Source organism: Rhinopithecus roxellana, chromosome 6 (genome assembly GCF_007565055.1).
Source record: "Rhinopithecus roxellana isolate Shanxi Qingling chromosome 6, ASM756505v1, whole genome shotgun sequence".
NCBI lineage: Eukaryota > Metazoa > Chordata > Mammalia > Primates > Cercopithecidae > Rhinopithecus > Rhinopithecus roxellana.
In genome coordinates, this window is record NC_044554.1 from 107,092,780 (window position 1) to 107,236,657 (window position 143,878).

Here is a 143,878-nt window from a genome sequence, read left to right on the forward strand (position 1 = left end):
ACAGCCCTGCATAGCCTTTAAGTGCCCCAAACAGAATTCTGGCAGGGATGTGGGGTTTGACTCGCCTAAGACCTGTTCAACTCGATCCAGGCCAGAGTGCCCAGTGGGCACCCAGGAGCTCAGCCAGGCCGGAGGTTGAGCTGTGTTGTCCCTGAAGGTGGTTGTCCTCGCTGCCACCAGGCACCCCGAGCAGTGCCACTGTGAGGACGTTGTGGCTGCCCAGTTCCATAAAGCGCTGCTGCGTCCTCTGACGTGAGATGGCTGCGTGCCACCGACTGTCCACATGCCCGGCCAATGCCATTGTGAAGCGTCCATGTGAAGGAAAAAGTCCACCTTACCGTGTGCTGTGACTTCGATCAGGCGTGTGGACAGTCGGCAGGCACGCAGCGGTCTCGCAGCGGCAGGGTGCACCATGATCAGGCACTGGGCAACTCCCGCACCCTGGGACCTCTTTATCGTCCAGAAATCATCTCTTCAGGAACTGTCTCTGCTCTGTGACCCTCTGCAGACCACACCCATAGGCGTCTCCTCTTCCCAGCTGCTAAGATGTCGCCAAGTTAATCCTGAAACACTGCCTGGACCATGTCATTCCCCAGCTTTAAAGCCTTCAGAGCTCTCATTTTTCTTCCAGCAGGGCCCTGGGTGCCCTTCCAGGGTGACCTCGTGGGTGCCCACTGCAGTTCCTGCTTCTCCCCACAGGAACTGAGTGTGCCGCTGGGAACACAGCACTCACTGTGCACAGCTCTGCGCGTGGACTTACGTGGACACCACCCGCTTGCATTCATTTCCTCCTGCTCATCTCTCCCTTGCTGAGAGGTAGCGTCTGCCGAATGCTTTGGCTGTTTCTGCAACGCTCACGTGCGGTCACACAGTTAAGACGGCTGGCTGGATGATGGATGGATGAGGAGACGCAGTGCAGACTGGGCGTGGCTGACCACCACACGTGCCCCTGGAGCCACGGGCTGCCTGCTTCATTTCCAGGGCAGTGTTACCATCAAACGAATGAACACATCAAGAGTGATTTCAAGTCCAACCCCTTCCCTGTGTTTTCTGCACAGCTTGGAGGCCGTGCCCAGGTCCTGGACACTCCTGGTGACCTTTCCCCTTTGCCCTCTGCTCTCTTGCTTGGAGCTTCGCGCTGGTCCCTCCAGTTGTACTGAACCCGGCCCTTGTCGCTCCTGACAAGGGAAGTCCCTGTCCTCTCACGGCTTCCTTCTTTCCCTCAGACTCTTCCGAATAATTATACAAATACTAATTCTAAACGGAAGCTGGAGGCACAGAGCCTGTGGCGCTGTCTCCGGCTTCTCCAGAGGTCGGAATGGACACTCAGGTCTCCACTGCATGCCGGTAGGTTGGAGAGAGCGTAATCCATCCAAGCCATGCGAAAATCTGCACAACTGAGTCATGGGGCAGTGGAGCTTCGTGATACCACGTGCTTTTAAATCTGAAAGGACAGTCATGATTTCATGATTTGAAAGTCACACATTTAACATCTGGATTCACAGCCCCAGGACTTACACCATGATAGCTTGTGCTTCTGAGGTGCGCCGAATTCCCGTGTGGCTTTCCTCGACTTTATTCATGGAACCTTCATGCACGAGGCTATGTAGAGCCCTGAGTCTCAAAGGGAGAGCTTGGTCCCACCAGGTCTTATTATTTTGTATTATATTTTAATAGTTTATTTTTCCTATTGCTTCTTCAGTTCCAGGTACTGAATAGAAGATTTACAAAAGATCTCGGTAATAGCCCTGGGGCGCCCGCCTCATGGGGCCTGCAGGGTGTCCTGGGAAGGGACTGTTTCCACAAGTGGAACACATGGGTCCCCCGCTGTCCTCGCAGCCTGCACCTTTCTCCTCATTAAACCTTCAGAGAACACAAAGGAGCTGACAGCCCCTTTTCTCTCCATCTTCCAAAGAAGACTTTTCAGTATAAAAGGCGCCCTACATCCTTTGTGATGCCCGCCCACAAGCAGTGTGCGCTGACACAAAGCAACGCCGCTGGCTGCTGCCACCTGCAGACAAGAGGCCAACTCCTGTCCTCGTCCTGGGTCCCGAGAACGGGAGTGACTTTGTGGACTGGCATGAGGACATGCGTGCGGGGCCCCTGGAGACACAGCAGCTGCGACGTGAGTGTGTCAGGCAGAGGTTCAGCTTTCCATCAGAATTAAAGAAAAAACCTGTGAAGAAACTATTCAAGACATGCAAATGGAGGAGTTTCCCACACACCCAGGGCAGGACGCTTGGTGAGGGGTGGCGGAGCCGTACAGCAAACACCCTTTGAGAGCCAAACGTGCGCGCCCTTTAACCTTTCCCCTTCAGGAGCGTACCGTGAGGGAATACTCAGGTAAACACAGAAACATCTGCAAAAATAACTCACACATTCGCCAGCAAGGAATCGATCAAACCAACCAGGCCCAGGCTGTGAAATGTTACCCAGCGGTAAAAATCACGAGGTGTGCACCTTCCGATGGGAAAGATGGACACGACCTGTCTCAGCAGGAGAAAGACAGCCGCAGAAGCTTCACACAATTTAGCCCGATTCCCACGAATAGACAGAAGAAAGAGCAGGAGGCAGACAGGTTTGTACCAACGGAGGAAGGAGCAGGAGGCAGACAGACAGGTTTGTACTGATGGAGGAAGGAGCAGGAGGCAGACAGGTTTGCACCAACGGAGGAAGGAGCAGGAGGCAGACAGGTTTGCACCAACGGAGGAAGGAGCAGGAAGCAGACAGGTTTGCACCAATGGAGGAAGGAGCAGGAGGCAGACAGGTTTGCACCAACGGAGGAAGGAACAGGAGGCAGACAGGTTTGCACCAATGGAGGAAGGAGCAGGAGGCAGACAGGTTTGTACCAACGGAGGAAGGAACAGGAGGCAGATAGGTTTGTACTGATGGAGCAAGGAGCAGGAGGCAGACAGGTTTGTACTGATGGAGCAAGGAGCAGGAGGCAGACAGGTTTGTACCAACGGAGGAAGGAACAGGAGGCAGACAGGTTTACACCAATGGAGGAAGGAGCAGGAGGCAGACAGGTTTGTACCAATGGAGGAAGGTGCAGGAGGCAGACAGGTTTGCACCAACGGAGGAAGGAACAGGAGGCAGATAGGTTTGTACTGATGGAGCAAGGAGCAGGAGGCAGACAGGTTTGTACCAACGGAGGAAGGCACTGAGACCCTGCTTCAGTCGGGCACGAGTCTCTGCCAGAGAGGGGAGAAGGCAGGCAGAGGACTTCACTTTCTATGTAGTCTTTGTCCACAGAGTTTGGTGTTTTATAATTTTCCTGTATAATTTCTGTCATCTGAAAGCCTGAAAAAAACAGCCAATTAAAAAGCTGCCTTTGGTGATGAGAAAGAACGAACCTACTGCCATGGATGGAGGAGGGGCATCTTCAGAGTGGCCCCTGGCCCTGCACCTTCTGCTTCCGGTCAGGGCTGAGTCTCCTCAGCAGCTGAATATTTCCTAACTCAGACACACAGACACTAAGCTCCTGAGTCAGATAAAACAGGGACTCCCTGGAGGGCTGTGTGCCCAGCCCCTTTCCCCCTTCCCACCTGCTTTGCTCTTAGGAAAGTCACCAGAGCCTGGCTGGTCTGGCTCTAAGTTTGACTATTTGGGAATGTGGCTTTTATCAGCGTGCTCTATCTCGCCTGACAACACAGCCATTTGGTGGAGCGTGGAGTTCATTAGAAATATATTTTATTTGCTTGCAACATAAGTGGCTAAGGCTCAGGACACAGAGATTTGCATATGTGTGCACATGCAGGCACACACACGTGTGCACACCCACCCCCCACGCACACACCCACACACGCGTGTGCAGCATGTGAACACACACACATACTCCTGCATGCAGTCCTGCTCTGTTAACAGGTTCTTGGGCTCTGCAGAGCTGACAGAGGCCGTGTTGGGTGCGGCAGGACAAGGCTAGGTGTGCAGGTGCCTCCTCCCCAGGGCACTGCTCACACGTCACAGCTGCCAGACTGAGGCTCCCCAGCGGCGACCCTCTGACAGGGGACTGTCTTCAGGGAGGAGTGGCTGTTTCCAACGTCCTCCCTGGTGCCCTGTGGCTGGCGGGACCCTCTCCTTCCCCATCCAAGCTCTGTTTTCATCTGAACGCAGCAGCCACGGCTAACACGCCAAGCGTGTCCTCCATGCTCCAGGGCCTCAGATCTCGTCAGAGCAAATTCTTACTCAGCGTGCAGATGTGAAGTCAGGTTTTATTGAAGTATTTACACAGCTCATTCCTGCCACATGGAGGACATTCCACACACAATGACAGTTAAGGACAACTGCTGACCGTGGGGTCCTACGTCCCCTGCTCACCAGGCATCTGTTAGAAACAGCTGATAGCTTGCCCCTCTACCAGGAGGAACCAGTCCTCGGCTCCGCTGAACAGTGGCACACACATGGCTGAGGGGAGAGCATCCCCTGGGCACACCTGATCCAGGCAGGAGGAACCAGTCCTTGGCGCTGCTGGACACTGGCACATGTGCAGCTGAGGGGAGAATGTCCCCTGGGCACACCTGATGACTGATGACCTCCCACACCCAACCACCGACCGTCAACCACACAACCAGTGCCTGGTAACCGGCTGACACGACCACTCACGCCCACTTCCTCAACGTCCCCTCTGGGTCACAGCTCAGTGTCCACACCTGGCCACTGGCCCAACACCTTCAGTTACCACAAATCTTTGTTTCCTCCAAACCCTGAGTGGGTGGGGGATGCTCCCTTTTGTCCTTTTAAAGCCAGGCAAGGCTGGGGGTGGGTCTGTCCAAACTCCACAGGGGAGGAGCAGCCGAGGGGCTGCACTGAACCTGGGGTCTGCTGCGTCCACCCGCCTCCCTCTCGCTGCACTCCACACACTGAGCTGTCCTTTCCTGGACACCTGGCCTGGGTCACTTGCTTCCCAGCATCAGTCTCTGATGGAGCCTTTGCGGCCCCCAGAAATGGTGGGTGAGCTGTTCTCTAGATCCTCTGACCGCCTCACCTTCGTCTCCAAACCAACCTGGAGTTCATTCTCCCAGAAGTCCAGGGATGAGCTTGCTGCAGCACAGAAGTGTGGCCAGCGTGGCCCAGGGGGTGCAGGATGGGGCGTGGCTGGCAGGGTGTGCAGGAGAGGGTGCAGACCGTTGGGGATTGAGGGGTCTCTGGACACTGCTGCTTTGCCATCCTAACAGCCCCTCTATCTGGCCTCATTTTACTGGGGACGTGGGTTTTGCAAACCAAGGTGATGCTGACAGGATGTGTGAGCTTCCCTGTGGCTGCCTCCCAGCATGGCTGTCCTGGCCTTTGGCACCGTGCTCCAGCTGGGGTCTGTGATGCCACCAATGCATGGGAACAAGACGTTCATTTTTAAGGGAAAAGCGGAGTCAAATGCACTCAGAACAACTGAGTCCTGCAGTCGAGGCACCTGGGCCAGGGCTGGGCAGCCTGCTGAGGTCCGTTGAGCGCTGTGGGGACCAGGGTTTGGCACAGGCATGGAGACTGCGCCCTGATGTCCCCACCCTTCTGCAGCGGGCTCAGCAATGTCCCCAGACACCCTCCCCACGTCTGCAAATAACCCTTCGCCTGAAGGAGCAGCCGCTAGGGCTGCTGAGCGCCAGCTCCGGGGAGGAGGGCTTGAAACAGTTTTATATGTTGTTAAAATAATTCTCTATTTGGACAGAAATGATTCTAAGATTATTTTTGTTAAAAAGAGAATACGTTTCCAGTTCCCACCCAGCTGTATCCTGCGCCCCACATAACGCCATCACCAGGGACCTGCAGGCCTGGCTGCAGCTAGCCTGGGGCTGAGCGTCCGGCTCTGCGGCTCCCACAGGGCGGCAGGTGACCTCCTGAGGCAGAGCCAGGGCTGCTGAGGGTCCCACGGAACACCTGTGTGGAGACGCTCCCTCCTGCATGACCTTGCTCTCCTGATCTGGTGTTCTCCTCAGCCCGCCTTTCTTGGGGAGGCAGAACAGCCCTGTGGAAAAAGTTGGGTGGGGCAGGGCTTGGGCGGGTGGGCCGGGTGGGGGCCCCTGGAGGGAGAAGGGCTGCCCTCCTGTTGATTTCTCCTAGTCCTAACGTCAGGTGGGCCCTGAGTGGCATCCCTCTGCCCTGCAGATGAGGGGGCTGCCCTTATGGGACCTGGGAGGCCGCCCTGATGTGGGACAGACGGCACCCAGTGGGCGCCCAGGCCCCTGCTGGACCACACAACTGCATTTCCACATTTGCTCCTTAGCTCCCCTATTCTCCTGGGCCGGGCCCGGTGGGTCACGCCTGTAATCCCAGCACTTTGGGAGGCCTAGGCAGGCGGATCACGAGGTCAGGAGATGAGACCATCCTGGCTAACAGGGTGAAACCCCGTCTCTACTAAAACTACAAATTAGCCGGGCGAGGTGGCGGCGCCTGCAGTCCCAGCTCCTCGCGAGGCTGAGGCGGGAAAATGGCGGGAACCCGGCAGGCGGAGGTTGCAGTGAGCTGAGATCCGGCCACTGCCCTCCAGCCCGGGCGACAGAGTGAGACTGTCTCAAAAAAAAAAAAAAAAAAGAAAGAAAGAAGGAAAATGGATCCACTATTCGGCTGAAACACATTTTGAACAAGATTATCTAAACGCTGGAGTTCAAATCGAGTCAGTGACAACACGACCCCGGTTCCAGGTACGCGGCTTAGCGGACAAGCTTGATGCGCCAGGACCGCGCTGGCCCGCCCGACAGGCTGCTCGGGCTCCTGGAAGGAGGCGGCCGGCGTCTCAGCCCCGCAGGAGCGCGCGCCGTGGCCTCCCGCCGCGTCCCACGGCCAGGGCGGGGCTAGAGGACCGAGGTCTCCGTCTGCAGGAAGGACGGGGCGCGGGAGCCGCGGTGGAACTGCAGGGCGCCCTCCGAGCCGTTGCGGGAGATGGAGGAGCCGCAGGCCCTGTAATCCCGGCTCGTGGACGGGGTCGGGCACCGGCTTCGCCATTTTCGCTTCAGCTCGCACTGCACCTGGGGAGGTGAGGGCACCGGAGCGCCCGTGAGCCTGGGCGGGGCGTGCGGGTGCTCTGGGAACCACGGAGCCTCCAGCTCTCCCTCCCGCCTGCTGCCGTGTGGAGGGTGGGGCGACATCTGTGTTCCCATCAGACGGACAGAACCAGAAAGGGCTTGGGGGAAGAGGCTGGAGGGAGCGGGAACTGGAGGCCACATGAGGGCGGGGACGCAGCCACGCTAAGGCTGTGCGTGGGTGGTTCAGGCGTCGCCACTGCTACGGCGAGCGCTGTCCCACAGTCTGAGGTAGTTAATTTGTTTTTTTCTGAAAAGATTTTCCTTAGCAGCCGGGGATATGACAGTGCTGGGCCTCCGTCTCCTTCCCTGTTCCCAGCGGGTAGGGAATGTTAGCCCTGGGAGGGGGTGGGGATGAGTGACGGGTGCCCGGAAAGCAGAGGAGGGAGAAGGACAAGTGGCACCATACAGGCTCAGCTTTGCAGAAGCCGTGCTGGTGAAAGTTGCATGTCAAGCAAAGCAAGCGCCAGCCACCGCAGCGTGGGGCGGGAGGGTCAGGGGTCAGGGGAGGGGGTGAGGCCGCTGGAGCAGCCCAGAGACAGCACCCCTGGCTGGGGATGAACGCAGGGCAGAGCTCGGTTCCTGGCTTCGTCCCCAGGGACTCACAAAATGCTGTGCAGCCCCACCCCCCAGCCCAGGCCGGGCTTTCTGGGACTCACAAGCTATGGTCAGGAGCAAGACCCTGTCCGTGGGGAAAAACGGATTCTGTCTAGACCCGGCCGGGAGCTTTCCCAAGAGGGCTCTGAGAGGGATGGCAGTCGATGCTACTTGGGGTGTGCAGACGGACGGCAGGGTTTGGAAGCTGGGCCCAGAAGAGTGGGTTTGCCTGTGTCATTGTGGGTTCTCTGATGGGGACACAGAGAACTGTGGGGGCCTGGGCAGTGAGTCCAGCCCACGGAAGACAGGCGCGTGTGGGGGCCAGGGCACCAGGCTGGGCAGCAATTCAGGAACCAACTGAGTACCTGCACGTGGTTCCAAGGCGGCCATGAACTTACCTCACTGTTCAGGAAACAGTAGAGGACAGCCACCACCAGGCCCTGCAATGAGAAGAGAAGGTCAGGCAGGACCCACGCTCAGGGGAGGGTGGCCGCCTCTGCATACCTACCTGGAATGACCCGAGGCACAGTTCAAACAGTATCTGGTATTTGGAGGAGATGCTGATGGGAAACACGGCAAACACCATGTAGTGGACGCCAAACAGCGGGATGAGCAGGAGTGTGGACTTGGCCAGCCTCCTGCACAGAAGGAGAAAAGCCAGCTCAGCTGCGGGACCGTGGACCCGCTGCACGCCTGGCAGGGTCTTTCTCAGGACCGGGCAGCTGGGTGTGGGAGGGGCTCCACACTCCCTCTCCACCACTGGAATCGTCACCTAACAAGAAAAACCACTGCTTCTTTATGTTTATGTCTGGGCCCCTGTGCAGATCCAGCACTCAGGGCCCGGGAACGTGCATTCCAGAAAGTGTCTGTTTCTCCTAAATTCCCTCACAAGGACACACGCTGTGTTCTGGAGTTCATGGCTGGCAGGGGCAAGATTCCCTGTGAGTGACCCAAAACCTGCACAGGCCCTGCCTGGGAGCCCGGTCCCTCCTGAGTCAGGCACGGGACAAGAAGGCTGGCCTCCACCGTGGCCACGTGCACGTTTAAATGATGAGGCCCGATCCGGCTCCCGGACCTGCAGCTCATAACAGCTGGGCTCTGCGGGCGCCAGGCCCCTCAGTCAGCGGCAGAAGACCCACCTAATTCCCTCTATTAATGCATCTGAAGTTCGCTGGAAAAGAGGCCTCCCTGTGGCTGAGCTCCTGGCCCCTGTCCAGGGAGGTTTTGCTACTTCTGTGACCAGAGAGTTACACAGAAAGGACCTCGTGTGGCCTCAAGGGTGTCTCGGCCTTTTCTGTTGTCCCGGAAAGCGAACCGATGTTATTGTCCCCACTTAATTTTGTTTCCAAAATAAAAGCATCCATCTCCAAGTCCTATTTAACAAACACTCCCCAAGAACCAATGCAAAGGTCAGCATAGAAACCAAACAAGATTCACAGGAAATCCAAGTCCAACCTGAAGGGCAACCAAGAATGACTTATTCTGGGGTCTCTGCCACGCAGGCACCACCAGCCTCCCCTGAGCAGGCACAGGGTCGTGCTGCCACGCGGGGTCTGACGTGGGATCCCATCCCTCACGTGGGCGGGCAGAGGCGGATACTCCCTGGATTCAGATACCACACGGCAGAATTAGATTCTCTGGTTTACCAGACTCTTTTGCAATACTCTGGTGCCAGGCAGCAAATATCCTGCAAATATAGACTGCACTGATCCTCCTAACCTTAGTGACATTATTACTTCCATCTTACAGATGAGGAAGCTGAGGCATGGAGTGGCAAAGTGACTTCCCTCAGGGCACCGGCTGGTATCTGCACCCAGCTTTGGGGCTCTTGGCCATGCTCCTGTCTAACCACCCCTCCCCAAATCCACCCCTGTTTTCTAAGGTGGGAGAAAAGGGAAATGCAGGCCAGGCACCCTCCTAGGCCGGGTGGTGGGGTTCCTGCACCCTTCCACCCCGGCCAGTCTGAGCCCGAGGTGCCTTCTGGGCTAGGCCAACCATTTCCACACCAAGTCAGTGTTTAGTTTATAATTGAATTTTAGTTTTTACCTTTTTTTAAAATAAATTCTTGATATAAATTTATGGAGTCTTTGCATTACTCTATAGATTCCCTGGATCATCATGAATTAGCTGGATGATTGGGGGTAACTGGCTGAACGTCTGCCGTCTTCACCTACTGAAGGGAGGTCACGATGCCATCTCCATGTAATCACACGGGCAGGGAACGCTTTCTGAATTGTTATGAAGCACAAGGCCTGCTATTAGGGCTGGCAGTAGACACACGGCCATGGACCATGTGGTCTGAGGGGGACAGAATTAAATGTAAAATAAAAATAATGTGTGGCCAAGGAGAAGAAGACAGGCTGTATAACATGCAAGTGGGCAGATGCTTAAACAAGCAAGCGCACTAAAGAGGACTTTCTTCTGGCCTTCAAATAAAAGAAATGGTGCCTGACTTTCACAGGCACCAAGGCCAGAAGTGCCACTGCTGAGTCCTCCCAGGTCGTCAGGTGCAGAATCACAACCTATCTAGACGGTGGGTGTTTTAAACCACCAAATTTTGGAGTGATTTGTTACTGAGCCAGGGAAATGCTGTCCAGTGCCTCTCTGAGCTTTGGGCAGGAACAGAGCCCTGGGGTCCAGCCTCGAGGCCTGACCCCAGAGTCGCTGCACCTCCAGGGCCTTCCTGGCAGCGCGGGGTTTCCTGTCTCCATACAGCATCCCCACCAGGGACGGCCAGGCCGGGACACACACTCACTTGTACTGAGACTGGTCGTTGCCGCCGACATCCGGGGATGTTAACTTCTGCAGCAAAATTCGTATAATACTAATGAAAAGGACAAAATTGACCTGCACAAAAGAGACAGTAAGTTTGTGAAACGGATACGTGGATCCCTAATTTGCCCTGAAGTCCACCTGATTTCGACCCTCCGCTCCACTCCCTCAGTCCCTCCCTCCTTCCCTGGGAACTGCCTGTGGAAGTCCACACGCCTGAAGGGGCCCTTTTCCGGGAAGGCTGAGTGGAGGGGTGGAATGGGGCCGTTTCTGTTTAATAAAGGATGGCAGGCCTGCTGTCTGCCCAAGTGTGTGACTCCACAGGTAATTCACGCTTCAACAGGGGCAACTTACAATGATGGAAATTAAAATCGGTATTCGTATGACCCACCAGGGCACACTGTGGTCGTTCGTATCCCAGCAACTGTCAGAGAGAGATGGGAAATCAGGTTACCACCAACCACTTTCGCAAGACGGGCACAGGAGAATGAGCGCCTGCCTCGCGCCTGTGCCTGCCAGTGGGGCCGTCTGCCCCTCCCAACCTGCCCGCTCCCCCGACTGTGGGAGCACAATTTCTCTGCACTGACAGATCGTAAAGGAATCTGTCCCAGCGAGTGCCTGTGTTTTGTTTTATGCTTCTCAAAACAATAGTCGGCTTGTGGGGAGGAGGAATGGAGGCGCGGCCCCAGAAGCTGGGACAAGGGCAGGACGGCCGCTGACGCTCTCCACTCTGAGCATGAAAGCGTGTGTCAGCCCCATTCAGCCGACATCAGGAGAAAAAAAACTTCCTCCTGAAAATTAGCTTCCCCTCACCTCCCAAATGGTTTGCATGTGCATGGCAAAGGGTTTAAAACGTCCTTAGAGTGTCTGAGGTGGGTGAGCCGCATTTCATTTTGATTTTCAGTGCATGAGGTGTTTCCAGCAGGAAGCTGTGACCCCTGGCTTGTAAAACGCCTCAGTGATTCTCCCCAGGGTCTACACCCTGCGCTGGGAGTCTGCAGCCCTCCCACAAAGCAGAAACTCCATCGCAGGCCTGGGTCCATGCTTTCCCTCGGAGGCCGAGGGCAGGAGCCTTCCGGCTGGTGCAGTCTCAGACTGGCCGAAGGGGACCAAGGGAGACCAGTCCTTAAGGCCAGAAGTGCCCCTGCTGAGTCCTCCCAGGTCATCAGGTGCAGAATCACACCGTAATGAGACGGTGGGTGTTTTAAATCACCAAATTTTGGAGTGATTTGTTACTTAGCAGTGGATAACCCATGCACACTGAGGCCCTTTAAAAGGCAGGATATTTGTGCCGGAACCATGTGTGCTCATGTCTGGGCTGCGGTATCGCTCAGGGTGAGCACAGGGGAGAAGCGCTCCGGGCCGCACAAGCCAAGACCAGTGCTTAGGGAGTGCTGGGGGGCCCTGCAGCCACCATCACCTGACCTTCCACTTTGCTACAGGTAAACAACGTGCAGGGCACTTGGTTTTCTTCTGTGGCCATCGCTGTGCCCACCAAAGGGGCTGCCCCAGTCTCTGCCTGGTTTATCCCAATCTCAACTATGCTGCAACACCTGGCTCACTTCCTGTCTCCTGCATGGGGCTTCCTCCAATACTCCAACCTCATAGGATTTCTCCCCATGAATCGCCCAGAAGCTTCCTGCGTGGCTGTCGGTTGGCCGCAAACGCTCCCTGTCCTTCCAACCAGGTAACCTCCTGGCTTCCAAAGGACTTCGTGTTGCCAGACGTTGCCGGGCCCGTTTTCGAGGTTGCGGTCTGGGCATGGACTCACCCGGTGTCTTCTAAGTAGAGCCTGGCTGCAGTCCACGCACCGATGCATACGGTGGGGAGGCCTACAGAGAGATGCCTGGTTACGCAGGTGATCAGAGCGGTGCGCATGCACACAGGTGGGTGCCTTCACCAGCAGAACCCTCAAGGACACTCTTTCTCACAGGAATATTAAGTGCGATCTCTTGTTTCAAGTCTTGGTAAATATTTACAAGTTTATGCTCATGCCTTAGTGAGCAGTGAAGATAATTAAACACGTGCTGGAGAGCCAACAATCTGAGACTTGTCATTCCTCATGGGAAGTGTTATTACTGAAGGCCACGGAGTGGAACGTGCGAGGAGGAGATGTGTTCACTGATTTTGCAGCCACCCATGGAGCTATCGGCTGCATTTGCCTCATCCTGTCCATAAGGATGTCCCGCATTTGCACCCCTTTCCAACCCTGGGCAAGGCAAGGCTTCCGCTACCTGGTATGGCCTCAACCTCTCTCCTCTCTGATCCCCACCCTCAGTGGAAGGTGAACTGGGTAGAGGCGGGGAGGAGGACACTGTTTTGTTAACAGCCCAGTTTGAATTGGGGTAAAAGGTGCCAGGAATGGGAGTATTTTAAACTAGGTCCTGGTTACCAGAAATATTAACATGTTGTTCGTAGGAGCCTCCAGTCATCCTAGAAGAGTTCTTCATGATATGACCCTGACATGCATTCTACAGGGGTGGCAAAGTGTTTTTCTGAGCTGAAAGTGATTGCGTTGTTTGGTCAGATGGGATGGGATGCAGGTTTTGTGGGTGGGAAGGGGCACGCTTACCCCATCCGATCAGGAGGTAGGCCAGGAAGCACCTTCCGGGGGGGAGCACCGCCACCAGGAGGGTGTGGAGGTACAGCCCCTCCACCAGCAGCCAGAAGAAGTTGGCCATGATGCAGTACTGCAGGAAGACCAGGCTCAGCTTGCAGCCCACCTGGAAACCGCAAACAGAGGAGAGCATGACCTCATCCGGTAACAACAGCTCCAGCAGGCAGCGTAGCTCCAGGACACAGGGCACTTGGTATCTGTGCAAGGAAGGAGGAGACACCGGTGCCATCAGGACGGAAAGTGATGAACACAGTGGCCAGGGTGCTGGCCAGGAATGCCTGCTGGTAGCACCAGGCCCTTTGTATCCACGGCTTCAGGGGAAGATCACTGCAGAGGCAACTGTAAACAGCCCTCCCTGAGACGAGCTTACTCACTGTTGCGGGCCAGGAGCTCACTTACTGCTGGAAGGTCTTAGACAGGCCGCACAGCTCCCTGGCCCTCCTGTTCTCGGCCCCTCCCCTCGGCTCCTCCACTTCCCCTTCTCTGACCTGCTTCACCACAGGAACCCCCGCAGTGGTCCTGCCAGCCAGCAAAGAAGAACCAGAAGAGCCAGCAGGAGGTCCCAGGGGCGAGGTGTGGGTGGCAGGGGCCCTGCAGCTGCCCAGGACTCTGGCCTCTGTCCCTTTGTGTGAACAGAGCACGAGTACAGGTAGAGGGTGGGGCACCCGCCAGTTGCCCTCACTAGCAGCTCAGGTGCGCAGTGCCTGGGAAGAGAAAACAATGGACCCACACCAGGCCCCCAGACTTTTCTTTTAAATTTTTGACAACTATGTAAGTTCTTCAATTGTAAAAAACTGGTTTTAATATTGGGTAACTTAATAAAACATGAAAAAATAAAGCGGAAAACGATAAATCTAGCAAATAAAATATTTTCTGAGGAGATTTTAAAAGGATTTTCACTGGGAAAGAATTACATATTATATAAAATAAATCTATTTTAATCTCTCAGACCTTCATCTAACTAAATGTACCAGGCATTTCAGCTTCATGGGCAACCACGAAACTGCTACTTTTAATCACTAAGCTTATATAAAGTGTGCTGAAAAATAGTATTTTCATTTCCATTCTTATTTCTATATTTATGTTCATATATCTCTATAGACATATGTAGGTAGATATACACATGTACATGCAGATATAGGTATATCTGATACATACATCAGATGGATACACCTATACATATTTGTGGGTGGATATACTTATATGTATGGGTGGATATACTATATACATATAGCAGATGGCTATCCCTATACATATACATGGGTGAATATATTTTTACATATGGGTAGATATAGATGGGTGGATATACTTATACGTGTATATGGGCGGATATACTTATACTTTCATATGGTGGCTTTTCAATTTGGCCTCCAGGGTCCTGAGAGCCACTGAGCCCTGCAGGCTGCCCCTGACCTTCCCAGCGCTCTGGATCTGCCTTGCCTTCCTCTGCTTTTTCTCTTTCCTAAGAACAGCAGGATAGGTGCTTCCTTTTCTGAGGCACTGCACAGGTGAGAGTTACCCTTATTGTCCATCGTTGCCACCACAGCGAGCCGAGTGCCTGCAGGCGGATCTTGTGTGTCAACACCTGCTGAATGGACACTCAGATCCCAGCAAGTTCTACCCTGGGCATCAGGACAGAGCCTCTTACATGGAAAGACACACATGATACCACAGCCATGAACACAGGAGAGTCGCAGTAAGTCCATTTGTGACTTATTGCCACTCATTTGAATAGTAAAGTGAAATAAATCAAGTTTTAAAATCTCTGGGAGGTGGGATTCTGGGAGTTGGTGACCCATCTGGATGCAACGTGCCTTCCTTTGTCTCCCGGTAAAAGACTGCATCTTAAACACAAGGAGTAAATTGCAGTTGAACCAAGACACAAATGAACAATCTCAGAATAGAAACCTCTTAACTAAGACGGGAAATCTGAAACGAAAACAAGAAGTGCTAAAAAGATAGAAGGTAATTTTGGTTATATAAACTTTAAAAGCTTTTTGGATGGCAAAAATGCCATAAAAATACAATTGACAAATGATGAATTTGGAAACATATTTACAATGGAAATGACAAATGTTTAATTTTTATGACACCAATATTACAGACGAATGTGGTGTTTTAGAGGGCCGGAACAGCTTGTGGAAAGATGCCGGTTCTCAGCAGGTGCCCTGCCCTGGAGTGTGCATGAGAGTCACAGAGGCAGTGCCAATGCCACCAGACAGGCAAAACGGTAAAACTAGTCAGGTCTTTGGGCTCTGGTGTGATCGTACGTGCAGCTGTCAGCTGTCTCAGCCTTTTGGAAGGCAACCTAGCAAGATAGATTTACTACAACTTAAAAATACACAGGCAGCTGGGTGCGGTGGCTCACACCTATAATCCCAGCACTTTGGGAGGCCAAGGTGGGTGGATCACTTGAGGTCAGGAGTTCAAGACCAGCCTGGCCAACACAGTGAAACCCCGTCTCTACTAAAAATACAAATAAAATAAAATGAAATAAAATTAGCTGGGTGTGGTGACGCCTGCCTGTGATCCCAGCTACTCAGGAGGCTGAGACATGAGAATCGCCTGAACCTGGGAGGTGGAGGTTGCAGTGAGCTGAGATCATGCCACTGCACTCAGCCTGGACAACAGAGTGAGAGTCTGTGCCAAAAACAAAACAAACAAAACAAAACAAAAATAAAAATATGCATGCCCTTTGCAGTGGGTGGGAGGCTTCTTTATGCCGTCAGAATTCAGGTGTTGAAGCCCATCCGCTGTGGGAGTGTTAGTGGGTGGGGCCTTGTCACAGGGGTGGAGTCTTGCGATGGGATTAGTGCCCCTGTAAAGGGACCCCAGCAACATCCCTCGCCCCTTCCACCACATGAGGACACAGAGAAGTCAGACCCGAATCTGGTGGTGCCTTGGTCTCAGGCCTCCAGAACTGAGAAGTAAATGTCTGCAACAGCAGCACACGAGGACGGAGACACCCTCGGACCTGGCAGCCTCACGGGTGAGTTCCATCCGACAGAAATAAGAACACCTGTCCATAAGACACATGTCCGCTGATGCCTGCAGTGGCAAAAGAGAAAAATAAAGGGCAGAGCGGACCCCATACCAGGGGATGGGCTACGTGGAGAACACCACGCTACATGAGGGGCTGTGTGCCGCCGGAAAGCAGGCGCTGACCTGGTGGGGCCCTGGGACATCCTGCTGAAGGAGCAAAGAGGACGCAGAAGGAGTGTGCTGAAGATGATTCCATTTTCTTTTAAATGGTAACAAAAACATCTCTGCATTTTTTCCCACGTGCCCATTCAACCAAATAAGCACACTGTGAGGAAGGAAGGTTGTGGGGAATGACAAGGCCTCTGCTGACTTCATTTTCTACAGTGTGGCCTTCACACCTCATTCCACAGGCTCCAGAGCGCTGCAGGAGGGGCCTCCAGGGCCAGCTGCCACCCACAGGGTTGATGTGAGGACCCCCAGCCAGGAGACCCACCAAGGCCCAGTGCCCAATCAGCAGCTGGTCCCTCCTCAGCCTTGTGGCCTTGTCGGGGAGCCTCTGTGTGAGCATGTGAGTACGTGCACACGTGCATGTGAGGCAGGCAGGATTCAGCTTAGGAAGCCTAGGGGTGTGTTTCTGGGAGTCCCACAGACCCCGGGGGAACCTGCTGTGGCCGACAGTGAGAATAAAGGGCAGGTCTGCTCCATGTCCCGGGACAGCCCAGGGCCCCAGAGAAAACTGTGTGTCTCTGTCTAGGCCGTGTGGAAGGGGCCAAGAAGAGAACTTTTCATGTTCTTGGCTGATCCTAATGTCGTGAGAAAAAGACCCTGCACCTATTTTGCGGGGGGCTGCCCCAGGTGTTCTGCTTGGGAGGATAATCTTCGTTTGGTGAAGTCAGTTGGGAACAAAAAATATACAAAAAAATGCAACTGGAAGGAAAGATATTTTTCCTGTTCCTTATGCTGAGGTCTGACTATATTTCTGGCTGACTTGTTTATTTAAAGCCTGAGCATTCTTTAGAGGACAGCAAGAGGGAAGACCCAGCTTGGCTCCTCTCTGGCTCAGGCATCTCCCCTCCCTCCTGTCCTCTGTCCCCTCTCTCCTCCGTCGGTCACACGCTTTTCCCTTTGCCTCTGCTTTCCCCTTTCGGGTACTAGAGTCACGGGGCATCTGGCATAAGGGGCAAAGCCGACTCCCTCTGTCCTCACAGAGCTCGACGCTGGGAACAGGCTCCGTGCTGCTGGGTGTCGTGGGCCCCACCTGCACCTGGGCTTTGGATCCCGAGACTCCAGGCCACTTGTTGGGTTTCCCTCAGCCCAGTTTCCTCGTCTGTGAAATGGGGCAACAGCTCTTTTAAAGGCGAATGAGTGTTCACCCACAGTGTCCTCAGAAACAGCCTGGCATTTAGAGGAGGCTCTGTGTGGTGTGCGGGAGGCCAGGCCCTCCCAGTGGGGCAGCCACACTGGCTCAAATCCACTCTGCCTCGGAGGTTCTGGGCACTCCTCTCAGGTTGAAGTGGTAGGGGAGAGTAGAGAGCGGCTGCTCCAGGCCAGCACCCAGTCCCGAGGGCCACCACTTTCTATGTCGCAGGTCCTCCAGGGTCGGCCAGGGTCTACTGAGGGTCTGTTGTGTGTCCTGAGGGTCTGTCGAGGGTCCTAAAGGTCTATCGAGGATCACTGCTTTCTATGTCTCGGGTCCTGAGGGTCTGTCATGGGTCATTGGTTTCTACATCGCAGGTCCGTTGAGGGTCCGTCGTGGGTCTTGAGAGTCAGTCATGGGTCCTAAGGGTCTGTCATGGGTCACTGCTTTCAATGTTATGGGTCCGTTGAGGGTCTGTCATGGGTCCCAGTGGTCCTCTGAGTGTCTGTCAAGTGTCTGTCGAGGGTGACTGCTTTCTTCATGAAGAGCTAAGGGCAGGAGGATCTGCAGAGTGAAGCCTGAAACCATCTTGGTGAGAGAGAATCTGACACTGTCCTCACACTTCTTATGGCCGTTGACCACCGTTATACATGTGGGGAGACCCTCTTCCCGGGCCAGGAACTCCAGGGGCCCAACTCCACCTGGGGACAGGGACTTGCCAGGTGAAGAATCTTGTTTTTAATTTTGTTATCATAGCAAACCTGATTCACAGGCATCACGCACCAGCTTATCCCCAGAGGCACATTTCCTGCATGAAGACGACGAGGGGCTATGAAACAGCTGACGTCTGTGCGGTTATAAACGGCATTACTACCTTAAAACTAAGTTAATTCAAATCTGTGCCAGCAGACAGACCTATCCAAGTCTAGTGCTCCTGGTTCCTTCAGAAGAACCTTGGTAGCGAGGGTCTTGGGTCGAGAGTGAGGTACCAGGGGCATGAATCCTTCATAAAGATACTGAGCATGTGGAGTGCTCTGGGCCAGCAGGGATGTGCTTGGTAGAACGGCCTGCATGTAGGAGGCGCTCAACAACACTTGCTACGTTAAACTGACTTGATTAGGTGCTAGATAACCACCAATAACCACCATAAATACAGCTGAGGGGAAGGGCGTAGGTGGAGTGAAACATCCTGTACTGCATTTGTAGGAACTAATAATTAAGATTATCCTCAGATCAAAGAGTTGGACCCAAGATATCCATAGACACGCAACTGGGTTCACAATCAGGTTTTGCATGGAATTTGCCCATGACACAGATCAAGTTCTTCCAGCAATCTGGAAGGAAGTTTTTACTACTCAGAATCAAGGTGATTCAGATAGAAAGGAACAGAGTTGTGTGTGTTCATCTGTACCAAGATTTCTCAACCCAGATGTGTATGAGGAAGGCTGTGCCTTTCCTCAGTCTAGCTCCATGGGGGTCAGAGCTCAGGGCCCTTTCACTTCCCAGCCCTGATGGTGCCTGGGACCCCCACCCTCCCTGCCTCAGTGCCACCCCCATGTCTCAGCACCAACTGGGCCTGCTCTGGCCCCAGCCTCTCTGCCAGACTCTCTGTTTCTCAGCCAGGGACCCTGCACCAGCACTGAGACGTCCTCATCGTGAGAAGGGGGAACAGAGACAAAGGGACAAGAGAGTGGGACCCTGTGGTGGGGACAGCCTTACCCAGGAGGACGGCTGGTTGGGACAGTGCAACGTGCCTGAACTGGAGTAGAGAACGTCGTCCTTGACCAGCACTGAGATGGCTCTCAGGATGAAGGACAGGAATAGGTTCAGATGGATGTAATTCCTGGTGCAGTGCAGCTTCCTGAGGTGGGGCAGTGGGGGAGAGAGGAATTGGTGGGGGAAGGGGAGGGAGGGAGAGAGAACCAGACAGAGATGAGAAACTCATACTATGATCAGAGAAGCACAGAAAAATAAAAGAGTTGAGGGCATGAAGCAGATTTCACCATGAATGGCAACTGCAATTTGCTGTGGCAGAGAAAAATGAAAAAGCTCTGTTAAGAATTTTTTTGAGATAATAAAAGTGGATGAGATGAAGAAATGTTTTTAGCAAATACATATTGAATTTGATAACAAGTTTCCTATCAACAATTAAAAAACTGTTAAAATCCCAACAAAGGAGGTCAGTGTAAATGGTGGTGTGGGACCATTCAAGAAACAACAACGACAACAACAAAGATACTCAAAGGCTTATGGCAACCAAGGCTTATGGCAACCAAGTGAACCCTTAGCCGGGGGGAAAGGCCCTGAAAAGGCAGAGAGCATGCTGTATTTAGTTCACCTTTTGTCCACCCCACCCCAACATGGTGGTCATTTTGAAGACAGAAGCCCATGTTACTATTGTGGGTACTTGGTCCTGGAGGAGTTTCATAAACCCAAGGAATTGTGTTTGTTTTGACCTTTCTGTGGGTTCTGGACAAAAGACTCAGAATCCTCAGGCTGAGAAGTGGTTTTGCAGACATGCCGGAAGCTGAACGAATAAGCTCCTGCCACCTCAGGAAATACTTGGCAGTGGAAGCAAAAAACAGGCCCTCTGATAGCCTGAGAGGAAAAGCTGGGGAGTGAGAATCTTGGACAATAAGGGCTTCAAGAAGCTCTCACACGAAGTGGGGAACCTAGAAATCCAGGTGCACGTTCAGGGCAGAAAGGACCAGAGAATCCCACAAGCTGTTATCTCAGGCTGCTCTTTAGGCTCAGCACAAGCAGGCGGTGAGGGCTAAGGCAGAGCTGCAAACAGGCTGGCTAAGCACTGAAGGAGTGCTCCCAACACAGAGCCAGCCTACAAAGGCCTAGAGAGGGCAATTTTGCTTTTCTTTCAGTTTTTATCTCTTCGACTCCAGGTGTGTGTGGAAATCTCTGTCAAATAACTAGCTGATGACTGAGCTAAAAGTACATAAAGTCTTCAGAGACCACTAAAGACCAAGAGTCTTTATAAAAATAGCTTAGAAAATCCCTAAATAAACAACTACAACCCGCAGCAAGAAACAACAACTCCTAGACGGGGGAGAATGTGATTCCAGAGTCATCACATCAGAATATTCAAAATGCCCAGTTTCAACAAAAAATATAAAGCAAAAAAAAAAAAAAAAAAAAGAGAGAGAGAGAAAATATGGCCCATTTATAGGAGAAAAAAAATGAATCAACAAAAATTATCCCTGAGGCATCACATGAAATAGATTTATCTTAAGTTTCTGACTTAAGGTCGTAGGCAACAACTTTAAATAAAGTGTCTTAAATATGCTTAAAAAGCAAAAACAAACAAACAAACAAACAAAAAAACTCACAAAAAACCACCAAACCCCCCCCCAAAAAAAAACAATAACCAAAAAAACAAAACAAAACCTAAAACAAAAAATCATGGACAAATAAAGGAAACTATGAGAACAATGTCTTAACACATAGACAATATTGATAAAAGAGACAGAAATTACAAAAAGTAACCATGTAGAAATTTTGGAGCTGAAATGCACAATTGAACTAAAAGATTCACTGGGGGAGGCCAAAGCAGTTTTTTTTTTTCTTTTTTTTCTTTTTTTTGAGACAAAATCTCATTCTGTCACCCAAGCTGGAGTGCAATGGTGCAATCTCGGCTCACTGTAACCTCTGCCTCCCTGATTCAAGTGATTCTCCTGCCTCAGCCTTCTGAGTAGCAGAGATTACAGGCACCTGCCACCACGCCCAGCTGATTTTGTATTTTTAGTAGAGATAGGGTTTCACAATATTGGCTAGGCTCAAACCTCTGACCATATGTGATCCACCTGCCTTGACCTCCCAAAGTGCTGGGATTTCAGGCGTGAGCCACCGCACCTGGTCTGGATTTGAGCAGGCAAAATAAGTCATCTGTGAACCTGCAGTGAGGTCAAATGAAATTATCCAGTCTGAGGAGCAGAAAGAAAACAAAGAATGAAGGAAAACGAGGAGAGTCCAAGAGCCTAAGAGATTTGTGGAATTCCATCAAGTGCACCAGCACACGCATCGGGGAGTGCCAAAATGACCATCCTGAAGTCATGCGGAATTACGAGGGATCCTGAACAGCCAAAACAATCTTAAAAAGAACAAAGCTGAAGAACTCACCGTCTCAATTTCAAACTTACTACAGACTACCAAATAGTGTGGCACCGCATATAGATCAACGGTATAGAACTGAGAGTCCAGAATAAACCTATACAACTATGGCCATTTGATTTTTGACAAGGGTGCCAAGGACATTCAATAGGGAAAGAATAGTCTTTTTAACGATTGGTGCTGTGATGACTAGATGTCCATATGTAAAAATCATACAGCTGGACCCCTACCTCACAGCATATTAAAAATTACTCAGAATGAATCAATGACCTAAACATAAGAGCTAAAACCATAAAACTCTTCTGAAAAAACATAGGAGCTTAAATATTCATGACCTTTGGATTTCCTGTGTACTTGTGGTGTCAGCCACAAGTCTATTAGGCTCTATTGGATTTCTTATGTTCTTATGCATGATACCAAAAGCACAGCAAGAAAACAACAGAAAAAGTGGACTTCATCAACATTGAAAACTTTCACGTATTAAAGGACATTACTAAGAGAGTTCAAAGAAAACCTACAGAATGGGAGAAAATGTCTAGAAATTATATATCTGATAAGGATTAGTATCCAAAATACACAAAGAACTCTTACAACTCAACAACCAAAACCCAATTAGAAAATAGGCAAAAACTCGACTATTGATTTTTCCAAAGAAGATATACAAATGGTCAATAAGCACATAAAACCATAATGTGACATCACTGCATACCACTAGGATGGCAATAGTAATAATAATAATAAATTAAGAAAACAAAATAAAAAGTATTGGATGGGTGTGAAGAAACTGGCACCCTCATATATTGCTAGTGGAAATGTAAAATGGTACAGTCGTTGTGGAAAGCAGTTGGGTGGTTTCTCAACACAGAATTACAATATGTCCCAGAATTTCACTTGTAGGTATACACCCCAAAGAGTTGGAAACACGTATTCAAACAAAACATGTACATGAATGTACACGGCAGCTCTATTCACAACAGGCAAATGGTGGAACAGTTCAAATGTCCGCGAGCAGATGAATGGATACACAAAATGTGGCATATCCACACAACTAAATACTATTCAACCATAAAGAGGCATGGAGTACTGACGTGGATGGAACTTGGAAACATTATGCTAAGTAAAGACACCAGTCACAAAAGGCCACATACTGTATGATGCATGCAGAGGAGACAATTCCATAGAGAAGGCAGATTCTGGTTTCCAGGAGCTGGGGGGGATGGGGAGTGACTGCCTATTGTATAGGAGGCTTCCTTTCGGGACAACAGGAAGTTCAGGAACTAGATAATGGTGATAGTTACACAACACTGTGAAGGTGCTTAAAGCCAAGGAATTGTGTACCTTAAGATGGCACAAATGGTAAATTTTGTGTTATGGGTATTTTACCACAAATTTTGAAAATCCACCCTAACCCTCAAATTTTTAAACAATTATGGCCAGCTGTAAAACAATTTGGATTCTTGCATAAAAAAGAAAAATAATTTTTATCCAAAAGGATGTTAAATTTTTATTTCCTTTATGGAAATTTTGTTAGAGAAATATAAAGAACAGACTAAGAAAGATATTTTACAAAAAGTGAAAATTTTCAATTAAGCCAAACTATTGCCCACAGAGTACAAGCCCTTTCTAACATTATTAAAGATCCTGGGCCAGGCGCGGTGACTCATGCCTGTAATCCCAGCACTTTGGGGGGCCGAGGCACGTGGATCACCTGAGGTCAGGAGTTCAAGACCAGCCTGATCAACATGGTGAAACCTTGTCTCTACTAAAAATACAAAAATTAGCCTGGCTTGGTGGTGGGTGCCTGTAATTCCAGCTACTTGGGAGGCTGAGGCAGAAGAATTGCTTGAACCCGGGAGGCAGAGGTTGAGACTGAACCCAGGTGCTTGAACTCAGCAGCCAAGATTGCGCCATTGCGCTCCAGCCTGGGCAACACGAGCGAAACTTTGTCTCAAAAAAAAAAAAAAAAAAAAAAAAATTATAAAGTATCCTTTAATTTAAAACTTGAAAACTTGCAAGTACTTCTCTTTGGTTTTTGATGAGTTGTGTGGTTAAGAGACACTCACTGGACAATTAATATTTTGAATTCTTTAATTTCAGAGGAATTCCAAATTTATAAACAAATGTCAATTGATGGCCTAAAAATTAGAAACTATGGTGTAAATATTTTGTCATAGTTTCCATTTGTCAAAGAATTCAGTTATATATGAAAAAACTAGTTTCTATTATGACAGACACTGCTCCAGCGATGGCAGGTCAAAAATCTGAATTTACTGCAATTCATTTGGAATTTAAAACAAGGGACAGATATTTCCATTATTGCTTCATTCCACTGTATAATACTGTTGAAAGTATTTGTGTTCCATTTTATGAAGCAGACTCTAGAAAAACCATCAAGAATGTAGTTGTTAAAATCTTTCAATATTTATGTGCAAAAGGTTTGAATCGCTGAGCATTTACACAACAGCTGAAAGAAACAAGACAATGAACTTAATGATCTAGTGTTCTTTGCCAATGCTTGGGTAAGTCATGGAAGAATTTTACAATATTCACTCTATTGGTAACTCCAAGTCAAGATTTTTCTCAAACAATAAGTGCTTCCCAAATATCCAATTATCAAAGGCAAAATGACAATATAATTTATGTTTTCTCACTGCTATCCTGTTGATTTTGAAACCTTGAAGAAAGGAGAGCTCATTTGTGACATAGCTAGGTATGAAAAAGTATGTGGAAATAAAAACTTTCCATAATATAAATCAGAACTAGTGATTTAATATTTTTCTAACATGAATAAATATGCAGAATATTTTAATTACAACCAAGAGAACCATTTAAACTGGCAGAAAAATACCATATAAATTTGAGAAACACTTTTTCTAATCAATGAATTTAGAGTTGTATGCCAATATATGCATTGCACCTTGGAATTTGACATTAGTTATAATGAGCTGATACAAGGGTAAGCTTATTTAGCTTGAGAAGACATAATTTGCAAACAAAGGTGCTTTTGCTTCAAAGTTAAATCAACTCTTTCTAAAAATGGTGACCTAGTTTTGTTAATGTGGATATGAATAGTAAAGGGAAATGACTCCTGGTACCCTAGTGACTTGCTGGAGAGCTTTTATGTATGTTTGGACAGCTAGGTATGTTTGAACAACTTTTTCAACTGTAAATTTTAAAACTGTAAAGGCAGGTCAAGTATTTCCAATACAAACCAGTGACCAAATTGAACTACGCTGTGTGAACTACAAACTGGATTTTGAAGACTTACTCTGAACACAAGAATGTAAATAGCTCATTAATATTCTTTTATATTGATTACATATTGAAGTAATATTTTGGATCTAACAACTTTAATAAAATGTATTATTAAAGTTAATTTCACTGGTTTCTTTTTATTTTTAAAAGAAAATGTTAAAATGAGGCTACTAGAACACTTACAATTATGCTAGTGGCTTGCGTTACGTTTCTGTTGGACACTGCTGATCCCGACAGCTACTACGGGATCGTGCTTTTTCAGCTCTGTCTTTGGGCTGGCACCCGCCAAACTCCTCCACAGCCAGCATGCACTCAGCTTAGCCCTTCCCGATGTCCTGCACAGCTCCAGGGGCTTTCTCTAGTTCTTCCACAAACCTCTGCTGGGTCCACTTGTTCAAGGCATGGAGGACCCTTCTCTCCCACTCAAAGGATTCCTCATTCTTAGCCTTCAGTTTCTTGAGCCTTATTTTTATTTTTTCTATCAACATGCCGCCCCCGTTCCTGCACCCTTGGTGGACGCTGGGCGTCTCTGTTCCTCTGCCAAGCACACACTCCCATAAAACTGTCTCTCTTGGAATTCTCTTCTTCCAGCAAGACCCTCATCAAATGTCAACATGAACCTTTCTTGAGGCTTAACTTTATGTGACATCTTGCTTTTCTAAAAAGTATTCAGAACATTTTGTTTATAACTCTCTTAGAACACTTAAATTCTGCTTCAGAGAAGACTTAATTGGAACACACCCCAAAGAGGACCTCCACTTGTGGCCGTGAAGGAGAATCCCTCAGGAAAGGATCAGGGTGACCCTAAAAAGCTGCCCAAAGGCTTTGGGGAGCAGCCGCAGCCACGGGGACCAACGGGCCGGCTTCTGGGGAGAAGGCAGTGGCACTGGGGAGGCGCTCCAGGGCCTCTGCGGGTGTCTGCTAGTTTAGCTCTCTGGTACGGAGGGTGTTCAGAAAGGACAAGCCCAGAGCCAGGGCCAGAACGAGGGCAGCCTCACCCGCCGGAGTAGAAATGGGAGATAAGGGTTGTTGGGTCACCCTCGGGGAGCAACGACTCTGCAGGAAAGGAAATAGAGGCTGCATCCAAATCCTTTTGGTCTCTGAGATGGTTGTGTGTTGGGTGAGAGGCTGAGAAATAAAGCAGAAAGCAGTGGCCAAGGCTGAGTACTTGGGGGAAATGCCTGCAGCCTCACGGGTACTGGGCGGCAAGCGGCAGGATTCAGGGTCGGAGGGAGGTGGGGTTCCCAGGCCTTCGTGGGGGAGTCCCAAATAGCTGTGGCCCAGAGTGACGACAAACCAGAGAGCACCCGGCTGCTTGAAGCCTGAAATGCAGCCCTAAACCCAGCCCCAAACCCACGTGGCCCCGATAGCCCAGGCTGGTCTGCCCTTCCTACCATGAAAAATTCAAATCCGCTGCAGTAAGATAATCACCTGAAGCCTCTGCAGTTTAAGTATTTGCAATTTCAATAACAATTACTAGCTATGCCAGAAACAGGACTAAGTAATCAAAAGCCAAGTTAAAAAGAAAAAACACTGGCTGGGCACGGTGGCTCATGCGTGCAATCCTAGCACTTTGGGAGGTTGAGGTGGGTTGATCACTTGAGATCAGGAGCTCGAGACCAACCTGGCCAACAAAGTGAAACCCTGTCTCCACTAAAAGTATAAAAATCAGCTGGGCATGGTGGTGCACGCCTGTGATCCCAGCTACTTGGGAGACTGAGGCAGGAGGATCGCTTGAACCCGGGAGGTAGAGGTTGCAGTGAGCAGAGATCACACCACTGCACTCCAGCCTGGGTGACAGACACACACACACACACACACACACACACACACACACACACACACCCCAACAAAAACAAAAACAAAAACAGACAACAGAGATTCAGAGGCTAGTGTTTTAAGACATGGGACTATAAAATTAACATATTTAAGAAAACAGATAAAGAGATGGAGAATTTTATTAGATAATAAAATTAAGACAATCAAATAGAAAATTTAAAACTTAACCTTGAAATTAAGAGTTAAATAGAGAGGACTAACATTAATGTAACACAGCAGATGGGAGTACTATGAATTGGATCAGTAGTATGTCTAGATTAAAGTAGAAACCAAAAATATGAAAAAAATAGTAAGATAATACATGGGAAATGGAGTTTTAGGAAGAGAGGAGAATGAGGAAGGAGCACTATTTGAAGAGATGCTAGCCACAAAGTTTTTTGAAACTGATAAAAGACAATAACAGATTAAAGGAACTCTACAAACCCCCAAGAAGGAGAAATACAAAGAAAACCACCTTAAATCCTATGAAAGTGTAACTGCTAAAAATCGAAAAAAGTCTTCAAAGCTTCAGAGAAAAAAAAGACACACTGCCTCAAAGGAACAATGCTGCACTGGCAGCTGACTTTTCAGAAGAGGTCACGATGTACATCTTTAATGTGGTGAAAGAAAATAACTGCCAACAGAATTCAATCCTCCCTAAAATAGCCTCAAAAATGAAGGCAAAATTAAAATGATTTCAAGCAACCAAAACTCATAAGAATTCACTGCTGGTGGGACTGTGCTGAGAGAAACACTACAGGGAAATCTTCCTGCGGTAGGAAAATGATCCCAGATGGAAATACGAAATGCAGAAGAATGAAGAGCACCAGAAAGAAACGTTGGGGGAATGCTAAGTAAATGCGACTTTTAACACAACAGCAATAGTATTTATATATGGAATTAAAATACATGGCAAAAACATAAAACATCTGAGAGGTAAATGGAGTTAAAAGGTTGTAAAATTCTTGAATTGACAGGAAAGTGGTAAAAGTAGTTACTGGAGGTTAACTCATGAGAAAAGGATGCCTATTGTGAATGTGGGGTGACAACTAGAAGAATAACAACAATCCAAAAGGGGAGAATAAAACTGGAATAATAAAAATACTTGATCAATTCAAAAGAAACAAGAATATGTGCAAAACCAACAAAGAACAGCTGGGACAATTAGAAAGCAAAAAAAATGAAAGGTAGATTAGAACTCAGAGTTGTCATGAGTAGACTGTGTGTATGAAAATGCTGCATTTAAAAATAAAGATTGGAGACAAAAAGCAAATTCCAATTAAGTGGAACTTACAAAATATATACCTTTAATATAAAACACAGGGAAGTAGAAAATAAAAGCACATAAAACCATATACTTGAAAACACAAAATAAAGCTAATATAATGATCTTAAATATCAGACAAAGCAGATTTTTTAAGGTAGGGGACATTACTACACATTGGCAATTTAAACTGATATACTCCTAATGACACAGCCTTAGAATATAGATGGTAAACAGTGAAAGAATTAAAAGGACAAATATACAAGCCCACAATTATAGTTGGAGATTTTAATACATGTCTTTCAGTACTGGTAGAAAAATATATGTCTTTCAGTTTTGGTAGAAAAAGCAGTTAAAACAATCAGTAAAGGTTTGGAATAATTAAATAACATTTAAAAAGGGTATGAATGATATATGTAGCATATATCCAAGAACTGCATAATTTACATTATTTTCAAATGAAAATGAAACTTTTACCAAAACAGATGGCATGCCAGATCAAAAAGCAAGCCTCAACGAACTTCCGAGGACTGAAAGTTGGTTCTTGGAAACCATTGATAAAGTTGATAACACTTTATTTAGTAAGACTCATCAAGATAAAAAGAAAGAAAACGCAAATTGACAATACCAGGACTGAAGGAGCAGAGATCTGTATAGATCTTACATACATTAAAAACGTAACAGAACATTGAAAACATTGATGAAATGGGCAGATTCCTTCAAAAGCACAACTTAGCAGAACTAACATACAAAGAAACAGAGAGTCTGAATAGTCCTATATCTGGTTTAGAAATTTTGAACAACCAAATAAAACCTTCTCACAAAAAAACTCTCTGCCCTGTTGGCTCTTCTGTTGACTTCTTCCAAACATTTAAAGAAGATATAACATCTTATCTAACCTAAACTACTCCAAAAAATAGAAAAGAGAAAACACTTTCCTCTTCACTTTATGGGCCAACACCTAACCTTACCAGATTGACTCATGGGAAAGGAAAACAATAGATCAATTTCATGAATGTAGATGCGAAAATTCTCAACAAAATATTAGCAAACTGAGTTCAGCTATATATTAAAAACATAATATATCAAAACCACATAGGGTTGATTTAGGAATGAGAAGTGGATTTAACATTAGAAAATCTATTCATGCAATATTTCAAATTAAATGAACAAATGATAAAAACCATATGTATATACATAAAAATCATGATCAAATTCAAAAGCCATTCATGACCAAACACTCTCAGAAAACTGGGAATTAAGAGGAACTTTCTTAATTTGGTAAAAGGTATCTTCAAAATATCTACAGCGAACATTACGCTTATAGGGAAGTATGGAAAGCTTTCACTCTGAGTTCAGAAATAAGAAAATGTTTGCTATCACCACTTCTATTCAACATTGTACTTCACAAACAGCACGAATTACACATAGAAAAATCCAAGTGAATTTATGGAATAATTAAAGAATTCATAAAGGAATTTAGCAAGGTTGCTGAAGCAAGAGTTTTTTTTTTTTTTTTTCCTTCTGAGACAGGGTCTTACTCTGTCATCCAGACTGGTCTCAAATTCCTAGGCTCAAGCGATCCTCCTGCCTTGACCCAAAGTGCTGGGACTATAGGCATGAGCCACTGTACCTAGCCTTTGAAGCAAGATTAATATACTAAAATCAATTCTTTTTCAAGAAACAATTAGAAATGGAATTTAACAAAATATTTATAATAGCATAAACAAATACCTAGGAATGACTATTAAATTATGTATAAGACTTCCACTCAGAAAATCATAAAGCACTGAGAGAAATTAAAGAAAACCAAAACAAATGGAAGGATCTACTATGATCACAGGTTAGATGATTCAAAATTAGAATGATGTCCTGTCTATCCAAGCTGACCTACAAATACAATGCAATACCAGGTGAAATTGCAATAGAATTTTTGTTTGTTTGTTTGTTTTTTTGAAAGTGTCTTGCTCTGTTGCCCAGGCTGGAGTGCAGTGGTGTGATCATGGCTCACTGCAGCCTCAACCTGGGCTCAAGTGCCCACCATGGCCAGCTAATTTTAAATATTGTTGTAGAGACTGTAGAGACGGGGTTTCTCTATGTTGTCCTGGCTTGTCTTGAACTCCTGAACACAAGCAATCATCCTGCCTTGGCCTCCCAAAGTGCTGGGATTGCAGGCGTGAGCCACTGCATCCAGCCTGATTTTGCAAAATGGCAATTGACATTAAAAGTTCATTTTTAAGAGTTGATTTTTAAAATACACATGTAAGTACAAATGTCCAAGCTCTTCCTAATTAAAAAAAAGAAAAGTTGATGGACTCGGACTTGTAGGAATAAAGACTTATTAAAGGCACAGAAATTATAATAGAAACAGTGCAATGGTAGAAGGTCGAAGGAGCAGAACTGGGACTCGAGGCCCCTACACATGCCACTGCCTGCTCTGTGAAGAGAAGCATTGCAGGCCACAGAAGCTCCTTCCCGTATTCACTCCTGGACAATGGGATACACATGCTGAAAGCCCTAAAGAAACTTCACCCTGCTTCACACCATAGCAGAAATAAATCCCAAGTGAATTATGGACAGAAACATGAAAAGTTAAAATAATAACATCTCTAGATGATAAAAAAAAAAAAAGAACATGGCAAAGATTTCTTAAGAGGACTCAAGAAACAATGACATAAAGAAACAAATGTTAAATGAGCTCCATTAACATTAAGAGCTTCTGTTTATCCAAAGACCATGAAGAGAGCTTAAACCCAATCACAGAGCCGGAGACAAAATCCATAATACACAAGGCTCTAAGACTCCTAAACATCGATTTAAATAGAGGGAGAGACCAAATAGAAAAATAAGCAAACTCATTTTGAAATGGCACTTCAAAAAAAGCAAGATTTTGAAATGTATGAACTCATTTTCCACCAGGGAAATCAGAGAAATGTAAATTAAAACACCGTTCTGTGTTATTATAGACCCACAAGAATGGCTAAAGGCTTAAAAATGGACAATACCAATCCACCAGGGAAATCAGGGAAATGTAAATTAAAACACCATTCTATGTTATTAAAGACCCACAAGGATGGCTGAAGGCTTAAAAATGGACAATACCAAATGGAGGCAAGGGTGTGGTGCAAATGGAAGCCTCCTGCACTGTTGGTGGGTGTGTACACTGGTAACCACTTTGGAAATTACTTGGCAGCATTCATTTCTTTTTTATAAATTTATTTATTTTTAGTGGACACATGGTAACTGTACATATTTATGGGGTATACTTTGATGCTTTGATACATATCTATGTGGTATAATGATCCCATCAGGCTATTAGCATATCTACTGGCAGTGTTTAGGAAGACTGACTCTATGTATAGCCTATGACCAGTAAATATAAAATAAACACAAATGTAAATATAAATGTGTGTACATATACACACACATACCTAAAGTAACATGTGCATCTGTGCATGAGATGATGACTAAGAATATAACAGCAGCATTATTTGTTATGCCTCAAACTGAGTAACCCATATGTCCATGAACAGTTGATTGGATAAATACATTTTTTTTGAGTGGAATACTGTACAGCAAGAAAATAAAACATGGTAACTACACGCAACAACATGGATGAACTTCCTTGCAAAATGCTGAGTGAAAGAATACAGAGACCAGGAGTTCCTTTCGCATGATTCCGAGGTAACGTTTTCAAAAAGAGAGAAAAGTTGTCTCTGGTGCCAGAACTGTGAATAACGACTGCTTTTCAGAAGGGAGGTGGGGTGGACACAGGGTGGCTGCTGGGTCCCTGGTGAGAGTCGTGTCCCACATCTTAATCTGGTGCTGTGTTCGCTTGGTTAACATGTGTTCTGAATGTGTACTGCATTAGCAAATGTTTATTTTAGCATATGTAACACTGCCACAGAGCCTTAGTAAGCAAAGAATTGTAAACATGCTCTGAATTTTCTCTGTCTCTTGGGAGCAATTCCAAAGCTGCATGGCCACTGCACCAGGCTCATGTACCTGTGCTGCTCCCTCTGGCTTCTTTCCTCAACGCCCTTTCCTCAGAAGGCAAATGTCCCCCACCAGTGCCATTTTGCTTCCCACTGATTATCTCATTGGCTGCGTTTATCTCTCCAAATCACCTTTTCCCCTCTCTTATTTTCTTTTTCTCCTTCCCTTTCTCTCCCACCTTATGTGTTTCTGTGGAGTGGGGTTTCACTCACAGCCATCACTCAGAGATGAGCACGCTTTTGGTCCAGTTAGCAAGCCATCCAAACACACGTTTACTGGGTTTCTCAGTGATATTCTTCATTACTCACTGTTCATTTTAAATTTTCACTTCCATGTATGGATCTGCCAATGGGCAATGGAGGTAGCGGAAAGTGTGGCTTCCGGGAAGGGGGAGGACAGGAGTCTGCTTATTAGCAATGGTGGGAAAGGATTTTGGAGGCCACGTCCATCTGACAGAGACAGAGGTGCAGGCTGCAGTGATGAGAGCCTGGGTTGAAATCAGGGCTCTTCATGCACCAGCTCAGCAACCTGCAATGTCCAGTGACCTTCCTGGGGCTGCACTCTCCACCTGGAGAAACTGGGTCAGTGTCAGTACTTACCTGATGATGTTAACATCTGTAAAGTACTTGGCACAGTGCATGTTAGCAGTTAACAGCTGTACCTCGGTGTCCACAGGGGATTGGGTCCAATCCCCCTCCTCCACCCTTGCCCCCCTTACCCCATGCCAAAATCCATGAATGTGCAAATCCCACATTTGACCCTTCAGGACCCACGGATACATGAAGCTGGCCCTCCGTATCTGTAGGCTTCTCATCCTGAGAATAGGCTATATTTCTGATCTGTGGTTGAATCCGTCGATACAGAGGGCTGACCGTATTGAAAAACATTCTCAGAGAAGTGGACCATGCAGTTCAAACCCATGTTGTTTGAGAAGCAACTGTGCTGTGGTCCCTGCTGGACTGACATGACTGGAGCCATCTCTGTCAGTCCCTGGGTCATAGGGGCAGCTGTCACCATAGGATGACTCCTCCACAAAGCTGGTCATGTATTTGTTGTGAGAGTCAACGCTGCACTTTGGGACGTGTTCTAAGAAATAAGTAGCTCCATTTCCCGTGTAAAAAATAAGAACATGGCTACTGAAGGCTTTCTTGGCTTATGGGGCTATTTTGGAGAAGAAAAGTTCAATGCCTGCAAAGCATTCTGCTTCCTGGGTATAATTACTGAGACAATGGAGCACGTTATTTTTATAATTCGGACTTTAGAATCGACAGACTCTCACAGCTCTCAAGAAGTGGCACTGGACCCTGCTTCTGACAGAAGGACGTGGGATGAGCCCCAAGTCGAGAGATGCACACCAGCTCTGGATGCTTTTTCTGGCAAATATCACACACGTGGCCACCAGCAGAATGACATCCAACATAGACATGCACTTTTTTCAGCTCAGAGGTTCCATAGGCAGGTGACTAACGATGCCCACAGATGGAGGAATGTGTTCTGTGCCCTAAAGAATCAGTGTTCATAGGCGGGATAATTCCCAACGCTCTTGGGTTGCCTAATTAAATATGTCACACTGTACATATGTGAAGGAAATGGATGTGTGTAAAAAATAAGGATTGTTCAATATAGGGAAAAAAGATAAAATTTTCAGATTTAATTACCCTGGGTCAGCTTACCTCCTTAAAGTTTTCCTCTCTTTCTTCTCTTTAGCAACTTGAAAATTTAAACATATATAGTAAAATATTATACTCTGTAAAATATAGAGTATAATAGAACAAATATTAATATTGTACCAGCTTTTAAAAATAATTAGAATATGATAGGCCTTCCTCACACTTTTCAAAGTGCAGCCCTGTATTAAAGGTAGACTTATTCTTTCTGAGAATTGCCAACCATAGTTGAGATGCCTGAACAATAAAAAACATAACTCAATTACATTTGCTGGGTTTCTTAGCTGGATTCTCAACCACTCCTAACTTGTTTATTTTACTTCCAAGTATGGATCTCCTAATGGACTGTTGTTAGGGTCTAGAAATATTCCATTTGTTATATCTTTGATTTTATCTGACATTCTGGCAAACATCTGGATTACATTTTAGCAAAGAGAAATAAAATATGTAGTGATTGACACACAAAGTAAGCTGAACAGCCTTCATTTTATTTAGTGCTAATGATATGTAAGGCAGATTTAATCCTAATTCACCAATGAGCTCTTCCTATAGAGAAACTACTGTTCTGGGACCAAACCCTCTACCCCCAACCCAAATCAAACAATGATTTGAGTGGTCAAATCATCTGTACAATGTCATCATTAGTTACCAAGAGACCCCTAAAGATGCAAGTGGGCAGGGACCACCTCACCACCATCTCACCTCACTGCCAGGGAAGAGTGGGCAGCATTTAATAAGCCCTCATCACAGCCTCACGTGCCATGCTAAGCCCTTCACATCCACCGACACATCAAGTTCTCACAACAGCCCTCTGAAGGGGGCTTCTTAGTCTCCACATGTTACAGAAGCACAGACAGGTTAAGTACTTTGTTCGAGGTCACACAGCTGCTAAGAGACTGACCCAAGATTTGAACCCAGACAGTCTGACTCCACCTTCATGCTCTTAAACACATCGCAACATCTCTAATAGAGCACCTACAGCCAAAACACAGGAGCTTCTGGATGGCAAGGGCGAGATCATATTTCTTCTGTGTTTTCCATGCATTTGCACAATGGCTAAGTATTTAATAAATGATAGCTGAGCTGAATTCCTATCCAAGGTCAGCATTATCTCTTTACATAATAAATGCAGAGTATTTAAATAAAAATGTAAATGTTAACATCATATATCATGCCAGCATTCTCCAAGGGAGTCTTATTGGCTTAGCACACAGAGGGCTCCAGGCTGGGTGGCGCCTAGAAGCCCTAAATGGAAACTGCTTGTCTTGTATTCTTTGCAGAATTACTAATTTCTGCTCCTTACCTGAAGAGGCACAGAATTATGCTTCCTGTTGCAAGAGACATCAGAGAGACACTGTAGCCCAGGGTATAAATGGCCTTCACCAGAATATAAAACGTGATCTACAAAGAAAGAAAATGGATCTGTAAGCTGAGGGTGACCAGCAGCACCAGACAATAGGAACGGTTCCAACATCCAGCCCTGTGCTCTGGCCATGAAGGACTCTTGCCTGCCTGGAAGGCATGAGACGGTCTCACTTTATAATTCCACCTCCATTTTGAACCAAAAAATGACCCCCACCACTCAGAACCTCTACTTTTTTCTTATAATTCATCATGAATGACTTTGGATGGTTCCCGTAGAGCACCTCTGTCTGAAGGGAACATGACCCGCCACCATCAGGGAAAGCAAAGGAAGCGCTGAGCTAAGTTCAGAAAGAGAGCTCAGTCTGTCCCTGAGGCAGCACATCCAGCTTTCTGACACTTCTGGATGAGCTCAAGTGGACACACAGGTCTGAGTATATTAAACACTATGACCTACAGGCACAGGGCGTGGTGCTCCAGACAGAGGTACTTGTCTAAGCCAGAGCCAGTTGCTGAGTTGCAGTATCTTGGGAATTTTATTTCCTTAACATTTCTTGGTTTAGCAAGGTTCATGGCTTGATACTTTTAATCTCCATGAAATCATCAGGCACAGGAGGGATTCATGATCATCACTGTGGCAGAATCACTGGGAGTTCTATGACAACAGGGAATCCTACACAAAAAGAACTGGGTCCTCTAGAAGGAAAACCAGTGCTGGTCATGATAAAACCAGCAACACCTGCAGGGCATCGTCATAGCTCGCCACTCCCAAAGGCTGCTTCCTGGTCTGCATTTTCTTGATAAAGCTAATTCCTATAAAATAAAGAGGGAAACAATCCACGTGTGCTTACATGATGAATTTTATTTTTGCCAAGAGGTCCTAAGTCCGTATAAGTACAACCGAACCTCACTACTATTTTACAATACAAAATTCAAGGCAAAACTCAAAAAGTTATGCTCTTGTTTATTAGTTTGGCTCTTAATTATAACTGCTGTTTAATCATTATTTAGAATGTATTAACCCATTTACTTTGCATTACAGGAATCTCTTCTTGGGAACCTCGGCCCTGCTTACTTAGGACAGCTCAGAAAAGAACACAGAGTAGTCCTGGCCAGATCCCTCTTCCTTGCTATTCCTCATCCTTCCTGACTCCACTCATGAGAAGATGTCATTAACCACCACCCTTACCTCACCTAACCACCACTCTCAACTTGCCTAACCCATACTCACTTCACCTAACCACCACCTAACCACCCTCTCACCTCACCTAACCATCACATCACTTTACCCAACTACTACCCTCACCTCACCTAACCACAAGTCTCATCTAACCCACACTCCACCTAACCATGACCCTCACCTCATCTAACCACCATTCTCAACTCATCTAACCATCTCCTTCACCTAACCATCATCTCACTTCACCTAACAATCACCTTCACTTCACCTAACCACTCTTCTCACCTCACCTAACCACCACTCTCAACTCATCTAATCCACACTCACTTCACTTACCCACCATATTCACCTCACTTAGCCATAATTCTTATCTCACCTAACTGCCACCCTCACATCACCTAACAACCACTTTCATCACCTAACCACTCTCCTCACCTTATCTAGCCACCACTCTCAGCTCATCCAACCCATACTCACTTCACTTACCCACCATCCTCACCTCATGGAACCCATCTTCACCTCACCTAACCACTAACCTCACCTCACCTAATCACCACCTTCACCTCACCTTACCACCACCCTCACCTCACCTAACCACCACTCTCAACTTACCTAATCCATACTCACTTCACCTAACCACCACCTTCACCTCACCTAACCACCCCTTCACCTCATCTAACCACCACCCTCACCTCACCTAATCACAAGTCTTATCTAATCCATACTCTACCTAATCATGACCCTCACCTCATCTAACCACCACTCTCAACTCATCTAACTATCTCCTTCATCTAACCACCATCTCACTTCACCTAACAAACAACTTCACCTAACCACTCTTCTCACCTCACCTAACCACCACTCTCAACTCGTCTAACCCACACTCACTTCATTTACCCACCATATTCACCTCACTTAGCCATAACTCTTTCCTCACCTGTCACCCTCACATCACCTAACAACCACTTTCATCGCACCTAACCACTCTCCTTGCCTTATCTAGCCACCACTCTCAATTCATCCAACCCATACTCACTTCACTTACCCACCACCCTCACCTCACGGAACCCATCTTCACCTCACCTAACCACTAACCTCACTTCACCTAACCACCACTCTGAACTCAGCTAACACATAGTCACTTCACCTAACCACAGCCTGCACCTTACCTAACCCACCCTCACCTCACCTATCAGCCACCTTCACATCACGTAACCACCACCTTCACTTTGTTGTGGAAAGCAGTTTGCTGATTTCTCAAAGAACTTAGAACTACCATTCAACCTGGCAATACCATTACTGGGTATAAACCCAAAGGAACAGAAATCATTCTACCAAAAAGACATGTCCAGCACAGCCCTATTCACAAAGCAAAGACACGGAATCAATACGTCCCCATCAACAGTGGATTGGATAAAAAACACGTGGTACATATAGAGCATGGAACACCAGGCAGCCACAAAGACTGAAATCACATCCTTTGAAGCACCATGGAGGCAGCTGGAGGCCATCATCCTAAGCCAAATAGCACAGAAACAGAAAACCAAATACCACATGTTCTCATAAGTGGGAACAAAACATTGGGTACTCAGGGAGGAGAAATGGAGGCAGGGGGCAAGGGTTGAAAAACTAACTGTTGGGTACTATGCTCTGTACTTGGGTGGCGGGACCAGTGAGATCGCAAACCTTAGCATCATGAAATATATCCAGGTAACAAGCCTGCACATGTGCCCCTGAATCTAAAATAAAAGTTGGAAAAAAAAAAAAAAAAAAAAAAGGCTGGGCTTGGTGGTTCACACCTGCAATCCCAGCACTTTGGGAAACCGAGGTGGGAGGACTGCTTGCTCCCAGGAATTTGAGACCAGCCTGGGCAACAGAATGAGACCCCCGTCTCTAAAAAAATAGAAAAAATAATTAGCTGGGTGTGGTGGCGTGTGCCTGTGGTCCTCAGCTCCTGGGGAGGCTGAGGTGGGAGGATCGCCGGAGCCGGGAAGGTGGAGGCTGCCTGAGCTGTGATCGCGCCACTGCCTCCAGCCTGGGTGACACAGCGAGGACCTGCCTCAAAAAAAAAAAAAAAAAAAGGAAAAAAGTGAAAAATAATCCATACTTCCACCCTTTCTCTCATTCAACTGGCGCCCACCAGGGTTGAGAACGTGGGAGAAGCCGACAACAGGAATGGCGGGAGGGCAAGCAGGGCGGAGTCCCGGGTCAAGTGCGGAGCGCGGCTGTGCAGAGAAGTCAGGCTGGGTCTGACGCGCCGCAGCGGGAGGCGCCGCGGCTCTGGGGCCCCTGTGGGAGGGAGCGGCGGCCGCGTCAGGAGCGGATGATGGCGGGAGGGCGGGAAGCCTGGAGCCTCTAGAGGAGCCCCGTCCTGAGGAGCCTGGTCTTGGGGAGCCGGGTCCTGAGGGCCCTGCAGGGGGCGAGGTGTGGGGTCTTCCGGCGGCAGTGCGGCCATGGGGCGCCGGCGGGTGTGAAGCAGGCGAGAACGGGTCAGATCCCAACAGTGACTTGGTGGCGGGGCCCGCGGGCCTTCCCGACGGAGATGGGAGGAACACAGGGCAAGGACGCCCCGAAGGCTTCAGCCCAAACCCGGGCAAGCGGCAGCCTCAGAGGCCGGGAGGTGGGAGAGCAGCGCCAGCCTCGGGCTCGGGTCTGGGGGTCCTGGTGGGATCTGGGGTCCTGGCGGTATCTGGGGTTCCTGGCGGGTCTGAGGGCCTGGTGGGATCTGGGGGGCCTGGCGGGGCCCGGGGGGCACGGAGCACCAGGTGCCCACACCCGGCTGGGGTTCAAGAGGAAGGTCTGGGCCAGAGGCGTCCCCTGAGGCTTCCTCAGGCCCCGGCAGCACTGCGGCCCCGGCAGCACTGAGGCCCCGGCAGCACTGAGGCCCCGGGCACTCACAAGAAATTCAGTGACAAAAACGGCTCAAGTGATTCTGGACCGAGAAGCCGCGCCCGGCGTGGGTGGGCGCGGAGGGAGCAGAAAGGAGGCGATGCGGTGCCTGCGGTGGGGGAAGGGCGGCCCCACGCAGGGCCAGGAGGGCGCCTTCTTCCCGCGTTTCACAGCAGCCCGGAGGGCGCCTTCTTCCCGCGTTTCACAGGAGCCAAGAGGGCGCCTTCTTCCCGCGTTTCACAGCAGCCCGGAGGGCGCCTTCTTCCCGCGTTTCACAGGAGTCCGGGTCCCCTGCCCCGAAGCCGCTGGGGCCTGGCTGAGGCAACCCTGCAGCTGGGCCCCGTGGGCTCCAGCGGGTCCACGGAGGACCCCCGGCTGCCCCTCTGTGCAGAGCCCTCCGGGACGGGACCGTGGCAGGGAGGGATGCATGAAGGGACGGAGACCGAGTGGAATCGGCGGCTTCTGAGTCAGCAGCGTCCGGGTTCGTTATGAGTGAGGATTCTGGCGGGGTGAAAATGGAGGAGACCAGAATTGTGGTCTCAAGTGGGGGCGGCGAGCTGGGTGTTGGGCTGAAGGTGGCAGCAGCCACCCGCTGTCGGGCGGGGCTTCGAGGTCGGCAGCAGCGGGAGCGCAGAGGCCTGAGTTTGGGTCCTGGGTGCAGTGGCACAGAGGCCGGCCAGGCTGTTCTCTCACAGCCGAGCAGTTGGTGCTGAGTGAGTCCTGTTGGTCGGCGTCCAGTCCCGAGGCAGATCCAGGGCCCTCTGCTGGCCCGGCCTTCACCCCAGTCTGGCACCACGTGGCCCCGCGGCTGCCTGTGCACAGCTGTGTGCTGGGGCACCGACCCTCCCTCCTTCAGTCCCTGCAGAGGCCTCACCTGGAGGTCCGGGGTTCCATGCCTGGCAAGACAGGCTTTGATACGGTGTGGAGGAAGCTCCTGTCCCAGCTCTGCAGGGGCCTAATGTTCCCCGCGTAGACTCTGCATCTCCACCTATACTGAGAACCTGCGGACCTTCCAGATGCAGGCGATGGGAACTCCGTGAGCCTTGGAGCCATGGCGGGCCCACTGCACGGCGCCCTGAAAGCTGGGAAGGCGGAAATCACAAAACGGTGTCGGAACTCTACACGATTCCTCCTGAACTAAGGCTTTCTTGGCTCTCCTAAAGGCCTAATCCCTGGGGGAGTGGAAGATCTGAGAGCTGAAAGAAGTGTCTGGATGTGTCTGTGTTTCTGAGTTGTTCTAGGACCTCAACCCCTGGATTTAGAAAGCCTTGGACAGCGTCATGCTGCTGTTCCCTCTGCCTGCCCATCTCCCTCCTTCCCCTCCCCTGCAGTGGCTGCTGCAGGAGGCACCTGCAGGAGACGGGGGCAGGAGGGCGGTCACCCCAGGTTCTGCCCCCCACCCAGGCTCTGGCCCTCCTTGGCTGCTCAAAATACCGCTCTTGCCAAGCCCTGGTGTCTGGGGTCCCTTCCCTGCCCCTCTGGCCAGGGTTCTGGCTTCCTGTGGCTGGAGAGTGGAGGCTGCACAGTTCTCACAGGGCTCCTTGATTGCCCAGACCTCTGTAAGGATTCTCTGCATTTAAGCTCTTTTCAGTTTTATCCTTGGCATGTGCCAGCAATGTCCTGTTTGAACCCGGAATCGACACACTGTTCCTTGCATGTACAATAACATTTTTTATGAACTACAATCCCCATAAAAAGATCATCAGATTGACCAGGAATATTTTTCAACACTAAAGTTTTAGAACTTGAGATCGCACAAGAAACGAGAAGACATCAGGGACACAGTTATTGAAAGCGCTTTGCTCGTCCTGTTTCAGAAACCCTCCACCCAGAAAGTACCCTGGTTTCTCTGTGGTGCCCCTGGCCCACCTGTGGTTGCATTCTCGACCACAGTGTCCATTACAAAGTGCTCAGGGCTGACCCACACATTGCATTTAGGGAATGAAAGAAGCCACACACAGCACAGAGCTGTGAGGTTTGACCTCCCCTGAGACAGAAAACGTGGGTGAAGCAAATTCATTTAACCCAACATGTGTTAGAGATTAAAAGAGGGCTGCTGGGGCAGATTTTCCTTTAGGGGCCTGCTCCCACACTGTCTGTGGGATTCCACGATGCCTGCTCCAGCAGCGTCCGTGGGATTCCAGGATGCCTGCTCCAGCAGCGTCCGTGGGATTCCAGGATGCCTGCTCCAGCAGCGTCCGTGGGATTCCAGGATGCCTGCTCCAGCAGCGTCCGTGGGATTCCAGGATGCCTGCTCCAGCAGCCTCCGTGGGATTCCAGGATGCCTGCTCCAGCAGCGTCCGTGGGATTCCAGGATGCCTGCTCCAGCAGCGTCCGTGGGATTCCAGGATGCCTGCTCCAGCAGTGTCTGTGGGATTCCAGGATGCTTGCTCCCACACCGTCCGTGGGATTGCAGGATGCCTGATCCTGCACTGTCAATGGAATTGCAGGATGCCTGCTCCAGCAGCATCCATGGGATTCCAGGATGCCTGCTCCCACACCGTCCATGGGATTGCAGGATGCCTGATCCCACACTGTCCATGGAATTGCAGGATGCCTGCTCCAGCAGCATCCGTGGGATTCCAGGATGCCTGCTCCTGCAGTGTCCTTGGGATTCCAGGATGCCTGCTCCTGCACCATCTGTGGGATTGCAGGATGCCTGCTCCTGCACATTCTGTGGGATCCAGGGCACCATCCCGTGGATTCCAATTGCTCCTGAACCCTTCCATGGCATTCTGGGAGGCCACTCGGCCTAGTTGGACAGCCTCTGCTCTGGGATGGCTTGGTGGGCCAAGCAGGTTTGTCTGAATTGCTTCCACTCCCTGCATCTTTGTAGTGCGAGAACTAGAGCCCAGTGATGATGTTTTAAGGAAAGTTTCCCTATGCTCATTACTACTTACAAAGCCTCAATGGTGGGCTAACACGTTTTAGAAAGACAATACTGATAAATACTTAGCAAGAAGACTAAATTCGTTAGTATAACTCCTCAAATTATTCAGGTAATCAAGGTTGACATCAATTTTGATCTGGGAAACGAATGTACTAATACAGTTTTAGAAGGGGAATTTTTTTTTTCCTTGTTAAACCTCAGTAGGAAAACTGAGATCCACACTGAGTGGAACTCTCCTGTGAGTGGGTACTGGCACTCTCCAACACATGCCTGCCATGTGCGGATACTGAAAGCTAAGTTAATTACACTTACATAAAATTGACACGCCAGTGACTCAGTTGCACCAGCCGTAGGCTGCTCAAGGCCACATGTGGCCAGTGGCTGCCACACTGGACAAAGCAGATAAAGAACGTTTCCATCAGTGTAGACAGTTCTGTTGGCACAGAGACCATACAACCACCATTCAACCACATAAGCACCTTCACTCCATTAATCAACATTTGCACGTGTGTATTCTCCAGTCTCACATAAAGGGCAGCCAAGCAGATGATCTGACCCATTTGAAAGTCATCGCCTGTGTTGTGCAGCTGTAGGATTTATTCCCAACACAGAGCTCTGGATTCCAGGTGTGTGTGGGGCAGGTCCATGGGTAATGCCCAGAACTTATAAAGCACGATCTGTTTGAACAGCACTAACCTTTCCACCAGTGGCCCAGAACCTGGGTGCATGAGGAGCTGATGCCAGCCTGACACCTGGAAGCTACATGCATCCCATGAGCTCAATGCTTTCAAATTTTCTTGCAACAAGAAAATGCTCCACTCGATGTGGGTATTTTAAATCTCAAGAATGTACAATCGCTCTGATCATTACACGATTCTAAAAACACCATGATTTCCTAATAGAAAGAATAATCCAGCAGGAAGTGTTCATGAGCAGAAAGGGCCTAAACTAACAGCTGCAACTCCAGGGAGCGGCTGGGTCACAGCAGAAGTTAATTCCAACACTGATGTTGGAAAGAAGGATTTGCAAGACTTTCAAGTTATTTCCCTTGACCCAAGATCCAGTCAAGGCCAAGGAGAAGGGCAAAAGATAATCTCATAAGTTCAAGGCTATCACTTGGGCTTGACAAAAGGAAGCAGGTACTTTGCTGCTGTCACTTGCAATGGTTTGTGGCTGGGCAGAGCCATCATCAAGGCAGGAAAGGCAGGTGCTGCGGGGGCAGCTAGTCCCTCTCTGTAGAGGTCCTTCTTGAGCAAGCCAGGCTGCGGCTCCTGCATGCTAACCTCAGGGAGCTGCCCACAACCAACTTCAGAAGTGAACAGCAACTGGCTCAGAAATTTAAAAACACTGAGGCCAATGGTGTGTTTACTGAAAATATCAAGCACATTCTAGAAGCTGGCCTTAGATGTGAGTATTACTAACCCCACCCCCCAGTGTGTAGACAGTGCGCTAAGACCCAAAGCAGCAGGTCCTCACTTCCGAGAGGGGAGAGTCAGCCTAGCCCCAGGGTTCTTGCCCCTGGAACTCAAGGCCCTTTAAAAAAGCAGCCCCTCTCTTTTCACATGTTTTTCCTTTAAGGGGAAAGAACTAATTAAAATCTGTCAGAGAAATCATGCACGCTCAGCGTTAACAGCAAAGCCATCTGAACTCAAACCCAGCGCTCTTTCCCCTAGAACACCGTCAGCAGCCGTGACCCATTTCTAATTAGCCACCAGCGAGGGCTCAATGCAGGAAGAGGGTTCCCACACGCCCAGCCTTCTGTGTTCCACAGCGTGTGTGTTTAGAAGTGGGTTCTCTATTCTCTTGTTCAATTCTGAAGTCAGCGCAGACAGCCCTGGCACCCACGACAAAGCCTGCCGGAGCCAGGGCAGGCTTGAGTGTGAGGGAGAAGGCAGATCCCGCCGTCGGCGGCTGTGATGTTCATTGCAAGAGTGGCGCTTCTGGACGGCGGGTGCAACAGCATGGCTTCAGAAAGAAGGCAGGGGCTGAGGAGGGTTCTGAAGGCATCTCCACAGCTATGACTGAGGCCACTGTCCCCTTTCCAGTTTCCTTTCTGAGACATTCCCACGGGGACCAGAGTGGAATGGCCGCTCTTCACCAATTATCTTGTGATCAGAGTTCAGACTAAACAGTCAGAAAATGGTACGTTTCAAACCTACCAAAAGCATAGAAAACAATATAAGGAAGACAGGCAGCACTAACAAACAGCAGAAAGAGAACTGCAAAGGAATAAAATCTCAGCAGGTGCCGGCAGGACCCTGTCTCTGGGCTGTACAGCACCATGGCCTTAGGGTTCGCTGAGCTGCATGAACCGTTCTGGTTCCTGTACCTCACTGGGCAGCCTTAATCTGCAGGTACTCCTCGTGGGGTTTCCATCTTCCTGCCGGCTCCTGGCTGTGTGGTGTCCGCTCCACCTATCTCCAGTTTCACTACCGCCTCAGCGACTGTGCTCAGGGCTCATGGGGGCCTTTTTCCCTGCTCACTTTTTCTTCCTGAGTCTCAGTTCTTCCTCCTGTGTCCAGTTTCCCCTGAACTACCTTCTCCAGGCGCTCTGAGTGAGGGCTGCTTGCTGGGGACCCTGCTAGTCCCTGCTTTCTGGAATCCGCGTGCAGTCTGGCCGGGTATGTACTCCTGGGAACGAGTGGCTGTAGGCCCCGGACAACAATGCACCTGCTGCACTCCTCCTTACGTGTGCGGAATCCATCTCTTGTCTCCAGAACTTCCCAGACCCACCACAATTGTCTGGCTGGATATTTCCTTTTATTCACTGTATTTAGGGTCTTCAGGCTTTCCGAATCTGAGGATTGGAGCCTCACAAAAACTCTGGAAAACCTCTACTAAGCCTGCGACTAGCCTTGGACAGTCCTGGTCTCCGATCCTGTTGTTTTCTGTCCCTCTCTCTGCCTGCACCTGGGGTAGTTTCTTTGTATGGATCCTTCCTGGTCCAGAACCCTCTTTGCATTGTGTCTAATGTGCTGTTTAATGCACCTGCTCCATTTTTCCCCCCAAATAAGGGAAACTCATCTAACCCATACTTTTTAGAGTATCTTGTTTCTGGTTCACACTTTCACCCCCAGATCCCCTTTTAAAAAACATTTTAAATGCATTTATTTCCTTTTGGTGCCTGATGATTTCCTGAGCTGAAGATTGGGTGTAATTTTACTGTCTGTCATTGGCTGATTCTTGTTCATGGTGCTTTTTCCTTCTGTAGTTTGTCAATCTGGAATGTGAGCTCACGTTTGGAGTTTACCCATGGGAATTTTGTGAGGTCTGGTGGACTTTTCCTTCCAGACAGAACCTGTTTACTCTGCCCAGTACCCCCCAGTGCTGCCCACTCAGCAACAGCCTATGCCAAAGCCTCAGCTCAGGGCTTTTGTGCCGAGGGTAAAACGGAAGTTGCCCTTTAGGAGAGCATATCCATGGTGAGATTTCTGGGAAGGACTTTAAAAATCTTCGTGGAAAGCAAACGCATATAAGGCAACTTTCCCTGCTGTCCCGGCGTCAAGATTCCAAGCAGCCGCCTCTGCATCCAGGACTGCACAGAGGACTCCGCACATGCCGCAGGGCCCAGCCACCGCCGTCACTCTGGTTCTCTGCTCTTTTTTTTTTTAGGTTTTTTTACTTTCTTGAAATCCCAGCTACACATTTTAAAGTATCATTGTTTTCTTTTATTTAGCATTTTGGGATGATTTGTGGTGGGAGTTGTTTATCCCCAGTTTCTCATATAAGATTTGTGTTTCTTGCTGAACGTGTTTGGTATCCTTGGTTAACTTAATTCATTCTATCCAGGACATTCATGGACACTTAATACGATGCAGACACCATGTAAGGCATTGTGGGAAACACGGCAGTGACAGAAGGTCCCCACAAGTCACTCGGCTCGTATTTAACCACAGGAACTTTTTTTGGGAACTGTCCCAGAAGACAATAAATGAGCTAGAAAATGAGATGAATATGAATTAAAATTTGTGTTTGTCTTCACTAGAAGAATAGAAAGGTCTACATTTCAAATTATGTTAGTTTGCTTAAAGTTGGTTTTGATTTTACACATCCCGTGCTTTCAATCATTTAAGAAGGCTTATTTGGTTTCTTGCAAAACTGCCTCCATTAAGGCCTTGGGGAAGCAAAGCAGACTGTGTGGTGAGTGCTGAAGCACACACAGGTGGGAAGGTCCTGTCAGAACCTCGACAGCGTGGCCCAGCAGCACGCAAAACGGCGTGCCCAGAGACTGGCTGACTGTGACTTTACCACACAGGTCATTACTAGCAAGAAGTCCTTCCCGTAGTCAGTTTTTAAAAACATTAGGCAACTCACAAGAAAACCACCAGGTTACTGTGTTGCAGGAGGTGGGTCGAGCAACTTCTAAGGTTTTTCTGGGTTGCACAGACATTCATTCAACCTCCTGTAGTAAGCACCAATTTTAGAACATGGTCATGAGTAACTGTGCACACTTCTCCATTTTCAATGTGAGGTTAAGTTTATCTTCATTAGAGGTGGCCAAGCCAGCTCAGCAGTTTCAAGAACTGCACAGAGGGTCTCTTGCTAGGAGGCCTCTGCCTCTGGACTATGGCACCTTCCTGGGCTCAGCCTCCCATCTTGGCTTCCTTCCTTCTGGGTGCCCAGGCAGACCCTTGGCCTTGGACCCCTCAGAGAGTGCCATCCTCATTTGGGGCCTTCAGAGAGAATCTTGACTCTGAGCATCTTCCTGGCACTGGCTTTTCCATGGGCACTGCATTCTGCTCTTCATCATTCCTCAGTTGTGCCTGGAGCTCGGACCCACAGCCCCACCAGCCTCATCCCAAGGCCCAGGCCTCCTCCTTGTCCAGAACAGGAGTTCAGTTCAACAGTAATGAGTGAACCCCATCCATATTAGAAAGACTGTTCACAGGAGAACAGGTGCAAAGAGTTTTCCCTTTAACTTTAGATCCAGAGGAGACTTCTGGTAAACTGGAATTCATAATATACAAAGTAGCCACAAAAAGTGCAGTCACACTGCACAGAGCACAGCCAGGAACCCTGCAGCACCTGCTGGATGAAGGCACGATGGCACTGGCAGGTAAGAAAACACACATTGCTAGACTAGCAACAAAATCCAGAGTCCCATGTCTCTAAAGCTTGCAGAATGACACCTATGGTTATAAAATTTTAAAGAGCAAGAAAATTAACAGTCAACTTATTTTCCAAATAAACTCAAAAATAAAATTAAAACTAGAAAAACAGTAAACATCTGAAAAAGAGAAAATGGTAACGTTTCAAAACATTGTCAAAACTGATCAGTGGCATAATTAGAGCCTTAAATACCTTTGTTAATTAAAAAATAAAGCATTCAACTAAAGAAGCCAGAAAAATGATAAAGCAAGTCAAGGAAAGCAAGAAGGAGAAAATTATAATAATAAGAGCACAAAAACAAAAGACACAGAAAGTAACCCCCTTCTTGGAAGAGAGGCTCGTGAGGCCCCGGGCCTTGGTTTTGTGAAATTATTGATGTATATTCAAAATGCCCAGAACAGTGCTTGGCACGCAGGAATACTCAGGAAATATTTATTAAGGAGAGTAAATTTTAAAAAATGGTCAGATTTACAATAACCCACTTTTTTGGTATAGCCCAATAAAGTAGATATATTTATGAAATATTAAAACAAGAAAAATAATGAGAAATGTTATTTTACATAATTAAAGTGTGATGCACAACTCTGTGCTAACAAAGTCAAAGCTTCAACGAAATGGTAACATTCTGGGACTGTAAACATTTCCAGAACAGATTTAAGGAAAACCTAAAAACACCAATAACCAGAAGAGCTATTTTTAAAAAGTCTGTGAAATATAAGTTGTAAACATGTTAGTGAACCCAGGAGTTTTCATAAGTGAGTTCTTTTCATTTTCTAAGGTACACATTATTCCTAGCATATAAGAATTGTTCCAGAGCATAGTAACAAATAAAGAAAAAGTTTAACATCTTATTTTTAAAGCTAGCATAAGTCTGATGTCAAAAGCAGACAATATACTGAAATAAATAGTAATAACTACAGACTAATTTCACTTATAAATACAAAAGGAAAAATCTCAAAATATCAAGGATAAAAGAAGATCAATTTAGGAGTATATTAAACACATACACCTTAATCAAGTAGATTTCCCCCAGGATGCAAAGATGACACATGCTTGCAATTAGTACAATATATCGCATCCATATGTCAATGAAAAAAATGCTTATCCCAATTGACATTCACTTGTCCTAGTTTATTTATTTATTTATTGGAGACAAGAGTCTTGCTCTGTCACCCAGGCTGGAGTGAAGTGGCACCATCTCGGCTCACTGCAGCCTCTGTCTGCCGGGTTCAAGTGATTCTCATGCCTCAGCCTCCCGAGTAGCTGGGATTACAGGTGTGTGCCACCCTGCCCGGCTACTTTTTGTAGAGACGGGGTTTCATCATGTTACTCAGGCTGGTCTTGAACTTCTGAGCTCAGGCAATCTGCCCACCTTGGCCTCCCAAGATGCTAGGATTACAGGCATGAGCTACCGTGCTCAGCCTATCCTTTTTTTTTTTTTTTTAAATGAATAGAATTATAATTTCTTAGGTCTCATTAGAACAATTGCTTTCAGGCACAGGCAGTGCCACAGGGAGTGGTGGAGCCCCAGGGCAGAACTCTATGCCTCTTCTGGGTTGTGGAGCTGTCTGTCCATCTAAGGGAGACATGGAACCTTTTTTCTACAGGAAGAAAATGCACACAGGCATGAGTGCACAGACAGACAACTGTGCACAATTCCAGGGGCTGATGGAATCAGAGCCCTGACTAGAAATTTCTCATTAACATTAGCAAAGTCTACTCCTGCTTCTACCACAAAATGTTTTTCACATTTTAATCAATAAAATAAAACATGCAAAATGAAATTTTTTACACATTAGAAAAGAAGAAAACAAAGCTGTTGCTTGTGGATCGGGTAAGTCTATACTCAGAAAAATCAAGAGAAGTCAACAGAAATAATCAGTAAAACTATCAAGTAAATTTAATCAGGCCTCATTCAAAAGAGCTGCACAAAGGGTAAAATAGGAATAAACTGAGCAGAAAATGTTCTGGGCCTAAAGTGAGGAAACTGAAGCACTTCCCTAAGCAACAGAAGAGAAATCCAAATAAAAGGGAGACAGACCCATTTCTGCATGAAAGATTCAGCTTGCTCAGGACGTCATTTCCTATGTTGAAACTTAACTTTTTTGGTGACGGTATCAAGAGGTGGGGCCTCTGGACGGTGATCAGGTTGTGAGGGTGGAGCCCTCATGAACAGGGTTAGAGCCCCTTGTCCCTCCACCATGTGGGAGCATCGTGAGAGGAAATATGGCCTCACCAGACAACGAATTGGCTGCACCTCGATCTGGGACTTCGTAGCCTCCAAAGCTTGAAAAATAAATTTCCATTTTTCATAAGCTATCCAGCCTATGGTGTTTGGTTATTGTAACTTGAATAGACTAAAATAATATACTTTTAAAAATTGTTCTTATGACTAGAAATCTATAAGAACTTATTTTTCTGGCTGGGAGCAGTGGCTCATGCCTGTAATCCCAACACTTTGGGAGGCTGAGGCGGGAAGATTGTTTGAGGCTAGGAGTTTGAGACCAGCCTGGTCAACACAGTAAGACTCTGTCACAACGAACAAACAAATAAAAACACAGATAAAAAAAAAAACTCGTTTTTCTTAAGCCAATAGAAAGAGACCAAAGAACATGTAGGAAAAACTGGGTACCCATTATGCTTGAGGTACCATGAGACAGGTAACTTGGGATAGAAGCGTCTCTATGTCTATGAAAAGTGAACTCAATGAATACATTATTTAGTTGATATTTAAATAGCTTGGCTTTTGCAGTAAAGACCAGCTAAGAAGCCTCTTGTTCTATGTTAGCCTTAGACTACATGACTACATGTGGCCTTTGCAGATCCTTTTGAAAAGTTTAGGATCCTCCCATTACCACTGTTAAATAAGAATAAAAATGGAGGCTAGAACTGACCTTTGCCTGTGAGCCAATGGCCTACCCTCAGCTCAGCTCAAAATCTACAGATGTCCATTTACCCACTTGAACTGTAAACCAATTTTGAGCTTTATTTCTTTGTTGAAACACCTCAGCACATTGTAGCCAATTAATGACCCAAGTAATTCACTCAACCTAACCAATAAGAATTAAGCTTATGAACTTCCTCTTTCATAGCATATAAACCTTGCTGTAACCATGAGAAAAACTTCTTACCACTTTTGGCTTTGAAGTTTCCCTATTTGCAAACAGTTCGCTTCTCACTCAATAAAATCCTCATATCAAGTAGAAGTTCTCTAAACTTTCTTTTGATAGCTTTTTGGTGTCAGGAGTGGGAACCAAAGAAGATCCCTGATGAGCCCTGAGGCCAGTGAGTAGCCCAGGGCCGGCACCCACAGACCTACTGCATTTACTGCTTCCTCACGGGCTATGGAGGTCCAGGGTAAGTCTCTAGGATCCAATCTCCACACCCTTTGTGTTGAGCTTGCCCATTTTGTTGAGTAATATTTATTGAACCTTCTTGGTAGGTCACCCTGTTCTATACAGAAGTGGAAGAAACAGCCGAACTGTTTTGGAACAGCTGTTCATGTCTGGGTGATTTAAAGCAAAGATGGGTTCCACCTGGTCCAAAATCCTCCATGGGCCAGGATCTTGTGCCTTTTTGGAAAAATGGGTAAACTTAAAAAAGGATAATGTGGAACTGCCATGCCACTTTGGGGAACCTTTAACATTTACACATCAGAAAAGAAAAAAATAAGACTGTTGCTTGTGGACCATGTAAGTCCATAAGTAAGACAGATTAGCTTAGGGGTACCCTTGAAAACAGAGGATCTTCATCGTTTCAGAGACAGTGAAATGCATTCTTTGTTATGCAGAAGCTTCTAAAAGACAAAATGATTCTCCAAAAGAATCCTTATAGTGCACAAATGAAAAATCTTTAGTAAAAGTCTTTAGCCATTTTAGCAAATAACTTTATCTGCCAGAAACACAATTTGGATCCAGCTATTCTTTTATAAACTAGCAAGTTTTGTTTTATTGCACCAGACACACGACTAAAAATTTTAAATGGAAGCTATAAGATCTCTGTGTCTCTCTGTATGTTTATGACATGTGTATTTTTTTTTTACCTCCAAATGGCATTTCCAAAATTAATTTATAAAAGAGCTCTATTTAATTGGCTTAAAGAAAAATAAGTACTTGTAAAAGTAATCCTAAAACTTTCAGAAAAGTAGGAATTTACTCAAATGCTTTTTAAGTTCACATGCTGTGGATAATCTTTGGTAAGAAAGAATATTGTTGCTTTAGTTTTTTTTTTAAAAAAAGGATATACCTTCAGAGTTGTCAATATTAGTTATAACGCAGACATACAACTTTTATTACTAGTTAAATTATCTCCGTTTCACAAAATTTCCAGGCAAGAAAGATGAAAAACAAATTAATTAAACTGATGAAAATCTAAATAAGATAAAAATTAAAACATTAATTGCTCAACATAAGTTTATCTACTTTTAGATAGAGAAACTGAAGATATTTGGGTCTCTTAGTAAATATATCCTGTGCCATATAGAAAAATTGTATTCATGGATTTTCCAATCTTCAAAATGCTGGTGTGACAGATGGTTAATCAATACATATAGAAAGTTGGCGAGAGCGAGAGAGAGAGAGAGAGAGAGAGAGAATCTTGTGTGGTCTAGCTGGCTGAAATTGAATGACAAAAGTTTTGAAAAATGGGCCTTAATGTTAAAAATACACAAATGCAAAGCTAGGATTTAGTCTTCTCTCTGTTAAAAGAACAAAGTTATCCTAAGAGTACTGATCTACTCTTGATAAGAGATTGTGAAAGGCTTTTCTTTGTGTTTTGAGTAATCTGCCTAGGAAACAAAGATTATGTGTTTCATCAAAATAATTTGACTACTTAAGCTTCTCTATAAAAAAATCTAACGCTTTTTAAAAGTACAATGATGTAATTCTGTATTTGCCTTTGAAATCTTTGTCACCTTTATTAAATGGATAATGTCTTAGTTCATTTTCTGTTGCTATACCTGAATATCTGGGACTGAGGGATTTATAAAGAAAAAATACATTTTTTATAATTCTGGAGGCTGGAAAAGTCCAAGGTCAAAGAGCTGCATCTGGTGTGGGCCTTCTCACTATGTCATAATATGGCAGAGGTCATCACATGGTGAGAGGGCATGCCAGCTCGTCTTTCTTCCTCTTATGAAGACACCAGTCCCATCATGGACATCCCATCCTAATGACCTTATCTAATCCTAATTACCTCCCAAAAGTCCCATCTCCAAATGCCATCAACCATGCATATGGGGGTTACATTTCCAACACATGAGATTTGAGGGACACATTTAAGCCATAGCAGATAACTATCTGTGATCCTAATCAAGTGTTTTAAATCTTTTGATATTTTTTATAGACTTTTCAAAATCAAATTCTAAATGAGGCCTTTTTGGTCTCAAGCAAACTTTTGGATTTTCTAGAGGTCCTCTGGTAAAATAAAAAATAAAAAAAAAAGAAAAAGAAACAAAAACTCTCTCCTTGTAAAAAGAGAGACATTAAACTAATCAGGCTTATTTGCATGGGAAGAATTGTCAAAGGTACAACTATTCAGGTTTATTTTACATGTTAAATTGCATGAGAAGCATTGTCAAATAAAGGTGATGATTAACCTTTATGTTATATTTGTATGGATATATGTGATTGATATAAGTGTTCCAAAAATTATATAAAATTAATGGAAATCTGATATGTCCTAGCATAATATTGTTAGTCATAATTTTAGTTACTATCTTAAAATGTTAACAATAAACTCTCATCAAATTTTTTATCTTTTAAGATTATTTTATTGATTGATTGATTGACTGATTGAGATGAAGTCTCACTCTTGTTGCCCAGGCTGGAGTGCAGTGGCATGAACTCGGCTCACTGCAACCTCTGCCTCCTGGGGTCAAGCGATTCTCCTGCCTCAGCCTCCTGAGTAGCTCAGATTATAGGCGTGTGCCACCACACTCAGCTAATTTTTGTATTTTTAGTAGAGATGGGGTTTTACCATTTGGTCAGGCTGGTCTCGAACTCCTGACGTTGTGATCCACCCGCCTTGGCCTCCCAAAGTGCTGGGATTACAGGTGTGAGCCACTGCGCCTGGCCTATTTATTTGTTTATTTGTTTTTTTTTTTTTAATGGGGTCTCATTATGTTGCCCAGGTTGAACTCGAACTCCTGGGCTCAAGCGATCTGCCCACTTCAGCCTCCCAAAGTGCTAGGATTACAGGCTTGAGCACTGTGCCCAGCCCCTCATCAAATTTTTAACCATGGGCATTTTAAGTCTTTTGTCATCCATAGATCTTATTTTTATTCTGTTTTCCTGAAAACTTTTGCAAGCAGCTATAATACAAAATGGAAAGAATTCATGGAAAAGACTAACAGACAGAGCTCTCTGGTAACTTTAAGATCACACCATTGAACTGGGTAAGAATTTCCAAAACTCTAATGTCAAATTGAAGGATTCATAAAACTGCTAACCCAAGATCAAGCAGAACAAGAATTAATTACATAAGACTGAATGAACTGACGAGGATGATTATAATTTTTAGAACTTTTTTGAAACTTTGCTGGTTCTTTAATGTTTTGTTTCCCGGATTTAAAGAACCTCTTTTGGCTTTTTTCTCATGCTATCTATAACAAAGTAATTTGGTTAAGTATACTTTTGTAAACAAAAATGAAGCATTCATCCTTTTTCTGTCTACCTGAACCCTCCAGAATTCAGAAACTCTTACTGCATATTCTTTTCATGGCAATGCAGGTGTTTATAAATTCAGTAAGAATCTGTTCTCCTTATTACAGGAAACAATTGTGCAAGTCCATGGCTTGGTTGCTTAGCCTGTAGCAGCTTTTAAGTCTAATCTGAGATTCCTTATTACCAGACAGTTTTAACGAGCAGAGATTGACTTTATGGAGCTAATAACCCCCTTGGTTATCACCAAAACTTTGACTGGAATGTCATATTTGAGAATGTGCATGGAACCACTATCCTTGATGCAGTTACAGAAATGATCAGTCCAAGTTTAAGGAGACTAGACTGATTTTGCATACAGATTAGTCTTAGAATGATTATCTTTGGTAGGAATGGGGGTGACTGAAGAGACAAAAGTTGTGTTCTAGTAGAAAACTGCAGTGTACCTGTTATCAGATTCTAGCCCTGTTCAATGTCTTTGAGGTTTGCTGTGTACCTCTAACCTGGACTGGAACTTGAGTTTTTCCTTTTTCCCCCAGTGTCTGGCTATGACTTTCCAAATGAACATTTTCAATTTTCCCCACTCTTCTGACCTGGAATCACCAGAAATAAAACTGCCCTTTCCCTCACACCCTGCAAGTTGAAACTGGAAAATTTGATATAAACTTCAGAGAAATCGCTGCCACAGTTCATATATGGACGACGTTCATGCCTGTTGCTCTGTGGGCCACTTAGGGAGCTCATTGGAACACCTGGTGATATCGCATGGGACGTTCAAACTGCAAATCAGGAAAATCGTTCACATTGAAACTTCCCCCCCTCATTTTACCATCTAAAGATAATTTCAGCTCAAATCTACAAATCTCAGCTGGCTTCCCTCTGAACTGAGAGACTGAGTTTATAATTCGTTCCAACTAGTAACCTATTTTTTGTTTCCATAGAAATCTCTCTTAACAAATACCTGATTGCTCACACCATGTAGAAGCCTAATTTAGGAGGAAGCTCACTTGTAGCACTGCCTCCTGAAATGTGACATCCTTATGTTTATCTTGCTCTAGGTAATCATGACATGGTTCAACACTGTAAGGCACTAATGCAATATTCAAAAGCTTATGTCCACCAGATCTAAGAAGTTTTCTGTGATCTGCTTCCAAAAGAAGACAATGTGCCCCATGCATTAGAACTTGGAGACTTAGTTCATTGGACAAGATACCAATGAAAGACTGCATTTGAGTCTTGTTGGAAGGGGTCTTTTCTACTGCAGAATATTTACAGTTATAGCAAAGATCTCTCCACTGTTGAGCCAGATTTGCATTAGGCAACCACCCAGCCTCGGGCTATTCACGGCTGAGGAGGAGCACGTTTTTTGCATTGCGTTGTGCCTACGTAAGTAACTCAGGAAAAATGGAAACCCGATTACATATTATCCAGGAAAATGCAGGTGAGTTTGGAAACATACAATCTGAATCAGACTGTGACCCATTTTATCTTTTGAACTGGTTAAATCTGGGCAAGTGACCTTTTTGGACGCTAGGTGTTGTCCTCCTGAGAGTAACATCCACCACCTCTCTCAGGCGTTGTATCCACTCCAGCGCCCACTGACTCAGCAAATGGTCTCCGTGAGAACCAAGCAACAACCTGGAGGGCCTGCTGAGCTCCCACTTTGAAGCCTTCAGTGTCCATGGAGGAAGGATGGTGGTGACAGGAACACTGAATGGCTGCACTCTCAGTTCCACTCAGAAAAAGACCACAAAGGAAGAACTGTCAAATAAACACAGAAATGCATGTGGGGACTGACCTTTGCCCCAACCGTGGCCCCACCCACTCAGTGAGATTCACAGAGCCCCACCCTCAGCTATGAAGTCAGCAGGCTCAGAACAGGGCAGAGTGGCACCAGAACCCGCCTGCCCAGCCAGCGAGCAGGATGCTCTGTGCACTTCCTCCCTTACAGAATCTAAACCTTTCTGTAGCTTTCATGAGACGAGCTTCTTACCTCTTTTGGGTTTAAAGTCTTCCTGTTCAAGAACAGTTTGTTTCCTGCTTGAGAAACTACTTGTATCAAGCAAATCTCTCTGACTTTTCTTCAGACACCCCTACCCTACTTACTGCATACATTCGGAGCGTGGTGTAACGTTATGGGGTTAAAAAATGGAGGGAGTCAACAGGGCATGTTGGCTCACACCTGTGATCCCAGCACTTTGGAAGGCCAAGGCGGGTGGATCACAAGGTCAGGAGATCAAGACCATCCTGGCTAACACGGTGAAACCCCATCTCTACTAAAAATACAGAAAATTAGCCAGGCATGGTAGCGGGTGCCTGTAGTCCCAGCTACTCGGGAGGCTGAGGCAGGAGAATGGTGTGAACCCGGGAGGTGGAGATTGCAGTGAACCAAGATCATGCCACTGCACTCCAGCCTGGGCGACAGAGGGAGACTCCATCTCAAAAAAAAAAAAAAAAAAAAAAAAAAAAAAAAAGGAGTCTGTTATTGGATGCACATTTTGCTTTTTCCCTGCAGTCCAAGTAAGTTTTTCACCATCATCTAACAGAAAACCTTTAACTGTTCGCCAGATTATAGTGTGCACAGGGTGATAGGAACGGGCTTCAGATTCAGTGAGTTCCACTCAGCCCTGGTGGAATTTCCTCTGGAACCATCATATCCATTTTGGATATAAATTTTTAAAAATAATAAAACAACATAGGTTTAAATAATGTAAATGAAAACAAAATTTCCACCAGATCTAAGAAGTTTTCTGTGATCTGCTTCCAAAAGAAGACAATGTACCCCATACATTAGAACTTGGAGACTTAGTTTTTGCTTGCTGCGTTTTTGATGCCACTTTTAAGAATGTTTCTATGAGACAGCAAACATTCTGAATTCATCCTAATTACCTGGTCACCCATTTCCTTTGGGTTTCTAAGGCAGTAGAATAGGCTGTGCTGAAAACAGACAGTCAGACAGACAGACAGGTAGACCTGTAGACAGATAGGCAGATAGGCAGAAAGCCAGACAGACTTGCAGACAGATAAGACAGACAGGCAGGTAGACCTGCTCCCAGATGGACAGAGAGGCAGCTATCATGAAGTGTGGCTCAAGGCCATTCCCAGTGTATCAATGGATCACCGAATGCGTGAACGATTAAATCCTCCCTAATTACATGCACATGAGGCTAAGTAATTACACATGGTGTTATATTTGTTTCAGTTGTGACTGGCTTTAAGAATAGAACAGAAGGGCAAGGGCTTCAGTGTTCTAATTCTGGATCTTGGTGGCCACACCCCCACGTCTTCCTGAAGCACCTATCCCTGCCTGTCCCTGGTCCCACCTGTCCTACCTGACCCTGCCCTGCCTCCACCTGCCTGTCACACACACTAATTCCATTGCCGGCCTCGGAGTCTTGACACTCACTCGGCAAGGATATCAAGCTCTCCCCACTGCTCTGCAGAGCCCCTTCCCCTCATCTTTGTCTGGGTGAGGGAGTCTCCCCCAACTTCATCCAGAGCCTTGTGGCCATGATGGAGAAAGTGCTTCTGTTCCAGTCCCATTTGCAGGGAACCTCAATTGGTGTCCAGCCCCCTTTCTTCACTAAAACAGTGACCTCAGGTAGTTCCCCTTCTGGGAGCAGTTTCCTCATCCCTAACTGAGTGGGTTGGTCAAGGAGGTGTCTAAGTCCCTTCCAGCTCCATCCTTCCACAAATATCTGACCTGGAGTGACGATAGCAGAGTCCTTCACACAGCACGTGGGCTCAACAGCTTTCCAGCGAGCCACAGGAGCCACAACCTGGGCGGCTGCACCTGCTAGCTGGGCCAGGCCTCCTTCTCACCTGCTGTCCCGGGCAATCATGCACAGCCCCGTTCTCGAGAGAGAGGCCAGGTCTTGTGGACAATTTACTGTCACTCCATTCATAACCCAGCCGGGAGGTATGCAGTTTGGTGGGTGACTACCAACATTTGGAAGAGGACAGCACAGAACCTGTGGTTTTGTGAGGTGTCTGCACTCCATCACAATGTGAACTGTGTCCCTAACTGCAGGTCTCAGGCAAACTCGAAGCAAGCCTTTGGGCTAGGCCAAGGGGCTCCTGACTCCATGGCTGGCCGTGCTGGAGCCTGCGTCTGCTGCCGGCAGTGGCTGGGCTGGTGCATGTGAACATTCTCAGGAAACACTCTGATAGAAGCCTTCTTTACCCCTTAGCCCTTGTGGGATGGGCTCTGACAAAGTCTCAGCTTCCCAGCCCACGTCAGTCCCCATCACGCACATCTCCATCTGGGAAACTGCTTCTTCCAGACCCTTTGTGTAATGATGAACGTCTTAACCAGTGCCACCTTGCATAGGGTGCTGTGGGGTGCAGAAGGCAAGGCCGCATCAGCACTCAGACAGCTTCTGTCCTGTCCTTGGTAAACAAGACCAATGCACACCAGGCCAGAGGGGCAAGGGCCGTGCCTCTGAGTTCTGCAGGCAGTCAGGAGACTCTTGGCAGGACTGCACGAGGCATGGGCGGGAGAAGGAGAGTGCTCAGGGTAGGAACTCTGGGAGCACTTAGTGGGTGAAGGGAAATAGCAAGTGATGGGGCAGGCAGCTGGGCACCCTGGAGAGCAGTGCTGCCAGGTGGGGCAGGAACAGCATGGGGCACGAGACAGGACGTAGAGGCCACTAGGGCAGCATTTCATGCCAAGTGACAGCACCCACCCTTGGCCTCTCCCTCCCAGAGTGGCACAATGTGTCCCCTGTTCCTTCTGCCAGGCTTCAGGCTCCTGCAGAGAGGGAGCTGGGGACGGGATTCAGGGCACTCTGCCTGTGCAATGGCAGACAAGGTCAGCGCCTGGTGAGTGTCTGCAGGGCCCCTGGCAGCGCAGCCTCACACTGCAGAATGTGCAGGGTTTGCGCCTCGCATGGGTCCCTGGGGCACGTGGGTTTGTTGCGGGAGTCTCTGTCTTGTGCTGGCATGGAGTGGGACGCAGGGAGGATTTAGGGGCATGGACTCCACCCCTCACTGGAGGCCGCCAGTTGCCAGTCTCAGAGGTAGGAGGTGCCTGTTCTTGCCTTAAAAGTCAAAGGCTGGAGCTTCCTTTTGCTTCTTAAATGTTTTAGACACCATCATAAACCACAGCCCATTTTTGTGGGAAATATTCTCCAAGATGCCACTGCAATATTTTCCAAGGGCATTATGGCCCATGAAAGCTTCTTCCCAAAACTGAGGTGCCATCTCAAGATTCAGGATGAGAACACTGCACCGCGTGAAAGCATTCGCAAGTCGAATTTTTCTTCTTTCAAGTTACTGGCAAATTATCCTTTGAGGACATTTACTCTGAGGATATATCCTTTGGCAAATATCCTGGTGTGAAGCACCAGATTCTACAAGTCACTCTGCTTAGGAGACTGTCACGACCGTCATCATAATGGTGCAGTGTTCTGCAGTTTACAAAATGAGTTCATGCCGTTCTGGCAACAACCCTGTGAAAGCACCAGATTGAGTCTCACTGCTCCGTTCCCACTACACGAATGAGGCAGGTGGAAAGTTTTGTTTGTTTGTTTGTTTTGAGACGGAGCCTCGCTCTGTCGCCCGGGCTGGAGTGCAGTGGTGAGATCTTGGTTCACTTCAACCTCTGCCTCCCAGGTTTAAGCGATTCTTCTGCTTCAGCCTCCTGAGTAGCTGGAACTACAGGCACGTGCCACCGTGCCCGGCTAACTTTTATATTTTTAGTAGAGACCCGGCTGGTCTCGAACTCCTGACCTTGTGATCCGCCTACCTTGACCTCCCAAAGTGCTGGGATTACAGGCGTGAGCCACCGTGCCTGGCCACATGGTGAGTTTAAGGACACGGCTGTCACGCTGAAGCTGACACCAGGATCGAATCCCATGACACCGTCTCACCAGAGGAAGCCTCCCACCGCGAGAATCCAGAGTTACTCTTTTGTTTCAGGTTTTTTTTTCTTTAGGAGTAACCGGTGATTCCATCTGAAAAGGCCACATGCTGCGGGATTCCAGCCCATGACATTGTGGAAAGGCAGAACCATGGAGCCAGGGCAAAGGTTGGCGGTTGCCAGGGGCTGGGGAAGGAGGGACGAAGAGGCGGAGCACGGGGGCGTTTCAGGGCAGCCAGGACGACCCGTGCGATGCTGTGGTGGCAGGTCCTTGTCATTAGGCCTTTGTCCAAACCCACAGAATGCAAAGAACCAGGAGTGAACCCTAAGTAAACCAGGGACTCCAGTTAACAGTAAGGGGTCAATATTATACCAAAGCCGTCAGTTGTGACAAATGTACAACATTAACCAACATGTTAATAAGAGGCACTGGGCAGTGTGGACTGCACGAGAACCCCTGTACTTTCTGCTTAACTTTTACGTCACCATAAAACTGCTCTAAAAAGTCAATTAACTTGAAAAAGCAGGAGCTGCTAAGTCCAGTGGAGAACTGAGGGATGCCTAGGGTGGTTCCATCTTAAGAATGTGTGTTCCAGTGTGCACCAGGGAGGAGGGCTGAGAACTGCTTTTCCAACAGCAAGGTAAAGCACAGACATGATCTTGACTTGTTTCGCCCGTGGAGTCCTGTGAAAATCAGACCGTGCTGAGCTGGGTTGTGGGGAGGTGCCCTGTTCTGACCCACGCTGGGGACTGTGACATCCCGGAGTCCGGAATCCGAAGTGCGCTGAAGAGGCCTTCCCGAAGCAAAAGCTGTGACAGCCTGGATCCTGCGCCATGGCTGCCTGGCTGAGACTGCCACATGGGTTCTGCCCCCAGAAAGGGCTAAGGCTGGGGCCTGCATGGTTCCCCTGAGTCTTCAGGAAAGCGAGAGAGAAGCTCTCAACCTGGGGAATGTCAGTGTGAAGTTTCTTTCCAGGGATGCCCCTCCTCTTTGCATGGGCCACCTGGGTGTGGCAGCTGCGCTGATTCTCCATGGCCAGGCATCGTGCCCAGGAGCTAGTCCTGCTGGGTCTCAGCTCTGCCCGCCTCCAAGTGCCTGGGCCAGGACCCTCGGCTCACGGTGCTTGCTTTGCACCCCGTGGGCTGGCACAAAGCCACCACTCCTCAGTGAGTAGCTGACACCCATGTAATAAACACAGAAGTGACACAATTCTCTGAAGCAGCAAAAGTGCACCTTGGAGGCTGGTTGTGACGCCAGCAGTTTGTCTTCAGGTTCTGTGAATAAAACATCAGCTCTCACCCCAAATGGTCGAGAGAAGACTCACACATCCTCACATGAAGAAAACCACACTCTGCCAGGATCCCAATAGTGAGATTCGCTTCCCCAACAAACAATACCCAGGCGGGGGTGCTCCCTATCCTCTCCCTGCTGCCCCCATAATCCAGGCTGCAGCAAGTCCTGGGCAGTGACTGTGGCTGGCTGGGGGCCCCACTCGGTGCTCGTCCAACCCCTGAAGGCACTGAGCCTGAGGGTCTTTTACAGGGGAAGCCGGCAATGAGCTTGAGGTCTTCTGACCTCAAGAACGGTTCTTCCTCTACCTACTAGAGCACAGCATCCATCAGCCTTGACTGTTGCCCAATCCTGACAGAACCTACAGAGGAACCGGCATCTGCAGCAGCACACCGGTACATCCGCACACATGTTGCAGTGCACCTGTACACCTGCGGCAGTACACCTGAACACGTGCACACCCACTGCAGCACACCTGTTCATCTGCACACATGCTGCAGCACACCTGTACACCTGCGGCAGTACACCTGGACACCTGCACACCTGCTGCAGCACACCGGTACATCCGCACACATGCTGCAGCACACCTGTACACCTGCAGCAGTACACCTGAACACCCGCATATGTGCTGCAGCACACCAGTACATCTGCACACATGCTGCAGCACACTTGTACACCTGCACACCCACTACAGCACACCTGTATACCACACACCTGCTGCAGCGCACCTGTACACCTGCAAGGAGTCAGGACAGTCCCACCATGTTTTTCACATCACAGTGATTTTTGCTTGTGTTCACATCGCGGTTTGTTGGGGAAGCTGTAGCTCACTATCAGGATCCTTGGTACTGTTGAGTGGACAGGATAGTGTCTCCCAAGTTGGACTAAGTCCTGACCCGAGTAGGATTTCTTGGAGAAGCCCTGTCTGAGCTGGAGAGGGAATCACACAGTGGTAGCAGCACGGCCTGTACCACACAGTGAAAGCAGTGAGCTCTGGAGTCCATTCAGCAACTCTGGTCACAACCTGGAAACGCTGCTGGGAGAACAATCCCGGTGCCTCCAGGCCTCAGTTCCTCATCTGTGGAAGGGGAATAGTTCCTATCTGGCAGTGTTGTGCATTAAATTTAGAATTTCATGTGAAGTGCTTAGAACACAGTAAGCCCTTAATAACAACTATTATTATAACTAATGTTATTGGCACATTCTAGATGTTCAATACATATTAGTGATTTTTGTCAGCAAGGAAACCTGAGACAAGTCTTTATGTGCTTTATAACTCAGGTTTCTCCACCTGTAAAACAACAACAACAACAACAACAAAAACCTGTTCCACTGTCTCAAAAACTACATGGGACCCTAACAATTCTACTTCACTGGCTGTACACTGCATACAGGAGGACAGTACGAGGCTGCATTTCTGTGAGAGCAAGGCATTGCACATCTAGAAGATGCTGTGATTAGCAAGCATGGCTGTGGGGAAGGGAGAAGTTACTCATGGAGGGAAAGGAACAGCAAATTAGGACTTAAAAAATTACTGTGGATGAAAGGGGACGGCAAACCAAAAACAAGGCAGGCATCAAAGGAGACTCTCAGCACAGACACGCTGGGACCACGCACAGGGGCCAACCTCCCGCGACCATCGCTATCCCCAGTGACCCCGGCACAGACACGCTGGGACCACGCACAGGGGCCAACCTCCCGCGACCATCGCTAGCCCCAGTGACCCCGGCACAGACACGCTGGGACCACGCACAGAGGCCACTTCCTGTGACCATTTTACCAAACCGGCAAAGCCTGGATTCCTTGGGAATCTACTTCGCCCCAGGAGCTCTGTAGAAGCATCGAATTGTGGTTTACGGAACTGGAGCAACACAAGTGAGGTGAATAGAGGGCTTTGCGCACAAAGTGGAAGATAAGGACTGATGTCTCGACTGCTCCTGCGAATCCCCTGCCTGTGGATGAGTCTGTGGCTGCCCCTTCTGAGCCGTGTCCCCTTATGGTAAAGTGTGGTCATGCAGCATCTTACCCCATGGGATGGCTGGGGGTTGAATGAGCTGGTCCATGCAGAGTTCAGCATGGTGCCAGGTGCTCTGTGAACACTCAATAATTTATGTTATTTGGCGTGATATGATGATGAAAAGAATTTTTATAACGGAAGGGATGTGAAAGGATGTGTAATCCCACAACTGCAGCCCTCCTTGCTTCCTTTGCACACGCCTACCTCGCAGGGGGACCAGGGCAAGCCTCGCCCTGCACATCACTCCTCACACACTCCCGTTCCCCCATCAGCATCAGCAGTGGGGGGACGAGGGGCCACGAGACCTGCCTGGCCTCCTCCCATGGTTCCTGGGATGCAAGCACTGGTCAGTGCCACAGGAGGAGGCTGGAACACTCAGAGCTGCAGCTGGGAGCCTGCCTGGCCCCAGAGGCTGCCTGCCAGTCAGCTGTCCTCCTTCCACGGGCCTGAGCAGTTAGAAAAGCCACCTGGGCCAGGGGCGGGGATCATGCCTGTAATCCCAACACTTTGGGAGGCTGAGGCACGCGGATCATCTGAGGCCAGGAATCTGTACTAAAAATACAAAAATTGGCCAGGCTAGTGGCGCACATCTGTGGTCCCAGCTACTCGGGAGGCTGAGGCACAAGAATCGCTTGAACCTGGGAGGCGGAGGTTGCAGTGAGCTGAGATTATGCCACTGAACTCCTGGGCAGCGGTTAGTCCCTCAGAAACAGAGGAGAGAACCTCCCGGGGCTTTCCTGTGAAGACAGTCAGATGCTGACGTGAGAGTTTCCCACCTGCACAGCCTGCCTTCCTCCGCCTGAGCCATGGACTCTGCAGGCTGAGCCTGCTTTAAGCAAAAGGACACGGCAATGGACGGCTGGGGCCCAGGGTGAAATCGGTGAATCTGACACTCATGAAGCTAAGAGCGCCGGGTGCGACGGGAGCGGGTCTTACCCTGTCCCCTCCAGACAGGCCCAGCCACCATGCTCTAATCTGAGGTGAGAAGGAGGAGACAGTGACCTGAGTACCCCATTTACCCTCTCTGGGATTTTCTTCTCAGGATGACAGGGTGAGGAGGGTTTCTGGGTTCTGGTCTGCCACTGCCTTTGAGCTATTTATCTTCAAATATTCATTTCCTTTCCCATTTTAAACTGAAGAGTCTTGACTCATTCCCGATTGCACAGCCTCCGGCATCAAAATAACTTGAACCAAATCACCAAAATAACCTCGTTCCATGAGCAACTTCGGGATGTTTTTTGGGAGGAGTCTGTTTTCTTTTCTTTTCTTTTTTTTGAGTCGGAGTCTCACTCTGTCGCCCAGGCTGGAGTGCAGTGGTGCGATCTCAGCTCACTGCAAGCTCCGCCTCCCGGGTTCGGCTGTTTTCACTGAGGTTTGTGTGTCTACCAGAGGGAGATGGTCAATGTTTGCAACCTGGCTTTCTGCTTGGAAGGGCTGTGGGTTGGTGTCTTGGAGTCCTGGGCCCTGGACGTCTCATGGGCCTGGTGCGGGGCGGTGGCACGGGCTGCCAGCAAGAGCTGCCTCCCTTCTGCTCTCAAGACTCAGGCGTTGGGAGCACAGGCGGTGACTGTTGTTGCCCGCACACGCATGTGAGTGTGCAGCCTCTCCGGGGAGAGTGGGTGACCCGGGGGAGTCAAGGCAGGTGGAACAAGCCAGACCCATTCAAGCAGCAGAGATGCTGAGAGATGTGGTCCTGCGGGGGCTGGTGGGGCAGAAAACATTTCTTCAAGACACTGGCAGTTACTGGAGGAAGGTGAGAGGTAAACATCATTTTATTTCAAAAAACACTGTGGACTTTGAGAGCTTTGTGTGCTCATTTGCTTTTCCTTAGGTCGAGACTGAAAACGTCAACACAGGCGGCTGGTCTCGTCTGCCTTCTTAGAGGTCATCCTTGAGGGAATGGGAAACTCAGACCAACTGTGTTTTAAGAAGCGCCCTTTAGTAGAAGTCAGGGCAGGCACCGCAGCTCCACGCTCACTTTCGAGGGTGCTGGCGGGTGTGGCTGGGGCTTACTCTCACGGCCGGAAGAGAGGAGCCTCTGCACCTCACTCAGGAGACTTTTAAAAAACGTCTTATTTCTCACAAAAACAACCACTTCCCTGGGCTGAAAACTCCCCTAGAGTCTGTCATTGCAGCGCCAGGCTCAGGATCCAAGATGGGAATGAGGAGCTGTTCCACCCACAACAAGCAGGTGGCCAGAGCGTCCCTGGGTCTGGAGGTGGGAGACCCCACAGCGTCCCTGGGTCCAGACATGAGAGACCCCACAGTGCTCCTGGGTCTGGACACGGGAGACGGCTCGCAGAGTCCCTGGGTCCGGAGAGGGGAGAGGCCCTGCAGAGTCCCTGGGTCCGGAGAGGGGAGAGGCCCTGCAGAGTCCCTGGGTCCGGAGAGGGGAGAGGCCCTGCAGCGTCCCTGGGTCTCCTGGACAGCGGCCACCCTGTGCCCAGTACTGACGGGCGCCCCTCGTGACCCCCCTTTCAGGGCTGGTGGTCAGGTCTGGGTGATGGAAAGGGAGCAGGAAGCTGAAGGGTAGGATGGGGAGCAGGCTCGCATCTGTGAGGGGAAAGTCTGCTTTGACCTCTCAAGGAAAGCCTCAATTTTTAGTGGAATGATTTCCAAATCATTTAAGAGGCCCCAAGGGGAGAGATGCAGAGGAGGGGATGGTCTCTCACGGCAGCCCTGATCTCATTCTCCACAGAGGAGGCTCCTCCCCTCTGCTCCACCCCAGGGGGGCCAGGGCCTCCTCGCCTCTGTCATCTGGGACGAGAAACCTGTGGCTTCACTTCCAGACTCAGCAGAGGAAGAGGCCACGGGGTTCCCGATGAGCACATGGAAACTCGCTCCTCCAATCTTGCTGTCTGAGGAATGGGGACATTGTTTAGACACAGGACAGAGAGTGCCCAAGGCCCATGGAAAGTTGTACCCATGGCTGCTGCTGACATCAGCCACTAGCTAAGCTCAGGACTCAGGAGCCCTTGGAGCCCCTGACCCGTCAGCCAGGGCTGACACTCAGGAGCCAGAGCTGCTGGGAGGCCCAGGCATGGCCACGTGCACAGGCACCGCTCTCCCTGGGCAAGCAGCAGAGATATCCTTGGGTGGCGTCCTGTTCTTCCTCTGAATACGGGCTGGTTTCCCAGGGAAGAGTGTGCACTGCTGTTACCCCAAGTGAGCCTGCAGTGATAATTGCAGTGTGATTTCGCAGCTTCTTTGCAGGGTGGCATCCAGCTCTGGTGGTGAGATTTTAAAGAAGAAGATCCTGTGTGTACAGGGCTGTGAGGCAGACAGCCGGTAATCAGTGCGACTTCATGCCATGCCACGCACCTTATTTTAAGCCACGTGTTTCCTTTGTGGTGTGTCTGAGTTAGATGGAGAACTGATTTTCCTTTAAAACCCAAACATGACATTTCTAAAGTACAGAAACAGTCAGACATTTGGAGATTTTTATCCCATTGAGACCTAGTTCATGCATAGAGTTTAGGATTTAAAAAGGCAACTGACCTAGGAAGTGAGGGCCTTTGCTTTGCTACCAAATATTCATACTACTTTGCTTTAAAACATGTGCCTGGCAGATCTCCTGAACCTAGTCCCAAGGAGACATCAGACAGCCCCCGGCAAAGCCGCTTTGTGGAATGAGAGGGCTGAGGTCTCTGAGGGCGTCACGGCCACGAAGACGGAGAGGGACTGGGGAGCCACCACAACCACACACGGCGCACTATCCCGGCCTGGAGTCTGAAATCAGAGCCGAGGCAGCAAATCAGACAGCGTTAGTGAAAATGGACATTTCCTAAATCTGATGACACTACTGAAGTGACTTAAGAGACCAGCCCTGCTTTTAGGGGACTCCCTAACATTTAAGGGGCGAAAGGCGTGTGTGTGTAGCCCACCCTCGAATGACTGTGTGCTACACACACCCAGTGTGAGGGCCGGGCAAACGCTCACAGCCGGGGACGGGGCTCACAGTCGGGGAACCTGGCCCTGTTCTTGCAACTAACTTCAAAACAGCTTTTAAGAAAGATATGGCAGAAAGAAAGTGACATCTGAGTTTCCTCATTGTGCTGACAAAGTCTGGGCTTCAAAGGCAAAGCTTGTATAAATTTAAGTGATATTTTTAGTACTTAAAATTTGATTTTTGTAAATATAAAACCAATATATTCTTATATTTGAAAAAGCAGAAAATAGAGCAAAAGGACTATTAAGAGGGAGAACAAGAGTGTTACCGGGAGCCCCAGACTCAAGGCCCTGCTGTTCTGCCTCATCGGCCGCTATCCCGCCCACGGTGGTCTCCATAAGCCCCCTGCTCCCATACAGGTTCCAAATCACACTGACGTGACAGGTGGTGCCTGACAGGCAGTAGGTGAATCCCTTCAAAACTCTTCCTTCTCTCTTTGTTTTTCTTTTAAGTCTTTCACAGACCTCCCTAGAACCCTGAATGGTGCGTTTCCACACTTTCTTCAATTCAGTTGTTTCTTAGGACCATAAATGCTGAGTCCCGGAGCATGTGCTGTGTGTCCTGGAGGGGCCAGTGTGGTGTGCGGTGGACAATCTGGAGGCTTCCGGGGGCTCCGGGCAACAAGCTGCAGGGCACGCACCTTCTCGGAACCAGCGCCCCCGCCCCACCCACCTGTGGGGCCCAGGAGCCAGCTGCTGGGTGCCCAAGCCGAACATCTGCCAGCCACATACAGACCTCCCCTTAGGGGAGCAGCAGGGAGGCTGGACCCTTCCCCAGAGCAGAATGCCAGGGGTCCTGTCCAAGGCTGCCCAAGCCCAGAGACAGCCCTCCTATCCATCGAGTCCGGGAGAGTTTCAACCCCTGCCCGGGCCACACACTCCTTCACGCAGAGCCTGGTGTGCAGACCCTGCTGCCTTGGATGGCCCGTGCTGTGCCAGGCACGTACCTCCCTCCTCCGGCATCGGCCAGAAGTGCCTGGCGCACCCTGGTGGCCGCGGTGCTGGTGTTTCCTGCGGGTCCCCGTCCTGCACTGCACATCATCCCGGTGTGTTCCTCCGTCCTTCCACCTTCCTGACCACGTGGGCCTCTAATTCCTTCGCCTTCATCTCCCTCCCGTTAGGAGAATCTTCCCTAGCGGATTCCTTTAGAACTTAAAGAACTTGGAGACCCAATCGCCGTCCCTGGGCACCTGCGTATCTGTGCATTTCCTTCTTAACCTCCTTCCCTGGTCCCGTATCTCCTTTGGCCCTGAAAAGACTCATCCATTTATTTGGAAAGTATGACGCATCACATGCACAGATTAAAACTAAACAGCAGAAAAGTGCTCATAATCCTGTCTGGTTGTGCCAGGTGACTGCTGAATGATTTCTGCCTGTGGCCAGATTTCTGCCCCTGCCTGAGGTCAATCTCGTGGCCCCTGCAACAGCCACAGGTCCAGCTTTCGTCCTGATCCACCTTGGGATGCTTCTGCAGTACTGTGTCCGTGGCCGAGCCCACCCTGTCTGTGGCTGCCTTGCCGTCCCCTTTCCCATCACTCGATGAGCCAGTGCCCTCGTGGCTGGCACCTGTTGGGCACCTGCTGGGCCTGAGGACCATGAGGGGAGGCTTCCTTTGGAAACGCTGCTGCTCTCAGAGGTGATTTGGGGCAGGCTGCTCTGGGGGTCTCTGCCAGGCTCCTCCTGGCACCGTGGGAGGCTGGTATGTCCTTGCAGGGCTGCAGGAGGGTTGGCGGGATGACCAGATGGGGCCTCCCACAAAGGCGCCCGCAGTGCCAGCTGCTGTGATCTTTGTCGCCAGGGATGGGAGCCCTGGGGAGTGAAGTGTGCCATCAGTGGAACGAGTCACCACAGGGGCCTGAGTGCTGGAGCAGGGCACAGGCTTATTTTTAGGGATGTGGCGTAACACGGAAGAAATGCATGCACTTGAAGCACGGGAAGGCCGAAATGCCAAACAGTTCTCGTGACTAAATTTAGCAGACGTGCTCTTTATGTAAGAATGGAGTTAACAAGTATGTGACACAGAAGACTTACGGGAGCTGGCCACTCCGCGTGCCCACCATGGTGTGCTGCTGGGGCCGTTCCCGGGTACACCACGCTCCGCCCCGACCGCCTCCACCACAGAAGCAACGGCAGGGGCTGTGAGTGCACAGGGTCTTAGAGGTTCGACTGCGCTACCCCTGCCTGACCCTGACTCTAGGAGGGAGGCCCCCACTCCGTGCTGTTTCACGGTGCTTGGGATGAAATTCAAATCACCAAGAATCCCCGCTCCCTTTGGGCTTTTGACACAAAGTGTGCTTTTCAGTGCCTTGTTTCAAGAAGCACAGGCTTGAAGAGGCACCTTTCAGAAGCTGAAGAAGCAATTCTAGCCCGTTGGGATGCACAGACCGAGATTTGTGGGTCTGATCCCAGGAGTGGGACAGGGCGGGCACAGGGCTTTGTGCAACATCACTCAGCCATCAGTGAGTGACAACTGGGCGGATTCTCAGGCCTGGAATGATGAGGCCAAGGCTTCTGGCCTCTCGTGCAAGGATTCCAGGCTCTGACTCCGACTGGCATCAGCTGGGAATGTGCTAGAAAGGCAGGGTCTCAGGCCCCACACAGACCCACTGGGCCAGAGCCCGTACCACGATGAGTCCCAGGAGCTCCTCAGTGGCCTCTTGGAAGCCTGAGCCCCGCCGGGGTGACTGGAATCCCCAGCCTCACACCAGCCCTGCTGGCCGCTGCTGCTCCCATCCTCTGCCTGAGCCGTTCTGTTTTCCACACAACGGGAACCCCAGCCCCCAACCCATCAGCGCAGAAGGGATGTGATGGGATGAAGGGCAGGGCAGGGCAGGGCAGGGCGGTTGGGCCCCAGCACACAGCTCGGGGAGCCTCCCACGTTTGGTGATCCCGAGCCCTCAGTCTGCTGGGAGAACTGTGGCTTACAGGGAAGTGTGGGTGGGAAAGGGGAGAGGAGCAGCGGTGGAGGGCAAGGGCTGAAGCCATTGCTCCTTGATACACCGTGGGATGAAATCCTTTACTCAGTGAAGACCTAAGACTCCCTCAGGCCTGAAAGCTGGTCTCGGCAGGAGGAGGACACAGACGGGAAGACCTCGGATATGGAGACTGATCCCTGGCTGGCGTACCTGCTTCAGGATCTGACTGCAGCAGGTGAGACCCCAAATAAAGGCCCAGACCACAGCCACGGCCCATACAGCCCGCAGGCTCTGGGTCCGGAGGAGATGCAGCTGCTCAGCAGCACCCAGGGCTGCCCCAGAGCCCTCTGGTCCCCAGAGCCCTTCTCCTCCCAGGGGCTCCCACACCCACATCTCTGCTGATTCCCTCACACATGTAGACAAGTCTGTGGCTTCTGTGGAGGCTAATTTTTTTTTCTCAAATTTAATTAATTTTGAAAACAATGAACAATAATGATTACACACACAACACCCAGGGCAGACTTTGGCCCTGTGCAAGCAGGAAACACAACTAAAAACGTGAATCTGGGAAGCAAGTGGGCACTGATGGGACGAAGCATGAGCTCCGGGCAGGAGGAACGCTGTTCAGTTCAGCTCCCAGGCAGTCCCGCGCTCGCTGGAGGGCAGAGCCGGCCCAGGGCCGTGCATGTCCGCCCCACGCCTGCCTGGGGCCTGTTCTGGTGCTTGCAGCCTCCAGAACGCCCTGCGCTGTGCCGTCGCCTCATCTTGGAAACGAGTCCCTAAACCAACCAAGTATTCAAAGTATTCAAAGACCAGAAACTGCAACAGGAAGAAAAATTATTCATTTTGGTTTCGTGCCATCCTTTTCCTTGCTTTCTCACTTTAAAATATTTTGACTTTCTAATCCCTTAGCAGTGAATATGTACTTATAATATTTGCAGAATCTCTGAAATGTTTAATTAAGAAGAAAAATAGTCCTTCAGACTAAACAGCAAAGCATCAGGGGATCACAGAGCAACGGTGCTCACGCAGCCAGGGTTTAATTACAGGCCTTGATGAGGGACCAGTGGACCCAGAAGAGCCTGCCACGTGTCCCTGGGATGCCTCCCAGGGTGTGGCCGGGGGAAACGGGAGATAAGAAGCTTGGGCATGACTCTGTGAGCTGACATTGCCACAGCAGGCGGTGGCTGTCACTGCCTCCCAGATCCACGTCACTCTCCATGACCCAGGCCGGGGCTCAGAACAGAGGTTCCCAGGGAATGCTTATTCATGGAGTGAATAAAGGAAGGAGAGAAGGAACAAAGGAGCATCAGGCCCAGGCCTCCTGACGGAGCCTGCACATATGGGGCTCTGGGTGACGCTGCTGGGGGTCTTGGTCTCTGCTCTTCACCAGCACCTCTGTCCTAATGTCTCCCAGGCACGGCTGCCAGCCAGGTGCAGACAAAGACAAAGACTCAGAGGTGGTGCCTCCAACACACCGGGGATCCCACCTGGACCTTGAAATCCCCCCCCCAGGCTACAGAAGCCCCCGAGACCCCTGGCTGCTCCCTTTCCTATGGAAGCCTGGGGCAGACGGTGTTGTCACTGCTGTGATTTCACACGCCGGAGCCAGCTGTCAGCCACGGTGTGCGACGACAGAGGCCCCAATGTCCCCCCTCTCCCTGGCTGAGCTGGGTGTAGCCATGCGCCCCAGGACCCTCCTGAGGACCTTCCTCAAGGGCTCACAGCCATGTGCACCAGAGCTGGGTCCGCAACACTCAACTCAGTCTTCTCTCAACTCCACTGGAAGCCATGGGGGACAGCGCATCTTAGACGGGCCCACAGGTCAATGCAGTCCCCAGCCGGGTGGCTCCTCCAGGTGCCTTCAACCCACTCAGGGAGGGCGGTGGGGCCAGGCGCTGTCCTGACCAGATGGCAACAAGCAGACTGCATGGGAATCAGACTGACCAGGGCCTGGCTGTGGCTGCTCACCAGTGGGGAGCACACCTCACCACTCCCCTAAGCCTCAGCTTCTCTACTCATGCAGTGAGTTGTTTTCAAGCCTAACTGAAGTTAACACAGACAGTAACACCCGCCAACATCAGCCGCCACCACCTTATCCACTGGTCATGTGATGTGGTTTGCCTGTGTCCCCACCCAAATCTCATCTTGAACTGTAGCTCCCATGATTCCGACGTGTTGTGGGAGGGACTCAGTGGGAGGGAACTGAGTCATGGGGGCGGCTCCCCCGGACTATTCCTGTGGATGCGAATGGGTCTCATGAGGGACTGATGGTTTGATAAGGGGTTTCCCCTTTCGCTTGACTCTCATTCTCTCTTCTGCCTGCTGCCATGGAAGACCTGCCTTTTACCTTCTGCCATGATTGTGAGGCCCCCTCAGCCACACGGAGCTGTGAGTCCATCAAAGCTCTGTTTCTTATAAATTACCCAGTCTCAGGTACATCTTTACCAGCAGTGTGGAAACGAACTAATATACCAGGGTCAGGAGTTTTATCTTCCAGTTGTTGGGATATTGGTCACTGCATAAGATACTTCCTTTCCTAGGGTTTAATAATTTGGTGGGGAGAGAACTGGCTTAGAGTTGCCAATCTTAGAGAAGTGAGCAAAGGAAGCCTCTGGGAGAAAGTTGGGCTCATTCTCCCAAGAGGCAGCCAGGCAGCATTGCCACCATCCCCTGGGGACCCCCAGGGCAGAAGCCACACCTTCAGGAGGGGCAGGTGGAGCAGGGTCAGGGCAGGAGGTGATTGGCCCACGAGCTGATGGTTTCGCCGGGAATTCTGTGGGCTTGCGGGAGAAAGTTTGCATGTAGAGAGCACGACCCTTCCTGGGGCTCCTTAGAGCAGCCTCCAGTGCATTCCCTGCCCCCTGCCTCGCTCGTGCAGGGAGCACCCTCCTCACACACCTCTGGCTGCGGGTTGGCAGGGTGCTGGGCACCCACACGGTGCTGCCAGGGCTGCAGGGAAGGACGGAGGTCTGTCTGCTGATAAACCACAGGCCAGTGTTGCGGAGAGTGAGCCCTTGGGAAGAGCAGCCGCCTGAGGCAGGGCTGGGGAAGTTGGCACAGATGGACCGGAGCAGAGCTTAAGGCCACACATCCCACACTCAGGAGAAACATCCTCATTACTGAAACATCACAGCCTTGCAGAAGGGTTCGCAGTGGACATAACGCCTGAGAGCCCCAGGTCACTGCAGCAAATTTGTGCAGCCCGGATGGGGGGTCCCCAACTCACCCTGGGACCCCTGCTCCCAGACGCCTCCCGGCCGAGGACAAGCCGGGTCTCTTAGCTTGAAAAGACACCCTAATTGTGGTCACATCGCCTGCTGCAGGCTCAGGGCTCAGGAAACCATGGCACTGGCTTCTCAATGCCCCAGAATGTGGCAAAATCTTAAATGGGACAAGAAATCCAAATGCAGAAAGGGTGTGCTCTCCAGGACCCGTCTGAAAAGTTACTTTCGGGCAGGCGGGGCCGCTCTTAGATTCTCCTCACCATCTCCCAGTCGTGCACACAGCAGGTCAAGAAAACCTGCCTGTCCCTGCCTGCAAAATGACGGAACAATCAAACAATCCCAAGTGCAGCAGCAGAATGGAAACAGGGACTCTGCTTAACCTGGAAAGCGGGAAGTAGCGTCGGTACTCAGAGGATTATTTAGGGGGAAAATCTATATACTTCTTGCAGGGCAGGAGGGAGCTGCTGGTGCAGTGTCAGGAAGCGGAACCCACCACCGGGGCAGCACGCGGGAGCCTACCTTGCTCTCGTCCTCCGGGTCGCTGTAGCCACAGGCATCGACGAAATCTGGGAACGTCTCCGACCATCCGTCACTCGTGCAGTTTTTGCTTATGTTTCCTGGAAAGTGAAGTTCAGATATTTTATCTGCAAGTCCATGAAAACTGGCCTTAGAAGGGACCTTAGTCTGTGCTGAGTCCGTGCGCTCTGAAAATGCTTCCCATGCCCAGGGCTCAGCTCGGAGACAGGGCTGCCACTCAGAAACCTTCCTTGGCCTCCCAGTCCACGTGACCTGGCCCGCAGGTCACCTCTCGGGGCTGGTGGGGCCTGAGATAAGAGTGAACGCACTGTGTCGTAAGTCACAATTACCACAACTGTAAATGTAGTTCTTCTGGGGCAGAACGAAAATTCTTCACAGACTCTTAGGTTCTGCCACCATAAGTGATATTTACAGCCAAGCCTTGGCTGTCCTGGAGCCGGGTGCCCGGCCTACTCCGTTCCTGACAGCACCCTCCCTCCTCCCGGCCAGGCCCTCACCACCGACGGTGACTGGGTGCCTGGCCTGCCCCAGTTCCTGACAGCACTTTCCCTCCTCCAGCCAGGCCCTCACCACCAACCGTCACCCAGTAGGGCAGGCTCCATTTCACCACTGGTGTTGGAAGAAAGGATGGCGGAATTACAGTTTAATTGTAGGAAATCAAGGCAGTTGTGCCCTTACAACCTCATCGTTTGCTCCTAAGGAACTAAAATCATACGTAAGCTCAGAAATTCAATGTTCCTTGTATTTGTGTGTCCTTAGCAGACGGCCACACAGAACAGTAGGTGATAAAGCTCTCAGAGGTGTCTGAGCTGTAAGAATAAAACCAGGCACTGAACGCCGTGCCAGCCTTGCCCCGAGCATGGCTGCATGGCGTCAGGATCACCGCCACAGCAGAGCCCAGGAAGCCAGACCCCTCCATGCACTCCTACACCTGGGATGGCCAGAGTGGGGCCCCTGTCTCCCTGCCTGGGTGACTGGAAGGGTCTGGGCCTTTGGATTTAGCAAATATTTTCACTCCCATGACTTTTTAATTTCAAGACAACCTTGCAAGACAGACTTGGTGGGCACTGCTGTTCCCATTTTACAGAAGGGGAAAACAAGGCTTTGAAGACTCGGTTTCTGAATGGGGTGCATGCATGATTCTTGTCATGCAGTGGTGAGAGGCAGAAAGAGGGCTGGGCCAGGCCCTTGGCTCTACTGGGGAGGAGTGGGGTAGGAGACTGGTCTCAGCAAGGCCACAGGGCTGGCTCTGCCCACTGGCACCCTGATACCATCACCAATCAGGGGCTCTGACTACAAGGCCCACACCTCACACAGGGAGCCCCCGTAAGGTCTGGGGGCCGCTTAGCTGCAGAGACCCCATACACAGTACAGGCAAAACAGAGTCCTAAAAGGGGCGAGACTCCTAGAGACCTGGTCCCACCGCCCCATTGTGCAGACAAGGAGACAGGTCCACAAAGATAAATGATGTGCCCACCACAGACTCAGGAACAGCACTCTTAATAGTTATTATAATAATAGTAGTCATGTGGTAGTGGCCGCTCCGACTCACTGAGCCCTCAGGAACGCCAGGCTCTGTGCCTGCATCAACCCAGTTAATCTTGACAGCCACAGGAGGCGGCTCTCCAATTAATCTCAGAGATGAGATGGCCAAGGCTGAGGAAGAAGTGTCACTTGCCCAAAGTCACACTGGTAAGTGATGGGCCAAGCACCACACCTGACAGCCTGGCTCTCACCTGAGCAGGGCACCTACAGGCCCCTATCCTGAGTCTGGAAGCCAGGACGTCGGTGGGAGCTGAGCCTGTCACTCATTCTCTGCGAGGTGCAGCCTTTTTTCCCTCCTACAGGAGATCAGTGTTTACCAATCCAAAGAAGATACTTATATAAAACTCCAAAAACTAAGTCAGTCAGTCATTCTGTGAAGTGCAGATTCCCTCACAGGTTTTTTATCCTTTCTGACTTCTCACTCCTGAGACACACGGGGCAAGTGTGGAAGGAGAGGAAATGCCTGAGGTGGCAACCTGCAGAGAGATCAGGGAGGTACAGAGAGAGGCCAGGGAGGGGCATAGAGGCCAGGGAGGTGTAGAGAGGCCAGGGAGGTGCTGAGAGAGGCCAGGGAGAGGCAGAGAGAGGCCAGGGAGATGCAGAGAGAGGCCAGGGAGGTGCTGAGAGAGGCCAGGGAGATGCAGAGAGAGGCCAGGGAGATGCAGAGAGAGGCCAGGGAGATGCAGAGAGAGGCCAGGGAAGGGCAGAGAGGCCAGGGAGGTGCAGAGAGGCCAGGGAGATGCAGAGAGAGGCCAGGGAGGGGCAGAGAGGCCAGGGAGGTACAGAGAGAGGCCAGGGAGATGCAGAGAGAGGCCAGGGAGGGGCAGAGAGGCCAGGGAAGGGCAGAGAGGCCAGGGAGGTGCAGAGAGGCCAGGGAGGTACAGAGAGGCCAGGGAGGTGCAGAGAGGCCAGGGAGGTGCAGAGAGAGGCCAGAGAGGTGCTGAGAGAGGCCAGGGAGATGCAGAGAGAGGCCAGGGAGGGCCAGAGAGGCCAGGGAGGTACAGAGAGAGGCCAGGGAAGGGCAGAGAGGGCAGGGAGGCGCAGAGAGGCCAGGGAGATGCAGAGAGAGGACAGGGAGATGCAGAGAGAGGCGAGGGGGATGCAGAGAGAGGCCAGGGAGGTACAGAGAGAGGCCAGGGAGATGCAGAGAGAGGCCAGGGAGGTGCAGACAGAGACCATCCAGGGGTAGAGAGGCCAGGGAGGTACAGAGAGAGGCCAGGGAAGTGCAGAGAGACCAGGGAGATGCAAAGAAAGGCTGTGGGGTGCGGGGGCACACTCTCGCCCACTTGCAAGATGACGAATACTGGAAGGCTTCCTTTAGGACTTCAGTGCTCTCAGCGACAATTCCAAGGCCCATGAGGCTACATCATCCTCCACTGGGGGATGTGCTGATGCCCCTTTAAAGGCTCAGAACCACACCTGGCCCTACACCTGTGCTGGATGGGCAGCTGAGCTGCTGCTCTGGGTCTGGCTACAACAGTGCCATGCAGAATTGGCAAGTGGGCACCAGGAGCAACTGGAAACACAGAAAGCAAGTCAAGGGAGAGAGGCCAGCACACAGCTGTTGGAGCTGCCTCCTGGGCCCTGAGCATGGGGCTTGAACAGGAGCTGTTCACAGAAGGCTGTCCTCCCGGTAATGAGTCCTTGTGCCTCTCATCCCGGCTCCTGCTTCCTTTTTCCCCTCTATGCAGACAGCTGGCTCATTGCCTCCTGGAGGGGATGGGGCAGGAAATGCCCGAAGCACCTGATCCTCACAGCTTTCCCCAAGCAGCAGCAGTAAAGTCCAGCCCTGGTGGGGAGAGCACTTGCATCCCGGGTCCCACTGCTGCAGGGCAGGGTTAGGACCTGCGGAAGGAGCTGCCCACTGCTTCTGGACACGGCCCAGGGTCCCGCCTGGCACAGAGATGGAGGGTGCCAGTGTGCTGGTCACTGCGATGATGAGCCGGGCACGCGTGATGATGCCCAGAGGCCACCTGCCTAGCGTAGGACAGACAACCCCCAAACCTCCCACCTGCTGGAAGGATTAGAAATCAAGAGAGAAAACAACACTTCATTAGAATGGTGACTTATTTCTGGAACACCTGGGTTTGTGGGTAGAAATGATTCTGCGTGTGTTCTGTGACCCAGCTTTCCTTACAGGTCATGGGAGGAGCAGCCATCACATGTGGAGTGTTCTGTAGACCACAGAGCACCACGCAGATGCGAACCTGACTTTCATTTCATTTCAAGACTCTCCAGTTATCCCTGCTGAATTTAGTCTCTGAAGCCTCAGCCCCTGTGGTACGATGCCAGGTGGTTTCGCCCCAGTCCTGCTTGGCCCCCAGTCACATCCACATCTCTCTAAGTATTTGCAAAGGATGCCCATTTAATGCCCCAGGGATGAATTCCATGCGGACATTCCATGGGGACGATCTGTCCACAGTTTGTGCATGTCATCGCATAGCTCACGTTTTTCTGATGGGTTGAAAAAGTAGCAGCATATTTCCCCTGCATTTCAGATCATCTAGCTGAGACTAGTCAGACTTGGGTAAACACTACAGGTTTCCTCACAATAGCAAGGTGGTGTCATGCTCCCTGCTTGGGAAAAAGGTGGAATAAGCATTTAACCCAAAACCGACTGGGAGTTTTCACACTTCCAGGGGGCGCAGGATGCTTCCAGGCAGGGCCAGAGCCTCACTGACCTGGGCGCCTGGTGCCCAGATGGCTTCTGTCTGGCAGACGCCGGACTGTATTTTGGTGTTTGCCAGTGTGCAAACTACCAGGCTGCTGGGTGCTTTCTGGAAGCCTCAGAACCATGCCATCGACTAGGAAAAGCCGGAGTCCGTGCCAATTCTCTCCAGAGCTCCAGAAGAAAGGATGCAGCCCAAGCTGCTCAGTAGAAATGCTACTGATTGGAGGGAACAGTTCTTAAAGTTCAGGTTCTCTAAAGTGACTTCAGTTCTAAGTCGGGGTGGGTAATGATGCTAACGCAAGTACGGTCCCCACCTTCAGGCTGCTCTGCTGGCAACTCGGGGTGAGAAAGTCAAAATCTTCCTTTCGGAATCTCCTTCTCCTCTGTCCCAATCTCTTCTCCAATACTCTGCTTTCAAACACTACACTTCCCAAAGTCCTTACCCTTGAACCTCTTTCTAAGATAAAAGCAAATTCTCCATGGTGTTTCAAAGTATTATACTTTCTGTTTCCAGATGTTTCTTATGTTTTCTATTTTTCTGAATAGATTTCTTCACACTGTGAAAATCTGAATCACTCACAAAAACAAACAAAACCCTTCTCTCAGGATTCAGCCAAGAGATATTTGCCGCACTGCATATAGAGCATGCCCCGGGTGCCGAGGGGGAGCCTGGAAGCCCAGAGAAATTGCAAATTCCAGGCAGCATCAAACCAGTGAGTGGCAGGGAGGTCGGGGGAATGGGTTCGGTAAACTAGGTGTGTCCTGGGGCCTCTGCCCTGAGCATGGAGGCTCTGGGTGCCACACTTCTCACTTCCCAGAAACTTCCAGAGCGTGCTCTCGGGGTCCACAGGCCGACTCAGCAGGAGGAGGGGAGCCTCCTTTATGCCCCCCTCACCTCCCCTCCCCCCTCAGGCATGTTTCCCATGCTTTGGTTCCCATGTGGCTCCTGTCTAACCTGGTTCTTTCCCTGTAGTTGCCCTGCTCTCTGGGGTTTGGCTGAAGGCAGGTGATGCCCTTCTGCTCCCTAAGACGGGCACTCACCCCAATATGCCACAGCCGTTCCCTGACCCCCAGGGTGGCAGGAGATGCCTGAAGGAAAGTGATGTTCCTGTTTCTTGGATGGAAAAAATGGACGCTCAGATGAAAACACCCTGGAGGAGCTCAGGAATGCAACCCACGGACAGTACCTGCTTTGCTGTAAAAATTGCTGAAGACTTTTGGGCAGGGCACCGTGACCGTCTCTCCTACGTTGGCAGGCCGCCAGCATGTGATGTTGTCCCAGACGCCACTGCAGGCTAGAAGGAGAGAAGCAGAGTGAGGCGGGTGCAAGGTGAAAGAAGCATCACAAACAGAAATGCCATTCATGAGATAACTGCCTTGCAAACTCCTTTTCTGTGAAACATACTTGCACCAACGCAATTATTGAGACTATAGTTAGCTTGTGGGTTCATCTCAGTTAGCTTTGGAGGAATAACCATATGGTGGTAGAAAGCATTTGAGTAATTCAGTGTGTACCATGTACCTTCTGAATTTTAAGAGAATCATTACTTACTTCTTGTGATCAGCATTTCCCAGTGTGACAAAGTGGGCACCACTGGGTATTAGGGCAAGGGCCTGTCAGGGAGGGCGACGCCCGGGGAAAGTGCGCTTGTGCTTCTGTGGAATCTGACTTCAATGATTATTTGCAAATTGAAGTATTTGATAATATTTGGTTGATTTTTCACTGTCAAGATGCCTTATTGGCAACAAAATCTTAGGTTACCTGCATGGAGCTATCAAATAATTTGCACAATGCATAGCTTAAACATTTTTAGACCTCTTAGTTGGTCTTAATAACCACCTGGTGAAGGTAAGATATAAAAATATTGCATTAATTATCTTCCAGATGAACATTTAATGACTTCTCAATATCACACAACAGTGATGGAATCCATGTTTAAATCCAGTACTTTTTCCTACTTGTCCATGGTATTTACACTACATTTGAGACCTCTAAAATTTTATCTTATACTTAAACCTCAATATCAGAAAAGCAATGTGCTGGCCTCAAACTAACAGACAAACAAACAAGCAAACAAACGTCAGTTTTCCTTTCAGCATATGCCACCCAGACCTGTGCAATAACTGCAGGAATACATCCATGGAGAACACACAGCTTTGGTGTGAACACAGGAGTGTTTTACTTTCAAGAATACAGAAATGTCTCTGAAAAGTTGGCCATGAGCTAAGTTTTGCAGATGAAAATAGTTTCTAAATACTTTCAATAAAAGTGAAAATATATTTATTATAAAATAAAATTACATACCAATACTTGAGTAAGTACATAAATTCATATTACATTAATGTTAACATATTTAAAGAAAATGTTGGTTTTCTTTTAAAATGTTCAAAACAAGTGATCAAATATAAATGCATCACTAGAAACTCCAGATGTGCCTCAGGCCCACCAGGCGTGAGCGCCCGTGTTAAGGCTGCTTAGAGTCTTAAGTAGTAGGGTTATTTAAGTGCTAAGTTCATAAACCAAGCCCCTCTAACTCTGGTGTGTAGGGCAGGTGGTGGAGAGGTGTCAGGATGGGGTTCCTAGCCAAGAGTGAACAAGGTGGGGAGGAAAGTGAAGACGTCTAGGCCTCTAAGTGAAGACTCTGCACGTGATCAGCCACGTTCTGTCCATCTCCTATAAAACAGCAGGCTCTGGCAGTTTTGTGGCTGGGTATTTTGAAGGTTCAGCTTTTTGCCACAAAATGACAAATTTCTGCCTTGATAATAGTAATGGCTGGGTGCAGTGGCTCACGCCTGTAATCCCAGCGCGTTGGGAGGCCGAGGTTGGTGGATCATTTGAGGTCAGGAGTGCGAGACCAGCCTGGCCAACATGGTGAAACCCCGTCTCTATTGAAAATACAAAAATTAGCTGGTTGTGATGGTACACGCCTGTAATCCCAGCTACTTGGGAGGCTAAGGGAGGAGAATTGCTTGAACCCAGGAGGCGGAGGTTGCAGTGAGCTGAGATCGCACCATTGCACTCCAGCTTGGGTGACAAAGCAAAACTCAGTCACAAAAAAAAAAGAGTAATAATTATATGATATTGCTATTTTAAAACAATGGGCTGGGTGCGGTGACTTTATAATCTCAACACTTTGGCAGGCTGAGGCAGGATGATCCCTTGAGCCCAAGACTTCAAGACCAGTGTGGGCAACATAGCGAGACCCCATCTCTACAGAAAATATTAAAAAATTTGCTGGAGGTAACAGAGCATGCCTATAGTCCCAGCTACTTGGGAGGCTGAGGTGGGAGGATCACTTGAGCCTGGGAGGTCGAGGTTGCAGTGAGTAAAGATCATGCCACTGCACTCCAGCCTGGGCGACAGAGTGAGATCTTGTCTCAATAAATACACAGTAAATAAGATAATATATAATAAGATAACTAATACATAATATAAATTATAATGCAATAATTATATACTGTATAATACTAATTGCTGCTTTAAATTGCAACAGAGATACTAAATTCATACCACATCAAACCGTCTTTGCATTAGAGTAGGATTTGATTCAAATGTCTAGAGCTTGTCATCTGATCCCTTTAATGTCTAGGTAAAGTCTTCTGTTTATTTGTTCCTTTACTGAACCGCAGGTGAGGTAACAGAGCTAGAAGCTGTCAGGATGTGAGGACGCGGACTGGAGGGCGTCAGGACCCCCACGCTGAGCTAGCAGCCGGAAGTGCAGCCGGAAGTGCCGCCGGAAGTGCAGGGGGAAGCGCAGCCACAGTGCGGGGCGCACGCGTGGCACAGGCTGCAACCTCCCGGCAACAGCCGCCAGGAGGGAATGTAGGAGTTTCTCCCTCAGCTTCTCAACCTCACGGAAAGGACAGCCAAAAATTTGAAAGGGCAGCACCAAGAGATGTCCCTATGGCCTTGCAGACAGAAACAACTGTGTTAAGCAGCCAGGCAGAGGACGGGGGAGATGCAAGAGACAGGCCATCGGTGCCCCCCGCACTGGCACGGGCGGAGGACACTGCAGGGAACCGCGTCCAGGTGGAGTCCCGGGCTCTGAGACTGCAGCCTCCTGGAGGCCGGGCCACGCACCTACCTGGGACCGGCCCCGCGGAGAGCCCCGACTGTGAGGAGGAGTCTTACGGCGCTTACCTGGAACTGACTCTTGTCTGTGAGGAGGAGGCTCATGGGGCCTACCTGGGACCGGATCTCGACCGTGAGGAGGAGGCTGAAGGGACCTACCTGGGACCGGATCTCGACTGTGAGGAGGCGGCTCATGGCGCCTTCCTGGAGCCAGACCCCCGCCCGAGGACCCCGACTGTGTGAGCAGGCGGCCCACAGTGCGTGCCTGGGGCCAGACCCCAGCCCGAGGATCCCATCTGGACAAGGAGGGGGACTCCAGAGGGAGTGGCTCTAGGAGACAAAAATGGAACCCTGAGACCACCTCATGCGTGTCCTGAGAGTGTTTTGCTGTTGCTGTTCTGGCCGGAGGTTTGATGCCTAATTATTTACAAGTAGGTGAAAAACCCAGCAACAGAAAAACGAGGAAAAGCATAAAGTTCTGAAGAAAGGAAATGCTGAATATTATGTGGCTCAACTGTGACGGCAATAATGTACACCAGCAATGTGAGGTGAGTCCATCAGGAGGCTGGCGGGATGATAAATTATGCTTGGGTGGTGAGACCGGCACAGGAGAGAGAGAGATCTTTATTCTTGTTAGAAATCTAATGGACGCTGACGTAAATTGGGAGGAAGAAAGAAAAGAAACAGGAGCATAAGTATGCTGTTTAGAAATAAAATAAATACCAGAGAAGAGATGAAAGAGATGCTGCCATAGGGCTGAGAACTGGGGATGAGGAGGGGCTGAGGAGGGGCCAGAGACTATTATCTTCATTCAGCCTTGTAGTATCATTTGCCTTTTACAACTTTACAAATGCACTGTTTGTTGAAAACTAGCATTTAAAGTGTATCATAATATTAAGATACCCATTTTTAAATGTTTACATTTTTAAGACACATTGTGCAGGCCAAAGCAAAATAGTGCGTGAACAGGCCATCATCAGTTCAGTGTCAGACGTAAGTGATTCAAATTCAGCGCAGTGAATTTGGGAGAGGCAGCGAAAATTCGGGAGAGGCAACAAGTCCTTCTGTAGGAGTGTGCACCGAGTCACAGGATGGCATGGGAGGAGAAGGGGAGGCAGGCAGGGGCCACCCCCGAGAGAAGCACAGCCACGTGGAGACGCCTGTTCGTTTGGAAAGCAGTGGGCAGCCGAGATTTCATGAAACAAAGGATTTGCGATGAAGGTAGTGAGAAACAAACAAAAGTGCTCAGATAAGGCAGTCAGGGAAATGGGACTTGTTAAGCTCTGGTGGCAACCTAGGTTTTCGAGATGGGCATCATAAAATCAAAGGTCACTCTGAAAAGTGGAAAATGTTTGTATCAATAGACTCTGAAAAGTTACTTGGTGAACTTCAGTGACCGTTTCTAATTTATTTAAAGCCCTAAATAAAAGAGTAAAATAATGAGACTCCCTTAACATCACAGAGAATATTTGTTAAAAATAGCAAGCTCTAAGCCCGGCACCGTGGTAAGTGCCTGCAGTCCCAGCCACCCAGGAGGCTGAGGCAGGAGGATCACTTGAGCCCAGGAGCTTGAGTTCAGCCTGGGTGACTGAGTGAGGCCCTGTCTCAAAGAAAAGAAAAGAGGAAAGAAAGAAAAAAAAGAAAGAGAGGGTGAGAGAAAGAGACAGGAAGAAGAAGGGAGGGGGGAGGGACGAAGAAAGAGAAAGACAGAAAGAGCAAATGTTAGACATGTTTAAACACAATTATACAACTGAGGAGCCAGGTTGGGTACTTGCAATCCATTATTCAACAGTGTGTTATAAGTTTCAGCTAAAACAGCAGATAAAAGAAAATGAACTAAGAGGTATAAACTGGTAAAAAAATAGAGAAAAAACCCTAGAACTGTACTTTCTGTATGGCAACCACTAGTCTCACATGGCCATTTAAATGAAAGCTAATTAAAATGAGATGCAGTTAAAGGTTTGGTTCCTCAGTTGCACCCTCCACATTCGAATGTTCCACAGTGGAACATGGCTGGTAGCCATCACACTGGCATTTCCACCACCATGGGAAATTCTACTCGACAGCACTGTCTAGGGTCAGAGTTAGACAAACGCAACACAAACCCAGCAAGCCTGTCTCACAAATCAGGAAGCAAAGAGAGAGAGAAAAGAGCAATGAAGCCCTTTGGCTCGCACACCAAGGCAGAAGCTCAGAGGAGCCGCTTCTCTGGGTCATGGGTCTTCAGCTAAAATGTCCCACATAAATAATCCAAAACACTTATGAATCAACATAAATGATAAAGTTGTTTCACTTATCACCCCAATCTTCGTCTTTCAAAACTTGGCAGAGGGGTAGAGAAGGAGCCTCCTCTGATCTCAGCAGCCTTTCACCCGAAGTGACGGCCAGGGCCTCGCGGGCAAGCCTGGCTGAAACAGGACTGCAGTCTGTCTGCTTTGGACATCTCACCTTAATTGGAACACAGCAAAGTGTGTCACCACTAGTGCTTAGAATGTGTCACCAAAGTCCCCGAGCTCAGGCTTGCTGGCTGGGTCGCCCCTTGGCCTTTTCAGATCGTGCCCCTGACGTGCTGCCTGCAACCTCCAAGGTCAGGGTGCTGGGAGTGGAGGAACTCAGGCTGGCAAAGCTGGTGTCCGAACTGCCCCACACCCTACAGCTGCCCTTCTCACCTCCGATTCTGCTGCTGCTTCCAGTCTTTCCTGAGCACACAAGTCAGCTTCCGGGGGCCATGTGCTTCCTTTCATATACCAGCTTAGGCTGCGTTTAGCTAAGTAGTCAGGCAGCAGGTGTGAGGCATCAATTTGTTTGTAAACAGCAAGGTCTCCCAGGGCTGCTGTGAGCTCCTCCCATCCCATGCACACCAGCTCCACCCACTGGACGTGGGGTCTTGTCCCTACCCTGCTGTGTGGCCCCATGACCTGTGCTGACCACTCGGACTGACAGGCTCTGCTCCCTTCTGGAAGGTGGTCATCATGGAAGGGTCGGAGCAGTTGGTGGGAGCCCCGGTTGGAGAGGCTGCAGGGAGAAGCAAGGCTTAGGCACCTGCTGAATGTAGGGAAGGAACAGCTTGGGTGACGTGGGCAGAACCTTCTGGGCCAACCTCAGAGCCTTGGGAGGAGCCAACTACTAATTCTGAAGCCAAGTTTCAGGAGATTTGTGCCATAGCCACACGTAACCGGGAGCAAATCTTCCTGGGAAGCACATAGCTGGTGGAGCAGAATCACATGGGCCTTCCAGAGGGCCCCACAGTAGGTTGGCACCAGCATGGTCAGTGCCTGCATGGTCAATGCGTTCAGGGAAGCAAGTGGGCAGAGTGGGCAGTGACCGATGGTCAGTCACAGGGGCCGGTCAGGGGGCTGGAAGCTTCCAGGCAACGAATGACTTCTCGATGTCGACTGGCAGTGGTGGCTTCCTAACTTTTTGCTTGAAAATCAGCTTAGTCTCCTAAAAAAGACATTGTAGACTAAGTGGTTCCAAAAAACTGACCCTGCGATGGTGCAGCCTTCCGACATTTCTGAGGCTTCACAGCATCTTCAACGAAATACACCGGGTTTGGGGAAGGCTGCTGTGAGCACAGGTTCTTACCAGTACGCTGGGAATTCCTCCAGGTGGAGTTCTGAGGAACACAGCAGTAACTCAGTTCTGTGACACCTTCCAGCCAAAGGGGAGAGTGCACCCAGTGGGGAGGAACCTACAGGAACCTGCAGTCCTGTCGTATCAAAGACGCTGCCTTCTCTCCAGAGACTCCCTAGGAAGTCCTGGCTCTTACAGATGACGTTACAGGTGTTACTTTGAGTTCTGGATTTGGATTTATCTTCTCATTATTTCAAGTTCAATGACAGACACATCAATTAAATTTCAAGAGACTCTCACGACATGCTCCCCCTCATCTAGGAAATGACTTTAACGTATATTCCATTTTTTCCTCCCAGCAACTCCCTGAAGAAGGCGAGAGCCCCAGTGATTGTCCTCACACTGGGGAGGAGACCAGGTTCGCAGAGGGGAGGAAACACGCTGTGAACCACAGGATGGAATGCGGGAGCCGGCCGAGCCGGTCGGGCTCCTGGGTCATTGCCCTTTCCCTAGCAGGTCACTTGCCGTCTCAGATCTCTTGGGTCTTGCTTTATCACCAGTGTATACCACACACGAGGCTTCCTGTGACCTAATTTCTCCAGGATTTTGTAACTATAAAAGCACTGGTCATGGAGCCAAAGGGTAGGTATGTGGGTCCAGGATCCCTCTTTAAACCTCCGGCATGAATGAGGATGAACCCCTTTGTATGGCCTGTGAACAGACAGGATAACAGCGAGCACACCACACATGGTGCTGCACCACGCAAAGGCAACGCAGGGCATCACACTGGAGGTGGGGCCGCACCTGCTGACCTGAGTCACGGACACAGACGGGTGCAACTCCAGTTGTCACCTGCACCATGCTTGCCATGCAGCTCATGCTCTCCTTGGACAATGGGCAGCTCTGGGAGGTGGTGCCCCAGATCTTCTCATGGTTCCCCCACACCCTCCTTCCTTCTTCAGTCACCTGCCCCTGCGTGTTTCCTCCCCTCCATGGAGGAAAAGGAAAGCTGAGAAGCGAAGCCTCCTGAGACTGGCCATCGGCTCAGATCACAGCTTGCCTCCAACACATTTAGGAGCAAATAATTCGAATCACATCCTCCATTCAAGAAAGCTTGATTTATGTCTCAAGTGACAACAACAAATCTTCCTCCAGAATCTGGGCAGAGCAGGAAGTCCCAGCTGGTTCTCACGGGGAGCTCAGAGAGGCCGGGGGCATCACAGTCATCAAATACTCTCCTTGCACGGTAAATAACGGGCTGAAGGATGAGTCGCTCTCTTCCTGCAGGAGGGCTGCTGAAGTCCTTGTGACCACTCCTTCCGAAAGTGGGTGTTTAAATACCCTCCCAGCCTCATTTCTGAGTGGCTGAGTTCTCAGCAATCCCCACCACTTCTGCCCCAAATGGTAACAGTCAGAATTCTTCCTGGAGATAGCCGTGAGGGAAAGGCCCGCAGGAGGAATTCTGATTGCCTGGTTGTGACGGAGTGTGCTGCTGGATACCATTTTCTGTGTCTCAAGGAGCTGCATGTGAAAGCAGTCAGCCTGATCCATCTCAGGGAATGAGCTTAAAACACGGGTCCCGATGAGCAAGACCAAGGTGGGAGAACAGTGTGCTCAGCATCCCACCTCCCCTGCCTCCTGATCCAGCCTCTTCTTGTGCAGTGCTTCCAGCTTCAGTGGGTGTTTATAGTGAATGAGACGGAGGGGAAGGAAGAGAGAAATGGAAACGTAGCTGTCATTCAATGGCAGGCGTGAGCCGGGCTCCACTGGCCCCTCTCTTCCAGCCCAGACAGAGATGCATGATCAGGTCCAAGTTCTTTCATTATAGAAAGTGACTTTTCATCTTACCTTAAGAGAAACCAGAAAAACAGTCCTTCTTGTACCATGGTAACTCTTTGTATAAAATCTGCTGTGACCAGAACGACGTGGTTACCACGGTCACTTGGTGCCAGTGCCAGAGCTGCTCCTGGATGCTGTCACTGGCATGGGCTCTGCAGTCCCGAGTGCACAGAACCGAGGCCTGGGTGTGCTGCACAGTGCTTTGCGCACTCCTACAGACCACACCTTCAGAGGAAAATTAGCAGCAAGATCCCACATTTTGGATCTGGACATTCAAGGCTGTGGGAGTGGGGCCAGGTGGAGGCAAGGCAGAGGGTGACCAGATGCCCCTCCTGAAATGCAGCCCTGGGTCCCTCCAGGCTCCTGGCAGGACCTCCCTGCCTGATGTTCATCCTGCACACCCACCCCCTGCCACCACCCCTACCCCTCCCGACCTGCTGTAAACACCCATGCCCCAGGGGCTCTGGTTTAATTTGCCTGGAGGATGTTTTTATTGTTTTAGGATTCTTCGGGTTCCAAGTGTACCCAGGGCTGAGGCCCAGCCTTGGAATGCGGAGGCTGGAATGGGTCACCATGCAGGGTGGTCCCTAGCCGTCCATTTAAACAGGCCCCCGGCAACTCTGACGATGGGCCGCAGCTCCCTGGGTGGACATAGGAGACAGGAAGGATGGGGCCCAGGCACGGAGGGGTCCTGCCCTACAGCTCCTGCCTGCCCCTGAGCATGTTGCTAACCCTAGGCTTTGGTTTGTTCCTCTGCAGAATGGAGATGACACCAGGTAGGAGGTGATCACACGCACCGCAAGGCAGAGCTGGGTGCAAGGGGCCTCGACTGCAGGGCGGCAGCACTCAGAGCTCCTGCAGGACGATACGTGGCCTATGTCTCCAGACACAGACTCACGCTTGCTGTTCCCCCTGCACCCATAGGAGCCCAGATGCAGATGCCCAGACCAGCCTGCTGCATGGGGGGCTGTGGAGGCAGCAGCATGAAGCAGAGGCCGAGGCAAATCCCTCCTAGGGCACAACCCCAACATTCTGACATGGGAATTCATTCATCACCAGAAGCCCAAGGGCAGGGGGCACCACCAGTCCCATCTCCCACGTGTGTAGTGCCCAAGGTGAAGCAGCCAGTGGGCGCCCAGCCATGCCCTAACCTCTGCTCCCCAGCCTCCACACAACATCCTCCAAGGTGGGGTCGGGTTGGCTGAAGGCCAGGAGGGCCCGGCCTGGGAAGCGCAGCCTTGCAAAGCATGCCTACCTAGAGCCGTCCAGGGATGCACGAAGCCTAGTAGATGGGGTCGGAAGAAACGCTTGTCCCCCTTGCGGAGGGGACAGCGTGCTGGGGCCACCCCCAGCTCTGAGCTTGTCCCTCGTGGCATCTCCCACCGTGGGCCCCTGACCTCTGCAGGGGCACCTCCTGAGCTTCCTGCACTTGCTGAGGGTCCTCACGGCCCACCTAGGCGGGACGCAGGCAGGACAGGGAGGGGCTCCCACTACCGCTGTGCCTGTGTTCTGTATTTTGGTCTGGGGTGGTTCAGTCCAGACTCATACTAAACATATCTGAATGGGAAAACAATTTCATGTTTTTCTCACTGTATTTGTCATTCTCCTCACCTGTCTCTTAAGGAGCAGCCTTCTACCAGGGAGAAGAGCAGGCAAGGATGCCTGGTGCAGAGGGTCGTCCAAGAGGCAGCAAAGCAGGGCTGGACGGTCCCCCTTGGAGTGCTCACCAAGGAGGGACTGCCCACCGCACCGGGATCCCTCCCAGGTCACGAAGGCGGGGATAGAGGGGGCCACCGCCAGGTCTCATCACACCAGGCTGCCCTGGGTCACCAGGATTCTTTTACAGGAAACAGCCTAGAACTTTTCATATCTAAGGTGACAATACACATGCCTCACTTAAATATGTCTTTAAGATTCCAAGCATTTTTCCAGATGTAAATTTTCAAATTAAGAAAGTAATCTCTGCCCGCTGGGAACATGTTCCAACACAACACAGCACAGGCAGAAGAGTGAAGGCCTCACGTCGGCACCACTGAGTAGTAACAGGCTAGTGTGCAGCCTGGGCGGCAGGTGCAGCTGTGCAGGCTCCGTCTCTGCGTCCCACTGCAGCCATTTAGGACGGGTAAGAGGCTGGGCCTTGTCACTTGTCACCTCCATGAGCAGGTGCCTCTGTCCCTAGTATTTCTGGCTACTCTGAAAATTCATTTTCTAACCATCCTAGTTTAAGGTATGATTTGGTTTCCTTATTTAATACACTTAGCTTCAAACTTAAAACATTTAAGCTTAGATTTAAACAGGGGCCATCCAGCCCTACTTTGCTGCCTCCTGGCCGACCCTCTGCACCAGGCACCCTTGCCTGCTTTTTAAGTTTGGACTTAAACATTAAAGTTTGGAGCTAAACATATTAAATAAGCTTTGGGGCAGAAACCTGCATGGAAAGAGGGAAGGCCTCTCCTTCCTACGCCCAGGGTGTGAGGGGCTGGAGGGGAGGGTGGGAGACTGCCCCTGATCTGCTCGAGAGGCCTGGGTGGTCACCTCCCTCCCTCCCTCCCTCCAGGCTGCTGTTCTGATTCCTCCTTCCTTGTCCTGCTGGGCAGACTCTGACACAGCCCCAGGCCGGCTCCTTCTGAACGAGGCGTCTCCAAGGGCTCCATTTACCTAGGAGAGGTTTTCCTTCCAGTCCTCTCTCTCCACAGGGGACGGGGGAGAGGCACGGCATTCTGAGGGCAGAGGTAACTATCAGGACACCACTTCTGAGTCCAGCAACGTCAGGGACTTGCTTGGGAAGAGGACCTCCCTGCTTAGGGTCATAATGAATCTGAGACCCCAGGAGTTCATTTTGACACACTGTTACACATGCTTAGGTACACGTGCATGGGATACACAGAAGTCATGTATGATTTCTTTTTACAAAAATATGATATTATACATGTGGAAATCTTCCTTGCTTTCCCACTTAATATATCATGCATGTTTTTCATGTTATTCATGTAGAATGCCATCATTTTTAATGGCTGTATAATATTCCACAGCACAACCATAACACAGTTAAATGCCCCATTTGTAATCCTCAATATCCACAATGTTTATGATATAAACAAATGGCAATGAAATAATTGTCTGATAGAAAATCTAGTTATTCAGTATTCAATAGGGGCCAAAAATGCTTGAACTTTTATCCTGTCCTTTTAAAAGGAATTGTGGTTGTTTCCCAGTCAATGAGGAAAAGCCCTTCTTTACTGCAAATGCTCATTAATGATGTGTAGAGAATTATTAGAATTGGAGAAGTCAACATGGTTTAACCTCCAAAGACAATTGATTGGATATGAATCGTTGACAGATACGGAAGCCAAGACGTGAGTTGTTGAACCAGAGCTTAGACCACTGTGCTGGCAACCTCACAGGTGATCCCCCAGCCCCCCTTTGACTCCCTATGAAGGGAAAGAGACGCTTTTATGCGTGGAGTTCTGGAGGTCACTTCCTAACCAGGTGACAAAGAACATAACAGGAGGTCAAGGGGCACGACGGATGGCAGGATCGTGAGGTCAAGGGGCATGACGGGCGGCAGGATCGTGAGGTCAAGGGGCATGACGGGTGGCAGGATCATGAGGTCAAGGGGCATGACGGGCGGCAGGACCGCACACTGGGAGACGCACCGGCGGGCTCACAGTGTCCCCAGACATCTTCCTCCCGAAAGCCTTGGACCTGAATCTAATCAAGCCTTTACCACCAAATTCTAGTTCAAAGGAACCACAGGGAACAGAGGAAGAATTCAACACCAAAAGGAAATGCTGAGACAGAATGTGAGCTGGTTAGGGGACGGACCTGCCTGTTAAAATGCCTCCATTGTCGGGAGCCTCGGGCATGGTTTCCCAAAATATGCCCTCTAGAGTCTGTAAACACAGTGGGACCAAAGGCAGCAAAATGTTGCCGAATCCAGGCCGTGGAATGTGAGTATTCCACATACCCTTCTAACACCACGATTATATAAACTTTCAGACATTCAGAACGGAGCCAGCGTTACTGTTGGAAAAATGCTCGTTAAGGTGAGAACGAAGACCAGGGTTCCTTTACCTGCAGAGTCCTGTCTGGCTCTGCAAAAGCAGGAGCTCACGGAATCCTGAGCCCTCGAGTGAGCAAGGCACCTGGGGGGCTGTGATGGGAAGCTGCTGGCTCATCCAGCAGAGCTAGCCAGCCCCTCCCATGGGGACCCCGAGATCATGCACCAAAGGCTACAAAAACAGAACCGAGGTGGTGCCTGGCTGGTGGCAGAGATGAGACTCCAGGGGCAAATGTGTTCCCACTGGCATCTCTCTTTGGGGTCTGGAAGTCATCTCCTGAACCACTGCTCTCTTGCTTCTGCGGAGCTCACCTGCTCTCCCGGGAAGAGACTGAACTGGATAAAAACAGGCCCGGCAACAAAGGACAGTGAATGCTGTCACCTCACTTTCTGCCATTGGGTGGGTCCGGAGGGTGCTGGCTGTGTTCCTGAGTCCCTGACACTAGTGTGAAAGCACAGGTCACGTAAAGGTGCAGGGCACACCTGTGAGCCTTTGTGCCTTCTCTGGAAAGACAGCTGCTGAGCAAGGAGGGTTCCATCTGAGCTCTAAAATGCAGACGTAACAGAGTTTCTAGAAAAAACAATTATCTTCATTTTGGCCATCAAAGTCATTGATCCTCTATGCCTATTATCAGTTTAAAGGACTAACAGCTTGATGGAATGATTCACTGGTTGAGGTGGGAAAATCTTTTTTTTTTTTTAACTTTTATTTTAAGTGCTGGGGTACATGTCCAGATTTGTTATACAGGTAAACTCGTCCAGGTATTAAACCCAGTAGATATCTTTTCTGCTCCTCTCCCTCCAACTGGGGGAAGACCCCAGTGTTGACCGGGCACGGTGGCTCACACCTGTAATCCCAGTACTTTGGGAGGCTGAGGTGGGCAGATCACTTGAGGTCAGGAGTTTGAGACCAGCCTGGCCAATATGGTGAAACCCTGTCTGTCTCTACCAAAAATACAAAAATTAGCTGGGTGTGGTGGCGGGCACCTGTGGTCCCAGCTACTCGGGAGGCTGAGGCAGGAGAACTGCTTGAACCCGGGAGGCAGAGGTTGCAGTGAGCCAAGGTCGCACCACTGCACTCCAGCCTGGCAACAGAGCAAGACTCTGTAAAAAAGAAAGGAAAAAGAAGAAGGAGAAGGAAGAAGAAGGAGGAGGAGGAAGGAGGAGGAGGAAGGAGGAGGAGGAAGGAGGAGGAGGAAGGAGGAGGAGGAAGGAGGAGGAGGAAGAAGAAGAAGAGGAAGAAGAAGGAGAAGAAGAAGAAGAGGAGGAGGAGGAAGGAGGAGGAGGAGGAGGAGGAGGAGGAGGAGAAGACCACCCCAGTGTCTGTTTCCTTCTTTGTGTTCATGAGTTCTCATCATTTAGCTCCCACTTATAAGTAATAATATGTACTATTTGGTTTTCTGTTCCTGCATTAGATTGCTAAGCAAAATGGCCTCTAGCTCCATCCATGTTCCCACAAAAGACATGACCTGGTTCTTTTTGATGGCTGCATAGTATTCTATGGTGTATATGTACCACACTTTCTTTATCTGGTCTGTTACCGATAAGTGTTAAGGTTGATTCCATGTCTTTGCTATTGTGAACAGAGCTGCAGTGAACATTCATGTGCATGTGTCTTTATGGCAGAATGATTTATATTCCTCTTTGTATATACCCTGTAATGGGATTGCTGGGTCAAATGGTAGTTCTGTTTTTACGTCTTTGAGGAATTGCCAGTCTTCCACAATGGTTGAACTAATTTACACTCCCTCCAACAGTGTATATGTATTCCCTTTTCTCTGCAATCTTGACAGCATCTGTTATTTTTTTACTTTTTAGCAATAGCCATTCTGACTGGTGTGAGATGGTATCTCATTATGGTATGGATTTGCATTTCTCTAATGATCTGTGATGTTGACCTTTTTCCCATATGCTTTTTGGTTGCATGTACGTTTTCTTTTGAAAAATGCCTGTTCATGTCCTTTGCCCACTCTTTAATGAGTTGTTTTTCTCTTGTAAATTTGTTTGAGTTTCTTATAGATGCTGGATATTAGACCTTTGTCAGGTGCATAGTTGCAAATGTTCTCTCCCATTCTGGAGGTTGTCTCTTTACTCTGTTGATAGTTTCTTTTGCTGTGCAGAAGCTCTTTAGTTTAATTAGACTCCATTTGTCAATTTTTGCTTTTGTTGCAATTGCTTTTGGTGTCTTTGTTATGAAATCTTTTTCCATTCCTGTGTTCAGGATGCTATTGCCTAAGTTGTCTTCCAGGTCTTTTATAGTTTGGGGTTTTACATTTAAGTCTTTAACCATCTTGAGTTGATTTTTGTATACGGTGTAAGGAAGGAGTCCAGCTTCAGTCTTCTACATATGACTAGCCAGTTATCCCAGCACCATTTATTGAATAGGGAGTCTTTTCCCTACTGCTTATTTTTGTCAGGCTTGTTGAAGATCAGATGGTAATAGGTGTGCAGCCTTATTTCTGGGTTCTGTATTCTGTTCCATTGGTTTATGTGCCTGTTTTTCTACCACTACCATGCTGTTTTGGTTATGGTAGCCCTGTAGTATAGTTTCAGGTAGGGTAATGTGATGCCTCCAGCTTTCTTCTTTTTGCTTAGGATTGCCTTAGCTATGTGGGCTCTTTTTTGGTTCCATATGAATTTTAAAATAGTTTTTTTTCTCGTTCTGTGAAAAATGCCATTAGTAGTTTGATAGGAATAGCATTGAATCTATAAATTGCTTTGGGCAGTATGGCCATTTTAATGATATTGATTCTTTCTATCCATGAGCAGGGAATGTTTTTCCATTTGTTTGTATCATCTCTGATTTATTTGAGCAGTATTTTATAATTCTCACTGTAGAGATCTTTCACCTCCCTGGTTAGCTCTATTTCTAAGTATTTTATTCTTTTTGTGGCAATTGTGAATGGGACTGCCTTCCTGATTTGGCTCTTAGTTTGGCTGTTGTTGGTGTATAGAAATGCTAGTGATTTCTGTTCATGGATTTTGTATCCTAAAACTTTGCTAAAGTGGTTTATCAGCTGAAGGAGCTTTTGGGCTGAGACTATAGGGTTTTCTAGATATAGAATCATGTCATCTGCAAACGAGGATAGGTTGACTTCCTCTCTTCCTATTTGGATGCACTTTATTTTTTTCTCTTGCCTGACTGCCCTGGCTAGGACTTCCAATAGCATGTTGAATAGGAGTGATGAGAGAGGGCATCTGAAAATCATTTTTTAAAAAGTGCTTTGTCCTCTGTGAACCATGGCCATTTGCTCTGACCTGAATCATCCCAGACCACACAAACTGACCCCTACTTGCTGATCTTGCAAAGCCAACTGGCATCCATGCCTACGGGGAGGACACAGTCTTTTCTGCAGTGTAAGATGTTCTTGGCCAGTCCGCAGGGTCCCTGAGTGAGGAGGACACGGGGAACTGTGGTTCTTTCCTCACTTTAGACTGGACCAGTGGGTGCCCAGGACTGGAAGGGCCACAGAGCTGGTCCAAGGCAGCCTGACCCTCTGGTTACTCTCAGTCTGGGAAATCCGCCCCTCCTGCAGCAGCTGTCCACCTCAGTTCACCACAAAATTATCTAGTATATCCTAGGGCCAGAATCTGGCTACTTGTAATTTCTACCCCCAGCTCTAGTTCTGCTTTCTGGAGCCTTCAAGAGGCCGCTGCAGTTATGATTGGCAGCAGTTTAGCATGATTTCCATTCCTGCCTTACTTTGACTTTCTGCTTAGAGACCCTTCACAATAACACCATTCCTGGACACCTGGTGTCAGCCTGGGTACTCAGGGTCATCATTTCCCAGCCACCCAGCTGAACATGCAGAGCAAGGGCCCCACGGTGTCCATCTCCAGAGCTCAGGGGCTCATAGTTGAGAGGTGGACGTTTCCTCGGAGCCACTGCCAGCGTCCCTGCCCACTTCTTCAGGGAGCAGTCGTACAGAGACCCTCAGTGTTCTAGTAGCTCCATTCCAGGACCTTCTTGTCTTAGTGTTTATGGTTAAACAAAGCTCCCGAGTGAAGCTGATGAAACAATGCAGGAAGCTGGATGCGACACCACCCAGGTCCAGATTTCACAAACCTGTGGAACGTGAACTTGAGGGCTCTCATAAACAAACCTTCCCTGCATCTGGAGATTCTGACACGGTGGCCCACACTGCCAGACTCCTGAAATCTCCCTGTCAGTGAATGCTGCTTGTGCAGGTGGCCAATTACAAAATATCTTGTTACTCTCAGTCCTACAGAATCTCAGTTATTCTAACACAAACAGTGATTATACAAATCTACCAAATGAAGGCTTCTGTCTTTCTTTTTGTTCTGAGGATGCATGTTTACATCATTTGTTCTTAAAATATTTGCAAGTGATATGAGGAGGGCTACATCTATGCATTCGCTAAGCTGGGTACGATGCCAAATGCCATTTTAGAAATGCTGCAATTAAGAACGATGACAATAATTGCTTTTGGCAGAAATAGAGAGGGAAGAGCCTTTGGAGGGAAATACCCAAAGCAATTACCTGTCAAAACTAATAAAAGGAGCATGCCCTGGAATGCACAGAGCACAGAAATGAGAATGTACTCTTCTCAGGAGACAATTGGCGGAGGTGTGAGATGGCCACATCCTGGGAAGGGCGTTAGCTGCAGCCGAGAGCTGAGGGACTAACTGCAGAGATAATCAGAGAAGGGGCTCTGGGCACGACAGTAACCCTACCGTCCACAGAGGCAGAAACCAGGCAATACACCGTCCAACCAATAGGCTGCTCTTGATGATCCAGCACGGTTTTCAGGTAAGTTTCTTCTACTTGGTAGTAACGAGCATTCATTTCTCCAGCAGACGTTTACTGAACATCTGCTGCACTGCCATGCACTGTACTGTGGGTGGGACCACCTGCCACTGTGCAGGGCTCCCTGACCAGGGCTTTTCTTGCCAGAAAGGATGGTAAAGCTTAACCCTACAAACACAGCCTTGATGTGGAAATTTCCTCCTAACATCCCCCTGGCTGGCAAGAGTCGGCTCCTGGTCCCTGAGAGAAACAGCTAAGACAGGAGGAGACAATGCCCCATAGCACAGCGTGGCCTCCAAACATGTTTAGAATGCTGCAGAGGATATTTTACAGCAAGCCAGGTTTTTTTCAGAAGACTCAGATACGCTGACATTCTGTCTCATTAGTGCGCTGCACACATCCCACCCTCAACAGCCTGACGGTGAACTACAGACTGTGTCGGGAAATGCCATCTCCTGGCACACCGCCCTTAGGTGGCACCTGGAAACTGGATCACAGCAGGATTCTGAATTTCAGAAACAGCGGTTTGATTCTGGGCTGGGGTTCAGGTGGATTCCACAGGCGGGGGCCACATTCTGGGACCTGAACAAACATTAAACCCACGACTCCAAATCCAGAAATAACCAAAACTATTAAATGAACAAGAAGATTTTTCAAAGTAACGTATATAGGTCCAGACAGAACCTATGCATTTTTAAGAATGTGCTGAATCCAATACAACCCAAACATCCAAGTATGCTCCAAATGGAGCCTGAGTCAGTCCAATCCATGTGGTTGGGATCCCTGCTCAGCCATCGCTGCCTAAAGAGAAAGAATCATTGCAAATGCCTCAGAGGTGGGAGTCTCTCCCACACCTGCAGGGTCCTTGGGGCCCTCAGCTTCACACTGACAGAGGCACTGAGTAAACGCATGTGGGCATCAGGAAAACAGATGTGTGTGCTAATTCGTCTGCAAAATGCCTGAACTCTTCCCCTTCCAGATGTTTGCTGTTATTACCTTCACGGACAGCCAGTGCTTCCTTTCATGTCAAATATTCTCAAACCCTTCCCCCGAACTCCTGCCATGGCTCGGGATGCTGCTGGGGCCACAGGGGCTTAGGGCTGGGACCACACGAAACCTGCCTTGGAGAGGTGAACATTCAAGGCCTCAAAGCATGGGGAGTCCTGCTGTGCTATTCCAAGGACAATCTTCCATAGATTTATGATCAGGACTTGCGTCTCTTCCCGGGTCATCCCAGAACACACATCCACAGCGCCAGGACAAACCGCCCACCTCCGCCTTGCAGCAAGGCCTGACCATGGGTCTCAGCAGGAATGGAGCCAGGTGAGGACACCTGGTACTGGTCTCTCCTTCAGGCTCCTGCTGCCTCTGCCCCCGCGGGACCTGACGGGGATGAGGGGACACCATCCCAGCTTAGTCAGGGCCAGCAGCTGTGCCCAGGGTCCACAGAACGGCCGGCCGTGGTGTGGGACAGCTGCTGGGCCCTGGGACGTCTGCCTCATCCACACCCTGGGACCCAGCTCTCATGACCTCACAGTCCCATCCTCTCCCAACCCCTGACCACCCTGGAGCAGTTCTGAGCCTGCAGTGGTCTCCTCATGCCCCCAGGCACCTGCTGGCACCAGAACCCACCTTCTGTCCCCCAGATGACTGAGGTCCTAACAACTGTGTGAAAACCTCTGCGCACCCCTGGCCACTCCCCTCCTGCCTCGGGCCTCCCACCTGCGTGCTGGGACCCCTTCACCCTCTCTCCAGCAGCCTTGGCAGTCCCTACCAGAGGCACTTTCCTCACCTCTGACCCCCCTTCTTTACTCTGTGAAATTTCAGGAGGAGATCCCCTGCCGTCCTGCAGCCTGGGTCCTGCCCTGAGGCCTGGCTCTGGCTCTACTGATCCTCGGAGGTGGCTCCTGGAGCTGCCCTTCCCACACTTACCACAAGGGCATCTCCGTCTCCTACCTGGAGGAACTCGATCAATGAGCTTCCTCATTTCCAGGAATGCCCTAATTCCTTCCAGAAATGACTGCTTCATGGACCTTCCTGAAACACAGCTCACACGCAAACCCCACTTCTCAGGAGCCTTCAGTGCTCTCAGCTCTGCAGGTTGGGCACGCTGACCGCTCTTCTCCCTCAACTGCTCCCTCCTTCCCTCCCTGCGGCTGAGCTCAGGCCTGACACAGGCTTCTTCCACCTGCTGCACACCAAAGCCCACCACCCTTCAAGCTCCAGGGCAAAGTCAGCCCGAGCCCTGGTGTAAATGTCCCCCCTCCCTCCTGTGAGCTCCCACAGCACATTTTGGTGCCAGGAGACAGTGGTCTTGGGGCTGATGGCATGCCCGTCTGCAGCTGTAAGAAGAACTCCTGTCACCACCCACCTGGGACAGGGCCAGGTAACCAGCTTCACACTCCGTCCCCTCAAACTGGCCTCTGTCCTCCCCTCTTGAAACTACCTTCACAAAAATTATAACAGTGAGAAAATGATGGCAGTGAAAGAGACCTGATTTAACCACCCCCCATCTTGCCTTTAGATGCCCTCAATTATTCCTGGGCTTAGGTCAAGCTAACTTCAGGAGACTTTTAGATTATGGTTTAAGTGATGAGAGCCCTTCCCCCAAACTCAACCATCTTTGTAAGGCTAATGAGAGACCACCGGGCTAGGGGGAGGACAGGAGCCTGAATTCCGCTAAGCCACAGATATAAATGATTGCCAGTCGTTATTCTGGAAGTCACAAGATATGCAACCTCCCCAATTACCCCTGCAGATGACTTCGCTATTGTGGAACGTAAGATTGGCCTTTTGAGATGTCTTTTCAGGGTTTCTGCAAGTCTGACACCATGGCTGCACCTGAACTGGTCAACCACTCCTGTAGCCCCACCCAGAAGTGATTCAGCCCACCGAGGACCATTTCTCACGCCCCTATGATGGCACTCCAGCCAATCAGCAGCAAGCACCATTGCCTAGCACCCCCATCCCCAAAGTACCTTTGAAAAACCGTAGCCTCTGAGCCTTTGATGAGGTTGATTTGAGTAACAACTTGGTCTCCCACATGGCGTGGCCAGCATCACGTCAATTAAATGCTTTCTTTACTGCAATGCTGTGTATTGATCTTGTTTGTGCAGTAGGCAGGAAGAACCCAGCGGGTGGTTACATTCTCCACTGGCAAGGAAAGAGCTACAGGTAAGTTACAGATCCTTTGAAAAGCTCTGTTAATAATCTCCTGGGAGGGGAGGGAGGTTGCCTTGAAATTAACTGTCAATTCTGAGCCACAGAAGCATGACCAATGGCAGGATACTTAAGAGGCTGCAGACATCTCAGCGTGCTCTGGATATGGCATCCAAGGCCCAGCATGGCAGTCTCCTCTTCCAGACAGAACACGCCACCTCCGCCCAGTTCATCTACATGCAGAAACGTAGAGAATGGGGTGGTCTGTGCCAGGGGTGTGATAGGGGAGACTCTAGCCAGTGGAACGAGGAGGGGTCATCAAATCTTAGAAAGAAGAACATGGGGCCCTGCCCTCAAACTTCAAAGAATCGACATAGACCAGAGAAGAGAAAATGCTGATTTCACAAAGTGGATGGTGAACAAATGGAAAACCTTATCTCCAGTGTAAAGGCAAACACAAAACTCTCAGGACCCTCAAACTCTTTATGCCAAAGGAAAAGTTGAGGATGGAGGCCGAGTTCATTTCACACTGATCATGCCAATTACAAGCTTGTCTTCCCAGGTTCAGAATGACAAGATGAGATCAGCCATTTCCTCCACCTACCCAGAGATACCTGCAAAACTGATGCTTCCTTTACCCCCTTTCTTTCTTCAAAAGTTCATCTGGTCTGATGTAAAATGCAGATTTACCAGGTACCAACTAAAGTCTCAGGGTGTGGCCATTTGCCTTACTACCTCCTCGCCCCTCTCCCCACAGGACTTTGCCCTTTAAGGACAAGTATAAATGCTAACCCTCCTGAAGACCTCTTCAGAAAAGATAGTCAGAGGTGTGTCTGTGACTCATGTTTTTTCTGGATGTGGTGTAAGACTGGCTTAATAAACCTCTTGAAACCTTCATTGAAATCCACACCTCAGTCACTGATTTTGGTTATCACCAGAGGTGGCTTAAGCTTCTCAAAGTTAAAATGGAGACAACACCTGAAAAATCCCTGAGCAGACACAACCAGTCAGGTCTCATAAATCACCTCAACCTTGATTGATTTGCAGACATAAGGGACACTTAACCTGAGCCATTTCTTGTAAATTCCCATTTTAAAGAAGAATAGGATTTAAGCTTAACAACCAGAAGTAGCCAACAAACTGTTAATAACCATATCAACGAGGGACTTTCTAATGGGACAGAACAAATGAGCCAGCTGTGCAAGTGTAACCAAGCCGGCATTCTTTGCTTTACTTCTGTGTTTGTCTATAAAAACCTACCCCTCACATTGCCTCAGGGGAGTTCCTGAACCACCTCGGGTTTGGAGCTGCCCAGTTCATGAACTGTTGCTTGCTCAAATCAACTCTTTAAACATGTCACTGTGCCTCGGTTTACCTTTTTGACAGTCTGTTGTCAGAAGCAAGATCTGAAGGAGACCCTTGATGACCCCTGGGAGCAGCGCGTAACCAGGCATGGGCAGCCCCCGGGCCACTGCACTTACTGCTCTCCCGCTGCATTTGGTGGCCACAGGGTGAGCCCCTCTAGGAGGTCGAGCTCCACAACTTGCATCCTGAGCTCTCTGACTCCATGGGAGCAGTTTTTGTTCCAGAGCTCAGCCTGGGTCTGACAGGGACTGCACTGGAACCTGGATTGGGATCCAGAGTCAAACTGGGTATTCTACAGAAACTGGCCTGGGTCTAGTTGGAGGCCTCAGGTAAGAAAAATGTGAGAAAAACAGGGAATTATGGGTTCATCAGAATCCATGGAGGCTGGGACTCCCCATCTGGAACTCCAGCTCATTTTACGTTCAGAAACTACAGACCCAGAGCCCGTGGCTTTCTCGAGAAATGGGTGCAGCTCAGGAGGATGACTCTGAGTCACAGTGGCCACAGTGGGAAGTTTATTCCAGACGAAATCATTCACGTACAGGCACATTCAAGAAAAAGGAATCCTGAGTGCCTGCAAAACCACACAATACATTTTTTGATTGGCATACAGATTGATTTTAGACAGAATGACTCCAAAAATACAGCCTCCCTAAAGGAATCTCTACAGCACTCAAACAAAACACTATTTTGAGTCTACTAACATTTGATTTCTTGCCTTTTCCCTATGAAGATTCTGAAAACCAACTTCCTTACAAATTAAATCCTCCACTGAGCCTGGGGCATCTGCAACAACTAACTCAGATTTTGGCCTTGCACACAACCCTGAGCTATTACAAAAGCAGCCACCTGAAGCTGAAGAGGAGAAGGACTTGTCAACACACCAGTGTCTCCCAGCCAATCCCTAAACATGGCCTGCAGTCCCAATATGGCTGACCCTGGACAACAGGCAACTATGCCCACAACTCCTCTCTGGGGAAAACTCAATGTCCTTTCTCCCTGCCTTAGAGATACTGAAATCTTTAAAATGTAGGCATCTGGGAAATGACTCATCAGAAGGGAGAATAAATGGGAACACTGTAGAAAAAACTGGCAAATGGAAAATCTTAAAGTCCTTTCCATATGTATTAACAAAAGACTTTGGCCATCCAAACAGGTAACTTTATCTGCCAAGAACACAATTTGGACTGACCACTGAGTTTTATATTATTGTACGTGGCACAGGGCTACAATTTGAGAACAGAAGCCAGGAATCTCTGCTTCTGTCTGTTTGGTTATGTACGTCTATATGTATGTATGTTATTTATATGTCACATTATCCTACCTCCCGATATTATTATTAGAAATAACATATAAAAGAGCTGTATTTTACTGGCCTAAAGAAAATTAGATGCTTGTATAAATTAAATATTGTATCAAAAAAAGGACTAACCCAATGGTTTTCGAGTTCATATAACTTGAGTAATCTTTAATAAATAAAAGTATCAATGATTTAGTAGAAATGGACATTCTACCTAGCTGAGCTAGTCAAATAAGCTTGTTATTCCTCTTAAAAAATTTGTCAACAAGAAAAGTAACCTGAGATGACAGGTAGTTTGATATTATCTGTTTAAAAACAGTTTCCAAATCTTTTTGAAAACTTGAAATTCTGAAATTATACTAAGTTAAATTAAATGATATTTGCTACATATCTAGATCATACCCAAATAAGATAAACTACTAAAACACTAATTCCTAAAAAGAAGTTTAAACTTAAGTATTTTTGGCTTATTATAGAGGAAATGGAGCTACCTGGGTCTGCCAGTAAGCATGTCCTGTGCTAAGAAAGTACGTGCCATTTATTAACTATGATATCATGTACTTCCTAAATCACAGTGCATATTAATGTCACTAAGGATTAAGAATTTGAATTAACATGTGTGATTAAAACCACTAGAAATAAATATCAAAGCAAACAACTGTATATGAAAAATGTACACAGAAAGTAGGATGTGTTTTTAATAAGGAAAGTATATGAGGTCTGTGTTTAAGGAAAAAGAGAGTACTTTTATCTTAAAGCAAGATGACTGATTGTTCCAGAATGGAAAAGAAGAAAATGAGTAAGACAAAAGCTGGTTGGGCATACACAGTTGCAGAAGGTCTGACAAAAGAAATTTTATGTGTGGTCAAACTTCTAAGATTAGAATGATTTTATTTATAAGTTTCTGTTAAAAAAAAGCTTAGTAAAGTACTGACACAAAGTGAGTTTGTTTTCTCTCTATTAATAGGACAGTATTTTCTTGAATATTGGTCTTCTCTTAATTACAAAAGTGTTTTTTTTTACGTTTTAAGTAATTGGCCTAGAAAACAATGATTTTGTGTTTTATCAGGATAACTTACTAAGCTTCATGCTGTCTTTATTTAGTCTCTGATTAGTTAAGGAAAATGAGTCTTTAATATTAAAAAAGGGCCAGCTGCAGGGGCTTGCGCCTGTAATCTCAGCACTGCGGGAGGCCAAGGCAGGTGGATCACTTGAGGTCAGGAGTTCGAGACCAGCCTGACCAACATGGTGAAACTCTGTCTCTGCCAAAAATACAAAAAATTAGGTGGGCTCGGTGGCACATGCCAGTAATCCCAGCTACTCAGGAGGCTGAGGCAGGAGAACTGCTTCAACCCAGGAGGCGAAGGTTGCAGTGAGCCGAGATCACACCCCTGCACTCCAATCTGGGCAACAGAGTGAGTGAGACTCCGTCTCAAAAAATAAATAAAATAAAATAATACAAATTATATTTAAAAAGGTAAGTTTTTTTTACAATCTGGTGTCTGTTCCATAAAAACCTGCAGGAAAATATTAATAGGAGGAAGCTGGGTGCGGTGACTCACACCTGCAATCCCAGCACTCTGAGAGGCCAAGGCGGGTGGATCGCTTGAGGTCAGGAGTTCGAGACCAGCCTGGCCAACATGGTGAAACCCCATCTCTACTAAAAATATAGAAATTAGCTGGGCTTGGTGACGACGCCTGTAATCCTAGCTACTCAGGAGGCTGAGGCAAGAGAATTGCTTGAACCTAGGAGGCAGAGGTTGCAGTGAGCTGAGATCATGCTATTGCACTCCAGCCTGGGTGACAGAGCAAAACTCCATCTCAGAAAAAATAAATAAATGAATAAATAAATGAGAGGATCAGCCAACGCATCAGCAAATGTCAGCCAGATGGTTTAATTTCCACTCATCCCACGACACGAGGCAAGCCTCAAACATACAGGCCCTGGCCATGAAGCCTTTGGAGCATCACTGGAACTGGGTATTGACCCAAAAAACTCTATAAAGCTTTGTGACCAAAGAGGTTCAAGTCTCAAGTCCCCTTCAGAAAGAGCTGCAATCTGCTCAAGTGTCCAAGTTTGCCTCTGTTGCTCATAACAACATACCAGAAACTGGGTAAATTACAAAGGAAAGGCATTTATTTCTTACAGTTATGAGGCTGGACAAGTCAGGGTCGAGTGGCCACAGTGGTGAGGGCTTTCCTGCTGGTTGGGACTCCTCACGGTCCCCAGGTGGCACAGGGCATTGTGTAGTGAGGGGGCTGAGCGTGTTGGCCCAGGTCTCTCTTCTTATAATAACACCTCTCCCATGAAAACGCACTAATCTATTAATGGATTAACCCACTTATGAGGGCAGAGCTTCCATGATCCAATCACCTCTTCAAGGCCCGACTTTCAATACTACCACATTGAGGATCAACTTTCAGCCTGAGTATTGAAGGAGATAAATATTCAAACCACAGCACATCAAAAACATGTGAAAGCCAGAGCCACCAAGAATCTGACAGGCTGCACGAAAGCACACATTAGTATCCATAGTGGCCATGTACCCCAAACAAGCACTGCTGCCCAGGAAGAAGCTGAGAGGCCACTGGCCACACTGAGGAGCTGTGTGTGTGGACTGCTGCACGCTGGCTGTGGGTCTGGTTTCCACTGAGCCAGCCCAGGTCTCTGAGCCTCTCAAGAACCCCCGTGCCAACACAGTCCTTGTGGAAGAACAGGCTGAGCCCAGGAAAAGGAGGAAGCCCGATAGACAACATGCCGTAAAAACCATGGCTCGTAAGTAAAGAATGTGAAATGGGTATATCAATATAAAATCATAAAAAATGAGGCCAGCAGGAATTGTTACTGCTGTGGCCACCTGGAGAAGGAGCAGCCACTCGTCACCAACCCCCACCAGCAGGACGGGAAGCAGCCAGGTTCTGAGGACGTACCTGGGGAGGAGGAGGCAGGTGTGAGAGCCCAAGGATGGAGGAGACAGAGATCAAGGGAGGGGAGTGGAGAGGGCAGAGAGGTGTGCACTGGGAGAGGCCATCGACAGGTGGGAGCTTGCTGCGTTTCGGGTCACCAGCACCAGACTGAGCCCTGACCTCAGAAGAAGGGATGGGGAGGAAGCCAACTCTGACCCCACCAGCAGCAGCTCACCCCAAGGGGCCGGCCACCCAGCCCGAATGGCTTCCTGTGACCCACTGTGGTCACCTAGGCAACAGCTCTGTTCTTCCCAGACAGGAGAAGCCACTGGTGCACCTCCGAGTGGCTCCTCCACCTGCCAGAAACTGACTTCTCAACCATAATTCCCTTTATGATGCTTAAGATAAGCATTTTATTCAGGGTAAAAATTAATTCAGTGAGAGTTGTTTCCTATAAAAAGTGAATACAAAGACATTACTTTAAAAAAAAAATAGAGACAACTTCTTGCTCTGTTGTCCAGGCTGGAGTGCAGTGGTGCCATCACAGCTCATTGCAGCCTTGAACTCCTGGGCTCAAGCAATCCTCCTGCCTCGGCCTCCTGAGAAGCTGGGACTATAGTGTGTGCCACCACACCAGGTTAATTTAAAAAGTTTTTCTGGTGTCTTGCTATGTGAATCAGGCTTGTCTTGAACTCCTGCCTTCAAGTTATCCTCCTGCCTCGATCTCCCAAAGTGCTGGGATTACAGGTGTGAGCCCATTGCACCAGGCCATAAAGACATTACTTTAAGACTATCTCAATCAATAAACAGTTATTAATTGTTTAAATATCCAAGACGAGGAAATGACCTTAAGGAGTTTAGAAAATAGAAAAAAATCTAGTCAAAAAGATCCAAAAGAAAAAAGTGACCAGGCTGCTTATCTCAGCAGTCCAGAGTTATTTGCTCTAGGACAAGGACCTACTTATACCAGAGAGAAAACGGAAAGGAAAGAGATAGGCACCAATTAAGATGCAGCTGATGTCTACACCATCAATATTGACATCAGAGGAACCTACTTCTCTGCTCTCTGCCGTGGATTCCAAAACTGCTCGGTTCAGACCTCCTGGAGCATAAGACAGTGATTATTCATTTAGTTTCTTAGCACAGGTCTGACTGGAACGTCTGCTAAGGACCAGGAACAGCGAGCTCCCACCAGAGCTTCAGCTCTGACAGCATCACCGCACAGCTGAGCCGAGACCACAGAGCCAGGTGGAATGCTGCCGTCAGCACAGGCCTTGGGCCCCCAAGGAGGGCCAGGCCCCACATGATGTCATGGAACCCATTCGTGGACACTGTCCGGTTTCCTCTGACAAAGAGGAACAAGAAAGAAAAGACTAGGTGTGAAATGGGATGTGATTAAGTATATTCCACGTGACACAACCGTCACAGGAATGAGAAAGCAGACAAAAATCATGTCATTTGGTCATAGGAGATGGTGATTCCAATTTTGTATTAGTGGCTTGAAGTTAACCCTCAAATGCTGGTGAAATATTTTATTCCCACCAACAAAACAGTCACTAGAGCATTGTTTGTAGTAGCAAAGCACTGTCAACTACCTAAAAGTCCATGGACCTGGGACAGACTAAAGAAACACATTAGAATACTATAGCAGCTCTTAAATAGAATATAAGAACATATACAGAACAGTTGCCAAATACATTGTTAAGTTAAAATACAAAACAGAAAAGAAAAGCAAGATGCTGAGTGCGTGTGTGAAGAGTGTGCCAGCTTCCACGTGTGTGGAAGGAAAAGTGGGGTCTACCCATGTGTGGACTTGTGCGTACCCCGACTCTCCAGGGGCAGCTTGATGATGCCTGCTGTGTGTGAACAGCAAGTCTCTTGTCTCTGGCCCAGCATCTCACATCTTCTGCAGCACCTGCAAAACTGTGGCAGGCTACCTTGTTAGCCTGCAAGTGGGGAATGACCTCAAACCCTTCACAGTTCCTGACATGTAGATCCAAATAAGTTCAGCATCCATTGTTTAAAAGAAAAACCAAAGAAAAGTTAGTTTTTAAACCTAGCACCTTCCGTGGCCTGGTCTAAGCTGACATTCACCATCAGATCCATTTCAGCCATGTGCCTCTGAAGGATGGCTCAGAACAGGGAGCTCCCAGACGCACAGAAACCACCTCTGCTTCTCCCCAGCGCAGGTCACAACCCTCCAGACGCGGATGTTAAGAATGATATGAAGTCACATGGAAGTTCCTATCCAGCCTGTGCCTAGGCAGGAAGCCTGGACAAAGCCCCCTGAGGGACCTGTCCTTTCCACCTGCAGGTTGGCATGGGCCACGGGAAGAGGGCTGGATCTCGGCTCTGACGCCTGGAGTGCCTCACATGCATATGGGCAAGAGAAAGCTTGTCTTAGTGATGCATCAATGTTAAGTCACACAGCTCCAAATAACTCCTAAGCTTACAAAGCGAATCCTGTTAGAGAGTTTAGAATTGAAATTGGTTTCTGTCTGGATTTATGTGTTTTTTTTCAGATGCAACATGTAATAAAGAGAAAAATTTCCAAATCAGACTTACACAAATTATCTCACTGGAACTGGAAACTAGGTTTTTTTTTCACCTCATTTCTGGCACTCTTTCACACAAATTTCTTAATCGTACAGATTTAAAAGTGGCTGTTACAGACCCTCAGTGTCTCACCTCACCTGGCATCAGGTGCAAATGCACACTGTTGTCCCATGGAGTCACTCAGCCCATCTAATCAGATGCCTTCCTCAGCCTCAGCCTGTGGATTCTGGTTCACATCTCTGATAGCATCTTTATTCTGGTAACTTACTTCTATTTACATCTCTGGCATTTGAGCCATGCATATTTCAAAGAGTACAAAAAACAAAACAAAACAAGAGTGGCCAGGCTGAGGCCCTGGCACGCTGCTGCTTCTCTCCTGAAGGGCAGTGTCTTGTTACCAAGCACTTCATGCAAGTCAAAAAGGTAAAACGGATGAGATACAGATACTTTTCCTACAGAGCTGATACTGGAAATAAGAGCCTTCAATACAAGATGTCCAGGTAGACACCTGTTGCTGCAAGAAAGCCCAGGGACAAGTTTCCCAACCAACGCTGCCTACAAGGGGCCCTCAGGCCTGCATCTGAACCCGCTCCAGCTGGTGTGGGGCTGAGTGACTGCCTGGGACCTGTGGCCCCTAGTGTCCGACGGGACTCACACACAGACTGCCCACTGAGGAGGAGCCCCTGTGAGTAATTTAAATGTGCTGACCTATCTTTGGGTGAAGGTGCCCCAGGAAGCGTCTCCAATCTTGGGTTAAGCTAGGGTCCAGCTGTTGTGCAGTGAGCCATCAGACAGCTCCAGGCTCCCTCAAAATCTTGTTTTTTTAATGTATTGTTTGCAAGCTTTTAAGAAAGTGGAATATTTTATATAAATCTGCATTTCTAATATCCCATGAAAACAAGAAGCTGGACAATTTGGAACTTGGAGGTGAGGAGGGCTGCCCAGGTCCCCAGGCCCCCAAGTAACCAGGTAATCCTAAACGTCCATCTCTCCTCAGGACTACCTTTCCTAACTCAGAATTTTCACTGGGAAGAAGGACCCTCCATGGCCATGCTGCTGCTTCTGCCGTGACGGCTTGGCTGCCTCCTCCATGCACATCTCCTTGGCTGCGTCAGCATTTCCCAGGACAGACTCTCAGCATGGCTTCAGCTTTATTTGCCTTTCTCTGGACAGAGTTCAAACAGACAATCTGGAAGATGGGCCAGAACCACGCGTGCACCACGGAATCACAGACCTTTAAAGCCGGAAGAAGTCTTGGAGGCAGAGCCTGCATGTTTCAGACTGGGAAATGGTGGCTCAGAGCGGGATGGGAACGGTGAGGGACACGGGTTTTAGTAGCACGCTACAGCCCCGTTGTCCAGCATGGAGACCGCTGGCCGCCTGTGGCTACTGGACCTTGAAATGGGGTCCAAATTGTGTTGTGCTGTAAGCACAAAAAACACACTGGACTTCTACAACTTAGCATAAAATAAGAATGTAAAATTAATCACTTTAGGTTGATTATATGTCAAAATGTTAAAGATTCAGATTTATTCAGGTAAATAAATGATACTATTAAAATTCATCTCTCATGCTTCTTTTACTCATTGTAATGTGGCTTGCCGTCTATTTCTGCTGGGCAGGGCTATGCTTGAATAAAGCCCACCATCTGAGGCCCTCTACAGGACACCAGACTGTTTTAACACAGATTTAATTTCTTTCTTGAAGAGGAGAAAATCATGACAAAGAGCAGAGAAAGCTGACGGACAAAGGCCTTGCTACTATTTATAGGCCGGGTGCTATCCCAGGGCAGAGTCTATAAACAGGTTGTTAGCAGGCCCGGTTGGGGCATGATGGCCCAGCACGCCTCTGTCAAACCGGGGAAGGCAATCTGCACGTTCACAGCGTGCACCGCAGGCCGGTCTTCAGCACAACCAAAGTCCCGTTTTCCTGTTTACTTTCTGCCAAGGATCCATCATCCTTAACCAGATCAAACTCATCTGTCCTATAGCTAAGAATTTAAAATGCAAGAATTCAGATAAATGCTTTTATCCTCTGGAAAACTGAAGCTGCTTTTGCAAAGCATAACAAAGCCCATGAAATTGTTTTAGTAACTGTTGCTATCATCTCAAACCGTGGAAACTATTCTTGTTAAGAATTAAGGTTTTCTTTTTAAAGGTGTGTGTGAAGACTCTACCTGTCCAGCACTCTATAGTTCATTAGCAAACAGTGGGAAGTGGCCTTTCTTTTTCTTTTTTCTTTTTTTAAAGATGCAGGTGGTGACCCTGAACCACAGCTGAGTGAGGCATATTCCGGGGTTAGAATGTCACTGGAGTTCTTACTCACCAAGCTCTCTGCCTTACCTTTGTATTGTTCTGTTGGAGACCTCAGAAGCGCTGCACATTTTGTTTCTTCCTCCTGTATTTCCAGATGAAATCGGCATTCTGGGTGAATGCTGTTCACCTGTTCAAGGTTAAAAGAAATATTAATAACTAAAAATTCCACAATAAGAGGAAAAGCAAGCAAAAGTTCTACAAAAACAACCCAAAACCTCACAGTTTTAAACTGCTTCCAAACGTAAATGCATTTAAAACCAATCACCTTAATTTTTCCGGCATTTAAAAAAAACTTCATTATTTACTTTGTAAAGGTAATATAAAACAAATATAAAATCTAATAGAATATTTTTTTCTGAGCAGGAAAATGAACTTACTAACATAACACATCGGTACTAATTTGGAGGCAACAGAGCTCTTTACTCCATTAATCTCTCGATACCCGGCTCCTCCATTTCACAGCCTTTGGTTTGGTTTAAGTGGAGGCCTGTGGACTGTGCAGCTTCCTCCCAGGACGGCCTCCACCCGGGGAAAGAGCAGTGATAGAAGGGCTTTATTTTTAAAGGTGTTGGTACACGTTCAAAGCTTAACCCTCTAACTACAGATAAAACTGCAATCATTTTGACTAGAATTTGGGGTGGAAAAGATATTCAAAAAGATAAGCAAGATGAGGAAGGAGGCAGAGGTGGGGGAATCACACCATTGTGGCCCCACAGAGAAGAGGGGGCGATTTCCAGTCAGGCTCCATCAAGGGAGTGAAAGATGCTACAAAGATAGTAATTAACAGTCTATTAATGTGAGAAGAAGGCAGAACTGCACAATGCTTCCTCTCAGAAGGCACCGTTTCTACCTAGATCAACATTCTTGTTCTTCACGCCCACCCCCAAGTCAGCCCAGGGCCTGCCTAGCGGCCCTTAAGGGCTTAAGGAGGGCTCCCTCCACCCATCCTTTTGGTCGTGATCTTCTCCCTCCCCGCCACTACCCAAAATTCTACTTGTACTAAAGTAATAACCACAGAGAATCATACTGTGGGGTGCATTATGGCCATCTATGTTTAGTTATCTTACTATGGAAATGGTCAGTAAGAGTTCCAACCAGGAACACAATTTCCTAACACAATTAAGGGGAAAACAATGCTGGAACTGCTGCCACCTTTAGCTCCATTTAAAAGAGCCCCGAGCTTGCTTCTAAGAGCTGGTGACTGAACCAGCACCAGGCACTGACTCCCGGCTCCAAGTCCTCTGTTTTCATGCAGGACAAGTGAGTGGCTTAAATTTCAGAATTAAGGAAATTATATTGATGTAAAAAGAAAAAACTTTGTTAAAGTATAAAAGACATTATAATACCTGACGTTCCTGGAATACGCAGAGCAACGACTTAGGACGTTTTGTAGCAATGAAAGCGGCATTAACCATGATAAAGCCCGGGACTTTCCAAGGACCCGCTCCGCAAAGCGCCCACTCTCGACGGAGGAAAGCCCGGCTGCGCCTCCGCGCAAGGCCAGGGAGTGTGGCTCGAGCCCCGCTGCAGACCGGGCGTCGCCGGTTAATCAATGACACTGTCCCGTCGGCAGCGCAGCCTCCCAGCTGCAGAGCGGCCGCGGATCGATCCAGACCCACCTCGGCTGCCAGGCGCACCAAACCGCGCGCACCGCAAACCCGCTTCAGTCTCCGAGAGGAAAGCAAGAAACAAGGCTCGGATATTTTTCTTTCTTTCCTTTTTTTTTTAAAGGCTCACAAAGGGAATAATTCAGAACTCCATGTGCGAAGGCACTTATTCAACAAACTTACGCGCGGTTATTTTCCTCCAGTGCTCTTGGGAAAAAAGCAACTATTTTCAAAAGGAAACTTGACTTAACCGACGCCACGTCCCCCCGACACTAAAACAAACAGTAAGTATAGGGAGGGCCCGAGAGGCATCTGCGGCCAACGCCAACCCCGATCTCCCCGTGAAACGCGCACCCGCGCAGGTGCCCGCAGCTCCCAGCTCCCGGGACGGCCCCGAACCAGCTCATCGTTGACGCGTCCAGGGAGAAACGATCCCGTTTCCAGCAAACCCCGGACGATGGGGCGCGGGGAAGGGCGCAGGCGGCCTCCGAACCCGAGTCCCGCAACCCGGCGGGGCCGGAGCTTGGCGCTTCCCGCTCTCCGGGAGGAAGCTCCGGACTCCGGGCGACCCCGCTCCCCTCCCCGACCCCGCCCGCGCTCCAGCACCCGGGAGGAAGGCGAAGCCCGGCGGGAGCAGCGCTCTCTTCCAAAGGAGACCCGGGTCCGGGGCGCCGTGGGGCGGGGGTCGCGGGCGCACTCACCGGGGCGAGCAGCCAGCAGGTCAACAGCGCGGGCGGCAGCAGCGTCCGCATCCCGAGCTCAGCGTGCCGGGGGCCGCCCCGCGCCCGCCGCCTCGGTCCTGGGTCCCCGCGGTTCCGCCGCCTCCAGCATGGGCCGGGCGCGAGTGCGCGGAGACCTCGGGCCCCGCAGCTGCAGCCGAGCGGCCCGAGCGCGTGGGCCGCCCCCTCCGTCCCGGCCCCTGGAGCGCGCTCACTGCTCGCCCGTCCCCGCCGCGCCCCGCCGCTCCGCCCCGCCCCTGTCCCCGCCCCGCGCTCCCCCGGTCCTCGTCTCCCTCCTGCCCCGATAACCGCCGCCCCGCGCCCCTCCTCCCCGCCCCCACTCCCCCTCCCCTGCGCCCGCGCCCTCTCCTCGCCCCTGGGCTCTCTGTCCCTCCCGCGCGCTCCCTCTGGTCTCCGCGACCCCCAGCCTCTCGCCGTCCCCTCCCCTCTCCTCTGCCCCGCGCCCCGCTCCCGGCCGCGCCTCGCTGAGTCTGTGGGCGGAGGGGCTGGGAACGGGGTGCTCCGTGCGCGCCCGGCTCCGAGTGGAGAGAACGGGGAAGAGCGGCCGGCGCGGGCCGGGAGAGGAGGACCGGCCAGGTGTGCGCTCGGAGGGGGCGGATGCCTTTGCCGCCGCCCGTACCCGCCTTTCTAAAGAACGGCAGAAGCCCAAGAAAGCGGCCAGCGACCCGTCCGGGGCGGGCGCGCCGTCTTTGTCGCCGGTGGGGCTCCGTTGGGGCGTCTGAAAACGGAGAAAATTAGAGTGCCTTTTGGTGGGGACCCCCACCGCCTCAAAAGAGGAAATCAGGTTGGACAGAAAGCTGGAGAAAAACGCAGACGGAGGTATAGGCGGGTCCTAGCTTCAGCTCGGTGGCTGGTTTTGTGTCCTGCGTTTGCAGAACGGGGAGTCATTCTCTCTCCGCAAACGCAGGGGCGGGTGGGGAGCGCTGGGGGACTCACGCGGTGCAGCGCGGGACCAGCCCCGGAGAGCTCGGCGTTCCCCAGCAAGTGGAAAGCACTGGAATGAGAGATACAAGTTAATTTTGTGTTGTTTTAATTTTTTATTTGAAAATAGTTTCAAACCTACACAAAAATTAGAAGAATAAGAATAGTACAAGTAACTCCTTTTTACCCTTTATCTGGATTCGGTCATTAACACCTCACTGGGCTTATCATTTGCTTCTCTCAGATCCCCCACCCTCTGCATTCACAAATACCGAATTTTCTATCACCTAATGTTTATCATCCACATCATCTGTCATCTACCTATCCATCACCTACCTATCATCTATCATCTCTCCGTCTGTCATGTACCTATCGTCCATCCGTCATGCGCCTATCACCCATCATCCACCTATCATCTATCAATTATCTGTGATCTATCCATTATGTACCACCTTTTATCTGTCATCTACCTATCTATAACCCATCGTCTGCCTATTTATCATCTACTATCTGCTGTCATTTATGATCTATCCATCTATCATGTACCTACCGTCTCTATGTCATGTATCAATCAGCTATCATCTACCTATCATCTCTCTGCGATCTATCATCTATATAACATCTATTACCTACCATCTCCCTATTTATCACCTATCATGTCCCTTTCTGTCATGTATCTATGATCTGTCCATCTATCATGTACCTATCATCTGTCTTCTTCCTGTTGATCATCTATCTGTAATTTATCATCTATTATGTCATCTATCATCTGCCTATCCATCATCTGTGATCTATCATATCTGTGATCTACCTGCCTGTCTCGTCTATCAATCACCTGTCATCTGCCTATCATCTATCATCTTCTGCCCATCATCTATCATCTGCCTGTCATCTATCGATCATCTATATCATCTGCCTATCTGTCATCTGCCTGTCGTCTATCGATCACCTATCATCAGCCTATCTATCCTCTACCTGTCTGTTATCTATCTGGCTTCATCCATGTGTATCTAGTGGGAAACGATAGAGAGGGAAACCTGGGCCTTCGGTGAGCTGCTTGGCTTGTGAAGAAAGCTTGTGACTCTGGGCTCCTTCCATGAAGGCATCTTTTCCTCTAGGTTCCACCTGGGTGAGCCATGAACTTTGAGCTGTCTGTGCATTTGTAGGAATGACAGCACCTGCCCTTCCACCGCAGAGGGTCTCTGTAAGAATCAAGGTAATTAATACACACATCAATACCTTGTTGAGGGCCTACATTTTAGAAGTGACTGCCCAGGGTGCAGTGAGGGGGCGCATGACGGTGAGTCTTCCCCTGAAGCAGTGTGTCCTGGTGGACAGGGCAGACCAGGAGAAATGGCTGTGGTCCTAGCTAGATGCCAGCGCATGGGAGGGCGGAGGGGAGTGCAGGTCCCACAGTAGGGAGTGTGTGAGTGGGTGGGGGGAGTGTGAGTGGGGGGAGTGTGAGTGGGTGGGGGAGTGTGAGTGGGTGGGGGGAGTGTGAGTGGGCGGCGGGGGAGTGTGAGTGGGTGGGGGGAGTGTGAGTGGGCAGAGGGGGAGTGAGTGGATGGAGGGGATTGTGTGACTGGGTGGAGGGGAGTGTGAGTGGGCGAAGGGGATTGTGAGTGGGTGAGGGGGACTATGAGTGGGTGGAGGGGGAGTATGAGTGGGTGGGGGAGTGAGTGGGTGGGAGTGTGAGTGGGGGAGGTGAGTGGCTGGGGGAGTGTGAGTGGGTGGAGGGGGAGTATGAGTGGGTGGCAGTGTGAGTGGGAGGAGTATGAGAGGGTGGGGGAGTGTGAGTGGAGGGGGAGTGTGAGTGGGTGGAGGGGGAGTATGAGTGAGTGGAGGGGGAGTGTGAGTGGGTGGGGGAGTGTGAGTGGGGGGAGTGTGAGTGGGCGGAGGGGGAGTGTGAGTGGGGGGAGTGTGAGTGGGCGGAGGGGGAGTGTGAGTGGGTGGCCAAGGGTGGGCTGGAGAGCCTTTTCCGCAGATGGGGCACCTTGGGCGGAAGAGCTGAGAGCAGCGACTATGCCCAGAGCTTCAGAGGGGGAGACAGGGCCAGTTCTGGAGGCCTGGATTCTGTGGAAGGCACCGCACAGTAGGACTAAAGTTCAACATCCTACAAAACAGGATGCGCACAAGCGGCTCCTTCGGTTCCGACTGCTCCTACCTTGCTCAGAATTCCCACTGACGCCGGGGTGGCTGGTGCTTACGTGTGTCCCTGAAAGGTGACTCCGACCGGCTCCTTCAGGACGTTTTCCACTTCCTCCTCCCAGAGCCCCTATGTCCTCAGGGCAGAGCAGGCTCCCTTTCCCACGCAGGCCTCTGCTGGTGCCTGACTCCCGGGGCTATGGTCTTCTGTCTGGACCTCAGGTGTGGCCTGCCCCTGACTGAGCTCATGCACCCAGCAGAAGCCTGGGTCCTGCCTCCTGCTCCCACCCAGGTCTCTTCTCGCCATACCCGGGTCTCTTTTCACCATATCCTCCCTCCCTTGCACCCGCACCTGTCTCTGTCCTGGGGCACACTGGAGGGGCTGAGCCCCCTGAGGCACTTTTCCATTACTCTTCTTGCCCCCTGGACACCCCCTCCAAGGTCATTCCACTTCCCTGCTGCTTCCCACACTGGCAGCGGCCCTGGCTTTTCCAGGCTAAGCTCTGAGGGGAAAATCAAATCTCTGGCAGAATCTGGCGGACACTGAGCAGCTCCTTGCGTGTTAAGTGTGTTTTCCCCATGAAGCAGAAGCCTGGAACCCAGTGACTCACCAGGGGGAAGCCCTGGGGCTTCGTGATGAGAACAGAGTGAAAGATGCAGCTGCGTAATCACTTCCTAAAAAGTACTATGCTAGTACTGCATACTTTTCCGAAAGAGGAAGGAAGCTTCCCAGAAACGTGACTCTCTCAGATCCTTCTGATGTCCTGCCACACCCAGATGAGTACTTTGGGTTCTAGAGACCACATCTGCCTGGGTGGAGGAGAGGGGCATCCCGGAGGACGATGGTGACCTCAGGTGTGCCCCAGTCAGGCCATTTTTAGCTTGTACCTGTGAAGAAACTCATCCTTTGCCTGTGTCCCTCCTTTTGTGTCTTTTAAAAACCTAAATATTAGACTTTAAAAAATTACTTCCTCCACTGTCTTAACAAAAAGCCTAGGATGTTGGAGAACATCATCAGCTTTAATCCCTTTTTCCACTCCAAGCTGTGGAATTCTGGGGAGGAATTGCAGGGGTCCGGGAGCTGCTGTTGAGGGTGGGCGGCCCTTCTGAGCCTGGACCCTGATCCTCTCAGGTTCCTTGGAGCAATGTGGCATGCAGCCCTCTGTGGCTGCGTCCAGCCCTTGGCCTCCCAGCTGGCAGGTGCATGGCCTCAGTCCCCTGGGCTGTTGAGCACAATTCCGAATTGTGCTTGGCCTACTTCTCAAGATGATGAGGAAGATAAAATCAAAGGCCAGCCGTGGGAAGCTTTCACCAATACTTTTTAAAGGGTGTAGACAAGATGCACTGCTGTGCCTCTGTCAGGGTGGACATGGGCGCGTGTGGGGCTTTGACTGCAGGCCTGGTCGGCCCGTCTGCCCTGTGCAGTTTCCAGCCCTGCCTGTGTCCAGCCATAGCTGAATATCGAGTGAGACGAATTCAGGAGGGCAGACATTCCTGGGAGTGTGATCACAGTGACCTGGAAGGGCTGGCCGTCCTAGGCTGGTGCTAGAAAGCTCAGGAATGTGGGATAGCAGAGCTCTCATGTGATTTAAAAGTCCTCTTCCCCCAACCCGGTCCTGCCTCAGCCCTGGAGCCTCAGCCAGGAGCTGTAGCAGCGGTGGTTTTTGTCTCTTCAACTTTGATGCTGTGGTGTTAGGTACATGCACTTTAAGGACTCTTATATCTGCTTTGAGAACTGACCCTTTAATCATTAGGTAACACTTATCTTTATCCCTGATAATTGCTCTGAAGTTTGTTTTGTTTAAAATGTAGCTACTGCCAATTTCTTTTATTTAGTGTCAGCATGGTATACCATTCCCAATACCTTTTTCTTTAATATATCTGTGTCTTAATGTTTACAGTGGGTTTCTTGTAGACAACATGTAGGTGAGGCTTATATTTTTATCCACCCTGACAGTGTCTGTCTTTTAACTGGTGCATTTAGACCACTGATGTTTAAAGCAGTTACTGATATAGTTGGATTAATGGAATATCTACTATTTTTCTCACTGTTTTCTATTCATTGTCTATTATTTGCTGCTGTTTCATTTTGAGTTTTGGTCTTCCACTCTTTTTTTCTGCCTTCTCTGGTCTTAATTGAGCATCTTATGTGATTTCATTTTTCATCTCTTCGCATATCAATTATCCTTTTTGGTCTACTTTTTTGTACAAAATGATTGTCCTTCAGTTTGCAATATACTTTTATACGAATTCAAGTTCCCTTTCAAATAACACCACAGCAATTCACAGGTGGTGCAAGTACCTTCTAACAGAGTCACTTCTTCCATCCCTGATAATTTGTCATTCAATGAACTTACCCATAAGCAACAATTATTAACCAAATACTGTTGCTGTCATTATTTTGAGCAAACTGTTACCTGTTAGATAAATGAGGAATAAAAACATTTTAATTTGCATTCATTTATTTCTTCTCTAACACTTTTCATTTCTTTATGTAGTCCGGAGTTCCTGCCTTACGTCATTTTCCTTCTTCTTTTTTTTTTGAGATGGCATCTCATTCTGTCGCCCAGGCTGCAGTGCAGTGGCGCGATCTCGGCTCACTGCAACCTCTGCCTCCCAGGTCCAAGAGATTCTCCTGCCTCAGCCTACCAAGTAGCTGGGATTATAGGCATGCACCACCATGCCAAGCGAATCTTTGTATTTTTAGTAGAGACAGAGTTTCACCATGTTGGCCAGGCTGGTTTCGAACTCCTGTCCTCAAGTGGTGCACCCACCTTGGCCTCCCGAGTCTGTGTGCTGGGATCACAGGCATGAGCCACTGAGCCTGGCCCCATTTTCCTTCTTTCTAAAGAACTTCTTTGAACAGTTCTTTCAGGGTAGATCTACTGGCATCAAATTTCCTCAATTATTGTTTGAGAAAGTCTTTATTTTTCATTTTTTAGGGTTAATTTTGCTGGATACAGATAAGTTGGTGAACTTTTCTCTCAATATTTTAAGTATTTCACTCCACTCTCTTCTTGCTTGCATGGTTTTGAAGAGATGTGGTCTAATTCCTAACTTTCTTCCTTATGAGTAGATTTTTCCCCCATTGTCCGTCCTTTCTTCCTCCCTCCTTTCCCTTCCTTCCTTCCTTCCTTCCTTCCTTCCTTCCTTCCTTCCTTCCTTCCTTCCTTACCTTCCTTCCCTTCTTTCTTTTGACAGGCAGGGTCTCATTCCGTTGCCCATGCTGGAGTGCAGTCGTGATCATGGCAGCCTCGATTTCCCTGGCTCAGGTGGTCCTCCAACTTCAGCTACCTGAGTAGCTGGGACCACAGTCGCACACCACCATGCCCAGCTAATTCTTTTTTGTATTTTTGGTAGAGACAGGGTCCCAACATGTCGCCCAGGCTGGTCTCAAACTCCTGGGCTCAAGCAATCTACCTGCCTCAGCTTCCCACAGTGCTGAGATTACAGGCGTGAGTCACCGTGCCCAGCCAGTCCTTTTAATGTTTTCTCTGTCTTTGACTTCATGCAGTTTGAATATGACATGCCTACACATAGATCTTTTAGTATTTATTCTGTTTATTCTCTGGGCTTCCTGGATCTGTAGTGTCTATCATAAATGTTGGAAGCGTCTCAGTATTGTTTCAAATATTTCATCTATTCATTTATCTCTTTCTTCTTCTGGTATTCTCATTATATGTATGTTACACATTTTGAAATTGTCCTGCAGTTCTCGAATATTCTGTTTTAAATAGTTTGGATGTTTGTCCCTGCCCAAATCCCTTGAATTGAAATCCCCAGTGCTGGAGGTGGGGCCTGGCAGGAGCTGTTTGGATCATGGGTGCAGCTCTCCCATGACTTGGTGCCCTCTTTGTGAGAGTGAGTCATGAGATCTGTTCCCTTAAAGTATGTGGCATCCCTCCACGTTCGCTCTCCCCTCCACACTGGCTCCCCGCTCCCCTCTCGCTCTCCCCTCCCCGCTCGCTCTCCCCTCCCTCTCGCTCCCCCCAACTTGCTCTCCCCTCCCCGCTCGCTCTCCCCTCCCCTCTCGCTCCCCCCGTCGCTCCACCCTCCACTCTTGCTCCCCCCTCTACTCTCGCTCCCCCCTCCACTCTCGCTCCCACTTCCACTCTCACTGCCCCTTCACTCTCACTCTCTCCCTCCCCTCTCGCTCTCCCCTCCCCTCTCGCTCCCTGGTCCCCTCTTGCTCTCCCCCTCCACTCTCACTCTCCCCCTCTACTCTCGCTCCTACTTCCACTCTTGCTCCCACTTCCACTCTCGCTCCTACTTCCACTCTTGCTCCCACTTCCACTCTCGCTCCCACTTCCACTCTCACTCCCATCTCCACTCTCACTCTCACTTGCTCCTGTATTCACCATGTAACATGCCTCTCCCCCTTCACCTTCTGCCATAACTGTAAGCTTCCTAAGGCCTCCCTAGAAGCTGAGAAGATGCTTGCACCATGCTTCCTATAAAGCCTGTAGAACCACGAGCCAGTTAAACCTCTTTACTTTATAAATTACTCAGCCTCAGATATTTATTTATAGTAATGCAAGAATGGCCTAATACAGAAAATTGGTACTAAGGAGTAGGGTATTGCTATAAAGATGCCTGAAAATGTGGAAGCAGATTTGGAACCGGGTAGCAGGCAGAGGTTGGAAAGTCTGGAGGGCTGAGAAGAAGACAGGAAGATGAGGGGAAGTTTTGAGCTTCTTATATACTGGTTAAATAATTGTGACCAAAGTGCTGATAGTGATATGGAGAGTGACGTCCAGGCCTACAAGGTCTCAGATGGAAATGAGGAATTTATTGGGAACTGGAGCAAAGGTCACACGTGTTACGCCTGAGCAAAGAGACTGCATTGTGTTCATGCCCTGGGGGTCTGTGGAAATTTAAGCTTGAGAGTGATGATCTAGGCTATCTGGTGGGAGAAATTTCTAAGCAGCCATGTTCAACATGTGGCCTGACTGCATCTAACTGCCTACTTTCAGATGCAGGAACACAGGAATGACTTAAAGCTGGAACTTGCATTTACAAGGGAAGCAGAGTGTAAAAAGTTTGGAAAATGTGTAGCCTGGTCATGTGGTAGAAAATAAAAGCATATTTTCAAGGGAAGAATTCAAGCAGAATTTGGAGCAATGACTTGCTAGAGATATTTGCATAAGGAAAAGGAGCCAAGTGTAACTAGCTGAGAAAATGGTAAAAAGGCCTTGAAGGCATTTCAGAGACCTTCATGGCAGCCCCTCTTATCACAGGCCCAGAGGCCCAGGAACGAAGAATGGTTTCACAGGCCCAGGGCTCCATTACCTGGCACAGCCTGAAGACACTGCGCCCCATGTCCTGGCTGCTCTGGCTCTAGCCGTGGCTCAGAGGGGCTCAGGTACAGCCTGAGCTGTACACAATTTTGGAGAATGACAAGCTTGGTGGCTTCTGGCCACCATATGGTGTTAAGCCTGTGGGTGCACAGAATGCCAGAGTCGTGGATTTTAGGGAGCCTCCACCTGGATTTCAGAGGTTGAATGGAAAAGTCTGGGTGTCCAGGCAGAAGCCTGCTGCAAGGGAAGAGCCCTCACAGAGAACTTCTGCTAGGGTTGTGCAGAGGGGAAATGTGGATTGGGAGGCCCCACACAGAGTCCTCATTGGGGCACTGCATAGTGGAACTATGAGAAGGGGGCCACCATCCTCCAGACCCCAAAAAGCTGTCCACTGACAGCTTGCACTCCACACCTAGAAAAACCACAGACACTCAACAACCTGTGAGAGCAGCCATGGGCGCTGTACTCTGCAAAGCCACCAGGGTGGTGCTGCCCAAAGCTTTGGGAGCCCATGCCTTGTACCAGTGTTCCCTGGATGTGGGACATGGAGTCAAAGAAGATTATTTTAGAGTTTGATGATTTCATTGGAAAGACGGCACAGCTCTTGGACCAGACCCCACTTCTCTGAAGGTCCAGGATTTGTGTAGTCTTGGGCTTTGCTGAACACCCCTAAACCCATGCAATGCCTGATGCCTTTCTGCGGTTACCCGATGCTCTTAGAAAAATGACCAAAGTCCTCAATATGCCTTTGTAAACAAAAGATAAAATTCTAAGCCCCCAACCAACTTAATGTACTCCCCTCTTGGCCAAGGGGATCCTAAAGAAACCTGAAAAATGAGTTCAGGCCGTGACAGGGAGAGGGGGTTGGGCAGACCTCACTACACCCTCCTTTCCTTGGAGTTCGTGACCAACATTAACATAAAAACAGAGCTCCTAAGGCTGACCAAACAGACTCTTCGTAGCAATAAGATAGCAAATTCCCACCAGACTCTGGTAGAGCATCACATGACGGCTAGCAGGCCCTGAAGAAATATATTTCTTTGACATATTTTGAAATGGCCCAGCAAAGCTGTCTCTTGGGGAATCTTGCACTCTGTGGAGAATCCCTGTCCCTCACTAGGTCTTTCTGGAAAGTCTGACACCTTTTAAGGTCCTGATAATAGAAATTCACATTCACTCTCTCTCAAGCCTGCTACCTGGAGGCTTCATCCACAAGAACCTTGGCTTCCACAACCCCCTTTATCTTAACTCAAGCTGATTTCAAGTCTTCAGGCAGAGCTTAACTCTGTTTTACCCAACTGCCAACCAGGAAATCCTGCAATTCACCTGTGACCTGGAAGGCCCCCACACCCCGCTTTGAGATGTCCCACCTTTCTGGGCCAAATAAATGTTTACCTTCCAGATATTGCTTTATGTCTTTTCCTGTAACTTCAGTCTCCCTAAAATGTATAAAACCAAGCCATACCCTGTCACCTTGGGTGCGTGTTCTTGGGACCTCCTGAGGCTGTGCCCTGGCCCATGGTCCTCAACCTTGACAAAATCAACCTCTAAGTTGATTGAGACCTGCCTCAAATACATTTTGGTTTACACCTTTGAACAGGCAACCACCCACTATGCTGGGCCTGGCCTGACTTTGCCCGTTGCCCCAGCGTAAGCGTTACTCATATTCCCTATTCTTGGAAATGTCCTGGTTTGGACATATGAAGTGAAGCACGTGGTCACCCTACATGCAAGGCCACACCTGATCTGGGCCCGAGACTCCTCCTGGACCCCTCTCAGAGCCTCCACTTTGCCTCTCTTGCCTCAGCCTTGCTGATCTCTGGAAGCCCCAGGCACGCTCTGCCCCAGGCACATGCCTCACCTTCCTCCTGTCTTGGCTCAGGTGTCTGCCTTAGGAGAGCCCTCCCAGTCTGGAGAAGCATCCTGCTTTTGCTCGCTGGGGGAAAAGCAGAGACCCTTGGACCTATCTAAGCAGAGTTTAGTGCCAGGCCAGCGGGGGCCCCTACTCAGCTCAGCGGGAGGCTCCACGATGGAGCCAGAGCAACTGGAAGAACATCTCAGATTGTCCAAGAGCCAGGCACACATCAGCGCGCGGTGCAGCCCTACCCGGGCCCCCTCTCCCACCCCAGGCAGGTGGGGCTCACAGAGAGGCCACCAGCCTCTCCCTTCTGATTCTGACCAGTTCTTCCAGGAGTTGTTTCTTTCTCCTCTCCTGGGGCCCTGACTGTTACCATCCTCCAATTTCTCAGACCAACCAGGCTCAGAGTTCTTTAAACTCCTCTTTACAAGGAGGTGTTGCCACTTTCTTGGAGAACTACTTTTAATAGAATATGATGCGATAGGATACAATATTTAGAGAGATTATTGGATGTCGGCCCCTCCAGTGAATGCTGCGCATTGTGGGTTGGGTACAGCAGGTGTTGATGTTTGTTGATGAGCAAGTGGGCAGATGTATGAGTGACTGCTGGTTCCACTTACTCCAGTCTGGAGACTTCAGCCAGCACCAAGACAGCAGGGCACTCGCCCTCAAGCCCAGCCCAGAGCCCACGCTTTGGCTCCACAGGCAGGGAGCAGGTCGGTGGGGCTGCCCTCCAGACCCTTCCCCTCTGCCAGGACCTCCTCACTTTCCGGGTTATGCTCTCCTCTCTGATTCCCTTTCAAAGGAGAAGCAAGAGGTGTTAAATCGCTAACATTTGTGCGTGAATTGGTAAACCAGGACTTTCCTTTTTGAGAGGTGAGGCCTGGGTGGGGCCTGGTGGGAGGAGGGAGAAATCTGTCAGCTCAACCTCCCTGGTCATCTGTAGGCATTGGTCATGCATTTGTTACACGTCCAAAATTCTGAGGGTGTGGGGGATCCAAGGAGCATGGGGAATGGGGAGAGGGGGTGAAAGGAGGGTCCTGGGAGTGACGGGGAGACCCTGCAGGCCCGGGAGGCCGGCGATTCCAGGCCAGAGGGTCCTGGACTTCAGAGAGAAGCAGGGTCTGGTTTGACAGCCATGCCAGCTTTCCAAGTGGCTTTTTAGGGAGAAGAGAAGAAAACAAACAACATGAAAGAAACAAAATGGGGAACTATTTTTAGCTGCATATGAAGCAGAAATAGAAATCTAATTGAGAAATAAATTGGCGAATGAGGCTAAGTTTAAAAGTTTGCTTAGAAATGAATAGGGAAGGATAATTAACGACTCAAGTGACCCTTTAAATAATTAGTGATGTTCTCCTGGGAGTAATTAAAGCATCACATGAAAGTGAGGCATTTTCTATGTCTAATTGTTCTTGGTTACTATTTTTACACACAAAACCAGAGTTTTTACAATATCAATAACTTTTGTCCTCGTATTTTCATTAAAATACTGATTTTTTGTTCTTAATCTTTTTTCCCATTTTCTAACCTATTTTATAGGTCCTTTCCCCAGTTCTGAATGTCCTTTGGAAGAGGATGGGGACAGACAGATGAGGGTGACAGGATGGAGACATTCCCTCGACATAAGAGTTTTCAAAGTGTTATTTACTACCAATTACTAAGCAATGCTTTCCCAGGACAGAAGGCTAACAGTGGCTAATTAACATCCCCCTCGCTGGCGTCCTGAGGGGCAGGGTCTTCTCTTTTATTTTCAACCCCGTGGCAATCAGAAGCGCCCTGAGCACCCAGAGGCCAGGTGTGCCAGCTCTACGTGGTCTACATGGAGGTGTTATCTGATCTCTCAGGACACAAGCCTCATTTGTAAGAGGAACCAGTTGAAGGGCTGGTAGACTATTTCAGTGACCCCCAGCACCCTCCAAGGCAGACTAGAGTGACATTTAAAAACCGAATTTAGCTTCATTTTCATATTCACTTGGAGTCTTTAACAAAACAAACTGACATTATGAGGCGTTTTACCTCCTATGCTGCCAAAACCGGAAATAAAACCCCTTATAGTTCCTTTTGCATCTTTGGAAGACAGAAGCCCTGGAATGTTGGCACGCCTGGGATCAGGAGCACTCCTGTGGCCACGGCGGTGTCTTGGCTGCGCCGTGGGATTCTGTCCTTACCCCAAGGATCAGTTCTCATCTGAAGGGCAAAGGTATTACAGTGACAGCTCACTCATGAAAAGATGACTTTTCCAGGAAAGTCGCTGTCTAAAAATTGCCAAGACCAGGGACATTCGTAACAGCCCAGTTCTAGGAAAGCCAGGAGGAACTGCTCTCTGACGGGGAGGGTGTAAATGCTCTGCTGCCCAGAGCTGAGGTCGGGCTTAGACCCTGGGCCCGGCCACCTCGGGCAGTGGGGACCCTGTCTCTTCCAAAGGCTGTGGGCCCAGCTGACCGCAGGACTGGCCCTGCTCACCCCCTTCCCTCAGTCCTTTCGGACTCCACTCCATGGATATGCCTCATCACGGAATTCCATCATCACAGTTGGAGCTTCTAGCCTAGGGCTGTGGTCAGTGTTTAAGCACAGATGCCGCTGCGGAGGGGAGCCCTTCACATTGGAGAGCAGAGGACAGGAGTGTGGGGAAAGAGGGTGAATGAGCCACAGAAAAGGGGCCAGGGGTAGAGAGTCTCAGGGTAAATTTGTCAACCACAGAATTTTTCTGTAACTTTAATTTCAATGAAGCTCAATTTCGTGAAAGTTGACTGTTACTTCTGAATTCTTTAATAGAACAATGCATACCTGTGGAAATACATTTCCTTTCCATTTAACTGTTTCCGTAATCTCTATTTATAGTAAATGTGATAAATAGCTACCTATTTTAGGGCACGTGCACCATGCCAGGCACCAAGCCAGGTAGGTACTAGGAACTCTGAGTAACTTCCTGCCTGGTAGGGACTGATGCTTGGGGACTAGTGGAATCTTTTAGGAGAAGCCACACACCCTGTGTTAGAGTTCTCCAGAGAGACAGAACCAACAGGATGAGATGTAGATATGGGTATGTGAGGGAGGATTACTGGGGGCCTGAACCGGCTCACACAATTACGGAGGCTGTGATGTCCGGCGACGTGCCCTCTGCAAGCTGGAGCACCAGGGAGGCTGCTGTGCACTTCAATCCAAAGGCCCGAGAGCCAGGGGTCCCATGGTGTACTTCTCAGTCCTGGGCTGAGGGCTTGTGAGTCCGGGGGCTGCCAGGGCAAATCCCCAAGCCCTGGGGCCCGAAAGCCGGGGAGCCTGGAGCTCTGAAGTCCACAGGCCGGAGAAACAGTGTCTCGGCTCTGGAAGAGAGAGAATTCTCCCTTCCTCCACCTTTGTTCCCTCTGGGTCCCCAGCTGACTGGGCAGTGCCAGCCCACAGTGAGAGCAGATCTGCCCTGCTCCGTCCACCGACCCACGTGCTGATCTCCCCAGAAATCATGCTTCACCAGCTATGCAGGTGTCCTGAATCCAGTCAAGTCGATGCCTAGAATTAACCGTCACGCATGCACACATGTACTGCATCTCGTTAAGAGGAGGGAAAATTCTATCCCCCGTATTTTGCTGAGATTTGTGTAGGACTCCGGGATACAACATTCCCATGGGCACAATGCTCTTCTCAGAGCCTTGAACTGTGTGACACACCAGGGACTTGCGTGATTTTACCGGAAGAGGGTTATAAACCGTGCATTACAACCTGGAGGGCAAAACTCATTAAATCGTGGATGACGGACTGGAGGGCAAAACTCATTTTCCAAATATTAACTACCTCATTCATGACAAGTTTTGAATTTCAAAATATCAGATGAAAAATTTTCTACACAAATAAATGGATAGGAGAAAACAAATGCATGCGATCGAACTGCGTGGGATATGAGGTTGTATTCAAGAAACATCATCCTGGGTGAGCCTGCCTCTACCACCTCCCTCCCCGCTGCTCTGCTTCTCCTGCCTCTGCCACCCTGAGACAGCAGGACCAAGCCCTCTCCTACTCCCCCACTCCTCAACCCCTCCAGGTGGGCAAGAGGAGGATGAAGGCCTGTAGCTCTGGAGAACAGAAGGCAAGCTTGGAGGGGGGTTTGCAGTGCTGCCATCCTAGTCACCGCTCCCCCTCACACCAGGAGGCAAGGCCTTTACGACACACACTTCCACTTCATGAACAGTAAACTTAGTGTCTCTTCTGGTTTTCTTAATACCATTTTCTTTAACTTATTTTATTGTAAAAATCCAGTATGTAATACATGTAGCATACAAAATATGTGTTACTTATCTGTTCATGTCAGCGGTAAGGCTCCTGTCCACAGAAGGCTATGAGAACCTAAATGTTTGGGGAGTGAAAAGTTCTTTGCAGATTTTCAGCTGTGCAGGGGTGGGAGGCATTGGGCCCCGAGTCCCCTCTTCGTTTAAGGCCCCCTGTAGAAGCTTTTCCATCTTTTCCATCAAGAAGCAAGTGGCGATGCATGTTCAAGAATCTTTCTTTCTTTCTTTCTTTCTTTCTTTCTTTCTTTCTTTCTTTCTTTCTTTCTTTCTTTCTTTCTTTCTTTCTTTCTTTCTTTCTTTCTTTCTTTCTTTCTTTCTTTCTTTTTTTTTTTTTTGAGACAGAGTCTCGCTCTGTCTCCCAGGCTGGAGTGCAGTGGCTGGATCTCAGCTCACTGCAAGCTCCGCCTCCCGGGTTCACGCCATTCTCCGGCCTCAGCCTCCCAAGAATCTTCTTTCTTTAGCTGTCTTCTCCAGTCCACAATCATTCTACGTGGCAGATGATGCTGGTGTGCCAGAAATACAAAAGCTTCCAGACTCAACTAAATGTGTGCCTGGCTGTAGTCAAAATCATTGTCCTCTTTGAATTTGAAGTTGAGGTGTAAGTCACACACAGTGAAGGGCAAAGTTCCTAAGTGGGCGACCAGTGGGTTTTCCAGTGGCCTGCACTTGTGGAGCCGCTCCTCTCATGAAGACCAGAACATCGGAGGACGCAGGGGCTCCCTCGCTCCCCCTCCCAGCCACGATGCCGCCTCGCTGCCTGGCTCAGCCGTGCCTTTCATTTCAAAACTGCAGCCAAGGCAGAGTCAGAGCGTGGGTGATGGATGACTCGGCCCAGGACTATGGTGCTTCTGCTGCTCATTCTGACGGGTAACCACAGGCCGATTTGTGTGACCTCTGACTGTCGTGTGTTTCCACCTCTCAGCTAGGATGCAGACTTGCAGAGTGCAGGGCCTTGGACCTGCGTCTCTCTTCCCCAGTGGTGTCTAAGGAGGTGCTTTCCACACGACTCTGTTTGCCGGCATAGAACTTGCAACATTCCATCCACACCCCAACCGTCTTCAGATGGTCTCACAAGACAGAAAACGGAAACTCCCAACTGGTTAATCCATTATCGACAATTTATTTAGGACCCAGGATGTGCAAGGTGCTTTGCTTGGCATTTGAGGAGAAACAGCAGTGAGACCACAGGCCATGTCCTCTTTAGTACTTTGTTCTAATCAACTCAACTGACCACACAGATGGAATTTAGATAGACAGAAAATAAATGAAATAAGTATTGAGCTTTAACTCAAATTCCTTTATGAGTCAATGGAACAGCCAAACACATCAACTTGGACACATTGTAACGGCAGAAAACGAAGATCTGTTAGGCCCACAAATCAACCCACATTTCTCCTGAAGAATGCGCTTGTAATTCGGCACCTGAGATGTATTAAAGTGTTTCGCTCCTCCACGGTCATATTCTACTTTGATTTCCTTCTTGCAGCATACCCTCCCTCCAGACCGTAAAAGACATTGTGGTAAGGAAGTGACACAGAATGGTAGGAAAATGATGAGGATACTCAAAAGCAAAATGCAGAAACGACAATTAGATTTACCCCGTGTTCATTTTCCCACTCCATCGTGTGGAGCAGAGTGTGTTGGGAAAGGTGCTTTGTTTTGTTGCCCTGGTGGCGTTGTGTACGGGTTATGTGAGGTCGGTCCACGTCGTGACTTGTCCCCTGGAACCTGGTGGCAGCAGTGTTTTCATAAGCACCACCGGCGTGTTGACAGCTGTGTGGAGTTCAGAGCCCACGGACCCTGGGGACCACTGACCCCCCGTGCGCAGGTGACAACACACCTGCTGAAGGCCACGCAGTCAGCTGAAGCCAGAGCCGGCTGCTGTGTCTTTGCAGGACACTTCTGCTCCTCTGTCCCAGTGTGAGGTGCCATGACAAAGGTCAGGCCTCTCTCAGTGCCTCAGCAGCCAGCCCAGGGCTTGGAATGCTTTGTTGCATAGATCTGGAGACCACACCCAGGACAACACTGAATTACCAATTTCTGTTATGTGTGCTGAAGTTTCATTTGCCGTAGCCTTGAGTCCAGGCCTTCTGTTCTGGCTGGGACGGGGGAGAGAAGTTCCACCACCTCCATCAGAGCAGGCCCTGACTTCCTTCACCCGGAGAAGCCTGTGGCTTACTTTACGGCAGGCACTTCACATGAATATTTGATTCCATCCCACTAATTGCTATGGAGTAAATGTTATTTGTATTCCTGTTTTAGTGACAAGGAAACTGAGATTGTGGTGGTAGAGCCTGACAGGGAATCCCAGTGGTCTCATTTTAGGGCCCATAACCTTAACCTCTTCCGATGCTCCCTCCTTCTCACTCCAAGGCACTTGCCTTTCTGGCCTGCACAGAGGCAGGTCCTATGACTTCATGATGTGCCGGTGTCTCTGCCCTCTCACTGGCCAGCACAAAACTCTGGATCCCCGAGAGGAGCTGACCATCGCAGCAGCTTCGGGTAAACGCTTGTGAATGAACAGGGACAGAGCGGCTGATGGTACCCAGCCTGGCACCTGCGCCCGACAGGCTTGGTGCTCCCGCCAGCTGTGGAGGAGCGGGTCCCCTAGACTCTGTGACTGTGAGACCCTTCTTAGCCCTGGAAGAAGCATCAGTTACTGGAGACAGAACTGTTACACTTTAACAAAATGTCACTTGCTCACTTGGAGACAAAGTTCAGCCCAGCCACTGCTGCAGACACTGTGGACCCATTTTTTTTAATGGAAGAAAAGGACTATTAAAACAAATCATTGATTTTATTACCGAAGTGTACAGAAACCCAAAAGGACAAGCTGGTGTGGAGCAAACCACCTGGTTTCCCAGTGGGGCGTTGGAGCTGCTGAGCCAGACTCCAGCTGGAGACCGATGGTGCCCGCTGAAACCAACCGGCAGTTCTGCAGCTTCACAGCCTCACGTGTTGCTTTGAATAAGAGAACATTCCTGTTAATGTTTCCATTTCCTTACAGTTCTGTTTATGAAATGCTCCTTTGAAATTACTACTTTAATGCAATCTAGGAATTTAATTCCTAAGAAAATGGAAAAATGAAGTGCTCTGAGTCACCAGCCAGAGATCACAGTGACGGGCTCCAGGGCGATGCTGTGGGTGGTGGCTGGGGGCACCCTCGGGAAGCTGTGCTTCGTGTCCCTCTAAGAGGCTTCCCAGAGCTGCACCTCTTGGTGCAGGAACAGCCCTCTTGCCGGTGACATAGACTCTTCCCGACGTCTCCACTAAATTGCTCGTTTTTGTCAACATCCAACCTAGACGCTGCTCACACCAAGTGAGAACGGCTCACTCCCCACACAGGGACTCCTCGGAGCCATTTCCCACTGTGGGATTGTTCACCAGCTTTCTTGGCAGGTCCGTCTCTCCTTAGCGATACCACAAATCACCCTTCCACAACCCCCTCCCCCCGAATCGATTGCTTCTGTTCCCTTCCCCACCTGCCAAACATGTAAAATTATAATTCCAGTGAAGTGACCCATTTAACACGGGGTTTCAGTGGAAGAAGAAATGTCGTGGGAAATTTCACAAAACCAGTGAAATTGTTATTTATTTATGTTTTTGAGACAAAGCCTCGCTCTGTTGCCCGGGCTGGAGTGCAGTGGCACGATCTCAGCTCACTGCAACCTCCGCTTCTCGAGTTCAAGTGATTCTCCTGCCTCAGCTTCCTGAGTAGCTGGGATTACAGGCACATGCCACCATGGCTGGCTAATTTTTGTATTTTTAGTAGAGATGGGTTTCACCATGTTGGCCAGGCATATGTGTGCCTGAGCCACGTGGCATCCAGCCTGGGGCTGGCCACGGCGACATGAATGGCCCCACGTGGGAACTGCCCAGCTGAACCCTTACCAAGTTTCTGACACACAACATTCTGTGTACAGGCAAAATAAAACTTATGTTTAAAGCCGCTAAATCCTGGAGTGTTTGTTTCACAGCAGCAGCAGCTGAAGCAGGTCCCAGATGATGTCAAACGTCTTGCAGCTATGCGGAGGGCACCATCAGTATTGCACCTTCCTCAGCTGACTCTCAGGCCGGAAAGCATCCCGATTAAATGGGGTCCTAAGGTGACGCCAGCCCTGGCCACAGTCACAAATGCTGAGAGCCTGTAGGTGAATTTGGGTCACAAAGTCTAACACCTTCCTTGCAGGTTTCATGTTAGCCTGTTTCTGGATGCAGCCTGGGAACAGTAAGGGTGGGTGCACCTGCTCTAGGTGTGCCCGTGTCTGGGTGTGAATGCTTTTAGCCCCCACAGGAGGCAAATGCCACTTTACCTTCGCTTCGAGGTGCGGAGAGTCACGAGTGCAGGAATGAGGTGAAGCAAAGCTGTGCGGCTTCGTGGGGCAGGACTCACCCCAGCCCGTCTGGTCCAGCAGCTGCACTCTCAGCTAGACCCTTGGGTGGGAAATCTTAGCGACTTTTCTAGGGTGAAGCTCGATGGTGTTGTGATAGGGTTTTTCAATGCTGCTTTCTTAGCCTAGAAAAGCACAGAGTGGGTGCCCTCCCTGCTCCACGGTACACGTTTTGATTGTCTGCTGCTATATAACAAACTCTCACAAAAGTTAGTGGCTTCAAACACCTGTTTGATTTTGCACACGATTTCATGGGCAAGGGATCTTCTGATCCTCCGGGTGCTGGCACAGCTGAGGCGGAGGGACCCACCTCTCACTGGGCTTTTCTGAGTGTGCCTGGCCTCTTTCTGTCTCTCTACGTGGGCTCTCTGTGCAGCTGGAGCTGCCCATATGCGTGGAGTCAGCGTGGTGCTTCTCACATGGGGTGGCTTCGTGAAGGCAGGTGACATCAGCTGCAGGCCAGGTCAGCCAGCAGCTTCAAGCCTCCGACCCTCAGTCTGAACCGCAAGTCCTGCCCAGGTGTGAGGGGTGAAGAAACAGGAACCTCTCCTGAGGGAGTGGCCAGAGCAGACTGCAGAGGAGAATGTGGGGTGGGAGATGCTGGAAAATGTCGTCTGCCACGGCAGGTGGGTGAGCAGGCGAGAGAAGGAGAGGATGTGGCACCTCCGTTTCCCGGGAGGTTTCACCCCGCCTCTGGGACGAAGACCCACCAGCTCCGCCTGGCCAGGAACCTGTTCTCACTTCTTCCTTTGCAATGGAGACGACGTCTGTTACACCTGACTCCAAGGCTCCTGCAAGTATAAAACCAAATGTGGTTGGGACTGGGTTAGAGACCAGAGCCCTCTGGAAATGCCCATTGATGTTTTCTGAAGAGCCGTTGGGCAGCATGAGAACAGAAGATGACGCACTGGCCTTTTGCCCCTGGAGACCCAGTTCCATCTGGAAAGCCAGCACTATAAACATGAGCTGTGGACTTTTGAAAATTGGAGACGCTGCATGTAGAAAGTTCCAGGACCTCGCCAAGCTGCATAGTTAGCAAGCAGCAGAGCAAGAGAGAAGCCAACACTGTACCATTCTCAACCAGCCCAGCATTCTGTGCCATTTTTACCAAACCCTCACCCACTGGAACTCAGTGATCCAATTAGGACCATTATGATGTCAGCTTATTTCCAGGACGACATTTTAAAAACTTTTAGCTGTTAAAAATGTAAACCAAGGCCCAAATGTTTACTTTAACAGGTCTCAGCAAGCAGAGAGGGTGACCTGACAGTGCAGCCCTGCTCTCAGCTGCCATGACCCGCACAGTCACTGGGAGGGAGGGTCCTATGGAGGATGCCTTGTCCATGGCTGCACTGCGAGGTGAGGTCTCAGAGCCATTGTTGTCTAAGGTTACCTGGGCATTGAAGGCTGGGGGAGCAGGATGTGGTTTCTCCACATTGTCTGATCCTGATGGCAAGCATTTGGTGTGTGAGTGGCTGCTGGAAAGCGCTGGAATCCCATAAGCAGATACAATACACTGGGGAGAAAAGGGCCACGAAGGTAAGAAAGTAATAGCCAAGGACGGACAAATTTCCTGGAGCAGAGACTCCGAGGAGCTGAGACTTAACCAATGAAATCCGTCAGTGGAGGAGGCAGCACCTGCAGATGAGAGACTTGTATTTGTTTCCTAAGCACCTTTAAATTTTGGGTAACAATTTCTAATTTATTAACATAGAAACAATTTTTTTTAGATCAATAAGAGCACAAACTCCTCCTTACTGACCTGTTAAGGTGTCAAGAATGTGTAATTTGGGGCACCATTGAGGCTAAATTGCTCATTTCAGATTGTACGGCTTGAAGGGAATTCGAGGTATTTTATGAAAACAAGAAAAGCGAAGGTTAATATTTGGAGCAAATGATGATCTTCGTGGCTGAGTCCAGAGGGCAGCTGTCAAGAAGATTTGCAGATTTGAGTGTGAAGCATCTTGAGATGGTTGAATGTGGCAGCAGGTGAGATCCGATGGACCTCTCTGGTTTGTAGCTGGCATGTCCCTGGTGATGTCACCAGCTGTTCTGGTGAACCCTGAGTGACCCATGGCAGCAGGCATGAACGCTGTCCGTTCGTGGTCTGCCACAGGGATTTGTCCTAAGTTTAAAGTCATCCAGATTCAGTCTGCAGGGCTTGGGAGAAAAAGATAAATATTCCATGTTTGTTGGTATGTTTGTTTTTTACAAAAGCATATTTTATCAAATGGTTGCAAGTTATAGACAGCTTAGTAGAAAAAAAGGGTTCTTTAAATCTGAAAAATAAGACATTAAAGAGCCAGTAATGTTTCAAACAAAAAGTCATAAAAGTTGTAATTATTCTAATAATTCAGTACCATATAATTAACAGCACTGAATTTTGTTTTGTTGAATCTCTGCTTAACAGTTTTATGAATCCATCAGGTTTTCGTTATAGTTCTGGAAATCCATACTCAATAGTATGATCTTAAAGGTATGAGACACAGGTCCTTGTTAGAGTTTTTCTCATGACTCTCTTGCAATTTTGTATCAAGCAACTGACAAGGAAATTTGGTTGATTTGGTGACATGCCACATTTTAAGAACATAGAGTTATGACTGATGATGTGATACCAGAACATATTGGATTTTTAGAAATTTCATGTAATTTTTAAGCACTTCTATGAATCATACATATCCATGTGAGTCTAACCTAAGACTCTGTATTTGACAATGCTTCTCATGCAGTTTTGCATGTTCAGTAAGCTCATTAGTTTAGCATCTCTCTTTTTATAAGGAGAGACAATGTTCTTTTGATGTGTTCCCCAGGGTCCCTCCTGAAAACTACTAAAGTTAATTTGAGGTGAAAAAGACTCAATATAGAATTTGATTTTGGGACGCTGTTAAAAATGTCAAATGGTTTAAAACACTTAAGACCACAGGCCACTGTGGAACAAGGCCAAAGTGACAGCAGATTTTGAAGGCAAATACAGGAAGCAGCTTAGATGCAAAAAAAAAAAAAAAAAAAAAAAAAAAAATGAAGCGTGAGAAATTAATCTGATAAACACAAAATCATTGTTTTTTAGGCCAATTGCTTAAAAGGCTAAGAAAACCTCTCATAATGAAGAGCAGACCAACTCCAAGAAAACCTTGTCCTTTTAACAGAGAGAAAGCAAACGTCTAAAACTTTGTGTCAATACTTCTTAAACTTTTTTTTTTTTAAAAAACCTTGAGTAAAATTATTCTAATCTTAGTTTGACCACACATAAATATTTTTTTCTCAGACCTTCTACAGTTTTCTATACGCATTAAATTTTTGTCTTACTCATTTTCTTCTTCATTCTGGAACAATCTTGCTTTAGGAGAAAATTAATCTCTTTTGTTCCTTAAACACAGACCTCTATATTTTTTCTCATTAAAAGCACATTCTACTTTCTTTGCACATTTTTCATATACTGTTGTTTGCTTCCATCTTTATTATTTCTAGTGGTTTTAATGACACATGTTAATTCAAATTTTTAATCCTTTGTGACATTAATATTTACCGTGAATTAGGAAGTACATGATATCATACTTATTAGATGGTGTGTGTTTCCTCAGCACAGGACACTCTTACCAGCAGACCCAGGTAGCTCCAGTTCCTCCATCATAAGCCAAAAATAATTAAGCTTTAATTTATTTTGTGAAACATTAAACTTAATGTTATAGTAGTTTATCTTATCTGGGCATGATCTAGATATTTAATAACTATCATTTAAGTTAGTATAATTTTAGGGTTTCAGATTTTCAAAGTATTTTGGAAACTGTAGGCAGACTTAACTCCTTGTCATCTCAGGATATTTTTCTTGTTGACAGATTTTGTAATAGAAATTGTGTAAACTTATTTGACTATTATAGCTAGGTAGAATATCCATTTCTACTAAATCATCAATATTCTCATTTATTAAAAATGACTCACTGGGTGTGGTGGCTCACACCTGTAATCCCAGCACTTTGAGAAGCCAAAGGATTGCTTGGGGCCAGGAATTTCAGATCAGCCTGGCCAACACAGTGAGAACCCTGTCTCTACAAAAATTTTAAAATTAGCTGGGTGTGGTGGTGCATGCCTATAGTCCCAGTTACTTGGAGGCTGAGATGGGAAGATTGTTTGAGCCCAGAAGACAGAGACTGCAGTCAGCTATGATCACATCACCGCACTTCAGCCTGGGCAACAGAGCAAGATTCTCTTAAAAAAGAAACAAAAACAGAAAGATTACTCAAGTTATGTGACCTTGAAAATGATTTGGGTTAGATCATTTGTTTACTGAGAAAATTTATATAAGCACTTATTTTTCTTTAGGCCAGTAAAATAGAGCTCTTTTAACATTATTTCTAATAATACCATTCAGAGGTAGAATGATGTAACACATAAATAACATACATATATATAGCCAAACAGATGCAGAGGTTCCTGACTTCTGTTCTCAAATTGTAGCCCTGTGCCAGGCACAAAACTCAGTGGTCGGTCCAAATTGTGTTCTTGGCAGATAAAGTTACCTGCTTGGATGGCCAAAGTCTTTTGTTAATACATATGGAAAGGACTTTAAGATTTTCCATTTGCCAGTTTTTTCTACAGTGTTCCCATTTATTCTCCCTTCTGATGAGTCATTTCCCAGATGCCTGCATTTTAAAGATTTCAGTATCTCTAAGGCAGGGAGAAAGGACATTGAGTTTTCCCCAGAGAGGAGTTGTGGGCATAGTTGCCTGTTGTCCAGGGTCAGCCATATTGGGACTGCAGGCCATGTTTAGGGATTGGCTGGGAGACACTGGTGTGTTGACAAGTCCTTCTCCTCTTCAGCTTCAGGTGGCTGCTTTTGTAATAGCTCAGGGTTGTGTGCAAGGCCAAAATCTGAGTTAGTTGTTGCAGATGCCCCAGGCTCAGTGGAGGATTTAATTTGTAAGGAAGTTGGTTTTCAGAATCTTCATAGGGAAAAGGCAAGAAATCAAATGTTAGTAGACTCAAAATAGTGTTTTGTTTGAGTGCTGTAGAGATTCCTTTAGGGAGGCTGTATTTTTGGAGTCATTCTGTCTAAAATCAATCTGTATGCCAATCAAAAAATGTATTGTGTGGTTTTGCAGGCACTCAGGATTCCTTTTTCTTGAATATGCCCGTACGTGGATGATTTCGTCTGGAATAAACTTCCCATTGTGGCCACTGTGACTCGGAGTCATCCTCCTGAGCTGCACCCATTTCTCGAGAAAGCCACGGGCTCTGGGTCTGTAGTTTCTGAACGTAAAATGAGCTGGAGTTCCAGATGGGGAGTCCCAGCCTCCATGGATTCTGATGAACCCATAATTCCCTGTTTTTCTCACATTTTTCTTACCTGAGGCCTCCAACTAGACCCAGGCCAGTTCCTGTAGAACACCCAGTTTGAGGGCCAGGCGTGGTGGCTCATGCCTGTAATCCCAGCACTTTGGGAGGCCGAGGTAGGTGGATCACGAGGTCAGGGGTTCGAGACCAGCCTGACCAACATGGTGAAACCCCATCTCTACTAAAAATACAAAAATTAGCTTGGCGTGGTGGCGGGCATCTGTAATCCCAGCTATTCAGGACGCTGAGGCAGGAGAATTGCTTGAACCTGGGAGGTGGAGGTTGCAGTGAGCCGAGATCGCGCCACTGCACTCCAGCCTGGAGTCGGAGAGCTCAGGATGCAAGTTGTGGAGCTCGACCTCCTAGAGGAGCTCACCCTGTGGCCACCAAATGCAGCAGGAGAGCAGTAAGTGCAGTGGCCCGGGGGCTGCCCATGCCTGGTTACGCACTGCTCCGGGGGGTCATCGAGGGTCTCCTTCAGATCTTGCTTCTGACACCAGACTATCAAAAAGGTAAACCGAGGCACAGTGACATGTTTAAAGAGTTGATTTGAGCAAGCAATAATTCATGAACCGGGCAGCTCCAAACCCGAGGTGGTTCAGGAGCTCCCCTGAGGGAATGCGAGGGTAGGTTTTTATAGAACACAGAAGTAAAGCAAAGAATGCTGGCTTGGTTACACTTGCACAGCTGCCTCATTTGTTCTGTCCCATTGGAAAGTCCCTTGTTGATATGGTTATTAAAAGTTTGTTGGCTACTTCTGGTTGTTTATTCTGATATAATCCTTTATATGATAATAATTGATATTATTGATATCAATTATTGATAGATGGATTGATACTTGATATTACATGATATTCTGATATGATTACTAAAAGTTTGTTGCCTACTTCTGATTGTTCTGATAACTTAAATCCTATTCTTCTTTAAAATGGGAATTTACAAGAGATGGCTCAGGTTAAGTGTCACTTATGTCTGCAGATCAATCAAGATTGAGGTAATTTATGAGACCTGACTGGTTGTGTCTGCCCAGAGATTCTTGATATCTGTTTCCTTTCAAATTTACTTTAAAATAGCCAGTCTAACAATATTAGATGTGCTTCATGCCTTTAACTTAAAACATTATGTTGTCTAAAGACTATCTTTGTTTATGGTATAATATTAGAAAATACTATTTTATTTTAAATTAAAAACATCTGTTTTTCAGGTAATATCAAAAGAGGATATCAGTGTGGCCTCTGAGAATATACACATGTGCTCAATGTAATTATTTCTCATTATTTTTAGGGAAGTGCATTAGACCTTAGTGCAGAGGCTAAAATTAAAAAGGCTGATTGTATCAACCCTGGCAATGATATGGAGCAACAGCGCTCACATTGTTGATCAGGGCATACATATGTGCAATCACTTTGGAAAACCGTTTGGCAGTAGGTACTACAAACTAGACATATGTCTACTGATGACCTAATGATTCCTCTGCTAGGTACAAACCCAAGACAAATGTGTGTGTCCACTAGCGCACACATACAAGAGCATAGGAGCCAATAAGTACAAACAACCGAGACATGCACTGACAGGACAGTGGCCAGTTAGCCTGTGCTGTGGTCACACCTTGGGTCCCTCTGTGACAGGAGAGGACAGGTGCACACAGAACAACAACATGTCACAGACATAATGAAGTGGAGGGAAGCCGGTCACAGGAGTCTTCAAAGCAGGAGCCCAACCCTAGAGAGTCTGAGAGCAGACACACTTCTCTGTGCTGATAGAAGTCAGAACAGTGACCCTCTGGGGTTGGGGTGATGACTGGGAAGAGGCACTGGGGCACCTCCTGGGTGTTGGGAGTGTTCTATATGTTGATTACGAGGGTGTGGCATGTGTGTGTGTGTGTGTAGCGTGTGTGCTATGTGGAGTATGTGTGTGTGTGTATGTGGTGTATGTGTATGGTGTGTGTATAGTGTGTTGGTATATGTGGTATGTATATGTGTGGTGTGTGTATATGTGTATATATGTATATATGTGATGTGTGTGTGGGGTGTGGCATGTGAGTAGTGTGAGGTATGTCTGTGTGATGTGTATGCTATGTGGTGTGGATGTGGAGCATGTGTGTGTTTGGTGTGTGTGGTGTATGTGTGTGGTCTGTGTGTCGTGTGTGTGTGGGTGTGTCTGTGTAGCATGGTACGTCTGGTGTGTGTGCATATATGTGTATGTGTGGTGTGTGGTGTGTGTGTGGTGTGTGCATGTATGTGTGTGGTGTGTGTGTGGTGTGTGTATATGTGTGTTGTGTAGTGTGTAGCATGTGTGGTGTGCATGTGTGTATTGTGTTGTGTGCAGTGTGTGTGGTATGTCTGTGTGCTGTGTTTGCTATGTGGTATGTATATGTGCGTGTGGTGTGTGTGTGTGGTCTGTGTGTGGGGTGTGGTGTGTGTGTAGAGTGTGGTATGTCTGTGAGCTGTGTTTACTATGTGGGGTGTGTGTGGTGTGTATATGTGTGGTGTGTGTATATGTGCGGTGTATGGTGTGTATGTTATGTAATGTGTGGTATGTCTGTGTGGTGTGTATGCTATGTGGTGTGTGTGTGGTGTGTGTGTTGTATGTGTGGTGTGTGGGGTGTGGTGTGTGTATTGTGTAGTGTGTGGTATATCTGGTGTGTTTGCTATGTGGTGTGTGCATATGTGTGTGGTATGTGTATGTGTGGTGTGTGTATATGTGTGTATATGTGTGGTGTCTGGTGTGTGTGTTGTGTAATGTGGGATATGTCTGTGTGGTGTGTATGCTATGTGGTGTGTGTGTATGTGTGTTGTGTGTATATGTGTGTTGTGTGTATATGGTATATGTGTGTGGTGTGTGTCTGTGTGTAGTGTGTGTGTTGTATGTGTATGTGTGGTGTGTGTGGTGTGTGTGTTCTGTGGTACGGGTGGTGTGTGTATGGGTGGCGTGTGTGTGTGTGTGGGGTATGTGCGTTGTGCGTGTAAAATCCATTGTGTTACATAAGATCCGTTCAGGTTATGTGAGTCCATTTTCTCAGTATTCTCAGGTGCACGCAGGAAAACGCCTTCTTCACATAGAAGCACATAATGGTGGATGCTTTCTCCATTTGGAGAAAGACTGAGAACGCTAACGTTTAACTTCTTGGATCCCTCTCAGCCAGTTGGTGGATTTTCTTTTAAACTTTACACATTTATGTGGCTTCAAGGGATAGCAAAATGTTACAAAACTGAAAACCAAACAGAAATATGCCTTGAAGAAGTTGCAGACACTATTTTCGAAGAACACTGTTTTTGGTTCTGTCAGCAGGAAACTGCAGCTTTCCTTCTATGTCACAAACGATGGTGGCTCCTGGGGTCACCCAGTCAACAACAGCCACCAAGACACCAGCTCCTCGAGACGCTGCCCTCCTGAGCCCTTGACTCCACAAGGCCATTGGCCAACCATGTGAAGAGCAAATCACCAATGTACATGTGGAGGGCACCCTGGGCCACTGCTGCGACCCTGAGACCTAGGCTGGCTGCTGCCTCTGTCTCTGAGCAAGCGGCTTGGCAAAGGTGCGTCAATCAGCTGCTGATTGCTGTGCTCGCTCCTGCTGGCCTCTCTGGGAAATGATGTAAAACGTGCCCCAGAGCCGTCCCTCCTCCAAGGGCCATGAATGCCAAGGCACTTACTGCCCTCTCCCACCTGCCACTGGCTGCTCCTGGGGCAACAAGGCCCCACCAGAGACCCAGGCGGAAAGTGGGGGTTGTCTGAGCAAGGTGCGTCCTGAGAGAATGCTGAGGGGCTGTGGGCGGGATGGCACTTCCCACCCACAGAGTGCTTGGAGTGTCAGCATTGTTTCCAAGTCGCAGGTGAAAGTCAAAATACACACCCCCTTCCTTCAACACCTTTTCTTCAATCACAAATTTGGTGTTTAAAACTAAAATGGGGGGGCGGAGCAAGATGGCAGAATAGGAACAGCTCCAGTCTCCAACTCCCGGCGCGAGCGACACAGAAGACCGGTGATTTCTGCATTTTCAACTGAGGTACTGGGGTCATCTCACTGGGGAGTGCCGGACAATCGGTGCTGGTCAGCTGCTGCAGCCCGACCAGCGAGAGCTGAAGCAGAACATTGGTGTGTTGCGCTTTAAAGCTTTTCCTTGATCTTGGTGATTTCACGTCTCAGGAAACCTCCCTCACTAATCGGCCGGCCCCGTGTGCCATGCAGCTTCTCCTGAAGCAAACACTTCAACTTTCAGTCTTCGTGGCCACCGCCCCGCTCTTGGCCGGGGGCAGCCTCCTCCCTCCCCCTGGTGTAACGGACCATGGGACTGGACACCTGCCACGATGCCCTGTGAGAGGCAAAGGGCACTGGGCCGGCGTCCGGAACCGGCCCGCATGCCTCTGCTGAGCCTGGCGGGTGCGTTTGTCCCCGGGCCTTGGTTTTTCCTTCTTCTTGAATAATTGGGAGTCCCTGAAAAGCACTATTTTCCTGGAATCCTCAGCTAAACCAGAAGCTCCTACACACCACGCCAGAAGAACATGCTTCCGAATTTCCTGTGAGTGGATGGACCTGTAGGAACAGGATTTATTATTTTGTTTTCCAGACAGAAGAAATTCCAGTTTCTTAACGTTTGCAAACTTTTAGTCCAAGAATGTGGAGGAATTATAAAGTATTTCAGAGTTACTCATGGGTACCATTTTGAAGTAAGTCATGCGACTTTTAGCTTTTTCCTTTTTGAGCTGTCCAGGTCCCTCCTGTGAACATTCAGCTGCCCCCGGCCTGCATTACGAGGACTTGTGTCTCTGGGGGAGCCCCTGCCTGCACTTGGCACCTTTCCTCTCCGTCTGTGTATGTCCCATCAAAACTTACCCATCAAAACAGCCATGACTGAGGTACAAACATCTGATAATGACAAAATATCATAAACACTGATTGATCCTCAGTTGGCACAGATCATAATGATTTAAAAGTGTCTGCCTCCCTCGAGAGCTTTGTTTTCAGGGTTTTTTTTTTTTTTGCAGGAATATATTACAGCCTCTTCTGTTGGCTATAAAATTCACCCATAGCTGAGTAACTGAAAAAAAAATTCTGATTTTATAGACAGTTGGTGAGAAGTCCTGTTAGATGTTTGAACTTTTTTCATGCAGGCATACCTTAGAGATAACGTGGATCTAGTTTCAGACCACCATAATCAAATGAATGTCACAATAAAGCAAGTCACACAATTTGGTTTTCCAATGCATATAAAAGTTATTTTTATGCTATATTGTAGTCTTTTAAGTGTGCAATAGCATTATGTCTAAGAAATATTGTATACACCTTAATTGAAAGACTATTGCTAAAAGTGCTAATGATACCTGAGCTGTCAGCAAGTTGAAATCTTTTTGCTGATGAAGCGGTCTTTCCTTGATGTCGATGGCTGCTGCCTAATCAGAGTGGGCGTTGCTGAAGGCTGGGATGGCTGTGGTAATTTCTTAAAACAATGATGAAGTTTGCTGTATTGATTGACTCTTCCTTTCACAAAATGTTTCTCTATCATGATGCTGTTTTATAACATTTTATCCACAGTAGAACTTCTTTCAAAATTGGAATCAACCTCCTAAACCCTGCCGCTGCTTTATTGACAAGGTTTATTTAATATTCTAAATCTTCTGTTGTCGTTTCAACAATGTTCTCAGCATTTTCACTGGGAGTAGATTCCATATTAAGTCATTTTCTTTACTTACTCATAAGAAGCATCTTTTTATCCATGTAAGTTTGATGATGAGATTGCAGCAGTTCAGTCCCATCTTCAGGCTCCACTTGTAACTCTGGTTCTCTTGCTATTTCCACCACATCTGTAGTTCCTTCCTCCATCAAAGTCTTGAACCCCTCAGGGTCATCCATAAGAGTTGGAATCAGCTTCTTCGAAAGTCCTGTGAATGTTGATAGTTTGACCCTCTCTCATGAATCCCAAATGTTCTTAATGACAGCTAGAGTGGTGAATTTTTTCCTGAAAGGTTTTCAATTTACTTTGCCCAGATCTATCTGAGGAATTACTGTCTATGGCAGTTATAGATTTATAAAATGTATTTCTTGAATGAGACTCAAAAGTTTAGATGACTTCATAGGCTGAAGAATAGTTGTTGTGTCAGACGGCATGAGAACAACATTCATTCTCCATCAGAGCTCTTGGGTGATCAGGTGCATTATCAATGAGCAGTAATATTTTGAAAGGAATATTTTTTGGGCAGTAGGTCTCAACAGTGGGCTTAAAATATTCAGTAAACCATGCTGTAAACAGATGTACTGTCATCCAGGCTTTGTTGTTCCATTTATAGAGTACAGGTAGAGTAGATTTAGTATAATTCTTAAAAGCCCTAGTATTTTTGGAATAGTAAATGAGCATTAACTTCAACTTCAAGTCACCAGCTGCATTAGCCCCTCACAAGAGAGTCAGCCTGTCCTTTGAAGCTTTGAAGCCAGGCATTGGCTTCTCTTTTCAGCTATGAAGGTCTTAGGTGGCATCTTCTTTCAAAAGCAGGCTGTTTCACCTACATTGAAAATCTGTTATCTAGTGTAGCCTCCTTCATCACTGATCTTAGCTAGATCTTCTGGATAACTTACTGCAGCTTCACCTTGCACTTTATGTTATGGTGATGGCTTCTTTCCTTAAACCTTATGAACCAACCTCTGTGAGCTTCCAACTTTTCTTCTGCAGCTTCCTCTCCTCTCTTGGATTTCACAGAATTGAAGAGAGGTCAGCCTGTCACCTCTGGATTAGGCTGTTTTGCTTTCCCATCATTTATTTGTTCAGCTTTGCACTCTCAGCTTGGCTCACTGTTTTTCACAAGAGGCCTCAATTTCCGTCTTTCATGGCTTTCAGCATGGCTTCCTCACTAAGCTGAATCATTTCTAGCTTTTGATTTAAGTTGAGAGAAGTGCGGTTTTTTCCTTCATGTGAGCACTTAGAGGTCATTGTAGGGTTATTAACTTGCCAAATTTAAATATTCTTGAGTCTCGGGAAATAGGGAGGCCCAAGGAGTGGGAGAGAGATGGGGGAAGGTTGGTTGGTGGGGCCATTGGAATTTACAACATGTATTAAGTTGGCCACCTTATGTGGGCCCCCAAACCATTACAATAGTAACATTAAAGACCAATAGTCACAGATTACCATAACATTTGTAATAATGAAAATGTTTGGAATATTATGGGAAGTATCAAAATGTGACACAGAAACACGAAGTGAGAGCGTGCTGTTGGGAAAATGGCACCTATAGTCTTGCTCAACACAAGGTTGCAACAAACCTTCAGTTTGTGAGAAACTTAGCACCTGTGAAACACAATAAGAGGAAGTACAATAAAACCAGGCCTGTGGGTTTCCTTCTGACCACCACAGCAGGATTCCTGATGTCCTTCATCTCCCCACACATCATCCATTTGGCTTCCAAATCTCACGTGCATCAAGCTCCAGCTCCTCCAGGCCCTGCTGAATGTCTGTAATTTCTTAGCAGAACATCTCAGCTCTGCTCATGCCTCTACCTGCACGTCCGCTGCCTGCATCAACGTACTGAGTGCTCTGCCAGGCCCAGGACTCGCAACTCTTCAGAATCAGTAAGTTAATGCTTCTGAAGGGACTTTAGCTTTTCTGGCAGATAGCAAGTTGAATAAATGTACGTTTTTGTTAGGCTCTGAGTAATTAACCAAAAAATTATTTTAATAAGTAATACTGAGATTTGTTTTGATCTCATTACATTTTTTTGATACTTAAATGTCTCACGTGGCCCACTGGAGAGGAGACATATTTTCAGCATATATGACTATGAAACACTGTTTATGTTTCCTCGGGGGTAAGAAGTAGCAGGGCTTTGAAGGGAAATGAGA

General features: G+C 48.6%; 1 protein-coding gene across 8 annotated transcripts; it reads right to left on the bottom strand.

Moving 5' to 3' along the window:
* Positions 1-4,191: 4,191 nt before the first annotated feature.
* Positions 4,192-112,062, bottom strand: VIPR2 (vasoactive intestinal peptide receptor 2). 8 transcript variants are annotated; one of them, XM_030932613.1, is made up of 14 exons: positions 111,783-111,808; positions 109,502-109,601; positions 98,851-99,025; positions 78,748-78,855; positions 73,327-73,424; positions 34,764-34,861; positions 19,093-19,199; positions 12,955-13,105; positions 11,945-12,214; positions 10,737-10,806; positions 10,366-10,457; positions 8,119-8,248; positions 8,009-8,050; positions 6,581-6,959 (listed from the first exon to the last, which is right to left on the bottom strand). In XM_030932613.1, exons 3-14 carry the CDS (start codon positions 98,915-98,917, stop codon positions 6,786-6,788), a joined length of 1,407 nt encoding a protein of 468 aa, XP_030788473.1. In that variant the 5' UTR covers positions 98,918-99,025; positions 109,502-109,601; positions 111,783-111,808; the 3' UTR covers positions 6,581-6,785. The 8 variants fall into 8 exon arrangements, with proteins under 8 accessions (XP_030788474.1, XP_030788473.1, XP_030788471.1 ...); XM_030932614.1 differs by lacking the exons at positions 6,581-6,959; positions 98,851-99,025 and adding an exon at positions 4,192-5,959 and having other exon boundaries at positions 111,783-112,062; XM_030932611.1 differs by lacking the exon at positions 98,851-99,025 and having other exon boundaries at positions 111,783-112,061.
* Between the last annotated feature and the right edge of the window lie 31,816 nt (positions 112,063-143,878).

Excerpts from the sequence above, each read along its gene's own strand:
- VIPR2 (XM_030932611.1), bottom strand. The coding sequence starts at position 111,833 with ATGCGGACGCTGCTGCCGCCCGCGCTGTTGACCTGCTGGCTGCTCGCC. Across the intron at positions 78,856-109,501 it reads TCCAACAGAACAATACAAAG|CCTGCAGTGGCGTCTGGGAC; the intron begins GTAAGGCAGAGA and ends CTCTCCTTCTAG. Across the intron at positions 8,051-8,118 it reads TGTGCCTCGGGTCATTCCAG|GGCCTGGTGGTGGCTGTCCT; the intron begins GTAGGTATGCAG and ends TTCTCATTGCAG.